Source organism: Desmodus rotundus, chromosome 5, assembly GCF_022682495.2.
Source record: "Desmodus rotundus isolate HL8 chromosome 5, HLdesRot8A.1, whole genome shotgun sequence".
In the NCBI taxonomy this organism is placed as follows: Eukaryota; Metazoa; Chordata; class Mammalia; order Chiroptera; family Phyllostomidae; genus Desmodus; species Desmodus rotundus.
In genome coordinates, this window is record NC_071391.1 from 97,772,872 (window position 1) to 97,917,050 (window position 144,179).

General features: G+C 42.7%; 2 protein-coding genes and 1 long non-coding RNA gene across 3 annotated transcripts; 2 read left to right on the forward strand and 1 right to left on the reverse strand.

Annotated features, from left to right (window-relative positions):
• Positions 1 to 23,714: 23,714 nt before the first annotated feature.
• LOC123480878 (uncharacterized) lies at positions 23,715 to 87,774 on the reverse strand. Its single transcript, XR_006657012.2, has 4 exons — positions 87,354 to 87,774; positions 45,969 to 46,146; positions 39,861 to 40,005; positions 23,715 to 30,563 (listed from the first exon to the last, which is right to left on the reverse strand). It is a non-coding gene; the product is annotated as an uncharacterized lncRNA (long non-coding RNA).
• On the forward strand, positions 79,153 to 82,221 carry LOC123480877 (uncharacterized). Its single transcript, XM_045204669.2, has 3 exons — positions 79,153 to 80,385; positions 80,483 to 80,552; positions 81,057 to 82,221. The coding sequence occupies exons 1-3, from the start codon at positions 80,294 to 80,296 to the stop codon at positions 81,657 to 81,659; spliced, it is 765 nt and encodes a 254-aa protein (XP_045060604.2). The 5' UTR covers positions 79,153 to 80,293; the 3' UTR covers positions 81,660 to 82,221.
• Positions 87,775 to 91,430: 3,656 nt separating the features above from the next.
• Positions 91,431 to 99,289, forward strand: POU3F3 (POU class 3 homeobox 3). The gene has a single exon (XM_024571826.4). The coding sequence runs from the start codon at positions 91,495 to 91,497 to the stop codon at positions 92,953 to 92,955; it is 1,461 nt and encodes a 486-aa protein (XP_024427594.2). The 5' UTR covers positions 91,431 to 91,494; the 3' UTR covers positions 92,956 to 99,289.
• Positions 99,290 to 144,179: the final 44,890 nt, after the last annotated feature.

A 144,179-nucleotide genomic window follows, 5' to 3' on the forward strand; every position in this document is an offset into this window, starting at 1 on the left:
ATTGGTACAAAGACTGAATTATTTTACCCACAAAATAATAGTTTTATGCAGACACTCACTTACTTATTACTTCTTCATTCATGAGGGAGAAAGGCTTTTGATCAAAAAAAGTTTACTTCTCAACATAAAAAGGTAAAATAAGATCCAATTGCCAATTACCTAATTAAAAACTAAAGTTTTGAATTTTTTTCCAGATAGCTTTTATGGATCTTCAATAGAGAGTTCTATGTTAATTTTCTCTTTTAGACATGTCATTTTCATTAGCCTCACTATGATATATAACTAATAACAGTTAAGTGTAATTACGGCCATATTTAGAAAATAATTGTGGTAAGAGCATTTCATGATCAATCATGGGCTAGCCCCCCAGCTTTTTACACTTAATTCCACCTACTTGTAGCTTCTCCAAAAAAACAAAGCTTAAGGATCACAAATATTAAAAAGGATAAGACATTTCTCATGCATTCCTTTCTTACAATTTTTAATGTTTTTTTTTAATTTATGATCTAATTCTTCAGGCATTTCTCCCTGAATGGAGTTGATTACATTTATAAATAAAGCATTGGTAAAATAGCCTTAGGTTTTAAAGTATGGTTTGACTTTAAATATAAAACTTTTATTCTACCAAATATCTGCTAGGTCTAGTTTCATTATGTTTTATTTTATTATTTGTTTGGGGTTTTTTGCACCAGTAACCAAGAATATGCTTAACACTTACATCTAAGTGTGTAGACTCAGAAAACATCCAAGTTAAAAAGGTGATGTTGGCATGCAGAGGAATGACAAGTTCCAGTTACTATTGTTTTAATATTACCTCACTGGCGAGTCACCATACTGAGCTGTCACCATACTGGTCACAAGAAAAAAAAATTCAGAATGAATTTCTTAAGGGACACATAGGAGGTTATCTAGTGATTTTCTTAACTTTATTTTTATTGTTCACACTATTACACATGTCCCCATTTTCCCTCTCTTTGCCCACCTCCACCTAGCCCCCACCCCTCTTTCCCTCTGGCCATCACCATGCTGTTGCCAGTTCCAATGTGTAATGTATACATCTTTTGGCTAATCCCTTCAACTTATTCCATCCATTCCCTGCTCCCCATCCTCCCTGACAGCTCTCAGTCTGTTGCTCGGTCTTCCTCTCTATTTTGTTATTCAGTTTATTTTGTTCATTAGATTCCTCATACAAGTGAGATAATATGGTATTTGTTTTTCTCTCACTGGTTTCTTTCACTTAACATAATAATTTCTAGGTCAACCCATGCTGTCACATAAAGAAGGATTTCCTTTTTTATTGCCAAGTACTACTCCACTGTGCAAATGTACCAAGGCATTTTTTATCCATTCATTTACTAATGGGCATTTGGGCTATTTACAGATCTTAGCTATTGTAAATAATGCTGCTATGAACATTTTTCTTTACTGTTCAGGGCCAGGGAGTGGCCGCATCAGGAAAAGGGGTTCACTGAGGACCATACTCCATGGATATGATGACCTCGCACCCAAGTACGTCCAGGAGCAGGTGAGGGCAGAAAGCAGGAGTGGAGAGTGTCAGGGGTCTCTGGAACCTTAGCAATTGCCTGAATTGCCACAAGGAACATGGCCTAGGGGCTTATGAGTGTTCAAGGGATGTTGGACACATGGATTTTGTTGGAAGTCTCCCAGTTTTTATATGTTGACTCAAATGTGCTTTACAAAACTCTTGCAAAGATGATGATAAGTGAAGAAAGCCCATAACCAGACCTCTGGCCAGGACAGAGTCATTGGTCAATAAAATTTGCCTCCTCGCACAACTAAAAGAGGGACAACAACAAATTTAAAAACAAAAAATAACCAGAACTGCCAAAAAATTGAACTGTATGGAAGTCCAACAACCAAGGAGTTAAGGAAGAAACATTCATCCAGACCAGTAGGAGAGGCAGAGACAGGTAGCCAGGGTGGAGAGGACTCACAGCAAGGCAGCAGCTGTCAGACCTGGCAAGGTGTCAGCTGAAGGAGCAGGCCATCCCACATTTGCATGCAGATAAACCAGGAGGAACAACCAGGGAGCGAGACAGACCTCACAACCCAGGGTTCCAGCATGGGAAAATAAAGCTTTAAAACCTCTGACTGAAAAATCCTTTGAGAGTCAAGGTGGCAAGATAAACTTCCAGCCTCACAGGGGAGTTCGTTGGGGAGACCCACAGGGCCCTAGAATGTACACAAAAGCACCCACTCAGGAATCAGCACCAGAAGGGCCTAATTTCCTTGTGGGTAGTGGAGGAAGTGACTGAAAGCCTTCCGAGAGCTGAGCAAGCAGCATTGCTCCCTCTCAGACCCCTCTGCCACATACAGTGCCACAACTTGGTGAATTGGGTTGCCCCGCCCTAAGGCTCCAGTACCTTACAATGTAACAGGCACATTTGGGTCAAGTACCTAAGGCTCCACCCCTTACAATGTAACAGGCACACAGAAACAAAAAATATGGCCCAAATAAAAGAGCAGATCAAAGCAGGTCAAAGAAAAAATACAACTAAGTGATGAAGAGATAGCCAACCTATCAGATGCAGAGTTCAAAACACTGGGAATCGGGATGCTCACAGATATGGTTGACTATGGTCACAAAATAGAGGAAAAAGTGAAGTCTATGAAAAGTGAAATAAAGGAAAATGTACAGGGAACCAAAATGTACAGTGAAGGGAAGGAAACTGGAACTGAAATCAGTTTCTTCCTGGAGCAGAAGGAAGAAATAAGCATTCAACCAGAACAGAATAAAGAAACAAGAATTCAAAAAAAAATGAGGAGAGACTTAGGAACCTCTGGGACAACTTTAAATGTTCCAACATCTGAATTATAGGCATACCAAAAGAAGAAGAGGAAGAAAAAGAAATTAAAAACTTAGCTGAAAACATACTGAAGGAAAAGTTCCCTAATCTGGCAAATGAAGTAGACTTCCAGGAAGTCCAGGAAGTTCAGAGTGCCAAAGAAGTTGGACTCAAGTAAGCACACACCAAGGTACATCATAATTACATTACCCAAGATTAAAAATAAGGAAAGAATCTTAAAAGCAGCAAAAGAAAAGGAGAGCATTACCTACAAAGGAGTGTCCATAGGCTATCAGCTGATTTATCAAAAGAAAACTTGCAGGCAAGAAGGGGTTGGAAAGAAGTATTCAAAGTCATGAAAGGCAGGGACCTATATCCAAGATGACTCTGTCCAGCAAAGCTATCATTTAGAATGGAAGGGCAGATAAAGTGCTTCCCAGATAAGGTTAAGTTAAAGGAGTTCATCATCACCAAGCCCTTATTATATGAATTGTTAAAAGGACTTATCTAGAAAGAAGATCTCAACTACGAACAATAAAATGACAACAAACTCACAACTATCAACAACAGAACCTAAAAAAAGTAAGCAAACAATTAGAACAGGAACAGTATCACAGAAATAAAGATCACGTGGAGGGCTATCAACAGGGAGGCAGAGAATGGAGGAAAAGATACAGGAAATAAGAAGCATAAATGGTAGGTACAAAATAGACAGGGGAAGGTTAAGAGTAGTATGGGAAATGGAGAAGCCAAAGAAGTTATATGTATGTTCCATGGACATGAACTAAAGCGGGGAGGCGGGATGATGGTGAGAGGGGGGTACAGGGTGGAGGGCAATATAGGGAAGAAAAAATGGGACAACCATAATAGCATAATCAATACAATATATTTTTTAAAAAAGAAAAAGAAAAAAGCCATTAACCAAAGACCACCTATTATATGGTTGCACATATGTAAAATGTCCAGAACAGGCAAACCCATGGAGAAGTAGCAGATATGTGGTGGTTGGCCAGGGGTGGAGAGGATGGGAAGTGACTTCTAACTGGACAGGTTTCTTTCAGCAGCCTGATATTGAACAATTTAACTGTTCTGATTTTGTTGATCATATCTGGGCACTGAGACACCACGGGCCCTCTGCAGACATGTGGCCTTTGGGGCCTGCTCAGAGGTCAGCCAAGACAAGGGTCTGTGGAGTCCATCCCAATGACTTCTTTTTAAATGTTTTATTTTTAATCCTCACCTAGTGTATTATAATCACCATCCCAAGGAGATCTGTTAAATATTGTGGTCTTCATTCCAAGAGAGAAGGGTTGGCCACGTTCCTGTGAGCCAGAGGTGTTTCCATGGGGAAGGGAAGAACTCATCATGTAATTCAGTATTAAAAATGTCACCCAGCTGGGCATCAATATTCTTTCTAATTACTGTTTTGAGATTTTAGGATATATTCCCAAAAGTGGGACCATTGGGTCCAAAGGCAGTTCCATTTTTAATTTTTTGAGGAAAATCCATACTGGTTTCCACAGTGGCTGCACCAGTCTGCATTCCCACCAACAGTACATAAGGGTTCCCTTTTCTCCACATTCTCCCCAGTACTTGTTTACTGATTCATTGCCGATAGCCATTCTGGCAGGTATGAGGTGATATCTCATTGTGGGTTTAATTTGCATCTTTCTGATGATTAGTGAAGGTGAGCATTTTTATATATGTTTATTTGCCATCTGTTTGTCCTCTTTGGAGAACTGTCTATTCAGGACTGTTGCCCTGTTTTAATTGGATTATTTATCTTCCTGGTGTTGGGTTGCATAAGTTCTTTATATATTTTGAAAATTAAACCCTTATCAGATGTATCATTGGCAGATATGTTCTCCCATACAATGAGTCCCTTTTCATTTTGTTCAGACTTCCTTTTGCTGTGCAAAAGTTTTTTAGTTTGATGTAGTCTCATTTGTTTATTTTTTCTTTGTTTGCCCTAAGAGATATATCAGGAAAAATATTGCTACGATGTCTGAGATTTTACTACCTGTATTTTCTTCTAGGATTTTTATGGTTTTGTGACTGACATTTAAGTCTTTTATCCATTTTGAATTTATTCTTGTGTATGGTGTAAGTTGGTGGTGTACTTTTACTTTCTTGCAAGTACTAGTCCAGTTCTCCCAACACCATTTATTAAAGAGACTGTCTTTACTCCATTATACACTCTTGCCTCTTTTGTCAAATATTCTTTAACCATGAAGGCATGGGTTTATTTCTGGTCTCTGTTCTGTTCCTTTGATCTACATGCCTGTTCTCATGCCAGTACCAGGCTGTTTTGATTACAATGGACTGGTAGTGTAGTTTGATAGCAGGGTTGGGAGGACCAGGCTAGTGGGTCCCCTACATAGAGATCACATGGTCAAGCACTCAGTGTAGGGAAAGTGGCCCCTGATCCACAGCCAAACCACTCAGTCACTGCCAGAGTCTTGCTGTAGGTTCAGGTTGGGTGCAAAAAGCTGTACCCTCTGCTAGAGCAAGCTCAGTAGGGCACGGCCATTGTGGCTCAGGAGGACAGATCAAGAGCGTCCCATTGGAGGTGATGCCACCCCAGCCTGCAAGAAGGGGCTAAGCACTTTGTCCTGGTCTCAGACATTAGCCTCTGGGACAGGAGGGTCTCACACTTTGAATGTTTCAACTCTTAGCCACTCTCCCTTCCCCGCACAAAACTGAGCCCAGCAGAATGGAGTATCTGACACTTGGCAGCGTTAATCCCAAGAGTCTCCTACTGGGGGTGGTGCTCACAACTCTGTAGAAGAGGGCAGGTACCTATTCCACTTCCTGAGATAGCACAGGCTGTTCCCGCTGCTCCCCTTAGAGTAGTCACACATTCCAGCACCTGCCCATCTTGTTCCCAGAAAAAAGCTTTTTGGGGAGACATGGTCCAAAAGTCCTAGCTCTGGGCAGCACTCTGGTGCCCCTGCACTGCTGTAGCAAGACAGGGCCAGCCAAGTGATTCAACAGGTGGGGGAAGGGGCACAAGCTGTTTGCTAGTTGTGGGGGACACAGGCCCTCTTTCCAAAGCCATACAGTTTAGTCACTGTCTGAAGATCCACCAAAAACCTCCCCAGAAAAAGAGGGCCACCTCAACATAAACAAATCCACAAACAAAGGCTGGAGAGGATGTGGAGAAAAGGGAACTCTAGTACACTGTTGGTGGGAATGCAGACTGCTGGGGCCACTGTGGAAAACAGTATGGAATTTCCTCAGAAAACTAAAAATGGAATTACCCTTTGACCCAGCAATTCCACTGCTGGGATTATCCCCTAAGAACCCTGAAACACCAATCCAAAAGAACCTGTGCACCCCAATGTTCATAGCAGCACAATTTACAATAGCCAAGTACTGGAAGCAACCAAAGTGCCCATCAGCAAACGAGTGGATCCAAAAACTATGGTATATTTACACAATGGAATTCTATGCAGCAGAGAGAAAGAAGGAGCTTATACCCTTTGCCACAGCATGGATGGAACTGGAAAGCATTATACTAAGTGAAATAAGCCAGATGGTGAGGGACAAATACCATATGATCTCACCTTTAACTGGAACATAATAAATAGAAGAAAAAAGGAAACAAAATATAACCAGAGACATTGAAATTAAGAACAATCTAACAATAGCCAGTGGGGAGTGGGGAGGGGACAGTGAGGAGAGGGGATTACAGGAACTACTATAAAGGACACATGGACAAAATCAAGGGGGAGGGTGAAGGTGGGGGAGGGAGGGGGGTTCAGCTGGGGTGGAGTGGAGGGATGGGGAGAAAAGGCATACAACTGTAATTGAATAACAATAAAAATTAAAAGAAAAAAGAAAAAGAGGGCCACCTAATATCTGGGTGCTAGCTGCACCTAGAAGACCCCTTTACAGGACCCAAGCTTTGGCAACATGGCCTTGCCAGCAGTTGGAAACTAGGCGGTGCACTCCCCAGGCTGGTGCTGTAACAATAGGAGTGTTCACCCCTGGAAAAGTGTTGTCTGGGTCTCCCAGGTGGACTGAATCCCCACTGCTTTTCGCTACCAGATGTTATGCAAGCTCCTCTTCCCATCTCTGTTACTCTGAGTTAGGGATCCTTGTATGCAGTTGAGACACCATGCTCCTGGGGAGAGAGAGTTTTGTAGCCCCATTATCCCTCTGGCTTCTAAGCCACTACTGCACCTGAGTGTGGGTATCAGCCCTTTCTGTGTCTTTACCCTTCTTATTAGTCTCTCTGTGGTTTCTGTAAATCCTTGATTATAATATTTCAGTTCAGCTAGTGTTCAGTTGGTTATTTAGGTTGATTGCTCTACAATTTGGTTGTAAATACAATTTGGCACCAGGAGCAGGTGAATGTAGCTTCCACCTACTCTGCAGCTATCTTGGAAACCCCTTAGGGATTTGAAAAGAGATTAAAAATAGGGGAGAGTCCCCACCAGTGTAGTTCAGTTGGTTGGGCATCACCCAAAAAACCAAAAGGTCACTGGTTTGATTCCCAGTAAGAGCACATGCCTGGATCATGGGTTCAGCCCCTGGTCAGGATGCATATGGAAGACAGCCAAAAGATGTTTCTCTCCAACATCGATGTTTCTCTCCCTTTATTTCTCCCTTCCTTCCCCTCTCTTTATAAAACCAAAAATAAAAATAAATTTTTTTTAAAATTTGTGAATACAGGGTTGGGTAATCATGAAAGAACAGAGTTGTGTTCTCAAACAAAGCTCAGAATGAAGACTGCTGGAAGAATCAAATGTTTTAAAAATTAACATACCACATCCTGGCTAGTGTGGCTCAGTGGATTGAGTGCCAGTCTGCAAACCAAAAGATCACCAGTTTGGTTCCCAGTCAGGGCACATTCCTGGGTTATAGGCCAGATCCCCAGTTGGGGGCGTGCAAGAGGCAACCAACCAATGTATCTCTTGCACACTGATGTTTCTCTCCCTTTCTTTCTCCCTCCCTTCCCCTCTCTCTAAAAATAAGTGAATAAAATCTTTTTAAAAATTAACATACCACAACATATACCATATTAATAAAATTCCTTACCAACAATTTTACTGAATACTGAGCATATTGTCAGGATGCTTAAAGTTTGGAAGAAATATTTAATAGGATCCAAGAACTATACAAAGGTAAGACATATACTAACCACATTGACAAAATGAAGAACAAAAATGACATTATTCTCAAATGATACAGAAAAGAAATTGAAAAAGACTTAACATTCTTTTATTATCAAAATATTCAACAAGCTGGGAATAGAAGAAGGAAACTACCTTAACATAATAAAGGCCACAGCAAACACCACACCTGATCTTTAAAGACTCAATGTGTTGAAAGTATTTCCTGTAAGAGCAAGAACAAAAGGACGATTCCTAGTCTTACCACTTCAACACAGTACTGGAAGTGCTAGTGAGAACAGTCAGGCAAGAAAAAGAAACTAAGCATATAAATGAAAAAAAGGAGAAGTAAAATTATCTCTGTTCACAGATGACATAATCTTGTGTAGAAAATTCTAAAGACTACACACACACACACAAAAAAAGCTGTTAGAACTAATAAATTAATTCAGCAAAATATCAGGATATAAAATCAACCCACAAAAATCAGTTGTGTTTCTATACACTAACAATTAACAGTCCAAAAGGGGAATTAAGAAGATGATTCCATTAACAATGGCATCAAAAAGAATTAAATACTCAGGAATAAAAACCTAGCCAAGGAGGTAAAAGACTTGTGTGTTAAAAACTACAAAACACTGCCAAAAGAATTTAGACACAAATAAATGGAAAGACATGCCATTAATGGTTCATGAATTGGAAGAAAATATAGTGATACCTTGGTACTCATCATTAATTCATTGCAGAGCTCATGACCAGTGCCAAAATCAATGAGTACCAAATGACGAAACATTTTCTCTTGAGGGGAAGAAGTTGAGACTTCATACAATATCTAGCAAGTGCAATGATGTCCCAAGCAAGCGCTAAGTGCTGAAACATTTTTTTTCTCATCGAAATGCAATGAGTATGGGTTTGATGAGTTCTGAATCCAATGAGTACTGAAGTATGACTATATTGGTAAAAGGTCAATACTATCTACAATCAACAGATTCAACATAATTCCTACCAAATCCCAAAGTCCCTCACCATATCTGCCCAAAGGCAGATATAAAAAAAAATCCTAAAATCTATGTGGAATCTAAACAGATCCTGAATAGCCAGAACTACTTTTTTTTTTTTATTGTTATGCAATTACAGTTGTATGCCTTTTCTCCCCATCCCTCTACCCCACCCCAGGTGAACCCACCTCCCTCCCCCCTCTCCACCCTCCCCCTTGGTTTTGTCCATGTGTCCTTTATAGTAGTTCCTGTAATACCCTCTTCCCACTATCCCCGCCCCCACCCCCCACCCCAGCCCTGGCTATTGTTAGATTGTTCTTAACTTCAATGTCTCTGGTTATATTTTGTTTGCTTTTTTCTTCTATTGCTTATGTTCCAGTTAAAGGTGAGATCATATGGTACTTGTCCCTCACTTCCTGGCTTATTTCACTTAGCATAATGCTCTCCAGTTTCATCCATGCTGTTGCAAAGGGTATAAGCTCCTTCTTTCTCTCTGCTGCATAGAATTCCATTGTGTAAATATACCATAGTTTTTGGATCCACTCGTTTGCTGATGGGCACTTTGGTTGCTTCCAGTACTTGGCTATTGTAAATTGTGCTGCTATGAACATTGGGGTGCACAGATTCTTTTGGATTGGTGTTTCAGTGTTCTTAGGGTATAATCCCAGCAGTGGAATTACTGGGTCAAAGGGCAGTTCCATTTTTAGTTTTCTGAGGAAATTCCATATTGTTTTCCACAGTGGCCTCACCAGTCTGCATTCCCACCAACAGTGCACAAGGGTTCCCTTTTCTCCACATCCTCTCCAACATTTGTTTGTGGATTTGTTTATGTTGGCCATTCTGACTGGTGTTAGATGATACCTCATTGTGGTTTTAATTTGCATCTCTCTGATGGCTAGTGATGCTGAGCATCTTTTCATATGTCTCTGGGCCCTCTGTATGTCTTCCTTGGAGAAGTGTCTGTTCAAGTCCTTTGCCCATTTTTTAATTGGGTTGTTTGTCTTCCTGGAGTGGAGTCGAGTGAGTTCTTTATATATTTTGGAGATCAGGCCCTTGTCTGAGGTATCGTTGGCAAATATGTTTTCCCATACTGTTGGTACTCTTTGTAATTTGGTGCTGTTTTCTTTAGCCATGCAGAAGCTTTTTATTTTGATGAGGTCCCATTTGTTTATTCTTTCCTTTATGTCCCTTGCTTTAGGGGATGTGTCTGTGAGGATGTTGCTGCGTGGAATGTCTGAGATTTTCCTGCCAATGTTTTCCTCAAGGACTTTTATGGTGTTACGGCTTATATTTAAGTCTTTTATCCATCTTGAGTTTATTTTCGTGTATGGCGTAAGTTGGTGATCGAGTTTCATTTTTTTGCACGTAGCTGTCCAGATCTCCCAACACCATCTGTTGAAGAGGCTGTTTTTGCTCCATTTTATGCTCCTGCCTCCTTTGTCAAATATTAATTGATCGTATAGACTTGAGTTTATTTCTGGGCTCTCTATTCTGTTCCATTGGTCTATGTGCCTGTTTTTATGCCAGTACCAGGCTGTTTTGATTACAGTGGCCTTGTAATACAGTTTGATATCATGTATTGTGATCCCTCCTGCTTTGTTTTTCTTTCTCAAAATTGCTGCAGCTATTCGAGGTCGTTTATGGTTCCATATGAATTTCTGCAATGTTTGTTCTATATCTGTGAAATATGTCATGGGTACTCTAATAGGGATTGCATTGAATCTATAAATTGCTTTGGGTAGTATGGCCATTTTGATAATGTTGATTCTTCCAATCCATGAACATGGTACATGCTTCCATTTGTTTGTATCTTCCTTAATTTCTTTCTTCAGTGTTGTGTAGTTTTCTGAGTACAGGTCTTTTACCTCCTTGGTTATGTTTATTCCTAGGTACTTTATTTTTCTTGTTGCTATATCGAATGGGATTTTTTTCCTGATTTCTGTTTCTGCAGTTTCGTTGCTGGTGTACAGGAATGCCTTTGATTTCTGGGTATTGACTCTGTATCCAGCTGTTTTGCCAAATTCATTTATTAGGTCGAGTAGTTTTTGAGTGGAGTCTATAGGGTTTTCCATGTACACTATCATGTCATCTGCAAACAGTGACAGTTTCATTACCTCCTTTCCAATTTGGATGCCTTTTATTGCTTTTTCTTGTCTGATTGCTGTGGCTAGGAATTCCAATACTATGTTGAATAGGAGTGGTGAGAGAGGGCATCCTTGTCTAGTTCCTGATCTTAGTGGGAAAGCTCTAAGTTTTTGTCCATTGAATGTGATGTTGGCTGTAGGTCTCTCATATATGGCCTTAATTATGTTGAGGAATGCTCCCTCTATTCCCACTTCGCTGAGTGTTTTTATCAGAAATGGGTGCTGTATCTTATCAAATGCTTTTTCCGCATCTATTGATATGATCATGTGATTTTTGTCTTTGCTGTTGTTGATGTGATGTATTATGTTTATTGATTTGCGAATATTGTACCATCCTTGCATCCCTGGGATGAATCCCACTTGGTCATGGTGGATGATCTTTTTAATATATTGCTGGATGCGGTTTGCTAATATTTTGTTGAGAATTTTAGCGTCTATGTTCATCAGCGATATTGGCCTGAAGTTTTCTTTCTTCGTTGTGTCTTTATCTGGTTTTGGGATTAGGATGATGTTGGCTTCATAAAAAGAGTTTGGGAGTCTTCCATCAGTTTGGATTTTTTCGAATAGTCTGTGAAGGATAGGGGTTAGTTCTTCCTTAAATGCTTTGTAGAAATCTCCTGTGAAACCATCTGGTCCAGGGCTTTTGTGTGATGGGAGTTTCTTGATGACTGCTTCAATTTCCTTTGCTGATATTGGTCTGTTCAGGTTTTCTGCTTCTTCTTCATTCAGTTTTGGAAGATTATATTTTTCTAGAAATGTGTCCATTTCATCTAGGTTTTCAAATTTCTTAGCATACAGGTCTTCATAGTAATTTCTTACGATCCTTTGTATTTCTGTGGTATCAGTTGTAATCTCTCCACTTTCATTTCTAATTCTGTTTATTTGGATCCTCTCTCTTTTCTTTTTGATGAGCCTGCTTAAAGGCTTGTCGATTTTGTTTATCTTTTCAAAGAACCAGCTTCTGGATTCATTGATCCTTACAATTGTGCTTTTAGTCTCTATGTCATTTAGTTCTGCTCTGATCTTGGTTATTTCCTTCCTTCTGCTTGCTCTGGGCTGTCTTTGTTATTGTTCCTCCAGTTCTTGTAGGCATAGGGTTAGGTTGTTTGTGTGAACTGTTTCTAACTTCTTAAGGTAGGCCTGTATTGCTATGAACTTCCCTCTCAGGACTGCCTTTGCTGTGTCCCATAGGTTTTGGGTTGTTGTGAGTTCGTTTTCATTTGTTTCCAGGAAGTTTTTGATTTCTTCCCTAATCTCGTTCTTGACCCATTCATTGTTTAATAGCATGCTATTCAGTCTCCATGCTTTTGAGTGTTTTGGGTTTTTACCCTTGGCGTTGGTTTCTAGTTTCAGACCCTTGTGGTCAGAGAAGATGCTTCATATGATTTCAATTTTCTTGAATTTGTTGAGGCTTGCTTTGTGTCCTATCATGTGGTCTATCTTTGAAAAAGTTCCATGGACACTTGAAAAGAACGTGTATTTTGCTTCTTTGGGATGAAAAGCTCTGTATATATCAGTTAAGTCCATTTCCTCTAAGGTATTGTTAAGTGACACAATATCTTTGTTGATCTTTTGTTTGGAAGACCTGTCCATTTTTGACAGTGGGGTGTTAAAATCCCCTACTATAATTGTGTTGCTGTCAATATCTTTCTTGAAATCCTCCAATATTTTCTTTATGTATTTGGGTGCTCCTATGTTGGGTGCATATATATTTACAATGTTTATGTCTTCTTGGTGGATTCTTCCTTTGAGTATTATGAAGTGACCTTCTGGGTCTCTCTTTATGGCCCTTCTTTGGAAGTCTATTTTGTCAGATATGAGTATTGCTACCCCTGCTTTTTTTTCCTGTCCGTTTGCTTGGAAAATTTGTTTCCAGCCCTTCACTTTCAGTCTGTGTAAGTCTTTTGTCCTGAGATGGGTCTCTTGTAGGCAGCATATGTGTGGGTCATGTTTTCTTATCCATTCAGCTGTTCTATGTCTTTTGATTGGAGCATTTAATCCATTTACGTTTAAGGTTATTATCGATAGGTAGTTATTCATTGCCATTATTTCCTACCTGTGTTCCTCTGTCTTTCTCTTTTCCTTCCTTTCCTTAAAGCAGTCCCTTTAGCATCTCTTGCAGAGCTGGTTTGATGGAGCTGTATTCTTTTAGACTTTTTTTGTCTGGGAAACTCTTTATTTGGTCTTCTATCTTGATTGAGAGCCTTGCTGGGTAAAGTAGTCTTGGTTGCAGGCCTCTGGTTCTCAGTACTTGGAATATTTTTTGCCATTCTCTTCTGGCTTGGAGCGTTTCCATTGAGAAGTCAGTTGCTAACCTTATTGGGGCTCCCTTGTATGTTACTTCCTTTTTCTCCCTTGCTGCCTTTAAGATCCTCTCTTTGTCTTGGAAATTTGCCATTTTAATTATGATGTGTCTTGCAGTGGGTCTCTTTGGGTTCCTCTTGCTTGGGACTCTCTGTGTTTCCTGGATTTGGGTGACTTTTTCTCTCCTCAGATTAGGGAAATTTTCCATCATTACTTTTTCAAACAGGTTTTCTATCCCTTGCTCTTCTTCTTCTCCTTCTGGTATTCCTATTATACGGATATTGTTACGTTTCATGTTGTCCTGCATTTCCCTTATTGCCTCTTCATTCTTTCTGAGCCTCTTTTCCTTTTCTTGCTCCTTCTGGGTGTTTTTTTCTACTTTATCCTCCAGCTCGCTGATCCGATCCTCTGCTTCATCAAGTCTGCTTTTAATTCCTTCTACTGTGTTCTTCAATTCAGAAATTGTATTCTTCATTTCCGCTTGGCTCTTGTTGATATTTTCTATTTCCTTTTTCATGTTGATATAGTTTGCAGTGAGTTCATTGTAGTTTCCTTGTAGTTTCTGGTAGTTCTCTTTGAGCTCAGAGAGCTCAGTGAGCTTCCTGATGACCATTGCTTTGAACTCAGTATCTGATAGTTGACTTGCCTCTTTTTCGGTTAGTATTCTTTCTGAGACTTCCTCCTTTCCTTTCATTTGGGAATTGTTTCTTTGTCTTCCCATTGTTTGTGAGGTTCTTCTTGTTGGCCTCTGGGTCTTAAATTGCTTTGTTCTGACTCCCTGGATTTATGATATGAACTTCTATGGTAGAATGCCAACGGGATTCGGTGGTGCTGTCTCCTTACTCTCCTGTGCTCACTGGTCTTGAGCTGACGTTTATGTGTTTAACACGGTCTAACTCTAGTCTTTTCAGCACTCCAGGTTTTGTTGTCTCACCTTTTTATTCCTTCTTCCTGCCTTCTTTTATTTTTTCTTTTAATTTTTGTTACAATTCCTTCTTCTCTTTCCTCCGATCTTTCTTTATCCCTTCTTCCTTCCTTCTGTCCTTTCCTTTTCTACTTCTTTTTCCTTCTTTCCTTTTTTTTCTTCCTCCTTTTCCCACAGGTGATACAATAATACCTGGAGCTCTCTACAGGCTGCAGGCACCGAGCTGGGAGCTGCGGGCGCCCAGGCCGCGGGACCCCGGGGCTCCGCGGGGCGGACCAGCTCCAGAACTACTTTTAAAAAAAGAAAAGAAAGAAAGAAAACAGGAACAAAGATTGAGGATTCACAGTTCCTGATTTTAAAACATGTTGCAAAGCTACAGTGATCAAAACAGTATGGTACTGACCTAAAGAGAGACATATTAGAGAGTCCAAAAATAAACTCTCATGTATATGGTAATATGATCTTCAAAAAGGATGTCAAAACCACTCAGTGGAGATAGGACAGTTTCTTCAACAAATGATGATGAGAAAACTAGATATCTATATGCAAAATAGTGACTAGACCCTTATTTTACAACATATGCAAAAATTAACTAGGGAAGGATTAAAGACCTAAATGTAAGCCCCCAAACTATAAAACTTCTAGAAGAAACCATGAGGAAAAGCCTTATGATGATGGATTTGGCGATGATTTCTTAGATATGACACCAAAAGTACAGATAACAAAAGCAAAAAATAGACAAATGGAACTACATCAAACTTTAAAAGTTCTGAGCATCAAAGGAAACAGTCAACAGAGGGACAAGCCAAACTACAGAATGGGAAAATATTTGTAAATCATATATCTAATAAGGGGTTAATATCCAGAATACATAAAGAACTCCTACAAGGCAAAAACAACAAAAATAACCCAAATAAAAATGGGCAAAGAATTTGAATAAGCATTTCTTCAAAGAAGATATGCAAATGGCAAATATGAAAATATGCTCAACACTGAAAATCATTACAGAAATGTGAATCACAACTCTAATAACCAAATAATATAAAAACCTTATACAACTTAACAACAACCAAAAAGAATTAAATTAAAAAACTAGCAGAGGACCTGAATAGATGATTTTACAAGGAAAACATACAAATGGCCAACAGACATATGAAAAGATGTTCAAAATCACTAGTTATTGGGAAAATTCAAATCAAAACCACAATGAGAAATCATCTCATACCTGTTACAATGGCTATTATCAACACAAAAAGAAGGAACAAGTTATGGAGATGATATGGAGGAAAGGGCACACTTGTGCACTGTTGGTAGGAATGTAAATTAGTGCAGCCACTATGAAAAACAGTATAGGGTTGCTCAAAAAGTTAAGAAGTACCATATGATCCAGCAATTCCCCTTCTGGGTATTTACCTGAAAAACATGAAAACATTTATTAGTGAAGGTATATGTGCCCCTATGTCTATTGCAGCATTATTTACAATAACCAAGACATAAAAACAACCTAAGTGTCCTTTGATGAATGATTGGACAAAGGTGTGGTAAACACACACAATGCAATACTACTCATCCATACAAAAGATGAAATATTGCCATTTATGACAACATGGATGAATCTTGAGCATATTATGCTAAGTGAAATAAGTCAGACAGAAAAGAACAAAAAACATGATTTCATTCACATGTGGAATACAAATAAAAAAGTAACAAACAAAAACCAATTCATAGATACAAACAACAGAGTGGTAGTTACAAGAAGGAAAAAGGGGTGAAAAGAAAGCAAAATGGGGAAAGAGTCAAATTTATTGTAACAAAAGAAAACTAAACTTCAGATGGTGAGCACACTATAGAATACAAAGATGTTGAATTATAATGTTGTATACTCCTGAAAATTATATAATGTTATTAACTAATATTACCCCAATAAATTTAATTAGAAAAGACAATGAAATATCACCTAATGCTCCTTAGGATGGGTACTATAAAAAATTTTAAACAGAAATTAGCAAGCGTTGGTCAGAATATGAAGAAATTGAAACCCTTGTGCTCCATTGGTAGGACTATACTATAAAATGGTGCAACCACTATGGAAAACTGTATAGAGGCTCTTTAAAAAATAAAAATACAATGAGATGTCCCATTATATTTTTTTACATCCACTAAGTTGGTCGGTATCAAAAGTAGAAAGTTATAAGTATTGGCAAGGAACCCTTGTGCACTCTTGGTAGAATTATAAAATGGTCCAACTGTTATGGAAAACAGTATGGCAGTTTTTAAAAAAATAAAAATAGAACTAGCATATGATCCAGCAATGCCACCTCTAAGTATATATTCAAAAGAATCTAAAGCAGGGCTTCAAAGAATATGAATATGTGTGTGTATATGTGTGTATGTGTGTGTGTGTATATGTTCATAGAAGCATTTTCACAATAGCCAGGAAGTAAAAGAAATCCAAATGTCCATCAGAAGAAGAATGGATAAAGAAAATAGGACCTATACGTACAATGAAATATTATGCACCTTAAAAGAAAGGAAATCCTTCACATGCTACAACATAGATGAACCTTGAGTACACTACATTAAGTGAAAGATGCTAGTCACAAAAATACAATTACTGTATGATTACACTTGTATGAGTTATCTAAAATAATCCAATTCATAAAAACAGAAAGTAGAATTGTGCTGGGTTACAAGGCGCTGGGGCGAGGAAGAAAAGTGAAGTTGTTGAATGGGTGTAGTTTCAGACTGGCAAGTTCTAGAGGTCTGTTTCACAACAATGTGAATATTCTTAATCCTAATTAACCATACAATTAAAAGCAGTTAATATGGTAAATTTTTTGCTTTTCCCTACAATAAAAAATTGTTTAAATTTTAATTTTCTTTAGAAAGAGGGAGTGTTACAATGGAAAGAGAGTCCAGAGGAAGCCACTTGGAGGAAGCCACTTGGAGGGTGAGGTGGGGGCAGGGTAAGGAAGAACTAAGAGATCTGGGGGGGGAGGTCTTTTCTTTTTAAATTTTATTTTTTATTTTTAGAGAGAAGGGAAGGGAGGGAGAAGGAGAGGGAGAGAAGCATCAATGTGTGGTTGCCTCTCATACAGTCCCTACTGGGAACCTGGCTTGCATCCCAGGCATGTGCCCTCACTGGGAATCGAACTGCCAACCCTTTGGTTCGAAGGCCCACGCTCAATTCACCGAGCTACACCAGCCAGGGCAAACTAAGATATTTTGAAGCACAGGAGGAAAGCCAGCAGGAAGTATGTGTCCAGAGATATTAGAACAAAGCAAAATGATGGACTCAAGTCCCAGGAAGAAGCAAGCCTCCCGTTGGGGAACAACAAGGCTCCAAGGGCACCAGACAGAGGAAATTTTAGAGAAGACAGGAGACTTGTCCTAGTGTTCCATTTGAATAAATCGATGTGATTATACTGGAAAGCTGAGCTTTGGCATTTCTGCATCACTTCTCCAGGTTTGAAAGATAAACAGCCTGACTGTGAATTAAAGTGTTTTTTCAGACCCCAAACAAAGCAAGCAATGAAAGATATCTCAAAATTGATACCAATCCAAAGCAAAATTTGTGCCATTCACCCATTCAACAAGCCCTTCCTCTATGCCAGGCACTACTGTATGTGCTGAGGAGAAAGGAGTGTCAGGGAAAACTCTGGTCCCGCAAGACTTGTACCTTAGAGGCAAACATCAGTTGTGCTCTCTTCTGTCACACAGGGGCTATGGCTGTGTTGTATGTCTCTGCATCCTTACTTTTCTGTATCTTTTATTTTTTGATAAACTTCTTGAGACCCTGGACCAATTCTCTAAGACCCTTGACAGTTAAAACAAGCCAGTGTTTGTGTAATGATAAGTAAAGACATCCAAGTTCAAGATGGATGAGGAAGCAAATGGGAGCTCTGCCTATAGACAGAAGAGAGGGGCTGGAACTGCCTGCACAGTTTAAGACGTGGTTGGCCAGTTATGAGTCCTAACTGAGAAACAGAAAGCACACTAACAGGGAACACAAGTGTAACTCAAAGAGCATCAGTGAGGCCCTCAAGTGAGGGAAAGGCATTCAGTAAACTGCAGAAGAAAAAAATCATGCAGGTCATTTGTTGCAGCACATTATGTCTTGAGGTTCACAGAAGCCCAGTGGGCAGCTTGGCCCAGGAAGACCACTATGGAAGGAAGCCTTGCCCTTGGGGGGGGGGGCGGGGCCCAAGAGATTTTAGTGCCCTTGAGGCTTACATAGTGAGACTTAAAAAGCTTTATCCATCTTTGGACTACTGGTCAAAAAAGGGCCCCCATAAGATGTGGGGAGAGAATATTACAACATCTATATACTTTTAATATCTCATTATTTTTTAAATTTTCACCTTTATATATATTTTATAATGTATATAATCTATCAGTGCAATAGTATTAATCAACCAATCAATCAATAAGTGTATATTAAGAATTTGTGCTCAAAATATTTTAGTCGTAGGGTGAGCAATCAAAAAATCTTGGTGATTACTGCTCTTAGAGTTTGATGATCACTGCTCTTGGGCAAGCGGTACTTTAATAAACTCTTGTGTCTTTAAGGAGGACCAACAGCACCACGCATCTGCAGATGCCTGTTCCCTTTTGTACCAGACCAACAGGACAGAAGAAGCAGGGAGATAAAGTGGAGAGTGGGGTGGGCAGATGGGCACAGCTACCAGATGGAAGTAATTTCAAAGGAACAGAAGAGGTGAACAGGCTCCAGAAAAACAAGAAAAGAGAAGGGAAGAATTTCCAGAGTCCTGAATAAGGATTGTAGAGTGTGTGGTCAAATGGCAAATTTTATCAGACATATCTGTGCTTTTCGTTGGCATTAACATCCTATGCTGTTCCATTCAGAAGATAAAGGAGTCCCTACAGGTGGAAAGGTTTTATTCTCAGGGAGACAGAGTTTATGTCTTACTTGATTTTTTAATTCCCCTGAATCTGTTCTAAAAAAAGCAACAAATTCTCTAGGTGGATAGGGTGTGGTAGCATCCTCAGCTGGATGTGAGACTCTCCAGGGACCTCACACTCACAGGCACACATGCCCTCGTGCACACAATGAACAGACTCACAAACACACGTGCATGCACACACATGCACACAAGCATGCACACATGTATATGCATATACATTCACAAACTGAAGTCCATGGTTCTAAAACATGGATTTACATGTTTCAAGTTTTAACTGCTATAATATTAAATAGAATGTGTCTAAGAAGTAAAAAAAATAAGTAAAAAATTTTAAAGTATGTCATAGCCATCATTTTCATGAGGTAGACTACTGGGTGCATTATTTCACACCTTAATGCTCTCAGGAAGGCAAACATAACTACAAGGTTGGTAAAGAACTTAGAATCTATATCCATGTTATAAAATCTTCCTCATTTATAATGGTTTCTTAGAAATCCATTATATAGCTATATCACAACTTATTTTGTCAAATCCTGCTGGAAGGGAGAGGTAGAGAGACAATGGTCAAAGGATACAAAGTTTCAGTTATGTAAGTTCTGGAGATCTAATGTCCAGCATAAAGTCTTTAGCTAACAATTATGTATTATATATTTAAAATGTGCTAAAAAATAATAATAATAGAGGGATAGTAGGAAACTTTGAGAGTTAATGGATATGTTGATGGCCTTGACATTGGTAAGGTTTCATGGGTGCATATTTATCTCTCCCAACTCATCGAGTTGTACACATTAAATATGTACAGATTATACATATCAATACAACCTTGATAAATTGTTCTTTTAAAAAAAATACTGATGAGCATTGAGATGGTTTCCAACTTTTCACTGCTGCAAAGAACACCTTCTCTTTTCTGTTTCTGTTATTTATGGTGCCAGCTTTCACTCATGGGATCCACAAGGTACATCTTTATGTTAGTTTTCCACTTGCTAAATGTCCAATGTGTCAGGATGCTGGGCCAAAAGGTATTTACATTCAAAAATGTGATCTGGGCAACATCTGGCCAACATGGAGGCATAGGTAGACACACGCTTTCTCGTACAACCAAAAGAAGGATAACAACTAATTTAAAAACAAAAAAACAACCAGAACTGCGCTCAAGTAGAATCATTAAAACTTGCACTCAAGTAGAATCTGGGCTACACATTGGGATCACCTGGGACCTTTTAAAAATCCTGATGCCAGCTCCCATTCCAAGAAAGTCTGTCTTAATCAGTATGAAGTGTGACCTAGGCATCAGGATTTTTAAAACGTAACTGGATAATTCTAATGTGTGCTCACGTTACAGAATCACTGGCCTACGGAGAAGGTTATGGGCTTCCTGACTTCTTCCCCAGGCTAGACAAGTCAGTGGCGATCACACCAGAGGTTCTTATCCTCACTGTGCATAGGAATGCCCATGGGGAACACTATACAATACTAATGCCCAGTCCTCTCTCTGGACTTTCTAATCTGGGGTGTAGCCTTGACATGGGCACTTGCGAAAGCTTCCCAGGTAATCCAAAGGGCAGCCCAGTGGGGAACCCTGCACTAAACACTGTGTCCTAAATGTCCCTCAATATATGAATGAATTGAAGCTCTTTTAAAAAACAGAGAGAAGGAGAATGGAGCAGGAGGAGTGACCCCAATACCAATCCCACACCTGCTGATTGAGGAAAGAGGCCTAATAATCATGAAGCCTAACAAGGTCCCAAGTTTATTCTTATTAGTAGAGTTGGGAACACTCTGCACTAAAAATAGATTACATGTAAAAAGCAAACATTTGTGTGTGCATGTGCATGTGCATGTGTGTGAGTTTGTGTGTGAGAGAGAGAAGAGAAAAAGAGAGAGAAAGGAGCTGCTCTATGTTCATACCTAGGGTCCTGGAGTGACAAGAGAAGCATAAGGTGTGAACTCTGGCTACCAGAGAGGGCCATCCCTAGTGCAGCAAAATACAAATTCAAATTCATGTTCATCCTACAAGTTGCCACTTCCGCAGGATCTTCACAAACTTTGTCTTCTTTGAACAGTTAAGCTGGAAAAGCACTTCCTATTTAAGAGCTCAGAGCATTTGATAGGCTGTCATTCACTGCCATGGTCAGGGGACCAGCCAGAATTATACCCATATAGTTTGCCAGCCAGACCAGTACTCCTTCCATAAAATGTTGATATTTGGAGCCACAGTCATGCTGTGGAAAACCTTCACTGCCACTGAATGATTGATTTGCAATGGTTGAAATGGATAGCAAAGAGAAACCAACAGGGGAAAAAAAGTATGTAAGAGTATGTCCTTGAGAGCCATGGTCTTCAGTGATGAGTCAAGAGCCAGGACTAAGGGGGCAGAGGCACCCGCTTCTCCCACCAGATGTCAGGAGTTTCTGACATCCTCCTGATCCCAGGATAACACAGGGCCCAGTGGGGCAAAGGGCCTTATTTGTGGTGGAGCCTTTCCATCCAGCCGGGAGTAAAAACGAGAGATGGTGATGATGAGATATGACCCAAGGATCAGTAGTCCACAGCTTATCCTTCCCTCTGAATGCCCCTCCCCCAGTGTTCATTTACTCAAACACAGTGTAACTGTGCACTCTGAGCCACGGGTCCAGTGCAGAGCCCATTTTCTGAGGCCTTATCACTCAAAGCCTTGCTGCATCACCTGGGAGCTGTCAAAAAAGCTGGATCTCAGCCCCCACCCTGGACTCACTGAACCAGAATCTTTATCTTCACAATTCTAGAATCTTCCATTTCACATGATTCCAGGCCATTTGAATGTATATTTAAGTTTGGGAAGTGCTGATTTAGATACTCATTTCTATGAATGAGAATCAGACTATGGGCCCCAAAGAAATATAATTTGGGTTCCTTTCCCTTGACTTTCATGAGAGTTGGCATTGGAGAAAATAACTCCTCACCTATTAGATTTCAAAGGGATCCGAGAATCCACCTAATTCTACTGCCTCATTTTGCAGATGATGAAAGCAAAACCCAGAGAGGTAACATGATTTCAAAGGAAAACAGCAAGGACTGGAATCAAGAAATTTACTCTCAAGTTCAATGTGCCCATTACAGGGCTGAGGAAAGCCAGTTAAAGTGTCCATGAATGAGAAGGTGACAGAAATGAAACATGGAGGATGGGCAGCCACACCACTGCAGATTCTGAGGGGTCCCTCAAAAATGTTCCGGGGCAGACCATTTATGCAGCCCACTTTCAAGTCTTCCCTTTTAGACTCTCAAAGTTTATCCATGGAGAGAAATGCCAATTGGCTTTGTCTTCCCAACATGAATGTGCTTTTATTTTAAGGGTGATATTCCAGTTTGTGAGACCTACTGAGGTGGTACAGGAAGGTGGCCATGGGGTGTCAGCCTGTCTGCATTTGTCCAGCTGTTTCTGAAGTAAGTAACCCCTGCATCCAAGACATCCCCAAAGTCTTCATAAAGTTTACCCCAAGGTCCTCAAAACCCTTGACCAGATCACTGAAAATTAAGCAATATACTCTATTAGGATGTACATACATTATAGCACCCTCTGTGGAGACAGGCTACCCAAATGAACTACCTCACCAAAAGTTGCCCTTTAAATCCAAGCTAGTAAACAAAGATTGTCAAGGAAGCTGACAGCTCCCTCACTCCTCTCATTTTAAGTGTTCTGCCCTGGACTGCTCTAAAACTCAAACTGAAGACAACTTGAAAGTTCCCCCACCCCAAGAACCAGCCCATTTTCTCAAAAACCAGAGAGATTAAAAATGAACATACATAGCCCTGGCTGGTGTAGCTCAATGGATTGGGCATGGGCCTTTGAACCAATGATTGGGGTTCAATTCCCAGTCAGGGCACATGCCTGGGTTGCAGGCCAGTTCCCAGCAGGGGTTGCACAAGAGGCAACCACACACTGATGTTACTCTCCCTCTTGCCTCCCCTTCCCCTCTCTCCTTCCCTTACCTTCCCCTCTAAAAATAAATAAATAAAATATTTTTTTAAAAATGAACATGCATAGCCCCTACACCTGGTAGCATCAAAGAAGAGTTTTCTGAGCAGAGAGAGCTGGAGACTGTTAGGTCTGGGCCAGGGGTGTGTCATAGGCCTACTGCCTCCTTTTCTTTCCAACCTAGTAATAAATAATCAATTTGAAAGAGCTGACAAAGAGTGAAAAGTGAGCATGACATATTTATGAGAAGGACTTTTCCTGGGCTCCCTAAGAACTGTGTCTTGAGTATTTCAATAACATTAAAAGGATAAGGGAACACCTGTTTCATGTTACATGACCACAGCTTGCATCTATGATTAAATGGATCACACCCTATCAGGAACAACAACAACAAAAAATCATGAAAAGGAATGGCTTTGCAAATTAACCAGAATTTTGTATTATTTCTAATTAAGAAATAGAGAGAGACAGACATCAAATCTCCAGAGGATAGAAATACTTTGTTTCCAGTTGAGTTCTCCCTTTTTAATATTTTTTAATTTTTCAATTACAGTTGACATACAATATTATGTTAGTTTCAAGTGTACAATGTAGTGATCAGACATTTATATATCTAGTTGAGTTCTCATAAAAAGCTCCTGAATGTGTTTTCAGACATTGGAACAGAGTATCTTTATGATGGATTTTAACTATAGTTGGTATACAATATTTCATTGGTTATAGTAGTTTCAGTTGTAGAGTATAAGTGATTTGACACTTTTATACCTTATGACGGATTCTGTTAACCCTTTCACTAAGAGCTGATATTTTGGAATCACAACTTATTAACTTAGTCCATGCTTCCCAACTGTGATGACTTAAGTAGAAACAGTATTTGTCATCTTCATGAGCTAGTGTTTCCACTGAAGCAAATGGAATTAAGGGTTTGTTACTCGATCTCATAGCAAAGACTTTCCAACAGGCATGCACAGAATCATTGATCAATGTGCCCTGTCCTTGTTTGCATTGAACACGTTCAATTTACACCAATTAAAGAATGCTTGGTTTGGGTATTGAAGAATAATTAAGGGATGCAAATCCCCCAAGGGCTTCTAGAAATGACATCTGACTAGAATGGTGATTAAGGCATGAAGGCAGTCTTACTATTTGAATAGTTTGACTGATATACAAAATCATTACAATGTCTCTCCAGGAAAAGTGACATTAGGTCAATGTATGTACTTGCCTGGTCACCCTAAACAAATTTGACAAGTCTAATTTCAAGTAATTGCTCAGAGTTTATTGGCTGCCTCTGTCCCCACAAGGGCAGCTATCTGGACCACATCTTGTAATTGAGATACATCTTTAAACTATATGTGTCAACCCAATGTGCAAATATGCTGTCAAAAAAAGTGAAGGGTTGGTTGGTGACACTCTGGTGAATCATTTTCCAGTCACATTTCAACATGAAAACTTTAGCTATTATTCAACCTATCAACTAATCGCACCTCATCCCCTATAGGAGAGATTGACTTTGCTGGCTGCATCAGACTCTAGAGTTCATCTGAAGACCATCTCAAAGTGTAAGGGGGTGTAGGTTGAGAGACCCCAGAGCTCCCCATAAGACTAGCTTGGGGACTGGGCAAAGCAGCAGAGTTATTTTTGCATATCAATAACAGCAAACTAGTTTCCTAGCCTGTGTGGAGCCAGGGAGATGTGTATGACTTTAACCCATGATGTAACTGGAAGGCAGTTCCCTAGGTGACAGCGCCTGTGCTAGAGCTTGGAGATGGTTTGCTCCAGGCCAGGAGGCCATGCCTGCCCGGACTAACTATGGCAGCCAAGGCAAGCAGAAAAATTCGGGAGTGCTGGCGGGTGTAGCCAATTGTGGGAGGAGTCAGAAATGGGGTTATGGAGGATGTTCCAGGCTGAGATTTAAATTAAAGTTCGGCCGCCACCAGGGAAGGGAGACAATGCGGGGACAATGCGAGACCATGCCAGAAGAAAAGAGGTGAAAGGACTCTCACTGGCAGGCCATGAAGAAGTGCCACATGGCTTTGAATCAAGAACCGAAGACCACGGGCTACACAGCTGATGGTGCTAAGGACTGAAGGAAACCTGCCCAGCTGAGCACAGTTTACTGGGAGGAACTGGGAGTCCAGCTGAGCTACCGACTTCTATTTCTTTTCCTGAGATGCGGTACCCCTGACTGGCCTTGTTTAGCAAAGGGAGGCAGGACTGTGTGTGTGTTTGTGGGTGTTTTAGAGACTTTGAAAATTAATGGCAACATTCCGCCATTATTCTAAACCTGTATAACTTTTGAATAAATAGTTCACTTCCTCTTCACCAAACTCTAGCATTGAAAGCCACAATTCCTAACACCTGGAGGTGGACCAGAAGAACCATAGTATAAGGAGGGGGTTTGTTTTGGTAACAGTATCTGGTCCCCTCCCCAACAGCTTGATTGGCAACATTGTGATCCCTGGACCAGCAGCATCAGCATCACCTGAGGACTTGTTAGAAATGCAAAGCTGTGGGCCTAACCCCAAGCCTGCTGCATCTCTGGTGGTAAGAGCCTGCAATTAATGTTTTTAAAAGTCCTCTCAGTGATCTAAATTCCACTCAGTTTTGAGAAGAACCAATCTAGACCCATTGACTCACTTTATTGATGATGAAATGGAGGCCCCGAAAGTTAGGTAATTTGCCTAAAGCCATACACACAGCTCGAATGAGAATGGGGGCTAGAACTAATCATACTGTGCTCAACATATTTAATTCCTGACTTTTATTATTCAGTTCCAAACATTTTGCTGCCCTGCTTGTGTGTCAGTATGCATGTATACATGTTTGTGTGCATGTATGTATGCATGTATGTGTGTGCAGCCCTCAGCTTCTCCCTGAGAACATGTGCAGAATATTTCCTGGCAGATGTCTGAGTCTTCTTTTCCTCCTGGACACCAGAGTCAGGCACAGCCATTGGACTGACTAGTTTGTAGGGGAATCATCACATGGTCCAGATATTTTATTGCCAGTGTGAGAGCCTTCAGAGGGACCTTCCTCTGCCCACTCAGACATGAATGCACGGTAGAAAGCAACCCTCTCCTGCCCTGGGTTTCTGACCAATCATGATGACAGAGGCCCTACTGTCCCCACTGGGTGTGTAGTGAGAACAACAGGCGAGAATATCAAGCTGCTACTATTTGGGAAATGTTTGTTAGTACTCTATAACCCAGCATATCACAGGACCTTTTGGGACTTCTGGACAGTCTCCTTTCACTGTTAAAATTGAGTGATGCATAAAAAAGAGTGGAGAGAGAAAGGACCATCTTCCCCATTTAAAATATAACTGAACATAATGAGATTTCCGAGAGAACATAAGAATGCAAGCCAAATTTGAGTTACTAACCAAACAACAGATTTTGGATTTAATTTTCTGTTTTTACAACTCACTGACCTTTTGCCACTTAATCCCAGCCAACCACCCTTAAATCACAAGGAGCCTAGATGTCCAAGTGGAGGAAGTGAATAGAGTCAAAACTGAAAAATAAGGGAGGGCTCATCTGCAGGCGACACAAGCTGCCGATCCCAGTGCCACACGGAGCAGCTCAGCCAGACTGCTAAAGTGTAAGAAAGGGTTTCTTTCCAACTTTCCCTGGCTCCCAACAAAGGATAAAGCCTATTCGCATTGCTTGCTCCCCTCCCTCCCCACTCCTTGTTCTTTTCTTCCCAAGTGCCCACCACCCAGGTGAGGCTGTGCACGCAGCACTCCTCGTCCCTCTCCTGTTTTCTCCCTGGTCCCCCTATCTGTAGCAATGATGAGCCTATCAGCCATTTTATTCCAGGCTCCCTTTGCTGGGCAGAGGGTAAAATGTGCCTCTGAATGGGAAGGAGTAGACAGGGTGGATTAATGGCAGTGGGAGAAGGGTGATACAGCCCCAGCAGAACAAAACGAGGGCAACCCGGACAAAACAAAGCATCACAATAGATCATTTCTGAAAAGTCATCTGGGCAGCTTTGAAACCCAGGGCTGTGTGTTCCAGGGCAGTTTCACAGCCACAGGCTTTCAAGAGACATGAATGGGAAGGGAACAGTAACTCTTTTTCATACCTCTTTTCAGGGGTCTTGTCAGTAAGAGAAGGATTTACCATGGCATTCCCATACTTGTATGTGAGAAATTAGAAGTTTTCCCTTAAAAAGAACTTGCCTTTTAAACTGTCATAAATTGTGGTGATTTTATAGATTCACCTAAATTCCTTCTGCTTATATAACATTTTAAAATATGCATAAACACACGTGCACACACACAAACACACATGCACAAACATTTCCATCTTCTCCACTTTTCTCAGCAATATTTTATTCAGAAAACCTCCAACCAAAGAGATATTTCATCTTTTAGCTTGATAGAGGGCTTAGGTTTTGTACTCCACTGTTGCTTCATTTTACCACATTTTATCATAAGCCAGACTTTTTTTCTGACTAAAAAGACCTATCCCAGGAAATATTAATCACCATATATTGGGAAAGGGGGCAAATATTGGACCAAGCTGGTAAAAAATCAGAAGCAAAATAAAATAGGACATTCATTCATTCATCCATTGACTCAGCAGGCACTTTACCTAGTCTTAGGCCACTCCTAAGACTAGCCCTGATCACATGCTATTCAGAATGGTCTACTAAAAATAGCCAAGTTTTTCTAGAAAAGAGCTCAATAAAATGCCCCCAGTTGAAATGGCCTTGCCAGTATTTCAGCAGTGAACAGCACATCTCTGGCTTCCTCCTTTTCAGAAGCTGTAGTATTTGGCCATTTTAAATCTCATTAACCTTCCCTGTCAGTTTCAACAGGACAGAAATGGAGACCCAGAACGTGGAGTTCCCATGGCCACGACCGGGAAAAGTCAGGCTTTGGCTGTAGGCCAGTACCTTTGATGGGACTCCCCAGGCCTCTTCCAGGCGCTCTTTTTCGGAGCAGAGTAAAAAAGCACACACAAGGAAACCACAGGAAATCCAGCCGTGGGGACCCCACTCTCCCCTCTTCCCTCCTCCTGCCCAGGGGAGAGCCTGGCTCCCAGGCTGATTCCAGGGAGCAGCTGTGCTGATGGGCGGCCATTCTCCAGGGCCAGTCAAGCATGCCCTGATTCCCAGGGAACCCTTTGGGGTGAGACACAACCTTTGGGGTGAGAGATGGGCAGGAGGGGCAGGGAGAAGAAAAGAAAAAGGCAGATTTTCATCCTCAGCCTGTCTGTAAGGCAAGACTGGGGCACACTAACCATTCCTGACATGCAAAAGCTGAAACTTGGACTCCTTGCTAGATTTCTTAGATATGCAAAAAACTAACCCAACAAAAGAGAGTCTAACAATACACCCAACTCAGACTATTTCAAACCCCTATATTTCTTCTTCTCTGTTAAAAAAAAAACAGAGAAAGAGAAATTTCCTATTTCTGAAAACAGTGTTAAAAACCTCAGAAATTTGTAATGTATGTGTATCAAGTTCACACATCACACATCTAAATTTTCACAGTGTTATATGTGAATTACATCTCAATAAAGCTGAGGGAAAATAAAACGTTAGACAGAAAGCCCAATAATAACTACATTGACATCTGTAAGTCTGAAAACTGTATTGTTTCCATCCTGAAATAACTTGCTTCTTAATAATTACTTCAAAAGGAGTCAGGATATTGCTCTGTAAGACACAAAATCTCACTTATGAAAATTAATATATGAAGGAAAGTGTGGCTCTTAAATATGGACCTCATTTGCTTTATAAAATAATAGGTTGCCTTAATGGTCTGGGAAGTTTTATAAATTAAAATATTTCCATTTCCTTCTTCACTATCTCTAAACCAGAATTAGAAATTCCAAAGGCCAGGCTCCTTAGAGGCTTGCCCAAACCCTGTTACAACTCTCACAGCCCACAGAAATGGCAGTGCTCTGTGTGTCTGGGGAGACCCCTTCTCAGCAATCCAAAACTGCAAATGTTGACTGGATGATGTCACTGCTAACTCTAAACCAGCATTTCCCAACCTGCTTGGAACTGGACAGTATGGTACCTAAGAAACCCTCTTCCAACTTAACTCTTAAAACTACTGACTTACACTTATTATTTTTAACTGAATTCAAATATTATGTGATTAAAGAAATTCTTCTGTGACTTTTTAATACCCTTTCCCAACCTCCATTACCAGGAATACTATAGTCTGTGAAAACTGTAGGAATTGTTAGCTTTTCACAGTTATTTCTCCATAAAGCAATAAAAGTGATATTAAACAATAATCAAGTGAATTATACACACACACACTCCTTGTTAATCTTCAATAGGTTCCTAGTGTACTGAGAGTAAAAAGCCAAGACCAGCCTCCCACCTACATTGCCAGTTTCCTGTCGTGCCTCCCTTTGCTCTTCATTCTTATCTTCAATTCGTTGTGCTCAGGAAGTTCTTCCTTGTCCCAGGGCCTTTGCACATGCTCCCCTCTGCTCAGAATGGATGCCCCAATCTATGCACACCTGGCTCCGTGTCTTCCTTAAGAGCTCAGCTGAAACACCACCTTCACATAGAGGCTTCTCCTTCCCCTAACCTCTACCTAAAGTAGCTTTCTCTGGCCCATCTATTTCTATTTCAGCCCCAAGTTTATGGCCTTCACAACACATACTCTGGTCTGTAGGTATTTTAATTACATCTATCTACTTGCTTTAGTCTCTCTCCCCTACTAGAATATAGGCTTCAGGAGGATGGGGACATGGCTCTTTGGTTTACTGTCACTGGCAATTTGCACAATGCTTAGAGCTGGTGCTCAATAAAAATGTGTAGAAGACCCTGGCCATGTGGCTCAGTTGGTTGGAGTGTCATCCCATACACCAAAAGGTTGTGGGTTCAATCACCAGTCGGGACACATGCTTAGGTTGTGGGTTCGATCCCTGTCGGGGTGCATACCGGAGGCAATGGATCAATGTTTGTCTTTCACATTCATGTTTCTCTCTCTTTGTCCCTCCCTCCTTCCCTTCCTCTCCCCCTAACAATCAATAAGCATATCCTTGGGTGAGGATTTTTTTTAATGTGTGGAAGGAAGAAAAGTAGGAAAGAATGAAGGAATACAAGATATTGATTTGAAATCAGTGCTCTACTTCCCAGCTCAGGAATGTTCTGTATTATTCAGGGTAAGAACCTCCACTCTTCTATTAAACAGATCCCAAAATACAGTGGCTCACAAAATTGAATTGCCCTCTCTTTTACACAGTACTCTGGAGTTGCACATTCCAGGCTGGCCGGATTTCCAGTTGTGCACAGTGAAGAAGAGGCCCAGATTCTCCCTCTATGGTTGCTCCTCTATTCTCCTGGGGTGGCGCTCATCTGCTTGGTTTAATGGAGTTACCAGCACATCCAGGTTCCAGCCCACAGGAAGTCTAGGAAGAGGGATTTCCAGTTAGGATAGGAAACAGAAGTTGCACATACCACTCTGCTCACATTTCATAGGCAGTACTTTAGTCTATGTTCTGAAAGGAAGGTTGAGAAGTAGTCTCTAGCTAATTGGCTTCATGTCCAGAGAACAAATGAAATGGATTTGGGGGTAACTGGCCATCTGCCACATGTTTCTAGACACCTCTCTTAGTAGACAGTTTTCCAAGACCTGTCCCAGGGTAGGGGAACCTGTGTGGAGACTCTGTCTTTCATGGGAAGAGGAAGATCGCTCACCTAGGATCCCTACCACCCTTCAGAGCTCTTGGAGGCTGGAGAGGGGTGGCAGGGCCTCAGGGGGTGGTCACTGCAGCCACCGTGAGCACCGAGACACCAATATGACCAATCCTTCCTGTTGGCTGTGAAGCACAGAAACACTCAGATGCATTTCTGGTTTTGCATCTAAACTTTCGTGTTCAGTTTTTCACTCACTGTGTAAGAAGAACACGCAAAAAGCAATTGTCAGAGTGCCTGCTGCTCTAACGTGAGGCGAGGAAATAGATGGGCAGACCTCTTTGGTGTCCTCAACACAATCCCAGTGTAGCAGCTGAATTGATTGTTTCATAAGTACTTGTCCAGTCTCATTGGCTGGACTGCAAGCTCCCTGAAAGTAGTAGATACAATGTAGTGTTCCCACAGCTCATAACATCTGGCACAGTGACATAGCATGATATCCACTCAACTAACACTCCATTGAGTTACTGAAGTGGATATATCAGTAGCTTGAAGCTAGAACTACAGGACCCTGAAAAATAAATTAATTCAGTTGATTAGTCCCAAACATTGATTGAGTCAGGATTTCTTTTTTAAATAGCAAAAAAAAAAACCCTGCTTATGTGAACTGAATGACTAACTTACTATCCCTATGTAGAAGAAGCTGAAAGTGTTACCTAAAATTACACACTGGAACTTCTGGTAACTCAGGATGCTGCCTTCTGGGTGGTGTGTATTCCATGCCACAAACACCTGAGTTACTGAAACTGAAATCAATCCAGATTCTGTGTTTGGAGTTCCAGCACTTTGTGGACTGGCACATGTGCCTGACAAAAATCTGGGGAATGCTTAGCCTTCCATTCCTCTGAGACTGTTACCATTTTCCAAGAAAAGCTAAATAGCTCATTCATGTTTCACCCGCTGTTCTTCCAGGCTGGTTTCCTGAGGATAATTTTTAGCCAGACTGGTGTTTTCTTCTTTTTAATAGGCTGCTAGAAACTTAGAGTTGTAAACTTAAACTTATATTGAATGATTCTTGAGTGCATTATCAAATAAAGACTATTATCCTTATTTATTTATTACAGAGAAAGAAATGTACACATGAACAGTGTCTACTTAGGGGCTTTTGTTGCCAAATTCCCCTGGAATATGACTGAAATCCACATGAATCTCTCAGTGCTGTTTCTGAGGGGAGTTAACTAATAAATGCCATCACATAATAAAACTGTTATGTGTTGTTTCTTTCTGCATCACTCTCATCATCAAAAGAATGGGGAACTTCATATTTTGAAGGCTTTTTGCACAGGAAACCCTAGCATGGACTTAACACACACTGAAGTCTCTAGGGGGGAAATCTTGGAGTAGGCTAAAAAATTTAAACAGAGGAGCAAAGCCTCTTGATGGGATGGCATCCACCAGCGTCTTCCAGAAAGAAAGTGATAAGTATATAAACCACCCACAAATGGGGGTGCACTCCAGGCCATGAAGAGGAGCTGCCATGAGCTGCAAAGCTCAGAGCACAGATTCACTCCAAACCTAAGCAGTAAGCTTAAATGCAGGCAAGGAAAATACTTGGTTTGGCTTAAGTTGACACTCCAGGCCAGTGTGCAAGAATCTATGGAAGTTCTTTAGAAAGCAAAAAGGAGGCAGTCAACAGAGGTGGCTTGACAATGCTTCCCCCAAAGATAAAAGCTCCCTGAATCCAAAATGTTCATGGTGCTAAAGTATGAAGGTTAGATGAATTTTTTTAACTGCTGGATTTTATGTCCCCTATAGTCAACATGCATTTTTTCATAATTAGGAAAATTAAAAAATTAAAATTTAACCTTTAGAAAAAAAGATAAAGAACCCGTTCTTCAAGCTCATGAAGCTAACAAAGGCTTCTGAGAGGATTCCTGAATGGACTTTATCATGGAGGAGTAAAATGGGGTCTGGAGACATACAAGTGGCCCCGTGAGCACAGAGCAAGGGCAGTGCTGGCAGGGCAGACGGCAGAGCTGGACGGGAAGAGTCTCAGAGACCACACTGAGGTGCTGGGCCACCTTTTTGCAGGCTGCTGGCAGCTTGATGAACTGGTCTATGAATGGGCAGTTCTTTGTTGCTCCCCCACCCACTACATTAGGTGCTGAGGGTTAGCCAATCATCACAGAACACAACTGCTGCCTTCAGAGAACCTGCAAGAGAGGTGCCCTTGCTGCATGGTGTGTAGTGATAATGAATCACATGGCTTATCAAGAAGTAATTGAGTCACAGGGAGCAATGCAGCCTGAAGCCTGATGACATTTATTCCAAAACCATGCAGGTGACTACAAGCAGTATTGTGATAAAATTGGCATGAAAAAAAATGGCATTTTTCCCTGGCATTACCTTCTGACCTACTGTGCCGGCCTGGGGGATCCCAGTGGGGAACAGAGGGCCCATTCACACCGGTACTAGGGGAGACTAACGAAGGGTCTCTGTCCAGAGGTGTAGTTAGAGTTAAGAAAACCAAAGCTGTGCTGAGCAGTTACCACCCGTAGGCTTGAAGCAGCACTGGGGAGGGGTAATTCCCACTGACAGGAAAGTAACTGTGTCACCCTCAGGGTGGCAGAAGGTACTGGGGCATCAGCACCCTGACTTCACTGACCTGCTCCTCATCTTCTGGCTCCCTACCCAGCCAGACCCTGAAGGCAAAGAAGACATTGATGCCACCTATACTTACTTACCTCCCCAGGGTTCTCCACATAGCAGGGTGCAAAAGGAGAGAGAGGGGTCCAAGGGGCAAATGAAAAATGTCAAGCCCACGCACTATATATTTTACTCTTAAACATTCATTTCTTATTGTCTACCTGCCCCTACTAGAACATAAGCTCATGGAAGATGAGTACTAAGCTAGTCTGTTCCCTGCTGGGTCCCTAGTATCTTCACACGATGAGCACTCAGAGAATATCTGTTAAAGGACTGAATAGGAGCAAAAAAGAAAACCATTTGTCCAGTATTTAGCAGTAAGTAATTAATAAGACAAGCAGAGTTTCATATAAAGTAAAAAGGGTCCTTAACGGGCCGTTTCCCTATGGTAAACTCTTTCTTATTTTGACCGTTCTGCCCAAAACAAAAGAGTCTCATATATATACGAAGGAAAGTAGGGTGGGTATAAGGTTTGCTGAAAAATTATATTTATGCTTTGTTGGAAGTGAAGAAAAGTTTTGGAAAGCAGAATGAAGAATTTTAAATTGCCTTAAAAAAACATCTCCCTAGGTCTAGGAATGAGAGGAGAGTGGCCAGGATTATTAAAGAAACTCTATTAAACAGTGGAAAGATATGAGGTTGTAGGTTTCTAGGCCACAGGAGGTTTTAGAGACCAATGTTGTCTGGATTTGATGACAGGTAATGACATTAACTAATTAGAAAACTAATCACATTTGGAGCCATGAAAGCTGAGATCATGATAAGCATAATCAAATCCCTGACTTCAGGGCTTCAGGAATCAGAGGATAAGTTTTCTCCCCTAGCAAAGCTTGACCAGATGCCTTTTGGAGTCCTCTGTCTAAATAGTTTGGAAGCTACAAATATGAGTCAGAATCAGCATTCGGCATTTCAGTGCCCCGTGGCTGGACTGGCACTAACCAAGGGCACCATAGGGATGCTGTGTGGGTTCCCACTGGCTCAAGATGAGCTTGGCCCACCCAGTCATCAGGAGCTCCATCAAAGTAAGCACTGGCTCTCCACCATCTCTTCCCCTAAAAGCCTAAACTTGTACATACTTTGCCCCATCACTGGTTGTGTCGTTTTGGGGACAAATTCCAACCCATTAAAGCCTCAATTTCTTCTTCTACAAAGTAGAGATGAAAACATCAGCCCCCCTTGTCTCAGAAAATTGATGTGAGAATCCATGGAAGTAGAGTGTATTTTGCATGTTATAAACTGCTTGAATATAAGAAGTACTGCTAGTACTAAGCTAATGACATGCCCAACTACCTGTGATATGAATACCTCCATCATCATAAAGATGGAGAATCATTAAAATAAAGAAGCTGGCCACCTTCTAGTGGTCAGTAATGCCTCCTGCAGTTCCCCTCCCCCCACTTACTCTCTCTGGCCCCTGGGAGGCAAAGGAAGAAGCCAATCTTCAATGCATGTTCAGCCCTTTAAGCAGACAGCAGAGCAGTGGACTGTGCCTTAACACCATGGTCATTCTTCACATTCCTTAAGCCCGTGTAAAACTTCAAAAGAAATAAAATCCTAAATGTCAACACTATCTTCCAGTCACTTGGAAAATTATCTACCTCTATTTTCTCTCCCTTACCAATTCACTCACCCTCAGCTAGAGCTGTCGTTTGAGTTAAACCTCAATTTCAGAAACTAAGCAATCACTTAAAAAAGAGAAAAACATTAAGAGATCCCAATTTCAATTAACTCTACCATTGATTTTTGTGTAATTCCAGGGAAGGCATTATTCTTTGGGTAAAGTGGGGGCAAGGAACTCAAAGATTAATGAAGGTTCTGATGACAGTGGTGGGCAAGGACTGAGATATTTGCAGTCAGTCCTGTTCCTCAGACTCTGCTAAAAAGCAAACATACTAGAAAATGACCTGCAAGAGAGACTTGCTGAACTGCCCGTGACCATGGAGAGTCTGCCATCCAGGGTGAAGGCCTTTGGTTAATATTGTCTCCTTGTACTTTTCCATTTTAATGGAATTTATATATTTGGTATTTTCCACAACTGTGTGATTTGCTTAACTGGTCAGTAAAATGTGTATCCAACCTTGTCTGTTGTTTAAACTGCCATTGTTTCACAATTGTTGAATATATATTGATCAAAACAAGGGATCACTGAGTTAGCACATGCACACAGGCCTGCACACACACATGCTACATAAATACTATAGAGGAAACCGCTGATACAGATGTAACTTGTACTGTGTTGTGTCATTAAATGTCTATCGCAAGGGGGAAAGTCTGTGAAAACAGATTTAAAACAACAGGCAGTGTAATCAGATACATACACAGCATTCATCTCTGTCCCTTAGAAATATGATTTCAGCATAATGAACGAAGGGAAGGAGCTGATTGGAATCCATCTCTTCTGAGCAATAGAGTGAAACACTGAGAACCCTTTCCTTGGGGGTGTGAGGAAGAGTAGGGCCCACCTCTGTGATGACTGTGAGGAGGAGGAGAACCATTGTCATCAGTGGGAAAACTATTAGAATTGAGTCAAGGAAATAAAGTGTCTCTATAAATGATGCAATTTAGAGTTTTCTTTAAAAGGTTTATTCCAACTGTTGACTTTCTGATGGGGAGTTTGACCCTGCGTACACTCCAACAATTTTTGGGAAGCCCCTACTTTGGGCGGAGCAGAAGCTTCCCTTCTGTAGGGGTCAGTGATTAGACTTTTAAGGAAATACAAGGGGAATGAGTTGAAGCGAATGTCCCTCTCTAAAATAAAATGCAAAAAGTAAGGCTATTTTGCAAAATATAGCCACCCACTATAGCAGTAGACTTGTTGCTCATTGCTGTTGTCAAAAGGAAAGTGTCAATTTGTGTGTGGTGATATAGCTCTTTCACAGTGATGCGCCCGCTGACTTCTAGGAAGCAATGGTGTTGGTGAGGGAGCCTGACCAGGGTCACTGGGGCCCATGCACAGAGTGACCCTCACACACATGTGGATGATGTGTTGTGTGCCAGTCCAAGGCCTTTACCCTCCTCCCACAATCCTGTGAAGCAGGTTCCCTTTTACAAATAACGCAGAGATACCTGAAGTGACTAGCCCAAGACTACCTGGTTATTAGGTGCTAGGGAGGTACTCGCAGCCAGACAGCCCATTCTGAGATACCTTGAGCTGCTGCTCAAGTGAACTGAGTTTATCTGAAAGAAAGTCAGAAAAGTGGTGGGCTTTCAAAAAGGCAGGAAATGGTTTGGCTTAATTATAATCATTTCCAAAATAAACACCAAATGCTCAGTCCTCCCCCTCCATCACAGCAGAGTTCAACCTCTCCATGAGCACAGAGAGGCAAACGTCCTCCCTCTGCACAACCTCCCCGAATCTTCAACCTGAACCCTCCCGCACAGTGTCCCGGTCCCGGGACTGAGGGGACACTTCACAGACTGTGAGAACAAGGAAGGAGCAGTCACAGAGGCTGGCTCTGAGATCCTGGAAACTGACCTCCAGCAGCTCCGCCCCACCCCCCAGCCCTGTGAGTGGAAGGCAGGCCCGGCCTGAGGGCTTACCTCAGGGCAGCTCATTAAAGAATGCTTCTCTGTCTTCTACCCATCCTAATACAAATCTCAGTCCACAACTCAGGTAGATTAAAAAATAAAATTTTATAATTTATTATAATTTCTACCTAGCTTTATTCTTCAAGGGTGACAGAAACTCAGTCTTGGGGTCTTGCCTTCCCCTAAGTCATGGCTAAGTTCTGGGGATCTTCAGTTCTAAGGCTTGGTAGGGGAGAGGCCATCAGTGCTGGAGGTCATGTGTCTACTCAGTCAAGGCCTGAGATGTTATTCAATCCAGCCACTTGGTCCTCAGGCATCAGTTTGCCCAAGCTGTCCTGGACACCCTCTTGTTTCACCTTTATGGTCCCTTTCCAGGTGTCACGAGAACAAGGTCAGACCTGACTGATGTGGCTCAGTGGTCCGGGCATCATCCTGAAACTCAAAAGGTTGCCAGTTCATTCCCGGTCAGAGCACATGCCTGGGTTGTGGGCCAGGTCCTTGGCTGGGGACATGTGAGAGGAAATCAATCAATGTTTCTCTTGCACATTGGCATTTCTCTCCCTCTCTTTCTCCCTCCCTTGCCCTGCCTCTAAAACACGTAAATACAATCTCTCTAGTAAAAGAAATACAATCTTTTTAAAAAGAGAGAGAACAGGGACCAATCTCCCTCACTCTACACCCTTACTATCATAACTGAAATGTCCCCACAGACTTATTCTCTCAAGTCTTTAGCTGGGCCCTAAGGCCTTTCTGGTCCCCTAAGTTCCAAAGCTATAGAAAATCAAAGCAAGGTACTGAGCAAGGCTTATACTTGGCCAAATATCACAGAAACCCAACAACAGAGGCTTGACCAAATACAAATGTATTATGGGCCACAACAAAAAAAAATCTGGCACAGCGCTCAAAGATGCAACCAGGCACTTTCAATCTTCTGCCCATCCACTGTTCAGCAACGGCAGCTGTGCCCTGGGCATCACATGCTTTCTGAGCAAGAAAAAGCTGGATATGAAAGAAGTGTCTTCAAGAGGCCATGGCCTAACTTTTACAGGTCAGTGCTGGAGGCATATGCCCACTCCAATTTGTAAGGGGGTCTGGAAAGGTGAGCTTTTAGCTTTCTAGCCCCCATTGCAAGTAATTTCCAGTTACAAAGGAGTTAAAGAGGGGATTGAGGGATTGAGGGTGTCAACCTAAAGAATCTGCCACAACCAGGGGAAGACTCATTTATTATCACTGTCACTTCCTTCCCCCAAAGCAATGAGTAGGCATTGGCCTATTTGCTTGAATGAGGTCAAGGTGAAAAGAGAAACTAGATGTTAAATGTTGCATAATGTTTCATTAAATATTTTACCACCCAGGTTCGAGAACATCTGGATCTAGGTAGAGAGCCCAGAGGAAGTTCAAATGCTATTGGCACTTTAGCATAAACCAGATTCAGCAAACTAGACACTTAAGACCTTCAGTTCAAACTCCTACCACTCACAGGCTGCATGGCCAACAGCAAGAGCCTCTGTCCTTCCATCCCTATACTGCCTTGGTCCCAGAAACCTAGAAGGCACTCTGTGAATAGATGGGTCAAAAAAAAAACCCCTCCAAAACCCAAACTGCCCATGTTTGTGAACTGTAGAGGCTGGGCCAGAATGTGGCAGAGCCTCATTTCCTAACATATATGACATTAAAAGACCCCATCACAGAGGGAGAACCTACAGAATCTGAGCTATGTCATGCCAACTGTGGGCTACTCAGCTCCTTCAGGGGACCCAGAAGGCTCAGCTTCAGATGGTTTGGTCCATCTGCAGTGGTCTAAAGAACCCCTCCCTCTCCTACAGCTTCAAAATTATTTGTCTACCACATGGTGGAACAGAAGGTCTGAGCTGCCTGAGTCAGAACATTAGGTCTGCTACCCTACAGCGATAGGAAAGTTACTTTGAACCGAACCTTAATTTCTTTATCTGAACACTGTAATATCTGCCTTGAAGAGTTGCAGCGAAGATGAGACATAATGTATGTAAAGCGCCCATCCACACTGAACGTTAGAACGGCTCTTCTTACAGAAGTTCCTGGAGACTTGGATTGGACCAGAAACAGAGCCCAGATTGGTGCTGCCTGATAAGAGAAAATGTTTCCACTCAGGGATATTTCCACCAGGCTGGAAGGTGCTCCAGAACTGGGTTTGGTTGGTGGGTGGGTTGTTTTGTGGAAGGATAGTGGTAGGGCAGGTTGAGTGAGGACACTCCTCAGGTGAGCATGGCTGATGGGTACTGACCTCTGTTCTGCATGAAACTATGGATATGTATCTACATTCCATGACAGGGGATGGCATTTTGATCTCTGCCCATGGAAATGCCACTTACAAATTGATGAACTGTTTGGGGCTCTTAGGGCACCTTTAATATTAACATATGCTTCCATATAGTCATTTATACCCCAGTGTAAGAAGAGGGCATTTTACTCAACATTCTGTGTGGTACCACTAAAAATAATACACAGACCAGACTGGCAGCTGTCAAGAGGAGTTGGGGAGGGGAAAGAAGGTGAAGGGATTAGACAAAGAACATATATACATAACCCATGGACACAGGCAACAGTCTGGGGACAGCCAGAGGGAGGGGGTTTGGGGGATAGGAGGAGGGGCATAAACAGGGTGGGAGGGAATGAGGGCATCTGCAATAGTTTCAACAATAAAAATAAAGAAAAAACAAATTTTTAAAAAATTATGTACTTGACAAAATTTTAAGTTAAATAAAAATAACATTCATTAAGTTAAATAAAATAACTAGCTACATTCGTGATATAAGCACCAAGGAGGCAAGTCTCTTGTGTGCCCAGGCAGACCATACCTGGAGTTCTAGTGCATTCTGTGAGCATCCCTGTAAGGCAGGGGGACACACGTGCTTCAGGTCCAGAGGAGAAGCTGGCATGGCCACCAGCCACAAAGACAAACTCCTTGTAAGGCCCAAGTTGAGGAAACAGGGAGCGCCTTGCCTGGTGGGGGAAGAAAGAATAAAAACTGTCTTCAAATATTTGGAGATTTCATGTGTAAAAATGAGCCTTATTTCATGTACATCAGGAAGTAAGACTGAAGCCAACTATCATGGAGTGCTCCATGGTATCAGGTCTTGACCCAGCTGAAGGCAGAGACTTCAGTTACTACATTTGAAGACAGACACACAGCCCTGAGCCACAGTGAGCTCTAGAGCCAACGGTGTTCCAGGCTGGGGAGTGCATGCTTGCTGAGGAAATCATAGCATACCAGCCTCACAGGGCTGGGAGGAGGACCAAGGAGACCACTGTTTCAGACCCCGTTTCATGCCACCTCTCAGGCGGTAACTTGGCCACACTGCTCTGGACTGTCTCCTCTTGTTTCACTCCAGTTTCTGTACCACAGACTTCCTAGGGCACAACCAATGCAGCCTCTTCCCAAATCTTCTTGTCTGGTCTCTGCCCTCCCACCCCAGGGCTTCCTGCTTCCCCTGAAGCATTAGACACTCCAGTAAAACTCAGGGCCCAACCATGCTCAGTCCAGAGGTTAGAGGGGAAGTAAAAGGGTATTAATGTCTCATCATGAAAACCATCGACAAATCAGAGGTTGAAAGTGGCAAGTTCTTTTCCCTTCCTTCCTCTCCCACCACCCAGGATATCATGAGACAGACCTACCAGTTCATGCTCTGAGAGTATGGTCCCTGTATTAGTTTCTTGTGGTTACTGTTACAAATTGCCACAGATGTGGGGGATTAAACCACAGAAATGTGTTATCTTACAATCCTGGAGGCCAGCCATCTGCAGTTAACAATCACAGGTCCACACCAAGGTGTCAGCAAGGGCTTTCCTCCCTCCATAGGCTCTGGGTCCCTTCCTCACCTCCTCTAGCTCCTGGTAACTGCTGATATGCCTTGTCCTGTGGCCACATGACTCCAGCCACTGCCTTCAAGGTCACACTGCCCTATCCTCCTCTCTGCGTCAAATCTGCCTCGGCCTCTTTCTAATAACCACAGGTACATTTGGATTTAGGACCTACCCAGAAAATCCAAGGGTAATCTTTCTATCTCAAAACCCTAATCACATCTGCAAAGACTTTGGCATTTAAGGTAACATTCACAAGTTTAAGGAATTCAGATGCAGACATTTCTTTGCAGGCCTGTATTGAGCCTCCGCAGTCCAGAGGACCGGGCAATCAGCTCCATTCCTGCTACTTGGGACCACATCAGTAACACACCCTGCGTTTGCTCCTTTCACCGCAGCCTCACTACTGTTCCTCCAAAGTCCCCCACTCTTGAATAGAACTCTCCACTACAGAGACAGCCATGAGGTTTCCCTCAAGCTCTCCTTTCTGGGGAACCCCAAGTAACACGTATAAACTATCAAGAACACTGCACGCAGTAGTGGTAGTAATAACGCTAGTAGGAGTATTATAATAACAGTTCCTACTGTTTTCAAAGAGATTTAATATTTTTGCAGAGCAATGCTTAATCACTTAAAAATAGGCCTACACACCATGAAAGTGGAGGTCATCTATTTCAAGGGGATTTTACACAGTGTTGAAGAATCTGTTTCCCTCTACAAAACATTTGCAGTGTAGTAGCACTTTTTCAGTAGAATATCTACTTAAAAATTGGATTAGTAAAAGAAGCGTTTTCCCACAGCAAATGGAAGAACATACACTCTAATACAGGAAAGTTAAATAAATTAGTTAATGCTTACAAATTTCTTACAGATGAAAAGTGCTGCCTGCATCAGTGCTCAGCCCTTCCATGAGCATGCTTTTTTGTGTGCTAAAGTGAATTACATTTCTTCTAACAGCAGTGTCCTGGGTCTGGAAATGTCTGAGAAGTAACACAGCTTTACAGACAAACTGCAGAATCAGGCAACACCAACCCCAAATTCAGGCACCAGGGCCCTGCCCGACTTATGTGGGACAAAGAGGAAAGTAAAGCAGGGTTTTCTACTGTGACCTGTCAGGGGTCTTTGCAGTGGACAATTTTAAAACTGAGGATTCTGGAAGGTTGTTTTCCTTATGCGGCAACTTCATTGGCACTGTTGTTTCAGAAAAGCACATGACTTTTAGGTTCACAGATAAGCCTGAAGAGAACGAGGTTGAATTGAAGATAAGAAAATATTGGTGAACTTCCCTGTTAAAAGGGCAAGTACCAAAAACAGTTAGAAACTTAAGAATTTCAGTTCTCCTGCCATGAGGGGCAAATTCAATATTTTGTAGAAGCTCCTACCCCCAGGCACATTTGATAATTATTTCAAAAATTATGGGCAAGTCATTGAATAAATACAACTGGAATGAAAATTGTATTAACAGTATGGTAAAGTAAGTTCACATCTGGCTTCTTTAATATATGTCATTTAATTGGATAATTCATATCTGAAAATTTCTCTCAAAGAATTCCCTTGAATTTTATGTATAAAATCTTAACTTTCTAATCTCCCAAACCTAGTTTGTTTCCATCGTTAGTTGTTGGCACGATCTGCTATCAGCATTTCAGTACCTCTCCTTCTCCTTCCTTTCACAGTGTGTACACACACACACAGAGACAGACACACCTGCACACGCACGCTGCACAAAGCAACATGTCAGGCAGCATTTTGTTGGGTGGCAGGACTGCTCTCTCTTTCTTATTCCATCTACTCTGTTTCTTCAACTCCTTGAACAGCATGGGGGAAATCAATAGGAGAACCTATAAACTTCTGGAGGATTCTAGCCGGAGGGGTCCAAGAACAAAATTGATCTAAGAGTCTTCCAACTTGTCTTTATGCAGTTATCACTCTCCCTGAAAAATTCAGCTTTTTTTGCAATTCATAGCAGGTTCTTAAATAATTTTGACTAGTGAATGAATGAATAAATGAACTAAAGAATTGAGCATTTCTGAAACCATGGAAAGAAGCATGATGTAGAAAAGCATGTAGTAAACTGGAAAGAGCACGGACTTAAAACCAGGAGACCCAGAGGTCAGCTCTTCTGCTGACTTATTATTTGATCTTGGGTAGGCTATCTGAGTCTCATTTTTCACATGCCAAGTAGAAATAACACTTATTCTAATGTTTTTATAAATAATGTCTATGCCACAAAATAGCAACCTTATGGTTTAGAAAACACTTGGGCTTACATTCTCTCACTTGACCTTTCCAACCACCAACTGGTGGCAAAGGGTGCCCATATTTTGGCCTGGAAGCAGTTAATAAAGGTGCCCTTAAGGTGAGAAGTTCCAGTTATGTCTACACCTCCTCCTCCAGGCAGCAGACAAAGGATGAACCAAGCCTGTAATTAGTTACTTGCCATTGAGACCATAATGGCAGAACCTTTTCTCAAACCATGACTTTTTGCTCCAAATCCTTCTTACTTGCCCCCAATCCTTCTCACTTCCTGCTATCTGTACATGTGTACTGAACACCCATAACACTGCACATGACCAAGGCCCTGGTCAAATGAGGGCCGCTAAAAAATTCCTACAAATATCTCAGCATGGAGTGGGTGTTTAGTAGATATGCAGTGAATTGACTAGAGCACACCGGAGGTCAGCAAACATTTTCTGTAAAGGACCAGATAGTAAATCGTTCAGGCTTTGTGGACCACATGATCACTGTCTCTACTGCTCCACATTGCAGCACAAAAGCCAAAACGGACAACAAACAAATGGGTGTGGCTCCGTTCCAATAAGTCTCTATTTACAAAAGCAGACTGCAGGTCCGATTTAGCCTTCGGGCCTTTTTGTGCCAAACCCTTGGACTACAACTCTGAGGAAAGTCTTAATGTCAAAAACACTATTTTAACACTTCCTTTTAGAGGCAGGGTCCTGACAACTCTTGATTACTACGTCTAACCATGCACTTGCATCCCTCCTCCTCCACCATCCTCTGATAAAGACCAAGTGGCAGAGGGGACATGGAGCATTTATCCTTCAACTGCAGTCATCCTGAAAGACAAAGCAGGGGCAGAGATTAAAGCCAGACCCCAGGTTTTTGTTCCATACCCAGCTTATCAAGGGCCCCTCTTCAAATTGTACTGAGTTTTCTGTATAACTAATAGAGGAAAAAGAGCTATTATTTCACTTAATAGTCTTTTAGTAAGGGTATAGGGGCCAGGTTTACCAAAGGCCTTTATGAAAGGCCTGCTGAAAGGCTACAATACTGCTTGGCACCACGGAATTTTTCTTCATGTGAAGCTACATGATCACTTTTCATTCTATTTTTCAAGCACTCTATGGCACCCATCCACATATTAGGCTAATAACTGCATGAATCTAGTTAAAAGGAACTAAGCAATTATTTTAATTAGTAGAGAACAAAAATAATGCTCCTGGATTCTGTGTTAAGGGGCAAGAAGGAAGTAGTCAGGGCTCAGAAAAATCCCACAAAATATTTTTGTGAAAGGAAAAATAATTAAGGCCAAATTTAGAATGTACTTGGTAATAAATGGGCCAAATAAAATGAATGGCACCACTGTGCAACTAAAACCCATTCATATAGAAGAGCCTCAGAAACTCCATTTTTATGTGATACCATTTTGAGGATATAGCCAATTTTACAATGTGAAAGTGAATGTCTACTAGAGACTTTAATGATCCTTGTGAATCTCTCATACAACTTCTTACAGGGTTTCTGTGTAAACTCTTTTATTAATAATAAAAAAGAAGTATATTATTCAATTTGCCATTTAAAGAAGATTATTTTTTCATTTAAATTCTCAGAGTAAATTGTTCAGATTTGTTTCCCTGGAAAAATCTATCATTACAGAAAAGCTTTGCCACTCATCTCTTCTACAAAAAGCAGATTCCAACATAAGAGAGTCCTGAATTCAGTCATACAGGAAGAGACTGTATCTGCCAACGTTCCCTAGCCTTTGCTGTCCTGCTTCCCTTCTGGTTATGCATGACATTCTGGCCATTTTCTTTCATCTCAGACTTCCAAAAGGAGACAAAGTGAAATTCAAACTAGTCAACTAGTCAGTGTCATCCCTTCTGTTTGAATCTGCAAATGTTTTGTGAGCATCTGTTATCTACCACCACGTGCAAGTTACAGATGTCCATGGATGACTAAGACTGAGACCCTATCTGCAAAGAGTTCACAGTGTAGTCACAGAGACACAGGAACAGGCAGAAAGGAGGCCATGCAGTCCAGGGATCTGGCCTAAGCTGCCAGTTAAAGAATGGATTACCCAGAGAGAAAGAGCAGCATGTGCAAAAGCTGGGACACAAGGAATCCCAGGGGAATGCATGAACTGCAAGCAGAGAGAGACACTGGATGGTAGTGCCCAAGGTCAAAGAGGGGCAAGGAGCAGACCCTGGGAGGATGGGGCAGGAGTCAGACCACGGAGGGCTTATGAGCCATGTCGAGGACCCCTGACTTTGTCTTGTACAGACATAGAGAACCATCAGGCAGGTTCCCACAAGGGACCACCGGGGCCAAGTTTCCACTGTGAGCCTTTGGATGATTGAGAAGAGGATGAAATGAAGACTAGGTGTCCCACAAAAGCCACCGCCGAGGCAAGAGGTGATAAGGCCTTGAACTAGGACAAATGTAAGTAGGAATGGAGAGAAGGGGTGAGGCTTGAGAGTACAGTTTTGAAGGAGATTTTTTTCAAACCTCAGTAGAACACTGACTGAGGGGTCAAAAGTAGGAAATGAAATAGGCTTTGGAGATTCCCAGTGGGGAGGAGGTGTTTTAACCAAATGCTTGTCACACATCCAAAAAGTCTCCCTCCTTATATGTTCTCCTTTAAACCCAGGAGGGCCCTTGATCATGGGCTCCAGGACCAAGATGCAGTAAAAAACTTCAGCTTTGGGCACACAAGCATACTGCTGCATGCCATATGAAAACTAGAAGAGAGTCTAATTTGTATTTACTTTCCCAGTCAAAATTCACCCAAAAACAGTTTCCTGCCATAAGTCTAAGTTAAAATATACAGAAGCCTGGGATGAAAGAAGATTGCGGTGAATACTTACTGTGATGGTTAATTTCTGTGGCACCTTGACTGGGCTCATTGATGCCCAGATAGCTGGTAAACGTTACTTCTGTGTGTGTCCAGGAGCGTGTTTCTGGAGATCGGCATTTGAATCAGTAGACTAAATAAAGAGGATTTCCGTCCCCAGTGTGGCAGGCATTACGCAATCCACCGAAGGCCTGGATAGAACAGAAAAGCTAAGAAAGTGAGAACATTTTCTCTCTTTGCTTAAGCTGGATATTCATCTTCTCCTGCCCTTGAACATCAAATCTTCTGGCTCTTGGACCCTCAGAATCCAAAAAGGATTTATACTATCTCTGCCCCCCTTCCACCCCCTGCCCAGCTATTCTCAGGCCTTCGGACTTGAACTCAGTTACACCGCCAGCTTTCCTGGGTCTCCAGCTTGCACACAGGTCACGGGATTTCTCTGCCTCCATAATTGTGCTAACCAATTCCTGGAATAAATATCCTCTTACATATATTTATACTATATCTTTATGTTATTGGTTTTGTTTCTCTGGAGAACCCTGACTAATATACCTAAGACACACTATATATATTTTTTAAATTACTATATTTAGATTGGACTCATTTATGATTTTGTTTCTTAAAGAATGTAAAGAGGACACTTCTCAACTCATTTTATGAGCCAACCAAACCTTCATAACAAACCTGACAGGAACATTACATTAAAGGAAAATTACAGGTAAATTTCATTCATACACATTGTTGAAAAATCATCAAAATGTTCAGCAATACATAGAGTAAATAATACATCACAACAAAGTTGGGTTTAGTCCAGAAATGCAAGACTAGTTTAACATTCAAAAACCTATTGAATAATTCACCACACTAACGGAATAAAGGGAGAAAGTCATATGATCATTCTACAAATAAGTGAGTACTTAATTTATGATAAAAGTGTCACTTCAGACCACCGAGGAAAGGAAGTCTTTTCCATTAGTGGTATAAGTGGGTATCTTGGAGGAAAAAACAAACTTGATCCCACCTCACATCATATACAAAATCAATGACACTGGATTATAGATATAATCAATAAGTAAATAAAATTTAATCTAGCCCTGGCTGGTGTGGCTCAGTGGATTGACCATTGGCCTGCAAACAAAGGGATCGCTGGTTCTATTCCCTGTCAGGGAACATGCCTGGGTTACGGCCAGGTCCCCAGTAGGGGGCGTGGAGAGGCAGCCACACATTGATATCTCTCTCCCTCTCTTTCCCTCCCTTCCCCTATCTTTAAAAATAAATAAATAAAATCTTTAAAAAACTAAAATGTAATTTATCAGTAATCTATACATGTAAATGAAAAAGAATAAACAACAAAGTTTCCAGAAAATAAAAAGGTATTTCCATGGCATTGAAGTAAGCAAAGTTCTCTTAAATAGGACATAGAAAGCACAAAATATAAAGGAAAATTGGTAAGTGTGACTACATTAAAATTAAAAATCTTCTGTTCATCCAAAGATACCATAAAGAGTAAAAATTCAGGCTCAGGGTGGTACATGATATTTACAATAAATATATCCAAAAAAGGATCATATCCAGGTTATGTAAATATCTCCTACAAATCAATATGATAAACAATACAATAGAAAAATTAACAAGACACTTGAAAAACCCATTCACAGAATAGCCAAATGGCCAATATATGTGAAAAGATGCTCAATTTATTGATAATCTGGGAAGTCAAATTAAAACCACAATGAGATTCAACTACATACCACCAGAATGACCAAAATCAAAATGACTGAAAACACCGAATGTTTACAAGAGCAGCATAACTCTCACCCGCTACTTACTGGTGGGAGTGGAAACTGATACAACCTCTTCGAAAAACTCTTTGACACTATTAAAGCTGAGCATGATGATGTGGTACAATGTAGCAAGTTCCCCTGTAATCCATATACCCAACAGAAATGTAGGCACCCACCCACCACAGATGTATGTGCACAGGAAAGTTTACAAGAGCACTCTCTGAAATAGCCTAAAACTGAAAACAACCCAAATGTTCTTCAAGGGTAAAAATAGATCAACTGTGGTATATTATTGATACAGTGGAAGGAAACACAGAAAAATATACTCTAATTACATCCAACGACATAGGTATAACTCACAAACATAATGTTGACAGATTCAAACCAAACAAAAGAATACCTACCTTATGATTCCATTTATATACAGTTCAAAAACAACACAAATCTGTGGTATCAAAAATCAGGATAGTGGTTATCTCGGAAGGGGGAGTTCCATCACAGGGGCCACTGGACACACTAGCTGCATTCTCTTTCTTGTCCTGAGGGTCGTTCTAGGATGTGTTCATTCTAGGGCACAGGTGGCAAACACAAGGCCTGAAGGCCGAATCCAGCCCTCCACCTTGTTTCATCCAGTCCAGCACCTTGTTTCTACCCAGCGGCAGCGCCGAGTTCTCACTTAACTGTTAAGGAGTACTTACATTTATACGGTCCTAAAATTACATTCGGCCCATTGAAGGCAACCGTGAGGCTGACGTGGTCCCTAGTGAAAATGAATTTAACACCCCTGGTTTAGAGTAAGGCCTCATGTCTCATGCTCTGCTCTTTGCAGTCATCCATATGTGGAACCCCAATAAAGCTTTAAAACAAGTTTCAAATGTTGATTTCCATTTCTTAGGTGAAATAAATGGAGGGGCTCACACAGAAAATATGGAATATCTTTATTAAAGTCAATTGGTGGTTTGTTTTACCTATGCTTAGTTTGCTCCCCTGATGTTAGTTGACAGAGCAGAAAAGAAGAACCACACAGGAATAGGTGAGCTGGACTCAGAAGAAGATGCCCTCCCCTGGAGTAAAAATGAATATAATTGGACCTTTTGCAGTTTAGCTAAGAGCTGAGTAATGTGTGAAGAAAAAAAAAGTTAGAGACCCAATGTATGAAGAACCTAACCTTGTTATATTGTATAAAGAGGGATTAAAAGGTAACAAATTTAGACTGGCTACAAGGAAATGCTGTCTCATGAAATGTAATTAATCTGTAGACAATGGTTTAGTAAAATACAAAGCCTCCCTCAAAAAATGAAGTAGGGAAGGAAGGAAGGAAGGAAGGAAGGAAGGAAGGAAGGAGAAAAAGGAAAGGAAAAAAAGAAAAGGAAAGAAAGCTATTTATAGCAGCCGAACCAGCCTCTGCAGTTACACCGACTAATATTGTATTACAAAGACTCCCCTGCTTCCAGGCAAAAACTGATAGCCAGCTGGGGTCAGGAAGAAAATTTTCCCTTTGGTGTAGTATTTCACAGCTCTGTTATCTAATATTGAAGCAGGAGAGGGGCTTCCTAGTACTTGCACCTCCATTTAGGCACCTGGCTTTGGGATCCAGGAGGCTGCAATGAAACAGGCTATTGTTTTAATCCTGGATGATAACGCCTGTAGACCTGTATTTAGGCTGCGCCTTGTGTTTCCAAAGGTAAACACAATGCATATCATCAAAATTGTTCTTCAAACTACTGTTTTTGCATCAACAATCTATCAATATATGTGCAGTCTCAATATATGTGTAAAATAAACAGAGCAGGTATGCCTATACTGAGGTAATTCAAAACACAGCTCTGTCATTTAGCAGCCTGGATTTCAATTGGTGCACTTTTACGTACGAAAAATAGAGATTATTCATCAAAGTGATTGTCCTGCGCACTTGTATGCCTTATATAATTTATTTTTCAGGGCTTTTTACCTCAAAGAAATCACTAGCTAATGACATTTCAGACTTTAGAAATTACTCTGATAGCACACTGAAATCCCCTCAGGGACAGGATTGTGAATAAGTGGATTTTTTTTAAAGATCATTAAAAGATATTACAAACCAATTCAAGCTGAGCTTTTTTTTTTTTTTGCAAATTACTTTAACTTTTAAAGCCACTGGGGGTGGGGGGAAGACAGTGAGTGATTTAATTTACTTAACCTGTCAACAAATTGCAGCTTTGTGCTCCATTGGTGATTGCATTTCTAACCAAAAATATCTAATAGAGATATTTTTCAAAATTATCATACTTGGTGAGTGATATTTCAAAAAGGTAGTCATGTTTATTTTTTTATTTAGCAAGTTGCCCTGGAATTTAGAATGTTTATTTTATTGATAAGTTTAAAGAAAAAAAACAGAGCCCTGCACTGTCTACATCTGTTGCTTTAGTTAAACTTTCAGGTAATTGTCAGGTTGATCATTTCCTGAGCAAATGGACAGTGGAGCTTTGGTGGCAGATTGTGGGGTTTTTTGGGGGGGGGACTATTTAATAATAAACCATAGTTTCTGGGCTGAAGAACTAATATGTGGGGTGAGAAGCACCACTATTATCCCACGTACCACGGGCACATTTTTATTTGAATCAACACCCCGTGGTGTGTTTTCCATTCAAAAAGCTCCTGTGGACTTCAAAGGGAATCACCTGCAAGGATGGGCTGTGTGGGAGTCCTGAAAGGCTGCAGAACAGGCCCAGAGCCGGGAAACCATGCCAAAACTAGCTCATGCTGGAGCCCCCAAACTATGTCCCAAAATGAACCACCTCCCCTGCCTACGCAGTCCAACAGCCATCACACCGCGCACATGGGAAGTATCCCTGGGCTTGCCAAGCACTGCACTGGCTTCTCGGGCTACCACTTATAAATACTTGATGAGTAGTGTTCCATTTATAAGAAAGTGTGTTAATAAGAATATTCTTTGAAATTGGAGTTCAATGCAGGCTTTAAAAGGGCTCGTTGTTTGAGGTACTACAGGTTTCTTTTCTTTTCCTTTTAAAGTGTAAAATCAATTTACCACAAACCAAACAAAGGAATCTAACATCCTTTTGTATGTCTCATCAGCAAAAAAATGAGTAGGATTCTACTCTAAAGGACATTCTATTTTTGCAAGGATTCATTAAATTATTGAGTATAAAGGATAACAGAAACGAATGTTTCTTGAGTGTCTCCTTGTGTGCTGGATATTTGAATTCTCCTCTTTTAATCCTCACCAATGTATCACGACACAAACTATACGACCCCCATTCTTAAGACAGAGAAATGCCTCACAGAGATCAAGCAAATTGTCTATTCCTAAGTCCCACAACAGTAAGTGCAGAGCTGATCTGGAACCCACATCTACCCAATCTCAAAGCCCATGTTTGTTTCTCTACCTCACACTAACTCCCAGGTATCTGCCAATTTCAAGTGTCAAGTTCACATCTGAAAGCAGCTACCATTTTTCTGAAGAGCTAGAACTCAAAGATTATGGGTTCCTTCGGTTTAGGTTCAGACAGGGAATACTGTGTTCAACATGCTGATGATTAACTTGCAAAAGAATCATTTTGCTCAGAGTTCCCAGTGGGATTCTGCAAGAAAATGTAGAATCTAAGGCAGCTGGAGATCTACACTAGCGAATCTGAATGTCACATTTATGTGTCTCAAAATGCTGGCACATCTCTCTGAACCTCAGACAACAAAGGTGATTCTAATGATTATAGTAGACTCCCTTGGACACAAGTTCAAGAAAGAGGAAGAAGATACGCGAGGGCTCCAGGGTGACAAAGGACCCAAATGCGAATCTATAGAGAGGTCAGACATCCAAACAACCACAGCTCCATGTTATTTTTCTAATTTTAATTTTTTATTGTTATTCAATTACAGTTGTGTGCCTTTTCTCCCCATTCCACCACCCCACCCCAGCTGAACCCCCCTCCCTCCCCCACCTGCACCCTCCCCCTTGGTTTTATCCATGTGTCCTTTATAGTAGTTCCTGTAATCCCCCCTCTTCACTGTCCCCTCCCCACTCCCCACTCCCCACTGACCATTGCTAGATTGTTCTTAACTTCAATGTCTCTGGTTATATTTTGTTTCCTTTTTTCTTCTATTTATTATGTTCCAGTTAAAGGTGAGATCATATGGTATTTGTCCCTCACCGCCTGGCTTATTTCACTTAGCATAATGCTCTCCAGTTCCATCCATGCTGTGGCAAAGGGTATAAGCTCCTTCTTTCTCTCTGCTGCGTAGAATTCCATTGTGGAAATATACCATAGTTTTTGGATCCACTCGTTTGCTGATGGGCACTTAGGTTGCTTCCACTACTTGGCTATTGTCAATTGTGCTGCTATGACATTGGGGTGCACAGGTTCTCTTGGATTGGTGTTTCAGGGTTCTTAGGGTATAATCCCAGCAGTGGAATTGCTGGGTCAAAGGGCAGTTCTATTTTTAGTTTTCTGAGGAAATTCCATACTGTTTTCCACAGTGGCCCCACCAGTCTGCATTCCCACCAACAGTGCACTAGGGTTCCCTTTTCTCCGCATCCTCTCCAACATTTGTTTGTGGATTTGTTTATGTTGGCCACTCTGACTGGTGTGAGATGGTACCTCATTGTGGTTTTACTTTGCATCTCTCTGATGGCTAGTGATGCTGAGCATCTTTTCATATGTCTCTGGGCCCTCTGTATGTCTTCCTTGGAGAAGTGTCTGTTCAAGTCCTTTGCCCATTTTTTAATTGGGTTGTTTGTCTTCCTGGAGTGCAGTCGTGTGAGTTCTTTATATATTTTGGAGATCAGGCCCTTGTCTGAGGTATCATTGGCAAATATGTTTTCCCATACTGTTGGTTCTCTTTGTAATTTAGTGCTGTTTTCTTTAGCCTTCTCCCTGCCTTCTTTTATTTATTCTTTTGTTTTAATTTTTGTTAAAATTCCTTCTTATCTTGCCTCCGATCTTTCTTTATTCCTTTTTCCTTCCTTCCTTTCCTTTTCTATTCCCTTTTTCCCTCCTTCCCTTCTCCTTTTTTTCCCCCCTTTCTCTTTTTTCCACAGGTGAGACAAGAAAACCTGGAGTGCTGAAAAGACCAGAGTTAGACCGTGTTAGACCCATAAACGTCAGCTCAAGACCAGTGAGCACAGGAGATTAAGGAGACAGCACCACCGAATCCCATTGGCATTCTACCATAGAAGTTCAGACCATAAACCCAGGGAGTCAGAATAGAGCAATTTAAGAAGCAGAGGCTAACAAGAAGAGTCTCACAAACAATGGGAAGACAAAGAAACAATCCCCAAATGAAAGGAAAGGAGGAAGCCTCAGAAAGAATGCTAACTGAAAAAGAGGCAAGTCAACTATCAGATACTGAGTTCAAAGCAATGGTTATCAGGAAGCTCACTGAGCTCACAGAGAACTACCAGAAACTACAGGGAAACTACAATGAACTCACTGCAAACTATATTAACATGAAAAAGGAAATAGAAACTATCAACAAGGGCAAGAGGAAATGAAGAATACAATTTCTGACCTGAAGAACACAGCAAAAGGAATGAAAAGCAGACTTGATGAAGCAGAGGATCGGATCAGCGAGCTGGAGGGCAAAGTAGAAAAAAACACCCAGAAAGAGCAAGAAAAGGAAAAGAGGCTCAGAAAGAATGAAGAGGGGTAAGGGAAATGCAGGACAACATGAAACATAACAATATCCGTATAATAGGAATACCAGAAGGAGAAGAAGAAGGGCAAGGGATAGAAAACCTGTTTGAACAAGTAATGATGGAAAATTTCCCTAATCTGATGAGAGAAAAAGTCACCCAAATCCAGGAAACACAGAGAGTCCCAATCAAGAGGAACCCAAAGAGACCCACTGCAAGACACATCATAATTAAAATGGCAAAATTTCAAACTCCATGTTATTAATTGTCGGAAAGGGAGGAGAACTTTGTACCTTCCACTAATCCTCTTGGGCCCATCGAGATTTGGGAGCCCTGATAAGGTATAGAACGTGGCTATTCAGTGGCCATAGAGTAAGCAGACACCAGCCAGGGGCGCCAACTGCCCCTCAGTGGTAACGGGGACCAGCCACAACCACCCATGAGCTCCTTTCTATTCCCACAGACTCCTACAGCAAGGGCCTCAGAGGACACTGGAAGGAGCCCAAGCACCTCCCTGTGACCACTGGAGCCACCATTTGCCCTGGGCTCACAGTAAATTCACTAGAACAGAGCTTCTGTTCCAGGAACTGCTCACAGGGACACCAAGTCCTTTTCCACTTCTCAAAGGCTGTTTCCTCAGCTGCAGCATGGAAACAGCAGAAGTACTACCTGCTCAGCCTAGAATGCTCAGTGATGTTAAAGATGGGACATAACCCCATTTATATCAGTGCTTCAGACAACCCATGCTACAAGAAACGTGTCTCATTAACCTTTCCTTTAATTTTAGGCACGTTTCTCAGCACATTTCTCGACTTGTTACTATATTCTCATCACAGTGACTTGGTCTTTTGGAGAAAATTAATTTACATGGGAGTGATGTTTCATGTGATAGAAGTCAAAATCAAATTTTAAAAAAATAAAACATTTTCTGAGCATGGAACATCAATTTTTTATATATTTTGCACTCAACAAATCTTTATACACGTTGAGTTGAGGCTTAGGCTCTGCATTATGTTGGATTTCTAGGCACAATTTATCTGGCCTTTGCACTTAGAATAAAATCAAACTCCTAAACATGAACCATGCCTGAGGCCAGGCATGAATTAATGCATGCTGGGCTCTCAGACCTCATCCTGACCAACTTCCCCACCCTCACCACTCTTTCGGCACACTTTGAAGAGAGTGAGCTGGAGTCCTGCCTCCTGGGTCTCCCTTCTGTGCCTGGAAATTCACCTGGTGGCCCCAGCTCTTCTTGCCTGATTGACTTCAGACGTCCTCTCGCAGAGACACCTTCCATTGCCTCCTCATCCAAAACAGCCCAGCCCTGATCTTCCCACCTCTTTTGGTATCATTACCATGTAACACTTCCTCTATTTGGTCCCCCAAGTGCCATTCATCTCCCCAATGCAACTATAGCCTCCAGAAAGTGAGAGATCATCTTGTTCCCCTGACTTTGTGCCCAAGCCCCCGCATAGTGTCTGGCACATGGAGGACATGCGAAACAGTGTTGCCTTAATACAGCTCTACCTGATATAAAATGACATAAGACCCTTTACTGCATGAGCTGCACTAGCAACCCTTGAACTGAAGGAGAAAAGTTCTTATTTTCCCTCCCCCTCCAGGCTCAAACTCTTTCCCCTGCAAATGAAGCACACCTGGTCTCGAAGGAAGGCCTGCGCATTTACAACCTGCCTGGGGAATGTCTTACCTGTTGGCCAGGGTCTTCCTGCCTGCAAAGGAGGCTTGACTTCCTGTCATGTACGTGTGAGGTGGTGATAAGCTCAGTTCACTGTGGGGCCCACTTGTGACTCTCACATGCCTCCTGGGGCTCCTCTGCCTGAGCAATCTCAGGCTCTAGTGACAGCCCGGAACTTCGGCTCCTGTTGCTAAACGACTTTGCTATAGAGTGGGGAGAGGCCGGCCACACTCACCACATGGACATCTTCTCAGTCTTAACATCGGTTTCTTTACTGGATCATTTTTGAATGGGAGAAGTCATGTATACTAGTTGTAACAAGTGAAACACTTAAAAATGTGAACAAAAGCAAAGATAATTCTTTCTCCCTGTCCCACCTCATTACCATGCCTATATTCATGTTACTTATATAATTATATAATGTAATATATGTACAAGGTACATAATGTATATTTGTATTTAATATATTTAGAAATAATCATATATTAATATATTATGTATAATTTTACATGCCCAGAGTAATATACATGCTGGGGAATTTGAGGACAATATTTTTATCTTATTTAATGACCACATCTATGTGTTTTGCTTGCCTTTCCCAGATCTGATTACTCCAGGGACACACTGGAGAGCACAGGTGTGTGGCACCAGCTCCCTTTCTGTTCTTAAACATACCTGCCTTGGTCACACTGGAATTCAGGTGAGTCTTCAGAGAAGCGGCACTGCTGATGTTTTCTCAGTCGCTGGTTTGGGAACATTTGAGAGGATGCCTTTCCCCCTCTCATTCCACCCCCATTCCCAGACCACAGACGACCTCTGGGATGGGTTCTGGTTTCCAATCCCTCCCTGGCCCCCTTGCTTCCTTCTGTTTCTCATTGGCTTAAATTTCCAGCAGACGGCCCCTATATTATTTCTGACCTTGTCTGTTTCCAGTGACCTTCTCAAAGTAACAAATCTCCACCCCAAGGCCTCTTTCGCTTTCTCTACAGGTGCCTCTGCCCATCTTGCCTCCTCAAAGCTTACCCAATCTTTGGCCCCTACCCATTTACTCAGCATGCTTGTCTGCAAGTGACTATTCCTACTTACCATCACCCTTCCAGGTCATAAGTTTCATCAACACATTTGTGTATTGCTTTGTAGGTTTTGAACATATACAAATAGATTATGTCAACTAACTCTTACAATAGCCCTATAAATAGAGCGTAAGTATATTGGAACCCAAACGCTAGAGGCCTTCATTAACAGGCAATTTGCAAAGAAAATGTTAAAGTGGCCACGTGAAAAAAAAACACTCAGTTTCACTATTAATAAAAGAAATGCAAAGCCTAAGAGCATTAATATAGTCTTTGCCTATGAATTAAGAAAAATTTAAAGGAATGACGATGCTGGCTGGTCAGCAAGGAGAGGGGTAGCACACTAGATCACTCCAGGCAGGAGCACATAGTGGGAGTGCCTCTCTGAGACATAGCTTCCCAACACACAGTGAGTGAGAAAACCACGGAGGCATGCAGCTCTTCTTACAGGAGTTTATCCGAGGAGGTAAGCAAAGCTAGGTAGAAAGTTTAAGCTACAATGATACTTTAATATGTGACTGATTAAGTTGAAGTCATGCAATTTAATGCTCTGAACAAAATTAAAAATAATAATGTGGAAGAATATATAACATAATGCATATTTTTCTGATATAAATAAAAACAATGACACAATAATATATATTGTCTAAGTTATATATAATAGATATGCATCTAGATATAAATATTACACACCTCAAAATGTCAAGAAAGATTATATCCAAATGATGGCATTATGGGTGTTTTATTTTATTTCTAAATTATTTGCAAAAACCATGTATAATTTTGTGAAGACAAAAACAACAATGATAACATTTTTAAAAACTGCCTTTGTCTCAATGGAAACAGTTCTACACTTGATTCTTTCGTCCACTCACTCATTCTTTCAACAAATATTTAGTGAACTCCTACTATATACAAAGCATTCTGCTAAGTGATAAGGATACAGTGATTGAACTTTTTTAAAATTAAAAACAAAGAGGTGGCCTCTGCCCTGGAGAAGGTATTTTTGGTAAATGGGAGAAAGCCAGTGAGGGTGCTGGTTTGAGCAGTGAAGACCACCACCACAGCTGGAGCTCATTAGACACTACACTTCCCTGAACCCAACAAATGGCCTCAGAGGATACTGATGCACCTGCGCATTCTTGGGTGAGATTTGGCCTGGGAAATGGACCTGGATCTGAAAAAGTGGTTTCTGAGAGTAGACAGTAAAGAGAATGCACAGAATGACATTCACTCATGCTCTTAAAAGTTCATAGCTACTATGTCCCCCACTGACTTAAAACAAACATCTGGAGTGGCCTGCCCAGGGAAGAAATGGGTTCTTCCGATGGGTTGAACGACCACAGACATTAACTGGAAGGCCCCAAACAACCAATCTTATAAATAAGTGATTAGTGAAAATTCAACAAAATCCCCCAAAAGCATTCCTTTGAGTCTGCCTCCTTAATAAGCATTCAGCCTGCTACCCTTCCTGGACGATACTCACCTTAAATTGCAGGATTCGAACCTCCATACAGCAAAGCTGGTTTTCCTGGCACTGAAGCCACCAGTAGGAAGTGTGGTGCTCTGCAAGAAGTCTGTCAGCCTCCCGGGCACCATGTTGTTATCCCACAGCAATATTGTCATATTCTAGGTTAACTCAAGGCATTTGCTTTGAGTTGGGTTTTCCCCCCACATGATAAAGAATTTGTGTTGATTCTTCTCCAGAAGGCCACTTGTGACTAGTGCTCACTTGGAGGGCTGGCTGGAGTTTGGAGAGGGACCATGGTGAAGTGAACTAGTCCTCTTGGGGACTGAACTCATGACCTCATTAGCACAGGGTCCCAATCAACTGAGCCACCAGGCACGTACCTCATTTAAGGAACTGAAGCAATAATATGCTAAATGTTAATTTTTAGATTAACTACAGATGAGCAGAGTTCCTGGGGGCAGGGGAGGGTGGGAATGCGATTTGTTAATTCTTCAACAAAGAAAATTTGGGTCATCTCTTGGCGATTGCTTTGGTTACTTTTAATATATAATTTTGGCATCTGAACATGCTATGCATCAAGGTCTATACTGCCATGATTTTTCTAGCAATATCCTGAAGAAGAAGGAGACTTTCAAGGAAAAAGCAAATGGTGTCACTCCTGCACTTGCAAAGCAAGACACAACGATTTTCATATTGATTCGTCCATAGTTTCTATTTCAAAATCAGGCACAAAGCTTAGGTGGCAACACGAAGGAAAGGTTCCCATATTGAGGCAGAGATGGCCCTATTAGAGAGGGAAGGGCTAGACCCAGTTAACTCTCCCCACTCCCACAGCTCTAATTCCTGTGGAGAGATAGATCCTCTCTCCCTTCAGAAGAGAAGACCAGACCTGCAGCCCCGGCTGCAGCAAGGCATGCTGTAACCCATCTCACTTCACCCTCTTACCTCATCACCAGCACATCCTCAAAGAGCCAGCCAGATTTACAAATAGCAAATATGGTTTGGAACAAAGCTTTGACACTGACTCAGTATCCTGTGCTCATATTACATTTCTATGAATATTCCACTGACTCTTCAACTCTGAGAAACAGTTTCCGCTCTAAGGCTACATTTATTTAACATTGAGGCCAATTTAACTTCACTTGCTCCCATCCTGACAGCGATCTTTGAAACTGATATGGCCCTGAAAGAAGCCAGAGAAACTTTAAAATATTAATAATGGGCTAGGTTCCCAGTCTTTGTAATTTTGTGGAAGAAACTCTGTGAGAAATCACACTGGGAATTGAATTGTGTGCCCATGCTAGCTTTTCCATGGAAAAAAGCCTGCTTGAAAACGCATGGATGTTTTGCAGGAGAATTTCTATAATGTGGAAAAGGATACGAATCTACATTCATTTATCACCTTTGTTCCAGGAGCTCGATGACCACGTTTTTTCTTTTTTTGTTTGTTTGTTTGTTTTTTCTTTAAATTGATTTGAGAGAGAGAGAGAGAATTGTTGTTCCACTTATTTATGCATTCATTGGTTGATTCTTCTGTGTGTCCAGACCAAGATCAAGCCTGCCACCTTGGTGTTTTGGGACAACATGCTAACCAACTGAGCTGCCCAGCCAGGGCCAATGACCATCTTTAAATACCCACACCTATGCCTGTTGTAAGAGAAACCCCACAACATCCAGTGGAGAGAACCAACCTGACATCTCAGGAGCACCCCAGTTTCCCACTCTCCAGCAAAGGACTTATGGAAAAGTTAGGCATCTTTCTGAGTTGTCAATTTCCTCACCTGTAAAATGTAAAACAGTAACTCTCTCCACAGGAAATAATGTCAGAAAATTCTTTAGCCCATTGCCTGGAACATAGTAACTACTCATTGAAACTTAACTATTGTAGCTACTATCTACCTCCTAATAAAAATGTGGCTATCTCAATGGAATGTGTCTGCAATCCAGATATCCCTTCTTTTATAAACCTAAAACAAAAATTAAGCCCTACAGTTGTACATCCACAAAGAAGATTAAACTGACCACAACCAAGCTTAAAAAGTGTGCTTTGATTCAAACACCTAGGAAGTAGCAGCGTAAAATGAAAATAGCCCTGATTTCTAAATATTGCCTTTAAAAATGTTGTCTTATGAAATGCATTATAAAATGGCATAAGGAACTTTCCAAACTAGCATGATAAAAAATATATGATCTTTAAACCACAATTCTCTACAACATACCAAAATGTTAATAAACCTAAATATTATCAGGAATTTCACATTTTCAATCTATGAAAAATACCAGCAATTCAAATAAAATCATACTAAATATATTTTTCCTGAAAATACAATCTGAAACAACCCCATTTTATATTGAAGGAAGATTCTTATAAACATTTTGTAAGTTACAATTTAAAACTTCTTCTCAAGTTCAAGTTGACAGTTAGGAACCAAATATATAGAAACTAAATTGTTGAACTGTGTCTATCTTAGTGTCATGGGCTCTATTTGCAACTATAATCTCAAGCAGGGAATAGTAAGTCAACCAAATAAATATTTTTAATTTCCTCTATGTGATTCCTTGAACCATGCCAGAGTACTTTTTCTTAAAGGAATTGTGAAAGCAGCCCCCAACTTACTTAAAAGAGATTGTTTGATTTTCATATGAAAAAGAGGAATGGATGTGAGTGTTCATTGTTTTAATGCAATGAGCCCTTAATCGCTTCCAGTTCTGATTCATCAGAAATGTAGTACTCTTGTTTTTGAGTGGGGTTTTTTTTGGTCACTAAATATTGTCTTTCATTTTGAGATATTTATTTCTTGCCAGAAAATGATACTGTATTTTTCTTCTAATGATGAAGGATGAAATATGGAGAGAATTCCATTTGGTGATTATGGGACCACAAAGAAGTATACTGATTCAGAAAACAAATTCTCAAAAGAAAAATAAAATGTATTATATGAGGGGGAAGCAGGGAGTTCTTGGCAAATATTCAATTGGAGCCAGGAGGGGTAATTTAATGATATCCTTGTTTTGTTAATATTGGTATGGGGTTGGGGTAAAGCTCTAGGGCCTTCCGCTTTGGGACAGAATCATCTCTCTACTCTCCACCGTTACCTCAGCCAGCAAAGGGGGTTAAAGACACATCTCACCTTTAACTGGAACATAATCAACAAAAGAAAAAAGCAAACAAAATATAACCAAAGACATTAAAGTTAAGAACAATCTAACAATAGCCAGAGGGGAGTAGGGAGGGGACAGTGGGGAGAGGGGCTTACAGGAGCTACTATAAAGGACACATGGACAAAATCAAGGATGGGGGAGGGGGTGGGGGGTGGAGGCGGGGGAGGGAGGTAGGTTCAGATGGGGTGGGATAGAGGGATGGGGAGAAAATGCAGACAACTGTAATTGAATAACAATAAAAATTTAAAAAAGAAAAGACACAAATGCCTGAAGGCTTTTCAAAGGATTGTTAAAATCACATAGCCCATGGGCGGGGTCCAAGATGCCACAATAAGCCAGAGGTTATGACAGAACCTTCATCTCTACAGCTCAGTTAGCAGTGAGAATCACCTCCAGGGAAATCCCACTCTAAACACTACTCCCAGAGGCCTGGAGCATGGTACCCACATCAGAGCAGACAGGAGACTTAAGTGGGGCCTGTAGATTACAAAAATCCTGCCCAATTATTCTGGTTCCCTGGGTAACTGTACCACCTCACTTTGGACTGGTCCTTCTGGCTTCCTCCTGATGGTTCCTAAGCTGAGTTTGACAGAAAAAAATCACCCTAAGTTTGGTAATCCTGGCCACACCCGAGCATTTCTAAGTGGTACACCTGGGTTGGGTATGTGGTAAAAGAGTTGAAGGGCGTGCTGCTACAACACACAGACACTTTCTGGGACCTGAAGGTCATGAAGTGTGTCATTTTTTTTTTAGCTCTGGTTTTCTTCCAAGTTTAAAGGAGAGAAAGTGCAACAAGAAGAAAATTGAAATGAAAAAAAAAGGACATATTGAAAGGGAAGGAAGATGGGCTTACTGCAAACCCAGTCCCCAAGACACTTCTGAGTTGCCACTCTTCTTCCATGACCTTTTTAGTTCCTGGATTATGTGATGTGTAGAAGAAAAAAATAATTGCTAAAAATCTTACCTAAATTTTGGTCCCCATGATGGTCTGAAGAGAAACCTTACATGGGTCACACATGTGTGTATAATGATAGATGGCAGCAGTACTGGAAGTACTAGTGATGGTGATGTTGGGGGTGGCATGAGAGGGGGGCATTGGTGATTACAGTCAAAGCCCTCAAAAATGAGTTAAACACTTTACCTTATATATTAGAGATTGCAAAGTCTATGCTACCTATTTTCTCAGTCTTAACTTCCTTACCCACCAAATGTTGATATCCACCAAAGATGTTGTTCTTTAAGACTTGAAAGGCACTTTCAAAAGAAAGGGGAAAAGTGAAATTTAAGCAACTGCTTAAGGGATGTACTTCTCTATGTGGGTGAGCTTCTATTCTTCGTTATTATTTTCATCAAAATAATTGGCGCTGGAAGTATTTCAGAGTATCAGTAGTCCTTGAAGCTGCTCTAGCATGAGATTCCAAGGATGCAGAGCAGTCACTTCATGAGGACTATCATGCAAATATGCAACACTATTTTACCAATGCTCAAAATGTCTGGGCAGAGAAATTCTGCTGCCAGTGGTACAAATTAGCATAAACATAGAGAAATCCCTTCCCTGTGTGGCTGTGTTTAATGAGTAATGAGGTAGTCATAGGCAGTTTATTAAATATTTCTCTTCTCCTCATTCTAAGCTCACAATATGTTTGAATATCCCCAACAACTGTGAAGTTAGGCACAGTCATGTGACTGTTCTGACCAATGAAATGCAAGAAGTGGCATGTTTCACTTCTGGGCAGAAGCTTTAAGAGCCAGGGCAAGCTTCACCATGTTCCCTTCCCCGACTGTGGTGAATGTGGAAACAGGTGTAGAGAGGAAGCTCCATCATCCTAAGTCCCTAACTGTCTACAAGCGACAGATACCCCTTCTGACCCACAGTGGACATATAGTGGGATCAAGAAATAAACTCTTATTGTTTGAAGCCACTGAGATTTTTATAGTTATTTGCTACCACAGCATAACCTTCTGTATTCTAACAGATATAGGTGGCAAATAGCCCAAACAAGAGGTTTAAAGTCACTAGTGGTCATAACAGAAAGAAGGAACCTAGGTCTTTCTGAGAAGAGACTGAAACCTCAAGCCTCTCTATTCATCTAATCACTAACTCTAAGACATTTAACCATTCCCTAGTGGAGGTCTATTCTAAACAAAAAGTACCTAGGAAAAAGCTATGCTATGACCTGTAAGCAATCAAAAGTCACTCTAGCCCACAAATTGCAGGAATCATTTGGTGCTGTCTTCTAAGTTCTGTTTTAAACAAAAAAAATCACCTTCTTCCCAACATCCATGTGAAGAGGCACAGATTCCTCATCATTTTCAGAACTGTTCACTTGAAGACTGCACTGCTCAAGAGATTACCCTCCTTAAGGAACTCTTAAGAAAACCAAACCTCACAAAATTAGTACATTATCACATTCAAAGTGAGGTGGCAAATGTGAAAATGATGCCCCTGTGCCATCTGTGCCCCTCCCCACAACCCCACATATCCTACCACTCTCCACAGCTACAGCTTTGCATGAAAAATCAAACACATGCAAAGTATAGAGGTTCTTTGAAAATTTGCTCCAGTGTGTGTTATATGTGAGCTGCAGTCTCACAGTCTTGCCAACAACAACAAAGGGGAAAGAAAAGGAAAGGTTTTCTTTTCTCTGGACTTAAGAGTGAAACATGAAACTACTCTTTTCTATGAGGCCAAATGGTCTGATTTTCCACACTCAGGGTGATCTCTTCCTAGCCATCACCTTTGTAATATCCATGTGGCTTTTAGTGGGCACTTCTTTCTCCCAAGTGACTCCCATGACAGCAGTGGCCCAAAGAGATGCTCCAGTTCCCTAATGAAGGGCCTAAGGTCATCACCAAACCTCAGGGTGATTGTAAAGGAAAAGGAAATGAATGATATGTGTGGTTTAAAACACTAAAGGTGCTATATTAATGGCTTTATTTTTAGCACCCTCACTTCCACCACATCTGCTGTGTCTGTTGTGTCTAACTGCCTAATTTTTCTGAGTCTCTCTACATAGGTAAGTACAGAGGGAATTAACACTAGAAATGCTCCAAGTACAAAATTTACACAAAAACCCTATGAGTTGGGTGTTATCTCTACTAATACAGAGAAGTGCAGACAATTTATCAGTTTATCCAGGGTGACAGAAGGGGGTAACGTGGAAGGCCCCAGTCAGAACCCTATCTGCCCATTGACTCAGCACACACGCAGTGCCTCCCATCTAAGGTTCTCCCCTGCTACCAGCCACACCTGCTCCAAAAGAGATGCGTGTGGAGGTGCTGTCTATTTAGCCAATGAGAAGAATGTACTAAACTGCCCCTTTTAAGTTGTCAAGACAGAACTCTCAATCTAGAGTTTCTTAGATGTAACCACAGACAACCAGGCAAAAGCAACCAGACAGGCAAGTGAGGATGAAAAGACACAGTCTCTGCCCATTAGGAAGAGAGGGTAAGACAGAGCAACTGTGAAAAAGAAATTAGGGATTAAAGCCAATTCTAAATTCAATGAAACTGTGAAAAGTTAATTGTGCATTAACAAATATTGAATTGTCCAATAGCTTGGAAAATCTCTACCAGAAGAAGACAACATATTATATCCATAAAAGCAAAGAGAACAGGGAAAGATAAAAGATAAAAGTAAAAGACAGTCCACAGATACGTAAGGAATATCGACAGGGAAATTTGATGATGGGGCAGAGAAAAAATCCCAAAGGGAACGGAGGGGACCAGGGAGTAAATGTGGAAAAATTTGTGGAAAGTTGACTTGAAACTTTAAAAGAGAAAACAAGACAAAAGGGAAGAAAATCCAAGAAGAAAACTGAAAATAAACTAAAGTTAAGCTGATTGAAATGGTGAAAATTATTGTCCTGGCTGGGTGGCTCAGTTGGTTGGAGTGTCATCTGTGCAGCAAAAGATTTCAGGTTCAGTCCCTGGTCAGGCTATGTACCTAGGTTGCAGGTTTGATGTTTCTCTCTCACATCTCTTTCTTTCTCTTTCTCTTTCTCTTCCTCTTCCTCTTCCCTCCCTTCTTCTTTTTCAAAAATCAATAAACATATCCTTGGGTAGGGATTAAAAAAAGAAACAAATTGTCAAAACTATTTCTGCAAAAAGCAAATACATACTATCTTCCTAGAAAACAAGTTTAAATAGGCATCAGAAGTGCTAGAAAAATCACCCAGGGCCAAATCACCTACCTCAGGTCAAGAAGGCTGATAAATACATTAGCTACTTAAGAAGGCATAACCAAAATAAGAGAGAGAAAAGCCTTTTAATATTCAAAACATATGCAGGTTTCTAAACAATATTTTTGTGGCAAACCTCCAGATTTTCCATTGTCTTTTTCTCCAGTTATTTACATATCCAAAGTCACATATTCGTCTCAAATAATAACCAAAAAAAAAAAAGTCAGCAATCTCTTTCTTCACTTCTTTGCAAATAGCATAATAAGAAATTCCTTATCTTGGGGTATATGTCCATATTCCCTCACAGCACTCTTGATTTACATCATACTTGTACTATTCACTTTTTTTTAATTTAGCCCTACTTGTTTACTGAGTTAACTGGTTCAACAACTTCACTGGAATTTATAGTTGAATATCATTCATTTCAGTCCAAACAGGCCATCCGTTTAAGAACATAGACACAGAATGGGCTTTCCTCAATATTAATTAATTTGCACTGCTTCCTCACAGCAGATTACTAGCAAAATGGCTTTCCTTAAATGCTGGATCTATAACATGCACATTCAGAATTGCATAATTTAGGTCACCCTGAATTCCCAATGTTGAAGGGATAATTTAATAGCCCATGTCACTTTATTTGGATGATTCAGTTGCCCATGCCTTTTCTTATAGAGAAGTACATCTTTAAAAAGCACATTCCCTAATCTGTTAGTAATCTTTTTCATCAGAAAACCTGTCCTGATTGATGACATGAGAAAAGAATAAATTTAAGATCTTATATACTAGTCTTAGAAAAACTAGTTTTAAAAAAAAGAAATGTTTCTATACCTAAAATGATATTTTCCAGCCCAAAATGTAAAAATATACTTTGCAAACTGTCTGGGTCATTTTTGTAATGTCATGGTCATATTTTCAAAGTAACGTCTATGGAGAAATCACTTAGATTTCTGGTCTCAGTGCCTTCATTGGGGAGGAGCGAGGAGGCAGAACATCTGATTTTTCTTTTTTCGTCCAGATGCCTATTTCATTTTTATTTAGAAAAACTCCCCTGGAACTCACATAAATGATGACTTAATGCAATTAATATGCAAAAGGTTGAGAGACATAAGATTCTATAGGTTGACCTCAGACCAGAAAGCCAAGTTGAAGGGTCTCCATTCTCACCTACGCAGGTGCATTATGTCTCCAAAGTAGAGTTTCATCCCCCAGTTCTGAATAACACCACCCAACCAAAAAATTGTCATGACAAACAAAGGGTGTTTTCAAGTCAAAATAATAATGTCAAGTACAGTGGGAATACCAGAGCCTCAGAGAAAGGACTTGAAAAGTCTGAATCAGGAACATTGCCGAACAGTGTCAGAAATCCTTCTTTTGTTTCTCTCTCACCTGCCCTTTCATGGGATGTCTTATAATCTCCGGCTGCACAGCAACACTGGTTCACGGTGAAGGTGAACACTTGTGACCTGTAAGACAGTTTTTTCTAAGGAGCTTTTGACATACTTTATTTCATTTCTTCTTCCAAAGTCCTTGTGATACTGAAATCAAATAGTAAATAGGTATATTGTTGACTGGAGGGGTATTAATTAAACCTAAACCAGCTAATGTTATCAATGGTATGACATTCAGTTTTATTGTGGTTGCTTTATCAATATGCTCAAAGAGTTTCCCTGAGATTATTCCTAGGTAGAAAACTCAAGTGCCCTTTGCCAAACCATGCAGTCGCTGCGCCTCACTGGGTGGGGCTCGGGAGAAGCAATGGGAACAGGACATGGAGCTCTCACACAACAGCTTCCGGCGATTCAGATCTCTACTAGTGGAGAAAACTGGCACCAAAAGTGGGCAGTCTTTTATTTCCCTTCCTTCCAAAGATGAAAGCACTGTATCATTAGCCAGGTTTACTCTGACCATCCACCTCCTGGGGTTACCTGGCACTCAGACTGGGTCAACGTATCTTGCAGTTTCCATCAAGGTAAACAACGGTAAGAGGCAGATCAATAACTTAAGAAACTTAATCACTTAAGAAAAGCATCAGTGCAGGATGTAGTTCTGGTTTTTATAAGGCTTTGGAGCATGAGGATGATGGTCATTTAGAAAAAAAGAAATACTTTTGTTTCATTCCTCATCAAAATGTGCTCTGACAGTTTCAATCCTTGTGTCTCTTTTTTTCTTTTTGTCATTTCGATTGGTCATAAAAAGTTCTGTCAAGTATTAGAAGCATAAATTAATAATAAATCAATCCCAATGTTCTCAGATTTCCAAATGTCATCAGTATACATCAAAATGAATGTGATTTAGCCAAATTTCGTTTGAAGTTCATGACTGCTGACATCTCAGCTCTGTAAGACTCTTTCAAGCCATCTCCTGGAAAAACAGTCTCTGTGGGGATTTGAACTCAGAAAAAGTTCCATCTCTTGTTATATTTAAAAAATCTTAATAGATCTGCAATGTTAAAAAAAAAACATCTGGGGAAAGAGAGAAGGGAAAAAAGCAAGGGTGGGTGCCTGCCTCTGAGGTTGGAATCTGGTTGGTCCACATGCGAAGCTGCCACGCTAACATGGTCACTCTTAAGGGCTCAAAAAAAGATCTAGGAGAACATGTCCCATTAATACCTCTCAAACTAAGAATTTCTTCATAATATATAATATCAGCTTTGGAGGCTGGGTCTATATAACTGAAGCAACTGTAAAGTGAAAAATTTAAAAAGCCTTGTAGATATGGAAGCTACATCATCTCAAATATATAGAAATTTAGAGACACCTTATAGCCTGAGGCCAGCAGTGCCCACTATGATACCCTAGCTAATAGAGGTGGGTCTCTCCTAGCTGATCACTTCCCCAAAGCCTGTCAAGGTGCTACGACTGAAGACTCCCCAGCCATGCTTGCTATTCTTCATCAGCCCACCCTGAGGAATCCTCTCTGACCTCTGAAGTTGAAATATCAAGCTGAACCTTTTGGAATTTATCACCGACCTAGCATCTGTGCTCAGCAGTAGAGCCTCTGAATTCAAAACAGGACTGTTTCCTGGCTCAGAACTCCAGCTCCAAATTCCTTAGGCTTGAAAGTGAAGGGAAAACAGATCTTCAGCACTCTTCTGATTTAGAAATCATTCAAACTGACAACAGATAAGAAATTGACGAGGAGATACAACTCCTTGATTTACATAGCTGTCTTTTTTTCCTCCTACATAGTGAGGAACAGAGTGGTCTTAACCTTTACTTTCTCACTTCTCTCAGTTTAAAGCATTGTCCATACCATTAATGAAAGTGTGTGTGACCTGGAGGGTACAAGTTCTATTTCACATGCTGCACCACATGGCATTCTAGAAGAGCTGTACAATTTTTAGGTGTGCTTTTCCTCAAGTTGATATGTATGCAGTCCTGCACACTTTTCGGCATAACCTAACCTATGCTCTACACAGAAACTGCACAATAACCACCTAAAAATGAAGGCAGTTAATTAAAAAAAAAAACAGAGAGGGCATTGGTGGCTTAAGTATTTAGGCAGATGGAGGTAAGTTTCTGAGACTCAGGACTACAGAATGCTGGTGCTGGAAAGGGTAGCTGAGATTTTCTGGTGCAACCTTTTTATTTTGCAGGTAAGCTCTGCAGAAGTGAGATGGCTACAGAAGGCAGGTTAAACAGCAAATGAGGAAGGGGAAAGCGCAAGGATTTCTCATGATTCCAAGCCTTTCTATTATGCCAGGATCATAAACCTCTTTGAGATACAGATGTGAGTTAGGTCTTTTCCAGGAGGGAAAAGGATATGTATATATTTGTCTGTCTGGAAAAAGCCCCACCATTGTTAATATAATGAGAATGGTTTGTGTGACATCAACATAACCTGGCAGCCAAGAGGAGAGAGGACTGGAATGCACATGTGTGACCAGTGACGACTTCACTGTACTAGTCAGTGGGGGCCATAGAAGCCGTTGAGTGAGCATGTGCACTGTCTCATTCAAAATGACTGAGTGAGTGGGGCAAAAAACTGCATCAAATTTTGCATTAAGCTTAAACATTCCTCCACAGAAACTATCTGGATGATTCATAAGGCCTCAGCTATGGGCAACTGGTGATTGGCAGCTTCATCACAACAGCACTCCTGCTCATGCATCATGTCTTGCGCAGAGGTTTTTGTTGAAACATTAAATCACCCAGGTGACTCAGCCCCCTACAGCCCATATGTGGTGCCCTGCGACTTCAGCTTTTCCCAAAAATAAATTCACCTTTTAAAAGGAAGACATTTCAGACCATTGGTGAGATTCAGGAAAATACAACAGGCCAGCTGAGGGAGAACTGGGTGAGGTCCCAAGGTGCCTACTTTGAAGGGGACTAAGGAGTCACTGTCCTGTGTACAGTGTTTCTTGTATTTTGTATCTTCTTCAGTAAATGTCTCTATTTTTCATAGTACATGGCTGGATACTTTCTGGACAGGCCCATATATGCATATACACACACACAAGTGTGTACAAATAAACTCAGGAGGTTCACAAAGCCCCAAGCTCACCTCTGAATGCTTAACATGTCCATTAACCCCAGATTAAAAAACTGCCTCTCTTCTTAGTAGAAAGTGCTACTTTTAACACCTTTAAAAACTTAGAATCTGAACAGGATTTAATGATGTAATACATAAACTTCAGGGGGAAGCAATTCCAACAGCTCAGATAAATTAAGCCCTAATCAATAATTCCGTATTTTTAACATGTGTCAAGTAAAAAAAAAATTCACAGGAGAAATTTAAACCTCCATGTATTTTACTACCAATTTCACAAACGGACATAGAATATCTTTTCTCCTAACATAGAGATGGCTCAGCAGTATTTAAATGATTCTTTATTCCAAGTCATATCAATATGCACCAGATGTATCTTTTGTAAATGTTATGTTTTTCAACTCTTCAGCATTTGCAAGTAGTTGAAAGTTATGTCAACATGCTTTAATGGGGCATACAAGTGTATTGTATTCAAAGAAATGGCACAAGTCTGTAATAGGTGAAAATACAAATGTTGTCAATGGATACATTTTCATTTTATTGATTTACACCACATAATAGAATGCCCTGTGTTCTTCTTTACATGGAAGTTCTATCTCAATGGAAATATAAATAGATATTTAAAAATCATGCTTACATTAATGGATTGTCTAGATTACAGAAAATTGAAAGGACAGAAATTTATGACTAGAAGGCAATTTAAGATCAACTAAATCTCAACCCTCATTTACCAGATGACAAAACTGATACCAAAAGAGTTACATGAAACAACCAAGTCACTAAATTAGTTGTTGCTCAGTGTATTAATCTATATATCTGTAAACACAAGGAACTTTACTGAGCTTTTATACTATTTATCTCTTGACTACCTAAACAGAAGGGGGAGGAGGAGGAGGAGGAAGTAGAAGAAGAAACAGGAACACGTATGTAATTTATTGATTTCTTGGACATACTGGGAAGAAACAGACATGATCTATATTTTTCAAACTTTCAACTTATCTCATGGGAAGTAAATACAGGACTTAAAATGCCAATTGTTAGCATTAAAAATTATCAAAGAATATCATATGCTATTGCTTTAATATTAAATTCTCAGACACAAGATTCACTTTTTCATTTTTAATACAAAAGATAACCTAGTACATTCCACTCAGAACATTTTCTTTGAGGTTAGATACATCAAAGATGTTTAGGAAGTATATTCAAGTCAGATGTAATTGACAGTTTGTCTTGAAAACCATGGATTTTTAAATAAAAGTTAACAGATTTATACCTTATTGTAAACTTGTTTTTTTAATTTTTCTTTTTTTTTTTTACTACAAAGAAAGTAAACCCTATCCCAGGTTGTTCCGTGTGACTTTTTGACGTCTCTAAGCCAAGTACAGCATTTAAGGACATGTATCTGCTTATTCTGATTTTACCCGAGCTCACTTTTCCTACCTTAGGGTTTGTTTTTTTTTTTTCCCCTGGCACGGATTTCTATAAACTGCCTTAAATGATTTCTTGGAATGAGTCAGAATGTTCATTCATTAATAACTAATTAATTAATGGGTGAAAGTCATTTTGCTGGAAGCCCAGTAAGTAACCTTTTTACTTTGACCTTCAAAATAACACTTTGCCCTTTAGGGGCCAGCAGCAGCAATGACTTTATTTAGACAAATCATTATTGAGTGGAACACCAGTGTTTCTCAAAGTTCCATAGCTGGCTCTATTTCCTCTTAGACCCCAAACAAAACCTCTATTCCCTCTGCCCAGAAACCAGCATTTGCATGCTCTGCTCCTGAGTCCTTGTAAGGAGGAGCCTTGCACAGCCTCACAGCACTCCCGTGGTGGGCACAGAGTCCTGCCTCACTGTTTTATCCTGGGCCCCCTGAAATAGCTCCAAGACCAGTAAGGAAGTTTAAGACAGTGGCTCTGACTCTGGCTGCGAGGTGTCCACACTGCTCCTGCAAAGGTGTTTGTGAGCTGAGGACACTGAGGAGCTGAACCAGCCAAAGCAGTTCACTGGCTCTTCCATCACCCTGGAAGCAAGGACAATCCCCAGAGTCAGTAGTCACCACCATGTTTAGGGAGAGTGCTTCTAGGCAATAGGTTATTTTCTTCCACAGAGTCCTCATATACAGAGAAGCTGGCATGTTGCTACATGTATATTTAATGTAAGAGTTTACAGAGGTACACAGATGCACTTTCTGAGACCCTATAACCTGTTATACTTCATTGTAAATGTACCATCCAAGCCAAATCGTAATCATCGTTCCATGTTAATACGGTGAGCCTTATTGTGCTCTCATTATCATGTAGGGCTGGGAGATGTGGCTAACCGTGCTAATGGTGTGTAAAGGAAACCTTAAGAGCCTTTACCATCTTTGTTTTGATATGAGACTAGTAGGGCACTACACTCACAGATATCACCTGACTGCTTTCCCAGCTAGTACAGGTGTCCCTAAAGGGAAGAAAGCAGCAGGAGCCCTGAAAAATCCAAAAGTACTTTGTCTCTAAGAGACATGACTGATGTCCAAAACTGGGTACCACCACCACATCGTGACTTTGGGCAAGTGACTAAGCCCCTAGATGCCTCAGCTGACTCATCTGTCAAACCTGAGTACAAGCTGAACTTTAAAGGGTGCTTAGAAACTTAAATAAGACAATGCCCATAAGATGCATATTTTAATAACTGGTACATGGTATGTCTTTAGTAAAATTCTGTCATTATTATTATTGTTGTTATCATCGTTGCTATTGTTATAGAAATTCTCCTTTGAGTCATTAGGCATGAAAAATGAGAAAAGATTTGCTTGGAAAAGTTCACCTTTTCTCATCTCCCCATATGCAGAGAGTCAACACGGGCTCCTAAATTCCAGCAGATCATCCTCTCTCCAGCCCATTCAGAGGATGAGAGAGGAGGCCTAGGGCCCAGGCTGCAACCCCACTGCCTCTTGTCAGCCACAGCTGTGCAGTGCAGCAACCTGCCCTGAGCGTGGCTACCTTGCTCCCATGACAAAATCCAGACAGAGTATGGTAAGAATATTTTCAGAAGAATCCAGAGGAAAATCTCAGAGGTTGCCCTTCTCCCTGGTTTCACTTCCAAGAATCCCTTCTGTTTTGGTTCCCTGAAGGTAAGAAGGAAAAATCCCATCAAACTTAAAGTGATACTAATGTGGTATCTCTTCAGAGGTTGAAGGGGTGGAGGGACTCCATACTAAGCAATCTCACTCACCTCCAGTGGGTCCCATTAACAACTTCTATTCTATAAAGAGCATGGCCCATTAGAACTGAAAGCCAACAACAATGGTTGGCAAAGAGGTTGTTTCTTCCCATCACTTATTCCACTGCCACCCACTCCTCCTCTCTAAGTTTCTCCAAAATCTTGGGAAACCAGTTCAATGCTTTCTCAATGCCAGTATAGACCTGTGACACCTTTAAAGCATAAAGCTTGGCACAACAAAATTTAAAAATAGATAACAAATTTGCATTTGATGCTTAATGCACCTACCCCTTAGGAAAATGTATATAAAACTTACTTCTCTTCTCCCAAAAACACGTTAGCTGGTACCAATGCCACTGAATTTACTAAGACTGTAAGATAAAATCAGTTCATTGACATAGCCAAATTGGTTCTGCAATGACTTCTAAGATCCAAGTTACAAAGTGAATGTGTGGCTTAGGGCCTCTGTGGAGTTTTCTATGAGCATGAGGAACTTGCTTTAAGTTGTACTGCAGCAGCTTCCCCACCTAACACACACACATACACATACACAGTGTTGGAGCCGGGCCTGGTGGGTTGGTCCCATTTAATAGACAGGAGTGAACTCTGGGTGGCCTAAGGAAGGGAAAAAAGATAAAAACGTGGTCACACCCATGCTCTCTGAAGGGTTATTCATGTAATCACAATTTGTTTTTTGTTGTCTACTGATTTGATTTTCAAGAGCATCTCATCATCGCACTGGATCTACAGCCTTCCAAATGAGACCTTTACTTCCAGCTAACACAATGGTTGCTGATGTAGCCAATACACCAAAGTCAGTATTGGAAAACAGCATTATTTTCAAGATACTTTATAAATATTATAAAGCATATTTTTAAAAATATGTCATGTCAAAACTGTTTTCGTGTCTTGGACTTTTTTTTTCTTTTTTTAAGGACTATGTACTTGGGGCTAAGGGCAGTTAATAGTAGCCAGTCCGATTGGCCCACATCTGTTTCTTTATAGGAACCTTACTTGCCAAGTAGCTGGACAGCAATACCCTTTTGGTATTCATGGAAGTACTTGCCGAACAATAATGACAATAATTGCCTCTGATTCTTGTGTTTACAACACTGCCAAAGTATCATTAGGGCCTTATTTATAGATAATAATGCTTATTAATCACAAGTATTTGAATTTTGGAATGTATTAGATTAATATTCTTTTGTACCTCAGTTCTGTACTAATGCTGTGAAAGACATTTACTGAATGATACTCATTGCCAATGCTTATTTTGAGCTGCAAAATAATGTGTGTAATTTGCAGGTGAAAGATAAAGAAATTACTGGCTACCTCTCAACAGCCTGCTCGTGATCAACGGCCAACACCAAGAATTAGGCCCTCACTCTAAAATGAGAAAGAAAAGAAGCAAAATAAATACCCCTGTCGGTATTATTTCCAAAAAATCTTGTATATTCTTATGACAGAAGAACTTCCTAATAATAAGTCTTTATCTTGCTTTGCCATAAATTTTCAGTGGATGGCATCAATTTATTGAAAAGGGTCTAAGGTGATGAATAATTAGTGATTCAGTAAAAATTCATATTGCATAACTTTTTGGAGGTTCAAAGAAAAAATACTGTAGAATGACTAACAGTTGTAACCGACAAAAGTACAATCTTTGGTCTAACTGCCCAGTTTTAAACATCCTTCATTCATTTATTCATTAAATCTTTTTATATGTTTAATTTCTGTGCAAACAAACATTAAACCTATCAAGTACTTCCTTATTTTTATGTGCATCTAGAAATTGAAATCATTAAAAATTTCAAAAGGTATCATACTTTTTCTAAGATTAATACAAAAAACACAATTTCTGTTAATGTAATAAAATGACTTTACAAACATAAAATATCACCAGCCCATAGTTTTCACCTGGCCACTCCCTCCTGACATTATAGCAAATATGAAGTCAGCAATGTTTTCTTTTTATCTAGCATACGATTTTATTTGTTCTTGGCGTATTCACGCTTTATGTGTGAAAACAATAGTTCAGGTGATTAATTAGATGAATGCTAGATATAGTGACATAATTTTCCAGAAATATTTGAGAAGGAAAGCAAAGCTTATTAATATAGTTCTAGCTGCCATTTTTAGAATAATATTTGTGACTACATAGCTTTTTAAAAATTGCCTGTAATTAATGTTTACTAATATTTTTTAGACTAAACCCAAACAATGCTTAATTTTATCCTACTCTACCAAAGACTACTTTAAATAGTGTATGGGTCTAATAACCACCTACAATATATGAACACTGTCCTCTCTTATTCTCTCAATTTTTGTCCCCCACAGGAAGTAAAGAGATTGTACCTTTCAATTCACCAAATCACACTGAGAAAATTGTCCTCCCTAAAACATCCTTGAAAATGTGTTCATCTAACATTTCCAAGTCAGAGCATACAAGGAGACTAAGATTCTACCTCATTAAATGTATAATGTTAACATTTCAATCTATCACTAAATGTAAATAACCTTAGCAATCCCAGTCGGACTACTTAATATTAATTTAAAGTATTTTATAATATGTGAGTGTCTCCTCTCATGGGGCTAAGTAGAAAGGTGAACAATTATCTAATAACTTCAATCAATGTACCCAGCCAAACCTGGCAAGTCAGGCCCCTTAACTCTCTTTATTTATATCTGGTGAATGTCTCAACAGGAGGTTCATTCAGGTGTGTTTCATCTCTCATAACACTGGGAGAATGAGGAGTCAAGCAATAGCTTATAGAATTAGTTGCTGTCTTACAAACTGAATCACTACTGAGAGCCAATATAATTTCACCATGTCCTTTTTTCTTTTCTTAATAGGTAGGTGGAAGAGAAAGCAGCAATGTCGGAAATCTCCAAATCATTAATTCAATTCTCCAGTTTATTTTGCTTTCAGTAGACATTGCCTAATTCTCCCTTTAAAAGTCACTAGTAGTGGCTGAAGAAAGAAAATAAACATTTTGAGAGAACAAATACATCTCACCTCAATGTGTGACAATGATGATGTCTAAACATTGAGGTTGAATACCTCTACTCCCCCTTGGGTGTCTCTCTGAACCTTACTGAATTAGCCTCACCCAACAGTTTGCAGACTTGAAAAGGAAAGAGAGAGAGACAGAGAGAGGGAAAGGGGGAAAGAGGGAAGGAGGAAGAGAGGGGCAAAATTGGAAGTTTATAAAGTTAGGCTTTAAATTTGAGAGCATTGAAAAGATAATTCACTATGAAAAATGGTTTGACAGAATAACTTGTACTTCACCAACATCCCAGCAGTTTTCTGAGCCTAGTTAAATATGAAACTTGAGATCTGTCAACATTTTATAATTGCCCTGAGTTAATAAGCATTTTTCCTTGTTTTCCTTAACTGTCAAATTTTTTAATGAAATTTAATCTTGGATGCCTACATTCTGGGGAGTTTTACTTACTATATTATAGTTCTGTCTGCTCGCAAGCCACCGAATGCCAAAATATTCATCCATACAAATCTTTCTATGTGTCTAACTTGAGCCTACTGTACCCACTTCATTAATTAAATCGATATTAAAAAAAGATTTTTACATGTTTGTAGAGAGTAACTCTTCAGCTCAATTTTTTAATGAACAGTGTGCATTTTTTAAATCACTATATAGCCTATGTTTCCTTAAGTCACAGCACACCATCAGAAAACTTCCTAAAATAAAAGGCTAACTTATTTTTGCAGTTGATTTTAAAACCCATCCAGAATAAAACATTTGCATCTCTTTCCAAGTAATAGTCATGTTAAAGACTTTCACTTGTAGTATTTCCATGGTTTTAACTTCAAGCATTTTAAGAGACTAAGATGCTAACCTCAAAAAAGCAGTTGGACTAAAACTGATTTTAATTTTCACAAGCTCATCACTAATATTTAGACACTCCTGATGAGTCATCAGTCTTTCAAATTCTGTCTCTGAAATAAATAAGCAATAAATTACATGTGGGAATAAATGCCACCATAAACATCGTATATGTTTTTCAGTAAAGAAATGTATATTTACATAAGCAAAGAAAAGCCAACAAAATATTTTATAATATCAGTAAAGTAAGTCTCATTACGTGAGAGAGCTCCTTCTATCATGGTTTTCAAGGAAATTTCAAAACTTTATTTTTTTATTCCTTTATCAACTAGGACAAATAACTGGACAACTAGCTATAACATTCAATTATAATGTTTCTTTACATTTGCTAAGCACAAACAAGCATTGGATTCCTGCCAATGTATTCATTTTAACTGTATTATTTTAACCCCCCCAAAAAGTATTTGGAAGTGAAAGATTTAAAAAACTAACAAGAAGTAAGTGACGTGTTATCCCATATTGCACATCATTTCAAGGAGAAATATATGCTTCAAATTTTTTTACATTTTGAATTATCACTAAACTACTAAATGTCTTTTATTGATATAAATGACCATTAAATTAAACCACTTAAAAATGTTTCCTTTACAGTAGAATGGAAAATAAAATTAATGTTCTCTGTTATTGTGTTCAGAATTTAATTTTTGTTCTGTCAACAGTATTTAATGTGCAGGGAGGAAAAAGGCAAAAAGAACCACTGATTTTTTTACAAAGTGTGCATATTTTAAATGTGTGTTCAAAAATATGATGCCTTTTATTTTATGTAAAACAAGTTATTTAAGTTCATAGTACTTTTAAATGGGGTATGCTTAAAATATAATTATTATACATGTATTATTTATCAATTTCTGTGGTGTCTTTTACAGTTGGTACAATACAGATTTCAATAGAAATTTTGAAATTTGTGTTAATAACATTAAGATATACTCATTCTTCTCTTATTTTAAGACTGCCTGTTAAAGAATGTATTGTTTATCACAGAAGTTTGGTGTATTACACATGGACTTGTTAAACGCAAATGCATTCAGTTGGGATGCGTATGATTATTGTGCTATGTACATAAATATCTACCCTCGTGCACATGTACATTTACATCATGTATAAACATGTACATTTCCAAAGGGTACCACACTGAAGGAAGAAGAGGAGGGTCTCAGGACTGCCTACAACTAAAATGTTGTATGGCAGTCCTGTTTTTCACCGAGTGCTGTTTTTCCATGAAAGTAAGTAGGGTTTTTTTTTTCCAAAGGTGTGTGATGTAGACATGGTTATTTACTATTTCCAAAGGCTACTTTTATAACCTTATGCCCACATATACTTTAAATCAATGAGTGATACCCTTCCCTTAACCTTTCCCTTCTCTTAGGAAGGCCTATGGGAAAACAGATTGATAAACAATTCAAAGAAAAGCTAAACTTTGATTCTAAAAACAAAAACTCATGTATTTTCATCATTAACATTTTACCATTAATATTCTTTTTTAAAGTTTAGCCGTCTACAATTACCTTATGGAAAGGAATGGTCAAAATTGGATCGAGACAGTGGCTGGTGACGGTCTCCTGTGTGCAGACTTTACTGAGAGCCCTTCCCCAGGACAGGCAGTCTTGTAAACAATTATGGTTAATAGTAAAACCATCTAATGTTAACAAATCCAAGAAAAATGTATAGATACCACTAGTATTTCTAAATTATTGAAAATCCTCAGATACAAACAATAGGGCCAAAAAAGGACAACTAAAAGTATAAAGTTTCTGTTTCATATCCTCTGAATCTCATGTTATCAAAAATGGTTTGGTAATTGGGTTCATATTTTCCGTGATGGGAATTTTCACCGTTTTCTGAATTCTCTCTGTCCTGCTTTCCCCTTGAGAGTTGAACGATCTGGATGGTGCTGGTTAATGTTTTCAAAAGAAGGAACTTCATTTGGCCCAAGTTTTTTTTTCTACTAGACTGTTCTTCTGTTTTCTAATGAGAGATAACTGACAGCTCTGTTTTGTAATGAAATTATGGAAATCACAGACTGGTGGAAAGGGGAGTCATTATTTCAGAACTGAAAAGGTGTGAGTGTCTTTATTCACCCCGCCCCCAAATTTCCCATTACTGGAAAGGGGCCAGTAAATTGGAAAGAAGCTGAGGACAGTGGCACATAACAGGACAGCTAAAGAGACTCCCCAAAAGCCATTTTTAATTGGTTCCTGCTGCCTCCCTATGCCTCCAAAAATAAAACAACCTCCATGCAAGCAATTTTGAAGGCGAAGACAAAAAGGAAGCAAATACTCAAGCCCCTGAAACGTGGCTTCCCGGTGGGGGGAATCCAGTTTAAAAGAGCAGGCTGGGCGATGGAAAAGCTCTCCGTGGCATTTCTAAGCGAATATTGTCCCTTTCAGCCTTACCCTCGCTCACAGGAGACAGGGTGTCAATGAGTATCCTCGGACCACAAGAGGGATCTCTTTTGGAATAGGATGGGATGAAGGCGAAAGGACACTCACGTGTGGCGAATAGGGGTGGAGGGAGGAAATGGGAAGGTGCGGGGGGGAGGAGGAGGAATGAGTTCTAGGGCTGCAGATTCAGATCGCACAGCTAAAAAGGTTACGCTGGCACCGGAACATGCTGCTACGCCTCCTGCCCTGCCCTGCGCGCGCACCGCACTCACCCGCATACCCGCCCTCCACATTCGCACACGCAGAACGCTCCAAGCGTGTCTCCTCGCCAGACTACAGAGGTGCGCTCACCGGAGGTGAGGCGGCCCAGGCCCCTCGATCGCACAGGGCAGCTCTAGTAGCTCCGGAGCCCGCAGGCGGGTAACGAAGCGCACCTCCGCAGGTGCCAACAGGCGCTGCCCGCCTCGGCCAGAGTTGGGGCGAAAGCAGAGCGGTGGACCCCGCGTGGGCAGAGACCGAGGAGGGGTGACGCTGCTGCATCCCTTTGTGACCTCTGCCTCCATCCGCTGCTTCCCCGCCTCTAGGGACTCGCGTTTGGAAAAACACACGGCACGGAAGCCAGCTCCGGGAGCGTGTGCGAGGTAGCTGGTCCAGTACCAGGTCGGCGCGGAGAACCAAAGTGGGCCCGCACAATCGCGGGCTGCGTGCAGGCTCCTCTAGTGCCGGCCTGCAGGGGGCGACGGCGGGTTAGCGCCCTGCGGGGACCTTGTTGGGAGCCCCAGCATACGGGAGGGGCCGGCAGGGGACCCTCACCAAAGCGGGTAGTCTCTGAGCCTCTACGAAAAGTCGTGCAGAGTCCTGAGGATTGGGGCAGTTGTCACACTTGTCACCAACAAGGTGTCGCTTTCCAGTACCGGTGACTTCAGGAGGCCTCCAACTGCTGGAGAGTTTGCCTCCAGGCTGATGGCTTAATCTCTGCTCCGGGGTAGGGAAGGGGGAGTTTTATTTTTCTGCCCTCTCAGGGCAGTGTACCGCATCCGGCAGTTTCCTACATCTTGGGGGACAAAGGCAGACGGAGTGCGAGTTTCCTGTCTGGGACTACCCGAAAGTACCAGAAGTCTCACCGCCAAGCTGCGCCCTTGGCCTCCTGAGAATCATTCTCAAAAGCACTCCCCTACCCTGGCCTAAGGGGACCCAAGGCCGCCTAAGACACAGCCCCGAAGCTGCAGCGGGTCCTGGGCTGGGGGCCTGCAGCGACCTGTGAATCTGTCCTCGCTGCTCCTGGGCACCCGCCCATTGCCCAGCTCGCGCGCTGCACCCTGCGCCCCACCCACGGGGACTTGTGCACCCTGTAGTTTTGTTGGAGATGGAAAATGGGGCCTACGTTTCCAAAGGAACAAGAGTTGGAATCCTCCCAGGGCACCTAAGGGAACTTCATCCAGTCCACGAGCTCCGCAGGTACTCCAGGGGGGCAACCAGGGCCAATGGTGCCTTTGGGATCGACCTGATTTTGTGAAACCTCAAACTCCGGGCTGTCCCTTTCTCACTCCGGAAGTTCAGCCGAGCTTTGGGTGATGGCTGTCCCCCATCCTGATCCGGACCCAGCAGCTGAGCCAGACCCAGAGGTGTGCTGATTTTTTTTTTTAACCCACATCTTATAAATGTGAGATTTTTATCAGGTAGCACAGATTACTTAAAGCGTACCATTTCTCCGCGATCCAATTTTATTAGGATTTACTCTCATTTGTGCTCGGTTTCTCTGGGGAAATAATGCTTTGATTAATGTAATCCTTGCCCGGGATCCGCCACATGCCCCTCGCCCGTCTCCCAAGAGAAAGGGCCTGTTTGACAAACAATAACAGAGCAGCTACTCTTGCAATCTGCCCACACCTTTGGGGGTGGCTAGGGAGGTGACACGCGTTCGCTAGCCGTTTGGCAAATGCAGTGGTAAGAGGAGTGATCGTGCTCTGCAAGGGGAGGAGGGTGTTGAACTTTCCATACGCAGAGCCCTGGGCTCCAAGGCGAAAAGTCCTTATGGGGAGGAGCCCCGGGTGGGATGTACGCACGGGTGCATGTGCACGCCTGCCCTTTACTTGCTAGAGTGTCTGCCTCTTTGTCCCTCGCCACAGGACTCCACGACGGGGACCTGCGTGCCCTCTGTGAGTAGCCCCCGGACCCAGGGTGCATCCACAGCGCCCACCCGGGGCCCCAAACAACGTCGAGAGCAGATCTTCACGAATAACTGGACACAACTTGGGGCGCCCTGCAGCTACCAAAACCTCTGCTGGAAACCTAAAACATATGACCGGATTCAACGGTCGTCCTCAGGCAAGCATCCATCCATACACGCATGCACACAACACAAATCCACGGACACAGGCACCAACTGCTGCACCCCTCCCTTGCTTGGGCTGAGAGCTGGAGTGGGGAGGGCTTTCCCGCAGTCCCTCCTCCCGCTCAGCCCTCTTCTCCTCCCCAAAGGGAGAACACTGAATTATGAAAAAAGTGCAAAGGAACGAAATCCCAGGTCGAAGGCTCCCGGAAACACTCCTTTGGTCCATGTCTCTGTCCCGCTGCCCCACCTCCATCGTCCCCAGCTCAGGGGAAGGCGGGGACAAGGCGGTGCAAGGGGTCGTGTCCTGCACTGCCAGAACAAAGCCCACGGAGGCATCCCGCAGCCGTGCACCGAGCCGGTGACAAAGGCGTCTGTACTCAGTGACCTGATAAGATGACTCAGCGTTTACCTCTTCGCTGTCCCGCACCCCTATCTTCCTCTCTCGTCCCTTTCTGTCTCTAGTTTCCTCCATCTCTCCCTGCTTTTATCTCTCTCTCACCCCTTTTACCTTACTCCCTTCTCCCTTTGCCTTTTTTCATCTCCTTCCGTTTTTCTTTTCCACGGAAATGCAATGCCAATTCGACTTCTGAAGGCCGCTCTGTGTGCCTAGCGCTTAGAGAGAAAAAAGGAGTAATGGGATTCTCCTAACTTTATTCTGCAAACCATGTTCTAAATAAAGTACAATTCAGTCTAAATAAGTGGAGTTTGGACCTGGTACCCCCACAAGTTGCCGCCCATTCGGGACAAGTTTCTTAAGATGGCCACAAACCACAGGAGACCCGGCAGGAAGGAGGCCACCCTGCCTCTGTGGAATGGAGACCTCAAGTGTCGGTGTCCCACAAGGCAAACCTATCTAGGGAAAGTTCCAATCTGATTGTTTAACCCTGGAAAGAAATCACTTGCCAGACCCTTGCTGTGAAATCGTAGTGCTCCGAACTCAGGATACTTAAATAGTCACTTTTTTCTCAGTGAAATTTTGTTTGTTTTTGCAATGAGAATTAAAAAGAATATAACCTATGCCATTTGGACATGCATGCCTTGACTTCTGGGGGCTTTTTGCACCCTGATATAACATTAAATTAAGATTGGTCATCTGTTAAGCACCACTCAACCTGGGAATCCTCCCCTTGGGCTTTATTGAGTAACCAGCAAATTTGGGAGGAGGGGTAAGTGTTCAAAGCAATAGGGGATACAAAATTTTAACTTAGGACCAACAAATTCCAGTGGCATGAAGCTATAGTGAGCAAGGTCACTGAGTTCTACCACCAAGGCCTCTGCACCAGATATTTTGGGGCTGAAATTATACTGCTGCAAACAAACTGTGGAGTATTTGAAAGTATCAATACTCATGAATATCGATACTGTATCTTTTAAGTGAACAAAACAGCCACACTTTCTTGAAGACCCCTCGAATACTGACCAGTCTAGGGTGGACCCATGGAGGGAGCAGGACAGTGAAGTGGGAGCTTCAGCAGTCACGGTGGAAAGGACACCACATAAGCACCATTTGGGGAAAATGCCCTAAAAAACAGCCCTCAGCCTGGTAAACTGCAATTTGTACTCAGCTCCACAGATAATAGCTAAGTTCAAATATTTAAAAATCTAATAAAAAACACAGGTACCAAAGTAAAAAAGGTTTTTGGTTTTTTTTTCCCCACAATGTGCCACATGATGCTGCTTATCCATCACAGAGTACCAGGTTTCAACCTAGAAAGGAAGTGCTGTCTAATATATAGGAAATGGTTGGGGTTGGGAAGAAGTGTCCCCAAGGGAGAAGAGAGTTCACTTCTGTTAGGACCCCAAGCTCAAAGCAATCCAACTACCTCTCTAGCAAAGCTGAGTTAATATTTCTAGTGTTTGTTTTAAAACACACACACACAGTGGACCATGGAATATTTTTTCTAGGTAGGACATACCCACATGTTTTTGTTTATAAATCATTATCATAAATCACTCTAGTCAGTCAGCTGAGGCTCTACTTATCTATCCCTGTGAATTTAAATTCAAAGACCTTATGATGGGGTTTAGGGTGGTGATATGAGGGGGCAGGCAAGAATAGTGCATCACATTGTGTCAGCTATGGCTTCCCTAACCATTGGTAGCTTTCCTTAACAGACTTGTCAGATGCACGCATGCAGCTAGAGTGGGCTAAATGTTCGAGATGGGTGGTTTCAAAAGTATGCACTCCATAACCAACTTATCATGGCTTCTCAAATTAGGTTCCCCAATCTGAATTGCCTGGTAGTCTAAAGCTGTCCTATAAGCAAGAAAAGTAAAGCTTCTTACTTTAGGGTGAGAAATTACAGTGTCTGAATTTATAATTGCCTCTTCAAACCCATCTAAGAGAACTAAGTGCTTGCTCCTTTCCTACAGATCAGATAAATCAGTTATCAAAATAATACAAAGAACTAGAAGAACCATCGAACACTTCAAAACACTCAGCAAGACCAGGAAACAACTCATCCACTGCTCAAGACGACATGTACTCGTTTTCACCCAAAAGTCACCATTAAAGAGCCCTTTACTTTGTATATAGCACACACTGTGGGTTGTAAGTATGCTTAACATTTTAATTTGTAAATGCTAATGGCAAGTGTACTCCTGCACAGCTAGGGTATCCAGCACCTTATCATTCTCAAATGAAAGCAAATGAATAAATACCCACTTTGTGTTTTGTGCATTTGACCCAGGTAATGTTCCTCATTCTCTCATTTGGCAAAAGCAGTTTCACCATCCCCAACAATTAAAATTTTGTAGCTTTGCCCAGCACTTTGAATCTTAATTCATACACCCAGCTTGATCGTTCCCACCACCAAATCATTATGGAATGCTAATGCATTCTCTATAATATATCAGTTCTCAAATTAACTTGTTGCTTTACTCAGAATCACTATTTTCTGTTTCTTTTACTTTAGGTAATCTAAGACTATAGATATCATGAGGAGCATTTTTTTTCTTTCTTTTAAAGTACTTTTGCAAAAAAAAGAAAAAAGAAAGTATCAGCCAAGATAGTAACAATTACAGATCTAAAGAATAATGATACTAAAAAGTATCCTCTAGATATGTATATACAATTATTGCCAAACTAGTGTTTTGCAAAATGTCTGGCTAAATAGAAAAGTTTCCTTTCTCCTTTACAATTTTTAAATGTATTCAGCGGCCCGGGCATGCAAAGTAAGCTGGAGCTTTGAGACATTTGTCCAGTTCATGTGGATTTCCCCCAGAAGTCTTTTGTCCAGAGAGCTTAAGAGAAAGCAATGTTTGGACTCAAATTACAGTTTTCTCAATTTTCCACTTTGTTTTATCAGCACAAACCTGACGGTATATTTCCTGACTCTAAATGTGAGAGCTCCCAGACAAAAATCACGGAATTAAAATGATTTTCAGAATGTTTCCTTTGCTTATGAGTCCCCATTATCTTTCAACCCTCTCAGATTAAAGACCATTTAAAGCCAAACCTTGCCTTTTCATAGTTTCAAAGTAAAACTCATGGCTGGAAGCTGGTTGACTTGGAGTTGAGTTAGAAAAGGTGTCTTCCCTCCTCTTCCTGGGAAACATTAGAGCTTCACATCCTGTGCCCTTTCCAAACAGGCTCCGTGACACAGCCACAGGTGCACTGAAGCACTGACCTGTGGTCACCAGCTCTTACTGCCAGTCACTATGGCTGCCCTTTCTTAGCCAAGCTCTCTAAATCTCCTTGGGAAAACTGTTAGTAACAAACTGACTAACTCCTCAAAATTGGTGAAAATTTGTTCTTCACTATTTTAGGAAGTTTTTTATGTACCTTTTTTATCCTATACCAAAATAAAGTTGTTTTCATAGGCAGTATTTTAAAATCTCTGGGGTAGAAGGAAACCTGGTGCTCTATTAAAACTTTTCTTCACCTGTGTTAAGTAATATTATGCTAAAAATTTTCTAGCTCACAGTTACCTCTAACCAATGGCTACTTTGTGTTTCCTTTTCCCTGACAAACCCTTCAAAGATAAACCCAGACTCTTCGTACAGCCATAGGAGGTACCAAGAATTAATGTAGCCATTAAATATCAAATGAAGTTTAAAAAAAAAAGATCCGGGATGCCTTAAGTAAATCTCCAGGATCTTGAGTTATATTTAGAAGTCAAAGTTTGAACCAAGTTGAAGAACATTCATTATATAATACGTAATACCTTAGGGTGCATTTGATTTTTTAACCGTTTTCCCCCAAATACAACCTGAAGGGTAGTTTCTGAAGTAGTTTATTACATACCCTTAATAATTTTTAAAGCTTTTTTGCTTTCACAGCCCAATTCTGTTTTCCAGCCTTATATACAGTTAGTTCACTGAGAGAAATGGACAAATCCTTTAACTGTTTCTTGCAGGGCCATTTCACGGATGGGAGATGGGGAAGTCATTGTCCTCGTATTTAAAACCCTGTGTTATGCAATGAATTCACTCATCGAGAATCTGCACAGAAAGGTTTGCTCCTTTGGCATGTTTGAATGAGCAGATTTGCTTTGGATACAGCTACATTTTACTCAGTACCTGCTAAAGCGAGTCAGTGCGCCCCCTGCTGACAAGTTTTTGGTGTGATTCCTGAGCACTCGAAAGTTTATTTTGTTCGGCAAACCGTATCATATAAATTTAACAAAAACCAATAAAATGAGCTCGTATGTTTCAAGTGTAAAAGTCCAAAACATAATAAAGCTAGTTTTAGTGACGCTAGAAATCTCTAGTTTGGCTTCTCCTCTTTGGCTGAACCAAGGTCCTTTTATCTAAAGCCCAGTGCACAAACATATAGCTTAATGTGACTAGTGTTCTTCCTTTTATTTCTTTCTCTATGGCAACCAATATGCTCTGCTCAGAAATGTTCCCCATCAAGGAAACAAATGATCTTCAGGGAGCAGCTCTATATGGCATCTGGTCCAATGGAGCACAGAGAGTTAACTAACCCCAGTCAAAAGCGAGGCTGCCAAGCACGTAAACAAGGAGTGGAAAACCCGCGATTCTTACTCCTCTCCCAACTGAAACCTCTTCCTCCCTCCTCACAAACCATTTCATTGATATGGCATGAACTGTTGCCAAGACACTGCGAATTTTAAACTGCAAGGTGTTCTGGATAAAAAAGTGCAATAAAATTCCAGCCATTTGAGTCTACCCCCTCATCACCCAGACACAGCTTCCTCTAAAAAGAACAAAACCAAGAAGCTTTAAGAATCCTCTCCAGCCTATTTCATGAAGGTAAGGTGCCCGCATCAGCATGGAACTGGCATAGCTATTTCCTCCAGCCATATTTATCTAATTAACTGCATCTAACAAGTAACTGCACCCTCAATTTTTACAAAATCCAGGGGGCAAGAGGGGGACAAGGCCAGTTGTCAAATACTAAAACCAAAATAAAATCTAGTTTGCAATGCTCAAGCTTCAGCTCCCTTTGGGAATAAAGTGTAGGGTGTCCCCGTTAGTTTTGATTGATCACCCTCTTTCTGGTGGACTTCCACTAGCAAGCAAGGTGGCTGCAGCTAACTGCTCGCAGAAACGGTACTAAGCCAGGGCGCACTGACTTCCTGCCTCTTCTTCCACCCCTGCTTCCGTAGTCTGCAGCTTTTTGCCTTCCCTTCACCAACCCCCATCCCAACCCCGGCTCCCAGTAGGAATCCCCTCACCCCAGTCCCAAGCAAGCACATACAGTTCACCATGTCTGCACTGGTTGCGGAAAGAGGGTCTCTTCCTCTCTGGTCCTCATTTTTATAATTCCCCAAACAAGAAATGTTTATAATACTGCACACTTTATAATTGTTTCTTTTCTAGGGCTCTCCCCCCCTGCAATCAACAATTAAAACTGATAGCACGCCCCCCCTCCCAAAGTGCATTGCTGTGGGAAGCTTTGGAATAAATCCATCTTTTTATACATTTTAGCAGGGCTGGGGTTTTTAATTCTCTTCCCCCAAAACACTTTCCCTTCCTTACTTAAAAACAGTTGCTCTGTGAACCCTCTCTTGGCCCAAGCAATGAAAATAAGCCCCCAAACTTACAAGTGTATTAAAAAAAAAAGGAAGAAAGAAAAAAAGAGGAGAAAAAGAGAAAACATGGAAAGATAATGAAAAACACTTACCAAGCAAACTTCCGGAGTTAGACTTTAAAATAAAAGATGTTTTATTTTTTAAATGAGGTGACTGGAGTGCGGGAAGGCATATTCTCAACTCCCCAGAACGATGCATCCTTAGCCTTCCCTTCACACTGACTCCTCGGAGCCCAGCTCTCCACTAGTCTATTATTTTCACCAAAATATATGAAAATGTATGCAAATGAAAATCAGCACTAACTGTTCTCCCCTTGTTATATACTTTGGATTTTTTTTTCCAGACAAAACAATCACACTCGCAAAGGGAGGGAGCGGGTGGGGTGGGGCTGGGGGTGGCTAGGGTGCGACTGGAGAACTAAGTAGGAGGAAAGGGGGGAACTAAGGAAACAGACCTCGGAACAGAAGTGCATTTCTGTTATCAAGGAGCACTGCGTTTTGGGGGGGCTTCCCATTCGCGCGCACACACACACCCTCCTTGAAAAGAAAGAAAGTGGGTATGTTCACAGAGGCGCTATCACGTTTCGTCTGGCCACCTGAGACTGCCTTGAAAGAGCGTACTGTGAAATTCATAGCAGTAATTTAGACAAAATCCTCACTGTATATTAATGAAAGACGGCCCCATGGCTCTGTTCCTATCCTCCCCATTCAGTGTAAACAAAACCACGAGACTCCCTCCGTTTTTGAGCCAGATCCAAGCAAAATCGGCAGGAAAGGAAAACACGGGGTGCTGGCACTGACTATTCAAACGTCTGCACCTGGAGAGCTCAGATTTATTCAATGAAATCTGTGTTCCATCTTTTATATATGTATATACGCATGCATAAATATAAAAAGGAAGCTTATGGGGACACAAAAGGAAAAAATCGTGCTGTTAGAGCTTTGGTTACCGCTGTTTTTCACATCTATACCTTAGCAATAATGGCTTTGCTGAAAAACCTACCTACGATGGTATCCCCCCTGGGCAAGCAAGAGCTGGACAAGATCCTACATAAATTCTACGTGTTTACTGTTAATCTGGAAATCACGCAAAGGCTGCGTGGCTGCGGCTGGGTTCTCCGGCTTTAACTGGGTTCGCCTAACTAAACCCAGCAGAGGAATTATTCCTCGGGAGGGGAGGGCAGTTTCGTTCACAATTTAATCGGAGCACTAGGAGGCTCGGCCTCCACGTCCAGGGCCGCGGCTCCGGCGCCCGCCGCAGGGACGAGCTGGGGCCGCGGGTGCAGAGCTGGTGCACTGCAGCTGCGGTGCGGGCTGCGTGCACACGCACTCTCATTAAGAACGATGTATTTATTTGAATGTCCGAGTTGGGTTAGTTCATTTGAAATCCCCGAGGAGGGTTCAATTTGCCCTTGTTTTCGTTGCCACTTTCTCCTTTTTCTTGGTTCGCTGAGGTTCCTCCGCGCAGCGTTTCCGCTTGGCCGCGTCCCCCACCCCGCTTCTCCCGCCTACCCTCGCATTCCCCCGCCCATCCCCCTTAACTCTTTCAGCCCGGTTGGGGCTGAGAAAGCGTTTGTCGTCGCCAGCCCTATCTACTCCGCAAACCCATTGGGGGCAGAAAAGAAAGAAAAGCACCACCGTGCCTTAGAAAAGCCAGCAAGCAAATCCCACCACTAATAACCACACTGAAGTTATACACACAGACACACACATTAAGCACACCTAGTAAGAGGTGGAGGGAGCGGCGACTGGATTCCGGTTCTTTAGGCCGGCTCCGGCTGCAACATCCTAAAGTCACTGGGATGGGAATACGTTTACGATGTATCTATGGGGCAAGGTCGGCATGCTTTTCAAAAACATCGCCCCACTCTGCAGACCAGCACCCCCCAAACTCACAAGGGAACGCGTGCTACTTGCCTGACCCGGAGGAGGGAGGAGGGAGGGGGAAGGAGGAAAGGAGAGGGAGCCAGGCAAGGGAGGTGGGGGCGAGCGCAGCGCGGCAGGGAGAGGTCCGCTCGCACGCGCGGGCACCGCGCTGGTCCCGGGCTGAAGGCTTCCCAGATGATGGCACGCGAGAACTTAAACAAAGGGGACCGCCGCCGGCGCGAAGCCGCTGCGGAAAGTTGCGGTGGCGCCTTTCCAAGAAGCGTGGCCACTACCCGATATCTTGGCGCTGCGAGCTCCGGTTTCCCAACCCCGCCGAGACCGCGATGGGGGCCTGCTGCTGAACGAAAAAGGAAACTTTGAAACCACTGGGGTCACATCTGTCTATAGGTATTAGCTTGAAAGGTGCATCTTTGCCGCACGCTGTACAAATCTCTGGGATGGGAGGGGGCGGGAGGGCTGCGACACTACGCAATCCTAGGTGGAGTGGGTTGGTTGCTCTATGTCATGATTTTTCCCCCCCTCTTCGTTTTCCTTCTGATTCTAACCCCGTCTTCTGTCCCTCCCTCTCTGTTCTCTCCGCTTCCCTTCCGACCTCCCAGGCCTCCTTGCGAACGTCCAGAGCCGCGGAGGGTACGCCTAGGACTCTGCCGGACGCTAAGAGTTAAGATGTGGCGGAGAGGGTGGCGGGGGAGGGGCGGGGAGGAGAAAGTGCAGAGGGGGAGGGAGCCTGAGGGAGGACAGATTTCCCGCAACTACGACGCTCTGCCTAAATTAAAAAGCAACCAATCGAAACGGCCGGAAGGGGGGCCTCGCGTCCTGAGCCAGTCATTCTGGGCCTGCCAATCACCCAGCAGGTAGCCAATCAACAGGGCCCCTGGTGCTCGACTTCCTTGTATTTGGGAAAGTGTGGTGGTGGGTGTGCGCTCGCGGCGGAGGGTAAACATTCGACAGTCCCTGCTCTGAGAGGGAGGGACCGAGAGCGAACTGTCAGATTGGAGCGCAAGCGGGCGGGCAAGACTGGGGGAGAGAGAGGGAGGGAGAGCGAGAGAGAGAGAGAGAAAGGGAGAGAGAGAAAGTGAGAGAGAAAGGGAGAGAGAGAAAGTGCGAGAGAAAGAGAGCGCAAACCAGGGCGCAGAACGAGCTCCCACTGCAACTCCGCTCGCGCACGTCCCGCGCCAGCGCCAGCCGTGCACCCTACGAGCCGCGCAACGTGCCCACTGGAGTTGGTTGTGTACCAAGGATCCCCTATATGCACACACACCCCTCAACCTCCACCAATGCACTTTTCCTCCTCCTCCTTCTCCTCCTCCTCCTCCAGACAACTGCTGGGAAAAAAATAAAACACCAACCCCAACCTTCAGCAACAAGGTAACAGAGCCATTCGACCTCATTTTTCTCCTGTTCATTTTTTTCTTGTTATATTTGTTTCCTCGTTTCTGCCCAAAAGGAAAGATGTCGCATCAGACTGTGACTGTTGCGAGGAGAATGAAAGAGGACTCTTGTTTCAGAGACAACCAAGAGTTCCGGCAATAGCAACTTCAGAGCAATGCAGCATCGCAAGAAGTTTTCCTAGGACAGAACAAAACTTGAAACGAGAGGACCAGACGAGAGCAGGAGCTAGCCTCTCCTCTCCCCACACGCCAGCAGCCAGCATCACCACGCCTTCAAGGACTAAAAAAGTTTTACTACTCCAAGGGATAACGAGTGAAATGTGTTCCTGAGGAGAGAGGAGAGCGGCCAAGGAAAGGAGCAGGCCCGCTGTTGGTCATCCATAATTTGATTCAGGAAGAAAGAAACGGCTTCTTTCTTTGTTGTCTCCCGTGAAATCGCCACTTAGCAGGTGGATCGAGCCCAGCGTCCGGGCAGAGTCCGAGTTCACCGGGACACGAGGAAGAGTGGGAGCCGGGTGCCCCGGCTTAGAGCCCGAGCGCAGGCCCGCACCCCGCTCGGCGCGCCCCGCTGGAGCAAGACGAACACGCCGGGGCTGGGGGGCGGCCAAGACCCCCCCTGAAGGGGGCGGCCACGGAGCACGCCCCGAGAAGCTAGCCCCACTCCCCAGAGCGGTGCTTCTGCTGCTGCAGCTGACCGAGGCCGGCCGGCGACCCCCGCGCCCTGCCGAGGGCCTCGCAGCTCCGGCCGGGGGCCTCGGAGGCGGCGGCGGCGGCCGGGGAGGCAGAGGCTGCGGCGGAGGCGGCGGCGCAGGCGGCGGCCGGGCCGATAGGGGCCCGCGGCGGGGGCGGGGGAGGAGTGGGGGGGGAGAAGGCGGGAAAGGGGGGGTGGCGCGGCGGCCGCGGCTGCTGCTGCGGCAGCGGTGGTGGCGGCGGTGGGGTGGCGGGAGAGGAGCGGCATGGCCACGGCGGCTTCTAACCCCTACCTGCCGGGGAACAGCCTGCTGGCGGCCGGCTCCATTGTACACACGGATGCGGCGGGGGCCGGCGGCGGTGGGGGCGGGGGCGGCGGGGGCGGCGGCACGGGCGGCGGAGGGGGCGGCCTCCAGCCCGGCAGTGCCGCTGTGACCTCCGGCGCCTACCGAGGGGACCCGTCCTCAGTCAAGATGGTCCAGAGCGACTTCATGCAGGGGGCCATGGCCGCCAGCAACGGCGGCCATATGCTCAGCCACGCGCACCAGTGGGTCACGGCCCTGCCCCACGCCGCCGCCGCCGCAGCCGCCGCTGCCGCCGCCGCGGTAGAGGCGAGCTCGCCGTGGTCCGGCAGCGCCGTGGGCATGGCCGGCAGTCCCCAGCAGCCGCCGCCGCCGCAGGGCCCCGACGTGAAGGGAGGCGCGGGGCGCGAGGACCTGCACGCCGGCACCGCGCTGCACCACCGCGGGCCGCCACACCTCGGGCCCCCACCGCCGCCGCCGCACCAGGGCCACCCTGGGGGGTGGGGGGCTGCCGCTGCAGCAGCAGCCGCTGCTGCGGCTGCCGCAGCCGCGCACCTCCCGTCCATGGCGGGGAGCCAGCAGCCGCCGCCGCAGGGCCTACTGTACTCGCAGCCCGGGGGCTTCACGGTGAACGGCATGCTGAGCGCACCCCCTGGGCCTGGCGGTGGCAGCGCGGGTGGCGGGGCGCAGAGCCTGGTGCACCCAGGGCTGGTGCGCGGGGACACGCCCGAGCTGGCGGAACACCACCACCACCACCACCACCACCCGCACCCGCCTCACCCGCACCACGCGCAGGGCCCTCCACACCACACTGGTGGCGGCGCTGGGCCAGGACTCAACAGCCACGACCCGCATTCTGACGAGGATACGCCAACATCGGACGATTTGGAGCAGTTCGCCAAGCAGTTCAAGCAGCGGCGCATCAAGCTGGGCTTCACACAGGCCGACGTAGGGTTGGCGCTGGGCACGCTGTACGGCAACGTGTTCTCGCAGACCACCATCTGCCGCTTCGAGGCCCTGCAGCTGAGTTTCAAGAACATGTGCAAGCTCAAGCCTCTGCTGAACAAGTGGCTGGAGGAGGCGGACTCGAGCACCGGCAGCCCAACCAGCATCGACAAGATCGCAGCGCAGGGCCGCAAGCGCAAGAAGCGGACCTCCATCGAGGTGAGCGTCAAGGGCGCGCTTGAGAGCCACTTCCTCAAGTGCCCCAAGCCCTCGGCGCAGGAGATCACCAACCTGGCCGACAGCCTGCAGCTCGAGAAGGAGGTCGTACGGGTTTGGTTCTGCAACCGACGCCAAAAGGAGAAGCGCATGACGCCACCCGGGATTCAACAGCAGACTCCCGACGACGTCTACTCGCAAGTGGGCACTGTGAGCGCCGACACGCCGCCGCCACACCACGGACTGCAGACGAGCGTGCAGTGAGAGCCAGGGAAGCAGCGACACGAAGGCCCGCCGCCGCCTGCACAGTCGCCGCCACCACCGAAGCCGCATCGCACCGGGACTGCCCCAGGCCCCTGCCCGTCCGCCGTCCTCCCCTCTACCCAAAGACAGGCTTGCCCACCCTTAGATAGGAAAAAAAGACCGAAGAGATGTTTTTTGAAGCCCAAGGAGGGAGGGGCAAAACAAACAAAAAAGCATAATAAATACTCAGACGGTTTTACATACATACACAACAAACAAAACCAGAAGAGAGAAGGAGGGCGACCGTGAGATCTCATTTATACTGTGGTGGTGTTTCGTTTTTTGTTCTTGATTTCGTTTTCAAAGAAGGGTGAAAATGCCAGCGCACCAAAACTACACTCGTGGAGTTTTGCGCACGCTGAGAAGTCCCACACGGCGACGTGGACAGAACCTAGCACCTGCCTTTTCCTCTCCTCTTAATAAAGTACCCGTCTCTCCTACTCCCCTCCCTCCAAAGGGCTGCCTAAAGTGATCCACCCGTACCTTGTTTCCTGAGAGCGATCTGAAAGAAAGCAGAGGCACCGGGTTTAATCAGGGATGACTCTGCTCCGGAACCCGGTTCTTCTTGGACGTATTAAAGTCATTTGGGGACAAAATAAACTGACTATGAAATAGGAAGGAGAAAAAAGAACAGTCTCCATTAAAAATAATATTCACAGCTTCTGACATTAACAAACTGAAGAACAATGCCAAAAGAAAAAGAATACGTTTCATCCACATAACCTCGTAAATAAAAGCATCACGAAAGAGCAGAGTGATGAGCGAGGGTGAAGGGGACATCCGCTCATCCTGTCAAGGAGTAGGAGAGCCGGCAGAACAGGGGTGCGGGCGGGCAGACTGGGCGCGGAGCGAGGCCTGGCCAACAACCCCGACCGCAATGGCTGCCACTCGGGTGGACAATGCCTAAAGATTCCACCGCTAATATTTTTTTTATTAATATTTTTATTTTTTATTTCTGGACTGACTCAGATAAAGGGATTTGGAAAGACTGAGCACCAGCCGCTGCCCTTCTTGGACTTCGCTCCTCAATCCGTTGCCAACTTTGATTGAATGGGTGCTGTGGATGTGACTATATAATACTGCCATTTCCAAGCAGTGTTTTTGGTAGGTTTTAATAAACAGACTTTTCAAAAGACGGCAATATAGAATTGTTAGATCCGTTGTTGATCTAAAAATATTTGCTTTATATTTTCATTAAATGACTTCTTTTAATATTTTATTCAGAATACTTATGAACTGCTGCAAAACGGTAATTTATTTTTCCCCAGATCTTGTATTACGTGTTTTTTTCAGACGAGCACAAATCAAAATGAAATGAAAATATGGACAGTTGTTAGGTAATAAGGGTATCTTTTGATGTGATCATTTGATTGTAATTTAATTTGAGTAGTGATTCCGTAAGAGCTGATGGAGAAAATAAATTTGTTAGAATGAAATAGCCTGTGTCTGATGCATAAACACTGTGTGGGAATAAAATAGTTCTTTAGAAAATATTTTTTTACTAATGCATATCCTTAAGTGAGAGCACTGAGGAAGTAAAGTAGAACTTACTGCACCTGAGGTAGATTTGGAAATCTAGAGTAAAGGACAGACATGACACAATCTGCTAGTACTTTAATTTTAACTTAGTAGTCACTCCTTGATAAACTATAAATTTCACAATATTTTTCTTTCCTTAATTTCAGGGGGCATTTTTAGTGTCTTTGTCCTTTCCTTGGAGATACTTGGGTCCTTTTCATCTTTATTAGATTGGACTATGTCGTCATCAGTAAAAATGTGCCAACTGATTATTAGTGGTTAATACAGAGTCCCCTTCCCAGAGTTTAGCCTCTCTTCCCTCTCCTCCCCACCATATTGCTATCTATGTCTCTTTCCTCTTTTTCTAAAGACTAGTAGTTGTGAAAACTAGTTCACAAGTCTATAGCATTTTATATCAATTACTTTCCATTGATAACTATGTAATTAAGTTTAAATTATTAAGCCGTTTTGGGGTTTGTTTGGTTTGGTTTGGTTTTCCTGTAATGAAAAAATGTAGTTCTAAAATCCTGAATATGGTCCACACTGCATTACCCTCAGTGTGAATACCAGCTCAGACATAAGATTCTACATTTCTGTGTTTTGGTCTTTCCCCAGTGTGTTTCTATATCTTCTTTACTGGCCCAGGCAGTTGGGGGCGGGGGAGCTTTTAGAATCACTCCTTTGATACACCCTGTAGAGTGGTCACATTTATCACATTAAGGTATCAATATTTACAATGGGGGGGTGGGGTTGAAAATGCGATGCCTCAGGTTGAGTACTAAAGACAGAAACGGTTCTGCTTAGCTAAGTCCTTTCATATAGAACTTTAAAAAAGTATTTGGGGATGATAAAGCTGTGATTTTATAGAATAATTTTCCCCTAATCTCATTTAGCTGTCACTCACTTTTGCCTTCTTCTCTCATCCTCACTTCCTCTCCTTAAGATATCAGTGCAGGGGTTAAAAAACCTGGAAAACTGTGAGAGCAACAAGGAACAGTTATTTCTTCCAGGCCACTTCTTTGCCACTTTCATAAATCAAGCTCAGCCAGATGGGCTTGCGGTGGGTTGCATTATTTTAAACACCAAATTGTACTAAAAATCACAATCATTTTGATTTGTGAAATCTGAAAAAGGCCATATTTAATAAACAGAAAAAGGAAAAAATGAAAACAAGAAATCACAATTTACTTTCCTTGGCTTTCCTGGTCCCTTATTTTTCTTCCTATTGTAATCTCTCTGCCCAGTGAATTTACAACCTGGAGTTGGGAGTCGGGGCAAACTTCATCATTTTTGAGGGTCTACAGGGGCAAGCAAAGAAGGCTTATTGGAAAGCTGAGGATTGGGTGTGGTGGTTTTCATATGTTGGATACTACTGGCATGTGAGATGAAATCCTGTTTTCCCTATATTTGGTAGTGGTTGATTAGACGGTGGGTCTATTTAAAATTTTAGGAGCTATCTGCTTACTTTATTTGGTTGACAACAAAAGAACTGCCATTAGATTTCACACTGTTTGCTATTAAAAATCAACCTTTGCTGATTATGTTGGAAGAAGCCCTGATTTAGGGGTAACAGAAACTTTTAACTGGAGAAGCTGGGAAAGCAGGACCATTTTATTTCATTATTTTACATTTTTTTTTAATGAGTTAATGCTAGCACTCCGTATTTTGAAAATCAACCCTTCGAATGTATTTACAAAATGAAATTTATGGTTGGAAAACAAAAGAGAGCAGATAGAACTGAGAGGTTTTGTGTTAAGGCTTATATTGTTACTAACATAAATAATGAAAATATTGTTATATATCACCAGATCTCTTTAATGAATTTGGTCATTGTGTTCCTTTGCAGAGCAAGTGGCTTGTGCTTCGTAAAGTGCCCATTTGTTTCCTCCATTTCAATCCACCCCCTCCTCCTCTTCCAACCCAAAGGAAAGTGACAAAGTTCCGTTCCATCAATCTGGCTAATCCCAAACCAGGCCCATTTATACTTTGCAGTCTCCTGTGGCTCCTGGTGTGTTGTCCAAGCCTCAGTCACCTCATTCACCCAGCCATCTTCTCCTGAAAGTCTGGGCAATAAATCATTCAAGGTGTATTTAAAATACTCACTTTGCTGTTGTTGCTCTGCCTTTTTTAAAGTACTGAGCTAAGGACGACTTCTTTGTTCCAAAACAGAACTGTTCATTATTGATCTTAGAGAGTCCCTCTGCTTCCCTGTAGCCTCCAGTAGTTGCTCATTACCATGCTCATAATGTTTTGTATGAATGGTTTTCAACATTCAAAGAATTGGTTCTAATATTAAATGCAGTATATACTATTGATAGTTTATCAATAAGTGTAATATTTTAAATAATTTTAACAATTAAATTTGTTTTTAAATTATATATTTGTAAAGTATTTATCCTGTTGGAAGCAACAATATATTGTTGTATTTATTCATTTATTTTTCTAATAAATGGTCAACCTCTCAAGCTAAATTAAAAATGACACTTTTATATATTTATACAAAATGCATTTTAAGAGATGGGCATATTTGCACCAATTTGTATGTAAATAGAGTAAGATCCATCAATAACATGTAGCTTTCAGAACTAAATTGAAAGAAGAAACATTCTCTCCACATGGAGTTTAGTTTGCCCAAGTTCCAGGGTAATTAATCAAATTCTAAAATAGATGCAACAAGTATTGGCACTGGATGCAGACTTGAAATTAATTATTTAGGAGTTGGACCTGTTTTTTTTCAAGACAGAAGGATAGAAATTAAAGAATTCTTTCATGAAATGCATGTGGCTGACGAGGCAGATTAGAACAGATGTTCTGTATCAGTGATAAAACCTAATACCTGGCTGTATTCAGACATCTATGCTGGGGAGCGGTGTTGAAAGAGTGTTAAGACTTTGAGGTTATCTGTGACCCAGAAACATGATAATGTAGAAAAAAGAGTTGTGTTACATATTTCTTTTTAAGCGTCCTCTTAAAATGACTGTGAATGAAGAGCCTCTTTCTCCTAGCCTGTTACTGACAGCACAAGCAAACATCAGCACAGGTGTGTCTCCCTGTAGTTGCTGCTGTTGTTGAGAGTGATACATGTAAAAAGTGTGCAGGTCACCTCTTCAGATCTCCAAGTTTTGTAGGTCTCTTGGTCATCTCAGTTCCTTCCTTGAAGGTCTCCCATGTGACCTCCTGGCTGCGAAGCCCCACCATGGGCTTGATCTTGATTTCAGTAAGGAAATCAGAGAGCTCTGGGTTTGCCTCCTGAACCTTCCAGTCTAGGAAAGGAAGTCATGCAGAGGCTGGAAGAGAGGCATGGGGGTGGGGGCAGCGGAGATAGCAAGAGGGGTACTTGTGTAATCAGATTCTTTGATTTTGTTAGCCTGGCTCATGGCCTATTAATTAGATTACTCTCTTTCATTCTTGATTTCACATCCGTGTTTGTTCCAGTACCCTAAAATGTGGGCGCGAGCATGGTGAGCAGGAGCCTATGATGTCACTGCCGGCCAGCCGGAGCTGCAGCCTGGTCTTCTGGAGGGTTGTGGGCTGAGTTCTTTATGAGCCCGCTCTGGAAATGACCTCAGAGGGGTCTGGGCAACTGGCCTTCATGTGGTGGCACGATGTGTGCACCAGTGTGTGTGCGCACGTGTGCGTGTGTATGCGTGTCTGTGGGTGCAGGTGAGGAGCGAGGCTGTGGAAAGTCTGTCTAGTCTCTGCCGCCCTAAGGATGCAGAGGGCTTGGTCAGGTGCAGGGCCTGCCTCGCGCGGAGATGGAAGGTCACAGAGGAGCGGACGAGGGCAGTGCTGGGGACCTGAGGCAGCGGCAGTCTTCCGGGGGCGGGCGGCAGAGCCGGGCAGCCAGGTGGGACGGTGGCAGGCGCGGAGGGGTGGCATCCCTACCCTGGCGTAACAGCTGGCCAGTCCCACAAGTTGTTTTCCTCGTGGCGACCATTCAGCAAAACGCAAGATCCTTTCTCAAAGATTTAAATTTCGCGGATGAATTACCATACAGCGGTTGCTTAGCAACTAAATTCAAGCAGGGCTAAGAATATGCAAGCTTTTTGTATTCTCATTAATAAAAATGCCACTCTGACACAGCAACCCGACTTTGGATCACTGCAACTTCTGTAAAAGCCGTAGGAGAATACAAACCGATCCTGCCATTTAATTACAGATCAAAATAGCTTGAAACGCGATATTTTGTTCATCTATCTTCCTAAAAGCGATGTAAAAACGGCTTTTCAGAAGCATTAAATTTTTTTTAATGAAGTTGTCTATCGAGGTTACTGATAATTGTCAAACCAAACTTTTTAAAACACAGGTCGAAATATTCCTTTTCATCAACATTTCTAGTCTCCCCCTCAGTCCACTGTCCTCTGATCTTGCTCTCCTCCCCCAGCCTAATAATAATTATTATTATTATAATTCTGTAAATACTCGAGGCTCGAGAGCCCTAGAGACTAAAGGGCAGCTGGCAGAGCAATCCACAAGGCCGGTGGCTGGAGAAATACTTTTTTAAAAAACGGAGGAGAAAACAAATGGGAAGTTGTGAAAGTTTTCTTGGAAGGTTGGAGGAGTAGCTGAGCTCGGGTGGGCTCAGGTTCCAGAGGTTCTGGTGCTTACTTTCTGAACGCAGGTGGGAACTAAAGGCAGAAATGCTGGTAGACCACTGCTCGACCTTGTTGGCTTTTCCGTGCTGGGCTCCAGCCTTTTCTCCCCAGGAACTCGGTTGCCGCCTCCCCTCTTGGGATGCTGGAGTTCAGAGAGGCTCGGCTGTCTCTGAGACCCACCTGGCTGCTGCCTCAACCCTGGAGCCCTGGAAGAAAAGTCAAGACTGAGCTGCACCCACTGAATCTTCAAAGTCTGTGGCCCAGCCTAGAGACCGGGGCCTGGGATTGCCGTGATGGGTGCACTTGGGGTCTTTTCCCGAGGGTACCACCCAGGGAAGGGGATGCATTGGCTCAGAATAAGTATCCAGCCCTCTGCTGTAGTCCATCTGTTGGGGGGTGGGGGGCAGGGGTCATTGAGGACTGGCCTCACATGCGGATGGGTCGCATTGTTTGGGAATGAGTGGACGTCTCTGAACCTGGCCAGCAGAGCAGGAACAGGACTGGAGGCAGCCCGCGCTTTGTGAAGTTTCTGCCTCACGCCCTGTGCCCCGCACTCTGGATGGAAATCTGGAGGACTCCGAGGAGCCTGGGTCGCGCACCTCTGCTTCCCACGAGTGGGAAATTCAAGCGCTTCCCGAACGCTGAGGTGGCGGCCAGTGCCTCGCCGCTTCACGGTCACCTACCGCACTCCGTCCCTGCCCAGGGGCCCGGTCCAGCACGGGGTTGCTGAGCTGGTGGTGGGTGAGCGCAAGAGATGGGTTGGTGCCCTGCTCAGGCGCCAACAGGATGTCACGCCGGCTTCGCTTCTGAAGCTGCAAAAGGAGGCCATGGTCACCTTTAGAAAGGTTCAGGGGCAAAACTGAAACTCCCCAGATTGATTCCAATAATATTGCCAGGGAACTTTCCCTCTCTGCTCCTACTTTGGCTAATGTGAGAACTTGGGAGGTGACTCCTCCCCAGGTCAGCCAGGGTGTCGAAGGATGATGACCACCTCCCCACCCCAAACTGACTCCATTTAACACAATTTCTTTCCAGCGAGTACCAATAAACGAACAAACGAACAAACAAACAGTGGAGATCAAACCATACGTTGAAATATTTGCTGTATTAAGTGTTCCAGAGGCATTCGAGTTCGTTTTATAATAAACAGGAAGACATTTATTTACAAATACAGTTGCCCTAGACGAGCCACATTCCATGTATGCAATTCATTAATGGAATTCATTCCTTTCTTTTCCTCCCTTTGGGAAGAGAAATTTTAGCTTTTAAAAATAGATAGGTCTTGAGGAAGGAGAAGAGTGGTTAGTTTACCAGTTTCTAGAAAAAGGAGCAGGGGTGTCTGGCCAATTCCTGTCTGCGGGAATGTCAAGCAGTATAAAATAACCACTTACAAGATATGGAGCAGTGCTTTTTTGCCCCTTTTTTATTCTTCAGAAAATACGTTTTTTTCTTGTGGCTGCTACCACGAGAGCTGGCCAGTGGAAATGCGCTGGTGGTATACCCCTGGTTGGTGTGTTGTGTGTGCATGTGTGTGCATGTGAAAAAAACCACTCAAATTTAAGTAACTTGAGCTGTTTGGGACTACATCAGAATTTTATCTATAAAACTCACTTAGTTCCCGCAGCTTTAGAAATGTCCGTGGTAATGCTTCTGCCGCCCTCCTTCCTGAGAGGACTTACACTAAGGGGGATAGATACCAGCTCTTGGCTTCCGCATCACCAGTATAAGCTGGTATCACTTACCTGGAAAACCTGAGTCTCATCTTCTTTAATTCAGGAAGCTTTTTCTAAGTTAATCCCCTTCCCCTGAAAGTTAGGAGAGAGCATTTTTGAGGGGAGAGATTTGTCCAGGGAAAGGCAAAATCAACTGTGATTCTCTAGGTAAACCATTGAGTCAGGAATAAACATCAAAAGCACAAGGAAAAAAAAAAAAAAAGCATGAGACATACCTGAGGTATGTCTGGGGCTTTGTGAGTTCCCAATACGAGACACGTTTACAAATGACAAAAAAAAAAAAAAAAAAAGATAACCGTTTTCCATGTTTCTTTGTTGTAGCTATAAAATAATGTGGAGGAACTGAGAGGAAAGCATAAACATCTTTTTAATACAAAAACAAAAGGACAAGGGATGTTCTGATGAAAAGTTTCCTGGGAGATCACACATTAGTTCTGTCCTCTAGGACTGCCTCTCTGCAGAAGGCAGCCCATTTAGTCAGCTGGAACATTGCATAGTGAAATAGAGTAGATACTCATTTCAAAGAGCTCACCTTGTGCCAACATTAGAGGTGCCAAACCTGCCACTGTCAAGTTCAGACAAGGCTTCTTCGAGATGTGAGTGGGGGCCAGGCAGGTTTCTTCCACTCTGACCCACCCTGTAAGAGTCTTAAAGGGAGAGTCTGTTTTTTCCTTTACATTTCCAAGGTTGAAAACCCTCCAGCAGAGTTTAAAAATAAAAAAAGGGCTAATCAGAAAGTATAGTATCACCCAAAAACTAGAAAAATGGAAAGGAATGTCTTACTAGCTTGGTCTTGAGAATGTGTAAGGAAAAACCCATCAGTTAATAAAACAACACCTACAAACTATATTTAATTAACATTTTTGGAGGAGAAATCTTTTACACTTACTTAGGCAATCCTACTGATCAGACTTTGTACTCTTTGAAGATTTCTTCCAAACAGGGCTTTAAAAATGTTTCAAACCAGAGAAATGTCACTAACTCTCCGGGGAAGTATTTAATATTTATCCTGAATATTTTTAACAAGAAGGATGCTAAGCAAGTAGGCTTGAGTCCAGCTACATCTGGGAAATGGAAATGGTGACCCTAAAAGGCTCTGAAGAGCCTGCACCTAAAGTGGGCTTTGTGCCTTTCGGTAAGGAGGGGCTGTTGGAGGTCAGTACTGTTTACATATATACCTGATCCCACAAGCTTTCCCTGTTTATCAAAGCAGAGGGCCTGCCAGTGAGTGGTTAGAAGTGAAGGGAGAGAGACCCAAAGATGGATCAGTTACCTGTCCCATTTTTTCCTGGGTCTTGAACTGGGTCGTTGAGGAGGAAAATAAAAGCCCTCCACCCCTTGGAAATGAGGCCTGCACCTCCATTTACATTACCCTGACATCTCTACCTCATCCCACTGCAGCCAGAAACCCTCTTGCTGACTGATTTGGAGCAAAATGGTAACTTCAGGACTCCCTGTGTGTGTTGCATAACATAGAGATTCTGCACAGAGGTGCTCACACTTGATTTTTCTCCAAATGACTTGTACAAAGAGAAAGGCTAAGAAAGGAGGAATGAAGACAAATTAAATAGAAAAAACTGGGGAGAGTGCAACTATAATATGATGACACAGGTAAGCTCATGTGCATGAACACAGCCATTACTGGTACCTCCTGTGTGTCAGAGCATCTTCCTTTAAACATTTGCCTAGGGCTGTACTTTGGCTATAGAACAGTCAGACCTCAATTGGGAGGTGAGGGGAGCAATCCACCCCGGAACAGCAACAGCAGGAGCTGGTTGCCCTGTAGCCAGTAGGAAGGAACCAACTGAGTTTGGAGCTGTGTTATCCTCACCCTACTCTTTCTGTAATAATCCTCCAGTCCTTACTGTGGGAGGGAAGGTTACCCCCTACCCATGCGCTCTGCTGTACCCACCCTAGTCACCCCCATCTGTGTCTGTGGCGCAAGAGCTACACATTCATTAGCAGCAGGAGTCTGCGGCAGCGGCAGCCTGAGGTCACATTCAGAAAGCTTTTTCTTCCAAGAGAACCTCACCCCAAAGGCAAAGGCAGGGCAAACCATGTTCATGTGCCCCAAGCATGAAGGGGAGATCATAACCTAGGGACAGACATTTTGCAGGAGGGGATCTGGAGCAGGGCACTTGATTTGACCAGATTCCCTACCCAGACCTTCTCTCCTTTGGGGTGTGGGGAGGAAATGAGGGAAGGTGGAGAGGCCCGGGAGGGGGTGCTGCTGAAGGAGTGCAGGCTGACAAAGCTGTAACAAAGGATTCATGCAAAAGTAGTACCAAGGATCTTTAAAGGACCCACACCTTACAGGCATGTCTCCCACCCTCAGGACATAGAGTCTATTGATTGTTCCCCAGGACTCCGAACTTGTGCCCAGGCTGTCAATGGTTCAGGACTCACAGGTCGGCCTTGCAGCCTCAGACCCTCCACTCCTGCAGGCAGCCTTGAGCATGAGTGGGTGGTTGCACCTGAGTTCGCAGGGCATTATCAGTGGCTGTTCCTCAGGCAGACACCTGGTGAGCCAGCAGTCTTGCTGGGCCGCATACCTCGTCCTTAGTGGGAGCGGGAAAGTCATGGGCTGCCATTTGGCCTAAAGATGCAGACCCAGAAGCAGCCACAAGCCACCCTGCTGGGCGAAAGGAAGTTTGCTAGGGAAGTGGGGATCTGGTGGAGTCTGTCACTATGGCCTTTGCAGGGAAATCACAGGGGACGTTGTGGAAAAGATGCCCCCAGGATGTGCCATTGGAGCTCTCAGAGCAACTAGTAGGGCATTTCCTCTGCCCTGCCTCCTAGGTTCTTCAAGGACCCTAGTTCCTCTGGACCCTCTACCCGGCATGCCCTGTCCCCTTGGCAGTGACCCAGCATCTGAGTGCAACCCCAGCCTCCAGCTAGTGGATAGGAGTTGGGCACTTCAGCACCTGGGAACAGGAAGACTCAAGATCCAAGCAACAGAGTAGGGTGGGTACCTACCATTAGGTGGGTGGTGAGGGGGAACATCATAATGATCCCTAACTTTGCCCACAGCCCCACTGGTTCCCGGACAACTCTGGTGCAGCTCCCATGAACCTCTCAGAGTTGGTGGGAGAGGCATCAGTCTGGAAACTCGGGGACAGAGGAGTGGGGCTCACAGGAGATGTTTGCAGGAAGGAGAAGCTCAGGGTCTGAATTCAGGACTAGAAGATGGAGGAACCCATCAGGCAGAGGTATCCCTCCACCAGTGACAAACGGGGTAAAGAGGACAAAACTTTGGGGAAGGGATTAGAAGTGGGTATAAATGTGGTCAATGACTACCTCACAGTGTCCTCTTTCTTTAATTCAACCCAGACAGCCCCACAGAGTTTCTGCATCCACCAGCCAGGCTTTCTAGCCCCTGAGCTGCTCAAAGCAGCCTGCCAAGGCTGACTCAAGCCCTCAGGCAGGGCCTACAGATCCCTCCCCAACTCCTCCCACCCCTGCTGGCCTGGGCTGGGCTGGGGCTGTAACCAGGACCTCAGCAAATAGCCTCTGCAGTGGGGCCTTCTCAGAAATTCCAGCCAGTCAGCCCAGCATGGCAGAGAAGGCTGGGGGCCGTGGTGGTGACACAAACGCCTTCTCCTGGCTACATACAAGTGCAAATGAGATGCATTTTGGCTGATCAGTCCACTGTATTTTATGCATCTTAATATGTCTATGTCTTGTCAACTCTTCTAGTCAAGAAGAATAGCAGAAAATTTTAAAAGAGTTTTTTTGTGTGTGCGGCTTCCAACTGCAATTGCATCCAGGGAGATGGGGTGAGAGTGGAGACAGGAAGGCTTGCTCACACAAACAACCCTCCTAAACACAGCAACCTTAAGCCACAAAGAAAAATGGAAAAAGAGATGGGGGTGGGCTATGGTTGCTGACAAGAGACCCTGAGAACACTAGGTGGATTTTGGCTGGGAAAAGTTTAAATCCATAACATTTCTTTTTAAGAAGCAAAATTCATTTGCATTTACTTGGATAGGGGACAGAGCAAACTCCTTCTCCCAGCTTACCTGACATCTTGAACAAAGTGTTGGGGTTACTTAGGGAGAGTCTCAGGGGTTCACCAGGAAGAAAGAGGTTTTCTGATACCATGGAGCCCCTATCTTGGCAGTTCTGGATCTCTTCTTCATATGTCAATTTCCAAGAGCTGTGAATGCAGGAAACATGCCTCCAACTCTCCCCACATCCCTCTACCAAGTTTCCTGCAAAAGCAAGTCCTCTCAAAAGTAGGTGCTGTAGGCCTCTGTAAAGTAAGGGGTGGGGGGAGGCATGGCAGGTCTGAGAGACCAAAGGCCTCCGCTATTCTGCTCTGGGCCACCTCCTGAAGTTCAGAAGGGCACTGTGGGGGAGCTCCGGTCATTTAGCTCAGAGCCTGAGATCTGCCAGAGGACCGCCAGGGAGGACCACAGGGCCAGCTCCACCCTCCACCCCTACTCCTCTTATCAGGTATTTGTTGTCTCAAGCTAATCTGCAGCTGATCCAAGGAAGGGGAACAACTGATTTTCTTAGCCCTGGCAGCAGGGCCCAAACTGCTGGGAGTTACTGGAGCTGTGTGACAGCCTCTGCTTCCTCTTTCATTGGGTTCTCAGAGTCTGCGGGGAATTTGTTCTCAGGGTGCCTCCAGGTTCTTAAGGACAGCTGCTAATTTGCTGTTGACATATGAAGCTATTCTGTTAAGATCTAACTCTGGGGTTGGCTGCCCACTCACAGAAGCTGTAGTAGCTTTAATGTCAGGATGCACAGTCTAATGTAGGGCCCAGAGTCTGCTAACAGCCTGGGCCAGGCAAAAGAGGCTTGTACCCAGGAAGCCACTGATGAAAAAATACGCCAGGCCCATTTTATTTAGGTGGGGTTTTTCAGATGAGAACACTCTTCAGGTGTCCAAAATTATTCCACCGGTGATGTTACTTGTGCCATCCTACTACCTAGGGAAGATTCCTTCTCTGGTGTGTGAGATGCCCTCACTGTGGAGCAATGAACTCTAAGAGAATAGAATGAGGAGGGAGGTCATGTGCTTCACATCAACAGTAGGGGCCACCCAGCACTCTGAAACTATCCAAACTTTTACGCTGCTCAGCAGAGAAATTTGCCTGTCACACCAGCTCAGGTTTCTGCCATGAAGCCTGGGCATTTCCATACCAGCCTGGGAAATACATGAGAACCAGATGTGTGTTGCTGCTGTGGGCTTCCACCCAGGAGCCAAGGTGCTGGGGAGATGTCCCAAACAAGACAGACTTAAAATTCATTGCCCCAACTCACTCAGTGTCCTGACAGGCACTATGAAGGGCTGAACTGTGGGCCAGTGAACAGAGGTGACCTACACCAAGAGAACTGCCAGGTTCCCTAGCGGCCTGTGTCGTCGTGGTGGCTGACCAGAGCCCCTGCAAGCTGCCCTCTGCTCTTTTCTTGCTGTGCGTGCCTAAAGCAATTTACCCCCTCCCTCCATGTGTCTTCCTCCTTTTCCATAACCAAGCATGGATTTCCATTTGGGAGAAGGGGTGTCAGTAAAGATGAAGGGTGGGGTGGTGAACCATCTTCAGTAATAAATAAACCCAGCCACAATAACCTTTACACACATAGACTATTCTCACTCACTTTTTCTTTCCAAGCAGTCATTCAGCCAATGTCCAAAAACATTTTAACCCACTAGCAAAAGGAAATTTTAAAACAGAGACCAAGTTCCTTTTTCCCTTTTGCTCTTGGGGTTGACCATCCCTCACTTTCTCACCTCCCAGCTATGCCGATATCCATACCCCATCTGAAGATTTAAAACACTTCCTTAAAATCTTTCAGAGTTTTCAGCACAACCAGAGTAGTTGGAGGGAGAATGTACCCTCTCCAGCCCAATTCCACATCCAAACCAAATATGTTGTAACTACCATCATTAATTGCATTTTGTATACCTGACACTCCAGCAACGCAGACTCACTATTTACCAGAAGTAGCAATAAACTTTACTGAAAGAAAGAAATTCAACATTGACCATGGGATACCTATTAGAGAACTCTTTGAAAACATCATCCCTATCTTCTTACCTCCTTTATTGGGATGGAGGGCTGTAAAAATCAGGGGTAGCAGAATTTTAAACAGCTTGATTACCTTAAGCGCTTTTGGAGTCCTCAACTCCAATCATTAGTAATAAAGTCATTAATAGTCATAATTAGTATTTAATTGCTTGATCTGATTGTTGCTTTATTCATGACCCGATTTAGTTTGGTGAGGGTGGGGGAGTACAGGTGGTTCAGAATCAGTAAAGGAAAGCCATTTGCAGACAATTCAAGCTGAAAGGAAAGTATTTTTGTTATATTTGCCGATGTGTCTCACATTTTTTCCTGCTTTTTTGTAAACTAAGAATAAACATTACCGATCTACGTTTTAATTTATCTAAATGGGATCATAATGTACCTAGGATAGAGATATACATCTCTCTCTCTCTCTCTCTCTTTCCACACACACACACACACACACACAATAGAATCGAGGAAAGCAAAAAAGAAACTCAGTGTGAAAGCAGTAATAACGTAATAACTGAACTGATAGTGCAATCAAATATCTGAGCAAATTCACTTTATTCCTTCGCAGGAAGAGGGTCAGCGGCGGCGAGAGACTTTCCCGAGTCTTTGAAGAGGGACACGGCGAGGTGGGCCAGATCTTCCCACCACCTGCCGCTCGGACGCTGGGACTGTGCAGCCTCTCTTCACACATCACCAACTCCCCTCGCCCCACAACGCTCTCACATTCTTTTGCGTTCTGGATCTGCGTTTAACCCTGGCTCCTGTTTTCAGAACCTACCGGAGAACTTCCTCTGCAAGGGTACCCTGAGCTCCTGCCTTCGCCCCCCTCTCCTTGACCCCTGCTCTTCCTACCGGCCCCCGGCGCTCTGGACTCACCCAGCGAGGTCCTTCCACTCCATACACGGACAGGAAACAGGCCTCCTTCGAGGCACCATTTGAAACCACCCTTTATGAATACCGTCAAAGCCAAGAGCGTACAATTCGGGCTCTCAGCAACCAAGCCCGCTTCTTGCAGAAAACCGGGGAGAGGGAGCAGTAAGGGCGACAAATCCTCTAGCCAACCGCGACCTCAGTTTTCTTTTAAAAATGACGGCCACGGTCGCTCACCCGGAGTCTGGCCTTTCCGTCCCGGTTCTCTCCCTAGCCAGCCAGTGTTGCCGCGCGCTCTCTGCGCTGGGGCCGAGGCGCGCCGGGACCGGGCTGGTGGGTTCCCCTCCGGCCGGCAGCACTCAGTATTAAATATTCATAGAGATCGCTACTTTCTTAAAGGAGAACCTACGCGCGGGAAAGTTCACAGCCAAGGAGACGCACAAAAGAAGGTCTCCGTTCCTGCTTGATCCTGAGGTTGGGGAGAGGCAACCCCTCCCCGCGCAGTGCCCGCTCGGACTGACTTTAAGGAGAGGACTCGGGGACCGGATCACTTTAGCGTCGTCACTTTTCTTGGAAAGTAGGGAAGGAGTGATGAACTTGGTAAAGGGGAGAAAGCTCGCTCTCTGATCCCTGAACTGTTATTTTCAAACTAGCTGTTGAATCTGCACGCTCCGGGATCCCTAAATAGCTATTTTCAAACTAGCCGTCGTATCATAGGCCTTAGGGTCCCCGGGGGCTTTTTTTTTTTTTTTTTTTTGTATGTCTTAAAATAAGAGTCTGTTTGATGTTCCACCGGCACTGGGGACAGCAAGAAAGTTGGCCTGTGTTGTTTGAAGCCACACATGCACTAAGTTAAGCAAACCTTACCCCGAACAAGTTTCATTTGAACAGTCAAAGCAACAATCACACCCGCACCTGGCCCCTGTTCTTAAAAAGTGAGCCCCGTTTGTGGCGGTAAGTCAGGACGGAAAAGGGGACTGCAGTGTGCACGTTATCAAGTCTCCTGTCTGTGCCCCTGTTCTCGCCTTGGCACGTCCCAGAGCCGTTCCTCCCCGTGCCCGCTTCCCCAGGCCACTGCGTCTCCCGACTACTCCCGGAGGAGCGCGGCCAGGGTGCCTGGCTAGCAGGAGTGGGAACAGGGAGGGCAAAGACGAAAGTTCTGGGCTGGCCGGCCGTGCGGAGTCCTGCCCGGGAGCGCGTCCTCACCAGGGCCCACCGAACAGTGAGGCGACCACGCTTGGAGTCAGGGCGACGCAGCACCCTCGCAGGCACACACACACTCACACTCGCGGTTCTTTTTGTTCAGGGCCAGGAGCACTTTCGCAAGTGGTTAGAAAGTCTTGGGCGCCACCTAACGGGAGCAGCACGAAGTTCTCGCCTGCTGGAGGTTAGGACTGGTGGGGGCGCCCTGGAGGGACCTCTCCTCCAACCTCATCTCACTCCCGAGCTAGTCACCAACCTCCAACACAGAACACACACTCTCTCGGACACCCCCGAGTTCCCCGAAGTCCACCTTCCCAAGGGCCAGGAGCGGCGCCCACCTGCCCGCCAGGTACTGACCCCTTCGCCCCTGCCCTCTCCTCCCTTCCGCGTTCCCCCAGGCCACCAAAGAGGAAAACCGACCTGTCTTGCACCTGCCTTAATAGGGCCCTGGTGTTGTCCAAGCTCTCTGTCTCGTTCCTCTTAGCCTGTGAAAGGCCCAAATAGCACCGGATGAGTCCACTTGTTTTCCGAAAGGAGCAGTTACCTAATGAAGAGGTCTGCAGCCAAAAATCCTTGCAGAAGATGATGGGCCCAACTGGAAGATTTGGTCCTGCAGTGGCTTCAGCAAGCCTCGGTGTCTCCTGGGAGGGAGGAATTGGGTTCTAAGGAGCTGTCCTGGCAATTGGGAGTTGCTATATGGAGAAGCCTGACAAGTGGTAACCTTGGAGCGGCCTCTGGATGGAAGAGAGGGACCGACCTACCCAGAAAGTGGATTGGAGCTTGATGAGACCCAGGACTTTCCCAAAGGTTCCAGGCCACTGTGAGGGCCAATAGTCATGGAAGATTTAATCCCAAACATCACTCCTGTCAGCTCAGGGTATTTCTGCAGATTCTGGGAAGTTAGCAGAAGGTCTGGTGTCTCTAACCAACTGGGAAACAAAGATGAAAAGGAGGATATATGCCAGTCAGGCCCAAACCACCTTCTCCTCAGATACCAACACCTGCCATCTGTCTTGCTGGTTAACAAATGGGTGACCTATCTCCATGCCTCCAGACAAAGGGCCAAAGGCAGAGAAAGCCTGTGGGCAGCCCCTTAGACATCCAGTGGTTGGCCCTCATGATGCCACCAGAGGTGCCTAGGCTTGGAGTCTAGATTCCAGGGGAAAGCAGTGGATCCTACCAGTCCAGGTCGAGAGTTGTTGAAGGACTGAGAGCCTTTCTGGGTTTCTAGAATGGGGATTAGAATACCTGTTCCTTCTTCAAGTATGTTCTGAGGTCTACATGAAAGCAGATATACACATTAATTTATTGTGGTAAAAAAACAACTTACCATCTTAACCATTTTTAGGTGTACAGTTCAGTGGCATTATGTACATTCCCAATGTTGTACAGCCATCACCACCATCCATCCACAGAACATTTTCGTCTCCCAAAACTGGAACTCTGTACCCATTAAACACCAACTCCCCACTCCCACCTTGATAGCCCCTGGCAACCACCATTCTACTTTCTTTCTCTATAAATTTGTCTATTCTTGGTACCTCATATAAATGGAACCCTACAGTATTTGTCATTTTGTGTCTGGCTCATTTCACTTTGCCAGCCTGTTAGGTTCATCCCTGTTATTGTATGTATCAGAATTTCCATTTCAAGGCCCAATAATATTCCATTACATGTATATACCACATTTTATTTATTCTTTCATTCACTGATGGGCACATGGGTTGTGTCTACCTTTTGGCTACTGTTATTAATGCTGCTATGAAAGTGATATACACACATTTTTGAGGCCCTATTTTCAATTCTTTGGGGAATATGCCCAGAAGTAGGATTGCTGGGTCATATGGTAAATCTGCATTTCATTTTTTGAGGAACTTCCATACCATTTTCCACAGTGGCTGTACCATTTTACATTCCCACCAGCAGTACATAAAAGTTCTTCATATTCTTATCAACATTGTTATTTTCCAGTTTGTTTCTTTTTAAATAATAGCCTAATGGATGTAAAGTGATACCCAATTGTAGTTTTGAAACAGTTTTTTTAAGTCTAAATATACAAATATAATTATATAATACTATTAAGGCAAATTAGCCACAGGTTTTAGCAGAGTGGAAATATCCTGACAATTACTTGAAATTTCTGATCTTTAATTCTTGAGTTTAGTTCTAGAAAGAAGGAAAGAGGAGAAATGGCCAAGGTAGAGGGGCACACAGTGCTGACACTATTTGATGATCATATTTTGGCCTCTCTTTCTAATTGCAACCTGGAAAATAGAGGGGATGTCATATTAGTGAGCCCTATTCCTTTCTTTATTTCTAAAGGGAGACCAGGGAGTCAACCTCTCTTAAGTAGAGGGGAGAGAAAAAAATTTGTGCTTGTCTTTTTTCTGGATTGTTTGTTTTATTCCAATTGAAAGGTAAGCTACTATCCCAGACATGGGCCATGTAGAACGGTGCAAATTTTTAAAGTTCCTTTTTCTAGAAAGGGGCTGAGAAATAGCAAGTGTATAAGCGGGAAGGCTGCCACTCTATCCCCGGAGCCCCCTGTTTTGGGAGCTATCTCACCATGTCGCTCCACTTCTTTATGAGGCCTTATTTGCTGGTAACCTTAGCGTAGCCTTATTTGGCCCTTATGTGTACTGTATTTAGCAAGTGCTTTAATATCCTTTCTTATTTTTTATATTCCAGCCTGGGAAACAAGTTAGTTTTCTTTTTTCCCACATTTTAAGTGAAAATATCCAGAGTGGGCACAAGATAATAAATGGGAAGGACTGTGGTGACAGGGTCATGGCCGAGGCTCCATGCCTGAGATATTCCTTGGCCTGCTGAACCACACTGTTTCTTTCATCTGACAGGAGGGTTGGCACAGGACAGAGATGGGAGAAACCAGAGCAGCAAGCCTTGGCAGAGACCTCAACCTCCCCTCTGCCACGAGGCCAACTTTGCCACTTGCTGAACCACTGAAACTCAGTGGTGTTTCACTCTTCTGTGTGTGGTTCAGGGGTATGGAGGGAGGAGACTGAGAACCCCCTTTGGGAGGGGTTTTGTGCAGGCAGTTCCCAGTACCTCAGCTCCTCCAGCACTGGCTGGCCCTCCCCTTTAATTTCTGAGTCTGCTCCCCAGAGAGAAGGAGAGACTGCACATCAGGAGCTCTGTAACTTAAGACAAAAGAAAAAAGCACTACTGTGGCACAGGGGCACACACAATCATTTCCTCTTCCCTTGGTAAAGCTACTTCCATATGAAAGAAGATGCGGAAGGTTTACATTTTGGGGGCACTGGGGCCGGGAGACCTCTCAGCATTTTGAAAGGACTTTGTAGTGTTTGGATCCAAGTCATTTGTTTCTAGAAAGAATCACATTGGGTAGGAGCTTGCTCTTTCCATTTGCAATGGCTTATTAAGTATCAGCATCTCTCTTTACTCTATTTATTGAGTGATTAGCTCTACCTCCAACTGGCCCTGCCATAGGTGACAGCCAAAGTGTATCCTTAACAGGCAGTTACCCTGGGAAATGTCCTTCCTGCAAACCCAGAGACCACAGACAGGCTCATGCTTAATTCTGGTGTCTTCTTTTCATAGTCTGTAATGAGGATCTCCACTGATGATACAGTGTGATAATACTAATGCCACCCTTATTTCAATGGTTTCAGTCCAGTCACAGTGCAGAGGGGGAGGTGGAATCCAGCTGTGTCAGAGGCAGGCCTGTGTTGTGTCTCTGCATGTGGCTTGGCTGGGATTCTTCAGCCTCGAGCTCAGTTGTTACCAAACCTTTTCTAAGTTATACAGTGACTCTCCCCACAGAAGACTGTCCTTCCTGCCCTTGTGGGACAGGACAAGGATGAAAGGAAGAGGTTCCTTCATACACCTGCATGCAGGCAGCTGAAAAATCTGGCAACTTCTAAGCAATAAAGATTAACCAGATAGCAGCTGATTAGTAGCTGGTTTGCCTGGCGGACTAGGTTCTAGTAGGTCAGTTTAGTGTAGGGACAGACTGGCTGCACTTGTAGACCCAGCCTTCCCAGACAGATTCCAAAGGTCAGAGTGGAAAGTCATGCAATTTACCCAAATTTCAGAGACTGAATTCAATGGTAGGATTTGGCCTAGAAATGAGGATGAATTATTTCCAACTAAGGTGCATTCTTTTTCCTCTCTACCAGTTCCTTAACAGTGATATATAGGGAAGCCTAAGATATGTCATTGATATTTTTCTATAAATATTGTCTACCTGCATATATCATATGATAAACTATAATGAAATAAACTATTTTCAACCTCCTCCATATTCTCAATGGATATTCGGTGCTTTTGCTCCATGCTATGCCTTTGTGATAAGGCTGCCCTCTTACTATTCCACAGTTAGAATTCATATGTAAGTGTTGTGTTCACTGTATGAATCTAGTATTATTTTACACTTGATAGAATACAGGACTGAAGCAGATCTTATGTGTAGGAGTTGGCATCTCATCTAAGGGTTGGGAGTATTCAATCTGCCAGTAACCCATCCTTGCCATCTCCCAATGAAATGTAGACCATTCAGATCCCAGTACTGAGAAAGGGTTCTAGGTGCTGGTGCTGCATTCGTACTTATTGCTGGTGCCATTGATTTTGCCCCTGTCAGTGTTCATGTAAGTCCACTCTTGTTTCTTAGGCGGTGCCATCAAATTTTTTCTGATCTGTTGACCTCTGCATACCAAGCAATGGATGCCAGAGCCCAGAAAAGAAAGAAAACCTCTCCACTCTGCAAAGATAGACTTGAGCGCTAATGTCAAGATTCACTACACCGTGTCCCAAGATTTGTGTGTGCGTGATTATACCATATGTGTCTTAATTCACATTGGGGCCCTGACCACAGTTCTGCCACCTCTGGGTATCCAGAAGACCAGGTCCTAGAGGACCACATGAGCTTGCATGGGGTAAAATTTTGTACCTCAGGTGAGAGCAACTGAAAGAGGCAAGAAAGGTGATTTTTTTGTTTCTTGTATTTAATTTGCTATTTGTTTTCTCCTTATTTTTTCAAGTCCTTTTGAAAAAAATTACCTGTCTCAGCTAGGCCAAGAGAAATATCCAGAAGCAAGATTTTCCCACATTTGGGTCAGAACATTAAAAGGTAGCTGCTTTGACCTTTGGCAAGCAGAATGGGGCAGCAATCATGAAGTGAGGAGCCCCCTGGGGAGGACAATGCATCCTCCTTCTCACTGTGGAGCCTCCTCCTGTCACTGTGGCCTCTGTGCTTTGTTTGCATAGCAGAAATCCCATCACATGGCTGCTCTTGTTAAATCCATACCTACTGAGGGGTGCAGGTAATGCATCCAGGTCACAGAAAACAAGTCACAGGAAGAGCACAATGTGTCCTCCTGAAGTAACAGTTTACTACATGATTCTTTGGGGGACTAGTTAAGGTATTTAACTGATAATTTCAAACTATACATTTGTGTTAAAACCAACATGTAGCATACAGTAGCATACAAAATTACCATATAATTTAAAAACCAAAACAAAGATTTCAGTGAATTTTGTGACTGGACATAGTTGTTTTGGACCAATGCCTTCTTCTTCTTCTCATCCAAACACAGGCAATTTCTTCTGACAGTGACATTTTGGTGGAAAATTGTGAGACTGCTACCTTAGAGCATATTCCCCCTCCTTTATGTGGTTGGGATTTAAGTTTCAGGACATTATATTTTCGGATTCAGCTTCTTCACACCACATAGACAGATTTGGGGCCACCTGTTCACTCCACAGCCAGGATGGCAAAACTTCCTCCTGCCAGATTCTTTCTTTCATCCTTCCTAGTCCACAGTAATGCCCACCCCAGCATTCAGGAGGAGAAAGCCTCCCCTTGGCTCCACTTCCAGGCTCTGTGCTTGGATGAAGTGCAGCCTGCACAACAATGAACTCAGCAGGACTAGCTGGATGGAAACCACAAACACCCAAGAAAGACCCATTGTTCTAGAAGTAATAGCTAAGGGGTCTCCAGCACCTTCACATTGCCTACTTGGTCCTAGGCATGCTCTGTGCCTGGTCAAGCTCCCCACTGAAATACGGTGCCATATCCATATTTTTTGCTGACACCATTCAATTCTTCCCTGCAAGTGTTCAGGTCCACTCTTGTTCCTTCAGGCAGTACCATCAAATCCATTCTTATCTGCTGACCTCTCCATACCAGGTAATGGTTCCACAGTTCCAGAGCCCAGAAAGAAAGGAAACCGCACCACTCTGCTTTCCTCTTTTCTTCCGAAGATCAGAGTACGTTTGGCTAGTCCTCTGCAAACTCTGTGGCCATCACTGTGCTCTAGAGCAATGGCTGTAGGCACAGCACCCGCTTCTTCTTTTGGCCAAGGGCTTGGGTCAGGGTTTATCTTTTCTGTGCAGGAATGGGTTTTATGCTGTTATACTAGATAAACCAATACTAGGCTGTCCTTTACCCTGAGTAGAGGTTGTGGAATTAGACTCAGTTTATCATTTAAATGCTCTAAAAAAGTCAATTCAGGGTGGGAAGATGGCGGCAAGATAGGTGGGAGCAGAGTCCACTTCCCCTCAACGCCAGTGAAATACCTAGCTGATCTGAGGAAGAGAGCGAACAGCCAACAGTATTCCAGCATATATGAAGATCGGAGACCAAAGATAGAGGACATAGAAAGATCAGACAGTAAGAAGAGTGCTTAAGGACAATAAGATCCCCGGGACCCGCGCGGGGACGAGGGCAACTGAAGCCCCAGCCTAGGCGCAGGGTCTGCTGCAGGATTCTTGGGAGAGAGCCAGGCTGGGCTGTGTGAGCAGCCAGGTGCTTGTTTGGACCAGGGGGGCTTGAATAGGAAGAATTTCTCAAAAAGGAAAAGAAAATAGAGGCACGTAGTAGCTAGTTAGAGAACTCTCCGCAGCAGCCTCCCGACTCTGGTGCCCCTCCCCGCTCAGCCCCTGGACTGTGAACACAGAAAAGCAGCCCCCATGCTCACCTGAAGCCCAGCTGGCGCGCACCCAAATTAGCGAATTAGGGGCCCACAACTGAAACCCCGGGTGAGCGTGCGCCCTGATAAGCGGCCCAGCTGCCTGGGCGCCAGACCCAAAGTGCCCCAGTGGGTGCATACCCCAATCAGTGGCCTGGGACCCACACCTGAAACCCCGGGTGGGCGGGCGCCCTGATAAGCGACCCAGCTGTCTGGGCGCACAGACAAAAAGCTCCTAGGTGAGCGAGCAACCCGATCAGTGGCTGTCGCCGCCCCCCCACCCCCCCAGACCCAAAGCAGGGGATCGGCAACCAACCTACGTCCAAAGCGGAGATCAGCCACACAACCCGATCAACAGCCTGGCTGCCTGCAGGCGACCACAGCCAAAAGCACTGGTTTTGAAAAACTCCTAGGTAGCCCCTGCACACTGAACTCTGCAGGCCCTACTGGCTCTCTAGGAGGAAGGCAGAACACCCAGCAGAGGGGAGACTGCAGGGCTAGGAGAGACTACATTCCCTGGAAAGACTCAACCCAGTAGGGGGCTGAACTACCCCATAGCAGCAACCAGAGCCCCTAGCATCTAAGACAGCAAAGAGCAAGAAGGTGGAATGTGAGTTGCCCCTAATTGGTGTAACTCAAGGACAGCACAGCTGGTGAACTAAAGGTCTAGTGGGGAGCAGAAGGACCCGGAGGAACTGGACTCAAGGCTGAACAACAGCGAAGAGTGTGGCTCAGGAAGGGAGAAAAGTGAAACCAATCCTTCCAACCACCCCCTCCCCTTCCACAGACAGGACGACCAGCAAAACTAACCTGACCAGTTTAAAGCCAGCAGAAGACGGTTTTTTTTCCTTTTTTTCTTTTTTTTTCTTTTTTCGTTCCTTCTTTCCCCCTGAATTCCTTCTTCCTTTCTGTCCTACTTTCTTTTTTATTCCTTCTTCCTTCCATCCTTTACCTTTTTTATTCCTTCTTCCTGCCTTCTTTTATCTATTCTGTTGTTTTAATTTTTGTTAAAAAATTCCTTCTTATCTTGCCTCCGATCTTTCTTTATTCCTACTCCTTTCCTTCCTTTCCTTTTCTATTCCCTTTTTCCCTCCTTCCGTTTGTTTTTTTTTTTTTCCGCCCATTCCTCTTTTTCCCACAGGTGAGACAAGAAAACCTGGAGTGCTGAAAAGACCAGAGTAAGACTGTGTTACACCCATAAACATCAGCTCAAGACCAGTGAGCACAGGAGATTAAGGAGACAGCATCACTGAATCCCATTGGCATTCTACCATAGAAGTTCATACCATAAACCCAAGGAGTCAGAATAGATCAATTTAAGAAGCAGAGGCTAACAAGAAGAGTCTCACAAACAATGGGAAGACAAATAAACAATTCCAAAATGAAAGGAAAGGAGGAAGCCTAAAAAAGAATGCTAACTGAAAAAGAGGCAAATCAGATACTGAGTTCAAAGCAATGGTCATCAGGAAGCTCACTGAGCTCTCTGAGCTCAAAGAGAACTACCAGAAACTACAGGGAAACTACAATGAACTCACTGCATACTATATCAACATGCAAAAGGAAATAGAAACTATCAACAAGAGCCAAGAGGAAATGAAGAATACAATTTCTGAATTGAACAACACAATAGAAGGAATGGAAAGCAGACTTGATGAAGCAGAGGATCGGATCAGCGAGCTGGAGGACAAAGTAGAAAAAAACACCCAGAAAGAGCAAGAAAAGGAAAAGAGCCTCAGAAAGAATGAAGAGGGGTAAGGGAAATGCAGGACAACATGAAACGTAACAATATCGGTATAATAGGAATACCAGAAGGAGAAGAAGAAGAGCAAGGGATAGAAAACCTGTTTGAAAAAGTAATGACGCAAAATTTCCCTAATCTGATGAGAGAAAAAGTCACCCAAATCCAGGAAACACAGAGAGTCCCAAGCAAGAGGAACCCAAAGAGACCCACTGCAAGACACATCATAATTAAAATGGCAAAATTCCAAGACAAAGAGAGGATCTTAAAGGCAGCAAGGGAGAAAAAGGAAGTAACATACAAGGGAGCCCCAATAAGGTTAGCAACTGACTTCTCAATGGAAACGCTCCAAGCCAGAAGAGAATGGCAAAAAATATTCCAAGTAATGATAACCAGAAGCCTGCAACCAAGACTACTTTACCCAGCAAGGCTCTCAATCAAGATAGAAGGCCAAATAAAGAGTTTCCCAGACAAAAGAAATCTAAAAGAATACAGCTCCACCAAACCAGCTCTGCAAGAGATGCTCAAGGGACTGCTTTAAGGAAAGTAAGGAAAAGAGAAAGACAGAGGAACACAGGTAGGAAAAAATGGCAATGAATAACTACCTACCAATAATAACCTTAAATGTAAATGGATTAAATGCTCCAATCAAAAGACATAGAATAGCTGAATGGATAAGAAAACATGACCCACACATATGCTGCCTACAAGAGACCCATCTCAGGACAAAAGACTTACACAGACTGAAAGTGAAGGGCTAGAAACAAATTTTCCAAGCAAACGGACAGGAAAAAAAGCAGGGGTAGCAATACTCATATCAGACAAAATAGACTTCCAAAGAAGGGCCATAAAGAGAGACCCAGAAGGTCACTTCATAATACTCAAAGGAAGAATCCACCAAGAAGACATAAACATTGTAAATATATATGCACCCAACATAGGAGCACCAAAATACATAAAGAAAATCTTGGAGAAATTCAAGAAAGATATTGACAGCAACCCAATTATAGTAGGGGACTTTAACACCTTACTATCAAAAATGGACAGGTCTTCCAAACAAAATATCAACAAGGATATTGTGCCACTTAACAATACCCTAGAGGAAATAGACTTAACTGATATATATAAAGCTTTTCATCCCAAAGAAGCAAAATACACATTCTTTTCAAGTGTCCATGGAACTTTTTCAAAGATAGACCACATGATAGGACACAAAGCAAGCCTCAACAAATTCAAGAAAATTGAAATCATAGCAAGCATTTTCTCTGACCACAAGGGACTGAAATTAGAAACCAACCCCAAAGGAAGAAAACCCAAACACTCAAAATCATGGTGACTGAAGAGCATGCTATTAAACAATGAATGGGTCTAGAATGAGATTAGGGAAGAAATCAAAAACTTTCTGGAAACAAATGAAAATGAACTCACAACAACCCAAAACCTATGGGACACAGCAAAGGCAGTCCTGGGACGGAAGTTCATAGCAATACAGGCCTACCTTAAGAAGATAGAAACATTTCAAACAACCTGACCCATGCCTACAAGAACTGGAGGAACAACAACAAAGACAGCCCAGAGCAAGCAGAAGGAAGGAAATAACCAAGATCAGAGCAGAGTTAAATGACATAGAGACTAAAAGCACAATTCTAAGGATCAATGAATCCAGCAGCTGGTTCTTTGAAAAGATAAACAAAATTGACAAGCCTTTAAGTAGACTCAAGAAGAAAAGAGAAAGGATCTAAATAAACACAATTAAAAATGAAAGAGGAGAGATTACAACTGATACCACAGAAATACAAAAGATTGTAAGAAATTACTATGAAGAACTGTATACTAAGAAATTTGAAAACCTAGATGAAATGGACACATTTCTAGAGAAATAAAATCTTCCAAACCTGAATGAAGAAGAAGCAGAAAACCTGAACAGACCAATAACAGCAGACGAAATTGAAGCAGTCATCAAAAAACTCCCAACACACAAAAGCCCTGGACCAGATGGTTTCACAAGAGAATTCTACAAAGCATTTAAGGAAGAGCTAATCCCTATCCTTCACAGACTATTCCAAAAAATCCAAACTGATGGAAGACTCCCAAACTCTTTTTATGAAGCCAGCATCACCTCAATCCCAAAACCAGATAAAGACACAACAAAGGAAGAAAACTTCAGGCCAATATCGCTGATGAACATAGATGCTAAAATTCTCAACACAATATTGGCAAACCGCATCCAGCAATACATTAAAAAGATCATACACCATGACCAAGTGGGATTCATCCCAGGGATGCAAGGATGGTACAATATTCGCAAATCAGTCAACATAATACATCACATCAATAACTGCAAAGACAAAAATTACATGATCATATCCATAGATGCGGAAAAAGCATTTGATAAGATACAGCACCCATTTCTGATGAAAACACTCAGCAAAGTGGGAATAGACGGAACATTCCTCAACATCATAAAGGCCATATATGAGAGACCTACAGCCAACATCATACCCAATGGACAAAAACTTAGAGCTTTCCCACTAAGATCAGGAACAAGACAAGGATGCCCTCTCTCACCACTCCTATTCAACATAGTATTGGAAGTCCTAGCCACAGCAATCAGACAAGAAAAAGCAATAAAAGGCATCCAAATTGGAAAGGAGGAAATGAAACTGTCACTGTTTGCAGATGACATGATACTGTACATGGAAAATCCTATAGACTCCACCAAAAAACTACTCGACCTAATAAATGAATTTGGCAAAATAGCTGGATACAAAGTCAATACTCAGAAATCAAAGGCATTCCTGTACACCAACAATGAAACTGCAGAAACAGAAATGAGGGAAAAAAAAAACCCATTTGATATAGCAACAAGAAAAATAAAGTACCTAGGAATAAACCTACCCAAAGAGGTAAAAGACCTGTACTCAGAAAACTACACAACACTGAAGAAAGAAATTAAGGAAGACACAAACAAATGGAAGCATGTACCATCCTCATGGATTGGAAGAATTAACATCATCAACATGGCCATACTACCCAAAGCAATTTATAGATTCAATGCAATCCCTATTAAAGTACCTATCACATATTTCACAGATATGGAACAAAAATTTGAGAAATTTATATGGAACCATAAACGACCCCGAATAGCTGCAGCAATTTTGAGAAAGAAGAACAAAGCAGGAGGGATCACAATACCTGATATCAAACTGTATTACAAGGCCGCGGTAATCAAAAGAGCCTGGTACTGGCATAAAAACAGGCATATAGACCAATGGAACAGAACAGAGAGCCCAGAAATAAACTCAAGGCTTTACAGTCAATTAATATTTGACAAAGGAGGCAGGAGCATAAAATGGAGCAAAAACAGCCTCTTCAACAGATGGTGTTAGGAGATCTGGACAGCTACCTGCAAAAAAATGAAACTCGATCACCAACTTACGCCATACACAAAAATAAACTCAAGATGGATAAAAGACTTAAATATAAGTTGTAACACCATAAAAGTCCTAGAGGAAAACATTGGCAGGAAAATCTCAGACATTCCACACAGCAACATCCTCACAGACACATCCCCTAAAGCAAGGGACATAAAGGAAAGAATAAACAAATGGGACCTCATCAAAATAAAAAGCTTCTGCATGGAAAACAGCACCAAATTACAAAGAGAACCAACAGTATGGGAAAACATATTTGCCAATGATACCTCAGACAAGGGCCTCATCTCCAAAATATATAAAGAACTCACACGACTCCACTCCAGGAAGACAAACAACCCAATTAAAAAATGGGCAAAGGACTTGAACAGACACTTCTCCAAGGAAGACATACAGAGGGCCCAGAGACATATGAAAAGATGCTCAGCATCACTAGCCATCAGAGAGATGCAAATTAAAACCACAGTGAGGTACCATCTCACACCAGTCAGAGTGCCAACATAAACAAATCCACAAACAAATGTTGGAGAGGATGAGGAGAAAAGGGAACCCTAGTGCACTGTTGGTGGGAATGCAGACTGGTGAGGCCACTGTGGAAAACAGTATGGAATTTCCTCAGAAAACTAAAAATGGAACTGCCCTTTGGCCCAGCAATTCCACTGCTGGGCTTATACCCTAAGAACCCTGAAACACCAATCCAAAAGAACCTGTGCACCCCAATGTTCATAGCAGCACAATTGACAATAGCCAAGTACTGGAAGCAACCAAAGTGCCCATCAGCAAACGAGTGGATCCAAAAACTATGGTATATTTCCACAATGGAATTCTACGCAGCAGAAAGAAAGAAGGAGCTCATACCCTTTGCAACAGCATGGATGAATCTGGAGAGCATTATGCTAAGTGAAATAAGCCAGGCAGTGAGGGACAAATACCATATGATCTCACCTTTAACTGGAACTTAATCAATAGAAGAAAAAAGCAAACAAAATATAACCAGAGACATTGAAGTTAAGAACAATCTAACAATAGCCACGGGGGGTGGGGTGGTGACAATGAGGAGAGGGGATTACAGGAACTACTATAAAGGACACATGGATAAAACCAAGGGGGAGGGTGGAGGTGGGGGAGGGAGGGGGGTTCAGCTGGGGTGGGGTGGAGGGATGGGGAGAAAAGGCATACAACTGTAATTGAATAACAATAAATATTTTTTTAAAAAGTCAATTCGGCAAAAACAATGTGTCAAAAACAACTTATTACATTAATAGGGTAAACATATTCTTTCTTATAGCCTTTAGACTCTTGAAGGATATAGGACAGCTAGTTTATTTCATATATAACCTTTTTATTTCACATCTAGTTTATTTTACATCCAGTTTATTTCACTTAAAAATTTATTTATATCGACACTTTTTCATATACAATTGCTACACAAAAATTCAATGTGCTTTTTGTCTCTGTCTTTGTCTCTCTCTCTCTCTCCACATACACATATGTATGTATTAGGTGACACATATATATCAGAATGCAATCTGTAGAAAATATAGTATTGTATAATATAATACATATTTTTTCAAAATGGCTCTTCAACTGGTTGCCTTGAATTACTTCTGACATAGCATTAGGTGTGTCTATAAAAAGAAATACATTTGCCGGAATTCAGTAAAATAATTTTGATTTAAGTTTTAAACTGTGGTGATTTTTTGAGAGTTCAAATGGGAAATCCTGCCTGGTTCTTAGTGTGCATCTCTGACATGTGCAGTCCTAAGGTGTCTCATTCCTGGGACATCTGTCATTCCGTTATCATTGTTTCTGCCACTCCACAGCATCTCAAGGCTGCTCTGCTTTTCTTTCTGCTTTGAAAATGGGAGCAGAAGGCCCTGGTCAGGTGGTTCAGTTGGTTGGAGCATTGTTATATATACCAAGAGATTGCGGGTTTGATCCCCGGTCAAGGACCATACCTAAGTTGCAGGCTTGATCCCCAGTTGGAGTGCATATGGGAGACAACAAATCAATGTTTCTCCTGCATGTACATGTCTCCCTCTCTCTCTCTCTCTCTCTCCCTCCCCATTCCTCTCTCTCTAAAATCAATAAACATATCCAAAAAATGGGAGAACAAATAAAATCCACACTTATAAGTAAAATAATGAGCAAGTTGGTATCTTGCTTATCATCTAGTTGGTAGAGTTATTAGCTCACTAAAAGATGATGACAGTATATAAAAATATGCTGTTAGGGAATGGGTTTCTAAGAAATATACAGTGGTTCAAAGGGAAAAGTTGTTTGGTTGCATATTTTTAAGTCTTATATGAGTTTATAAATTTCGGATATTGATAAGCACAATCTTTCTGGTTGGAAAGAAGACCTGGATGTTTTTATTTACTCTTTTCTTTCTTTGGCCTTGCCTTGTCTCTCCACAGAGTGAATATTGGAGTGAAAATGGCATTCGTTCTGACTTTAAGATCCCACACATAGATGGTCTGAGAAGTCCAGTGAATTTCACCATCTTCATCTGACATTGTGTGACTAAAACACTCAAAATCTGAGCTCAGAAACAAATTCCCATTCTACGTGATTTGAGAGTTGTACATACCTTCTCATATGATTCTTTTCTCCTCTTGATAAATTGTAATTTAACTATCTTGCCCTAGGAAAGAACCAAGAAGAAACATCACAGAATAAAGTAAAAGCTTTACAAAGTGACAAGAATTGAATACCAAAACAACAGGTGAAAATGACAGGCAAGCATATTTACTATCAGAAGATAATAGTCATGTATATGTAATTCTGTACCTAGATAAGTCCCAGGGGGGATGTTATTTCCACATCTCTCTTCCAGGCAAGGCCCTCACTGAGAGGATAGGATGGCCAGTTTGGCTTTGTGGAAAGCAGGTTTTTCTTATAGAGAATTACAGATTACCCTTACATGGATTAAGGGGCAGTACTGGAGAAAAAGAGCCTACAATTTTTGACCTGTGTTCAGTAAGGCCCACCCCAAACGGCAGAGGACATTAGAGGGACAGATCCCCTGTACATAATCCACCAGCCATGCAGCCTCCCTGCCCCAGGCCTGTCACAGCCTCAACCTTGGGGCTTCGTGCAGCAGTTTAAGGTCCTGGATAAGCTGTGGGCCATAAAAGCTGCACACTGAGAGGGTTGATTTTTTTTCTTAGAATTGGACATGAAGGCACATTAGTCTGTCATCAGGCAGGGCTGATGGAACGAGTGGTCTTCCTTCAGTGGAAGCTTTGTGCAATGTGCTATCACTTGCAAAAGACCGGACACAGGAGAGCCAGAAAGATTACACAGCCACTCTGGATTCTGTCCAGCTCCACAGTCTCAGCTCAGTTCGCTTCCTTTAGCATCTGGAAGACTAACAAATGCAATTCTCTACTTTCTATATGGGGAGGGGGGGCATATTTTCAGGACCATCCCATACCAATTATATGTTTGATGTCCAAAAATCAGCATGTTGTCTGGTCATGTCACAAACACTTAGGAATGAATATCATTAGGGTTCTGACTATTGAGAAGAGTCGTTGGGATGTTTGCCCCTTCACTAATAGGAAGTCAGAATTTACTTGAGACTATAGTGAGCTCTGTTCCTACAGAGATCCTTTCTTAGAACTGTTACGCTTGCCAGAAGTTTATGGACAAAACTAGAGTAAGGTCAGGGAGTGGGGAAAGCATTCAAAAGCACATTTTCTGCAACCCTTGCTTCCCTAGTGGACTCCTCAGTGGTCCATTTCAAGTTGTTGCAATGATGTAGAATTGCTTTTACCTGTAAGGACTGGTTAGACTAGAGATCATGTTCTTGAAGCTAGAGATGACACCAATCTGGTATAATTGGTAGAGAGAACATTGTGAAAGGGATGACAGGAAAGAGCATGAGTACAAATGATGGTACAATTAAACTCAAAATTAGTTTGAAACAGTGGTGAAAATTCAAACACATTCCTTTGAAGATGATGTCAAAAAAAATCCACAGGGAACAAATTCAGAGTGATACCAGAGGATGGAAAAACCAACAGTAGAGAGTGACTGCATTGGACCTTGTAGAATTCAATGCTCCTGAACCTTGGAACCGCATGCAGGGACACTCTGCAGTTTAAGTGGCAAGCAGAGGATCCTCTTTCTCTACCTTATTCTGATTCTCTAAGGAGACCTCATCTTGACACCCCAGGGATCCACTCTAATGCTCTTTAGGCATCCCACTAATGACTACATCCAGGGAATAAAAGCTTCTCTGTGAGCCTAAAATCAACTCATGTAGAATATTGGAAACCTGTTCACTGAGGAAGTCAGAACACACTACTCACTTCAACATATCCAACAGATGATTAATGGGGGCAATTAAAGGGCACACATATCTTGGCTGAATTACACAAAATAGCCTATCCCTATAAAACCTCACAAGGGTTAGGTGCCATAAGCTAACAAGGAGTTCTACTCTGACTCAAAAGAGCTAACAGGAGATGACCACACAGTCTTGTATTATGGCAGAAGGACCAAGTCCCATTCTCAGATGTGTGAAAAAAGAGTTGCTGGTACAAAGTTCCTTATTCTCTTGTCATGGAGGGGCTTCCTTTGTAGGAAATATAGGTAAAATCTAAAGGCATTTCAAGGAACAATAAGGGTGATAAATACAAAAAGGAGGTTGTTTGATCTAAAACAGAGAAGCTAGAGATCATTGAAAACAGAGAAGTTCAAGGCATATTATTGCACTTATTAAATGCTTAGAACATCAGAGAAGTAAAAGTATGGTTGAGGTGTAGGAGGGCAGCAGTGCAGGTACAAAATGTACAGAACACAGAATGCACATCTCTGTTGTTATACAATAAAATGTGATTTCCATCCTAACTTAGAGCAAAAGGGGGTAAACTGGCATAAGCATTAAGCATAAGGGGTTTTTTTTTTAATTTAAAATTTTATGTTCTTTGCTTTTAAAAAATTATATTTTATTGATTATGTTATTACAGTTGTCCCAATTTTCCCCCTTTGCCCTCTTCCAACTAGCACCCCCTACTCCCTACTCCCTCAGGCAATCCCCACACCATTGTTCATGTCCATGGGTCATATGTATAAGTTCTTTGGCTACTCCATTTCCTATACTGTAATTCACATCCCTGTGGCTATTCTGTAACTATCCATTGTGCTTCTTAATCCCCTTACCTTTTCACCCATTCCCCAAAACCTCCCTCTCACTTGGCAACCATAAAAATGCTCTTCATATCCATGATTCTCTCTCTGTTCTTCTTTGCTTAGTTTGTTTTTTAGATTCAATTGTCGATAGATATGTATTTATTGCCATTTTATTATTCATAGTTTTGATCTTCTTCTTAAATAAGTCCCTTTAACATTTCATATAATAATGGTTTGGTGATGATGAACTCCTTTAGTTTTTTTGTTGTCTGGGAAGCTCTTTATTTGTCCTTTTATTCTAAATGATAGCCTTGCCAGGTAGAGCAATATTGGCTGCAGATCCCTGCTTTTGATGACTTTGAATATTTCTTGCCAATCCCTTGTAACCTGAAAATTTTCTTTTGAGAAATCAGCTGACAGTCTCATGGGAACTCCCCTGTAGGTAATTAATTGCTTTTCTCTTGCTGCTTTTAAGATTTTCTCTTTATCTTTAACCTTTGGCATTTTAATTATGATGTGTCTTGGAGTGGGCTCTTTGTATCCATCTGGTTTGGGATTGTCTATGCTTCCTGGACTTCCATGCCTATGTCCTTCACCAAATTAGGGAAGTTTTCTTTCATTATTTTTTCAAATAGATTTCCAATTTCTCGCTATTTCTCTTCTCATTCTGGCATCCCTTATGATGTGAATGTTGGAATGCTTGAAGTTGTTCCAGAGTCTGGTTACACTATTCTCATTTGAGGGGGAGGCGGGGGAGGATTCTTTTTTTTTTCTAGTTGTTCTGATTGGTTGGTTTTTGCTTCCTTATGTTCCAAATCATTGATTTGATTCTTGGCTTCATACACTTTACTGTTGTTTCCCTATAAATTGTTCTTTATTTTAATTAGTGTATTCCTCATTTTTGACTGGATCTTTTTTATGCAACTGAGGTCCTAAGTTACTTAAGTATTCTTATAACCAGTGTTTTTTTTTAATATATTTTATTGATTATACTATTACAGTTGTCCCATTTTTTTCTCCCCTTTATTCACCTCCAACCCGTTCCCCCCACACACACCATCATTCCTGCACCTTAGTTCATGTCCATAGGTCATATATATAAGTGCTTTGGCTTCTCTATTTGAAAACATAATGAAGGAGAACTTCCCTAATCTGTCAAAGGAAATAGACTTCCAGGAAGTCCTGGAAGCTCAGGGAATCCAAAAAAATTGAACCCAATGAAGCACACACCAAGGCACATCATAATTACATTACCCAAGATTAAAGATAAGAAGAGAATCTTTTTTTAAATATATTTATTGATTATGCTATTACAGTTGTCCCATTTCCCACCCCCCTCACTCCACTCCATCCTGCCCACCCCCTCCCTCCCACATTCCCCCCCTATAGTTCATGTCCATGGGTCATACTTATAAGTTCTTTGGCTTCTACATTTCCTACACTATTCTTACCCTCCCCCTGTCTATTTTCCACCTATCATCTATGCTACTTATTCTCTGTACCTTTTCCCCACCCTCCCCCTCCCACTCCCCTATTGACAACCCTCCATGTGATCTCCATCTCTATGGTTCTGTTCCTCTTCTAGCTGTTTGCCTAGTTTGCTCTTGTTTTTGTTTTAGGTGTGGTCGTTAATAACTGTGAGTTTGCTGTCATTTTTACTGTTCCTATTTTTTATCTTCTTTTTCCTAGGTAAGTCCCTTTAACATTTCATATAATAAGGGCTTGGTGATGATGAACTTCTTTAACTTGACCTTATCTGAGAAGCACTTTATCTTCCCTTCCATTCTAAATGATAGCTTTGCTGGATACAGTAATCTTGGATGTAGGTCCTTGCCTTTCATGACTTGGAACATTTCTTGCCAGCCCCTTCTTGCCTGTAAGGTCTCTTTGAAGAAATCAGCTGACAGTCTTATGGGAAGGCCTTTGTAGGTAACTGTGTCCTTTTCTCTCGCTGCTTCTAAGATTCTCTCCTTCTGTTTCATCTTGGGGAATGTAATTATGATGTGCCTTGGTGTGTTCCTCCTTGGGTCCAGCTTCTTTGGCACTCTCTGAGCTTCCTGGACTTCCTGGAAGTCTGTTTCCTTTGCCAGACTGGGGAAGTTCTCCTTCATTATTTGTTCAAATAAGTTTTCAATCTTTTGTTCTTCCTCTTCTCCTTCTCCCACCCCTATAATTCGGATGTTGGAACGTTTCAAGATGTCCTGGAGGTTCCTGAGCCTCTCCTCATTTTTCCGAATTCTTTTTTCTTCATTCTTTTCTGGTTGAATGTTTCTTTCTTCCTTCTGGTCCACACCGTTGATTTGAGTCCCAGTTCCCTTCGCATTACTATTGGTTCCCTGTACATTTTCCTTTGTTTCTCTTAGCATAGGCTTCATTTCTTCATCTAGTTTTTGAACAGATTCAACCAATTCTGTGAGCATCTTGATAACCAGTGTTTTGAACTGTGCATCCGATAGGTTGGCTATCTCTTCCTCACTTAGTTGTATTTTTTCTGGAGCTTTGAAGTGTTCTGTCATTTGGGCCTTTTTTTTTTTTTTTTTGTCTTGGCGCATCTGTTACTTTAAGGGGCAGAGCCTTAGGTGTTACCCCAGGGTGGGGTAACGCTGGTCGCTGCGCTGTGAATATGTACAGGGGGGAGGGGCCGAGAGGGAGCAAAGGCACCCGCTTCACTCTCCACCAGATTTCAGTCTTTCACTCCCCTACCCACAATCAAACTGGGCCCCTCTGGTGCTGGTTCCCGAGTGGGTGGGCTTGTGCACGCCCTGGGCCCCTGTGGGTCTCTCCAATGACCTCTCCCTTGAGGCTGGGAGTCTCCCCCGCTGCCACCCCAACCCCCACAGGCATTTTCAATCAGAGGTTTGAGGCTTTATTTCCCCGTGCTGGAGCCCTGGGTTGTGCGGTCTGCTTCGCTCCCCGCCGTTTGTCTGGTTTATCTGTGCACAAATGTGGGGCCGTGGGGTGCCACCCGCCGCTCTGCCTGCCCCGTTCTCCGCCACTCTGAGTCCAGCCCTCTCGGTTTATCTGCGCGAATGTGGGGCCCCAGGGTCTTCCAGTGGTCAGACTACCTGCCCCGTTCGTCCCACATGCCGCCAGTCTCGGTCCCGCCATGGCAACGCGAGTCCTTTCTGCCCCGGTGCCCATCTCCGCCCCTCCTACCAGTCTCGATGAATGTTTATTTTTTATTTCCTTGGTGTCGGACTTCCTTGCCATTCGATTTTCTGTCAGTTCTGGTTGTGCGAGGAGGCGCAGTGTGTCTACCTACGCCGCCATCTTGGTTCTCCCAGAAGAAAATCTTAAAAGCAGCAAAAGTAAAGGAGACAATTACCTGCAAAAAGTTCCCATAAGACTATCAGCTGATTTCTCAAAAGAAACCTTTCAGGCAAGAATGGGCTAGAAAGATGTATTCAAAGTCATGAAAGGCAAGGACCTACATCCAAGATTATTCTATCTAGCAAAGCTGTCATTTAGAATGGAAAGGCAGATAAAATGCTTCTCAACAAGGTCAAGTTAAAGGAGTTCATCGTTACCAAGCCCTTATTATATGAAATGTTAATGGGACTTATCTAAGGAAAAGAAGAAGATCAAAAATATGAACAGTAAAATGACAACAAACTCACAACTATCAACAACCAAACCTAAAAAAACAAAAACAAAAACAAAACGAACTAAGCAAACAACTTGAACAGGAACAGTTTCACAGAAATAGAGATCACATGGAGGGTTATCAGAGGGAATAAGAAATAAACAGTGTTTTGTACTCTGCATCTGATAGACTGCTTATCTCCATTTTGTTTGGTTCTTTTCTGGTTTTCATCTGTCCTTTCATTCCATCCATGTTTCTTTGTCTCATTTTGGCAGCCTCCCTGTGTTTGTTTCTATGTATTAGGTAGAGCTGCTATGACTCCCTGTCTTGGTAGCATGGCCTAATGGAGTAGATGTCCCGTAGGGTCCTGTACAGCCTCCCCTGTCATCCAAGCTAGGTACTTGAGGTGCACCATACATGTGAGCTGAGTAGTTGAGCCTGATTGTTGCTAGTCAGTCAATGGGAGGGATTAACCAGGCCAGTCAGCTGCAAGGTCTGGCTGTGACCACTGGCCACCAACCTCTGCCCTCTGTGGAGTATCAGTTGAGTGGGGACAGGGTGGTCTGGAGTTGTCCACTGGGTGCACAGGCTCTGTGGTTTCCCAGGTGGTTCAGGCCAAGGTCAGCCATGAGTTCCTCCTGGGGCCACTCAGCAAGAGGTACAGGGTGGGGCTCACTGAGGCTAGTTTTTGCTTGTTTCATAGGATTTAGGACGTTGTGAACATGAGCCCAGACCAGCCATTCACATGGAAAAGTCATGGTTAGCAGTTTGGGTGGGCCAGTAAGTTGGGTGAGACAGAGTTTCAGAGGATCTCCAGGGCAGGGCAAACAGTGCTAGGCAGGTTGATGGAATCTCAAATACGGCAACTCCCTGCAGGCTCTATGTCTCTGTGTCATGATGGCTCAGAAAAGGGACAATGGTTTTTGCATGTGTTTCCATCTGGGAGAAAACTGTCTCCCAGCTCCCGCCTTGATGCCAGACACTTCAGTTCTTCCCTGTATGCCACTGGTGCATTTCAAACTGCTACCACAGTAGTAGGGAGAGTGACCCTGAGCAAATCCATGTGTGGGTTCTTAAGGGGACCTGCTTGTGACTCCAGAAGTTTCTTTCACCAACTCAGTCCCAACTGGTTTTTGCAGCCAGAGGTTATGGGGGCTTATCTTCCTGGCACTAGAACCCTGGGCTGGGGTACCTAGTGTGGGGCTGGGACTCCTTGATCCCAAGATGTCCTTCCTGAATTTTTATCCACCACAGGTGAGTGTGGGACCAGCCCATTCCTACCAGTCTGGATGGATGTGATTTATTTAATTCCGTAGCTGTCACACTTTCATTCAACTCGATTTCTGACAGTTCTGAATGATGATTGTTCTATATTTTAGTTGTAATTTTTGTGTGTTTGTGAGAGGAGGTGAGCCATGTTTACCTGTATTACTGAAAAATGTCTTCTGCATTGACCTAATGATAGAATATTCTCAAAGCACCATTGATCCATTCACTTTTTGTGATACTACCCTGGGTAACAGAAGAAACTCAGCTGGTTTTCCTTCTTTCAACTCAGGGCAGAGCCACATACCTAAAGCAACAGGAAGAGTCCCGTAAGAGTGAAAGAATCTCTGAAACTTCCATCCCCGGAGAAGAAGCATAGGCTGGGGCCATTTTATGTATGTATGTATGTATTTATTTATTTTTAACCCTCACCTGAGGATATGTTTTACTGATTTTAGAAAGAGAGGAAGGGAGAGAGAGGGATAAAGAGAGAGAAACATCGAAGTGAGAGAGAAACATCTATTGTTTGCCTCCTGTGCAATTGCGGGTTCGAATCCTACCAGGGATCGAACCTGCAATTTAGGTATGTGCTCTGACAGGGAATCGAACATGAAAACTTTTGGTGTATGGGGTGATGCTCAGTCCAATTGAGCTACCCAGCCAGGGCAGTATGGGTTTATTTTAGATGTGATATTTCTTGGTGTTACAAGATTGGATTAGCTAAGACAACCAGGTAGAATAGTTCCATCATATCTTGGCAACGAAACTTCAAGTTTCTCAAATTGTACCTTCTACAGAGCCTTGAAGCATGCCAGCACATAATGCAGGGGTGTCAAACTCATTTTCATCAGGGGCCATATCAGCCTCGCGGTTGCCTTCAAAGGGACAAAATAATTTTAGGACTGTATAAATGTAACTACTCCTTAACTGTTAAGGAATTGACATTACATCCGGCCCTTTGAAGGCAACCGCGAGGCTGAGGTGGCTCCCAGTGAAAATGAGTTTGACACCCCTGACATAATGGGTGCCCAGTAAATACGAAATGTGGGCACCCAAGGCCTTTCCTGGGGCTATGTTCTACTCTGCACAGGATACAAACTATTTAGAGCACCCAGACCCACCCCCCAACCACCAAGACCAGTACCCCATATATGTTATAGCTCTGTGTTCACAAGCAAAAGCATTTTTGAGGCTTTAAATGAAGATACTAAAAACAGTGCTAAAAAGGAGGACACTCAACAAGTACAACCTTTCATTCTGAACAACAATTAGGAGCAATTAGGTATTTAAATCACTTAAAATTTGTGTTCTGTAAGATTGTAAATGCTATACAGGGCTGACTTTTCATAAGAGTAGAGAGTGGGTACTGACAACAAGGAAGTGCTATTATTCATTATCCAATGAAAGTACATCCATTTCAGATATAATATGCCTTCAGTACTTGTGTTGCACTTGAAAAAGACAGCTTTCATCTGACACCCACACCCCTTCCTTTTTCTGTGGGCAGCCTTGCTATGTGTGTGAAATGGGCATATTTTTGCAGGCTCTTGGGGCAAACATTAAATACTTTTCAAAGGGTGAAGGTTTATTAGGAAGGTCTAATGGATTTCTTTCTCTTGTGCAAAAAAATCAAGAAGCTCATGTGGGTTTTGGATAGGCCATTTGTTAAGTGTCACATGGATGGCTACAAAGTGCCTGGATAAAAGTGCAGCTGAGATGCCAGGATGGCAGGCAGGTTTGGCATTTCCTCGTTCGTCACTGCATAGTGATTTGGAAATCTTTCAAACATCATGAGTACATGCTTTGTTGTTGTCGATCAAGGATTTCTGCATCTTGGACTGTACTGGCCTTGATTATGGGTAGAAAAAGTGAAATGTCTTTCAAGGCATGGTTTTGTTGTCTGGACTCAAGAAAACGCTTATGTAAATCCCACCTCCATGAGAAAGGAGGAAACATGAAAAGAATATCTGTTGATTCATCAGATAGAGTCCGTGGTTTCCAGCCTGGTTTTGCTACTCCTTACCCACCCATCCACCCACACACTTCCTTCCCCCATCTCAGGAAAGTCACAGTAACCAATCTGGGGTTTATATTTAACACCTGCAAATCTTGGCTAAGAGACCTCCCTCTTTTCTCCTTGCCACCACCCTTCCTCTCACTGGTCTAAACACTTTGAGTCAGCGCTTCCCAAATTATGCCACTGAAAGAGAGGGGAACCTTTTTGCATTAATGCAGCAAAGGCCTAAAATGTTTGTTTTCAGTAATTCTAGTCATTGACCTTTAATCAAATTTTGATAATGCTTTTTAAAATAAGCTGAACCTAGCTTTTAATGCATATGTTGGGGCCTTCCTCAGTTTGACTCCAGTGGAACTTAGTGTATGAAGGCCCTACCCATTTGGCTGTTATAATAGCAAAAGCACCTTCTAGGAGCCAGAGACTGTGCTACTAAGTGTTTTCCACTCATGATCTCATTGAATCCTCAACTGTACGTATAAAAATAAATGAAAAAATGGAAGGTCAGAGGAGTTAAGTAACTCAGCTAAGGTCCCATAGCAAGTCATTTGGACCCACATTGTTGAAGCCTGGACCTTTTTTCACATGTTAACTCCTCTCTTTCCATTGGGGCCTTGCCTTTAAGATGATCCAGAATTCTGAACCTGAGACCCACATCAAAAGGGGCACCATCATAGTTAAATTGCCTAGCAGGTAACTTGTCCTCCTCACTTTGGTATTTCTACCATGCAGGAGGCCACATAGGAAGTGTCAGATAAACACTTGTTTAATTGAATTAGTTTACAACTTTTACAAAAACTAATAAGAAATGAAGAAGTTTGACATTTCTAATTAATAGATGCTACTAATATATAGCGAATATATTATTAAATCATTTTTTCTTGTGGAGTTTTGAATTTTGTCCAAAGGTATTCTGTGGGTGAGAGGTAACAAATGGGACCTTGGTGTCTTGTCTACATGTGATATGCCCTTTCTTCCTGACCTAGGTAGTGTACCCTGTGTGTTTGTGAGGGATCCCCCCTTACATGTTATACTTGTGGCTGACTCTTGCAGGACTCTCGAATCCCAACATACTTTCTTCCATCTTCCTCTCTCTTCTCATGCCCACAGTAAAATATCAGAAAGAAGGAGACTCATAAGCTCAGCTACCAGTGAGAAACAGCCTGATGAGAGAGGGGAAGGGGCCCCAAGAATCCCTATAAAAAAGAAAAAGTGCCACTCCTGGAATATTTCTAAGTTCCTAAGCATTTGGTGTCAAACACTTGGATATTTAGTTTTTCTTCTCTGACTTTATTGGGTCTCCTGACCCCGTCTGATTCTGTGTTTTTTCAGTTACTCTGAGAAATTATGATTGCATCATTCCTAACCTGCTGGGTCTGGCAAGTGTGTGAGGGGAAAACTGGGCCATCTGACATGTTCCTCCACACCTGGGGCATGGCAGTCAGAGGGATTCCTGTCCCACCTGTTCCAACCATCGGCTGGCCACGTGGGTCTGTGTGTATCATGACCTGCTGGAGGCCAAGGCCGAGAGCTGTTTGTTGTTACAACTTCTAGAGCAGTGTGGAAATTGCAACTGGAGACCTGGGAGAGAGCTGGATCAGGGGAGCACAGAAGATAAAGGCATGGGCTTTGAAACTAGACTGGTCTGCATTAACTTTCAGGCTACCTCAGGTACTAGCTGTGTGGTCTTGAGGAAAATCCTTCACCTCTCTGAACCTTGAATTTCCCCCTCAGTAAGCTGGAGAAAGTAGGCTCTACCCCCTAGGATTTGAGCAAGATTAAATGAAATAATTTATTAAGCATTTAGCACTACACCTAGTACCTACTACATAGTCAATAAATAGCAGCTCCTTTTCATTCTTGTACCTCTGAGTCATTTTCCTTATCTATATGTGTTTGCCCTGAGGGGTGTCATCCGATTCAATTTAGTACAGTTTACATTATTAATTACAAGTTAAGTTATATGACTGTACATTACTATATAACACAAATTATATGTTGATATTTTAGTATATTAAAAATTAATGAATATGTAATATTGATTGAGTAGATGTCTAATGTATACATCAAGTGTCCATGATGCACAGGGTGTAAAGATCAGTAATGGCCTATTTTTTGCAAGTCAGGTGGCAAGCATTCTGACAGATTTCAGGCTTTTTACTCAAAATTATGGTAGCAGCAAACCAATTTTAAGATATGATAGAAGGGTTTGATAACAGCTGAGTTCTGAAGAGGGTTTGGGGGCAGACTGCCAAAGTGGGAGTGGGTGGCCATGGCTGGAAAGCAAACCTTTGGTTGGTGTGTGGGGAAAGGGGGATTGTCTCATTAATCATGTAGTTTCCTCTCATAGTCATTTAGTGAAACCTAAAATATTTATGGAGAAAGAAACTTTCAAATAAATCTTTTTTTCCCTTGGAGAACTTTGAAGGCCCAATCTCCCCAACATCAAATATTTCTGTGAAAAACTAAAAACTCAGTCAATCAACCATCTGTTTCTAAATATATAAAAATATGGAATAGACCATCTGAATTTGTCAGTCTTGGATTGGAGAAATATATCACTTAGACACAGCCTAAAGCACATTACGCACATAGCTCACTGAGCACAGTTTTCCTGAGGTATAAATAGAGGAATATCACTAGCAAAATGTTCCCATCAGGAGACTAAAGTACACATCTGTGTTCATATCAGACCCGCTGAGGTGAGCCTGGACTCTGAAGGTCCAAGATGGAGGCCTGGGTTGGAAGCCCCAGTGAGCCCTGAAACTTTTGCATATTTTCTGGGCCATGGCCCCTTCATGTATCAAATGGCAGATTGGATGGTGTGAGCCATACTTTCTAACATTCTGTCTCTGATTTTGTCATCAGGTTCCCTGACAAAGATGGCCCCACTGGGGAGGCAAAAACTTAGGAATGTCTTAAGGTTGTTCTTAAGGGAACAACCTTAAGAACAACTTAGGTTGTTCTTAGGGAAAAGAACAACCAACTGCCTCCCACCCAAGAAGGCTTTCCCAGGTGTATACATTTAGTCAGTGGCATATTTAGAGGAGCTTTACCTTCTGAGCATTTCAAGTCATTCTAGAATTTAATAACCTTGGGTGGTCTTACAAACCTAGCTAACAAAAATATTTCCTTCTCAGACCCAAAAGCCTTCTGTCTATAAAAACCAGAACCAGTAGAGTGGTCAGTAAAAATAGAAAAAGTGTAACAATAAAATCACTCAAATCAGCAAAGAAACCTATTATCTTTTGAGCTAATAGATGATATCCTTCTTATCTTATCACAGTGAAAAGTCTCAGCATTAGCTTGTTAACGCTCCCTAAAGGAAGCAAGAGAAAACCGAGAGATAGAGAAGTGGAATGAGAGCTATATAGAAAGATACAGAAAAGACACATGCAGAGAGCTAGATAGACCAATGACGATGGGGCAACACAAAAAAGGTGGTCCTATTGATAGCTATCAGGGAACTGGATCGAGTTTCACACCAATAAGTATCCAAGGGCTCTCCAATAGCAAATCAAAAAGTAGCCTACCCAAATGTCCTTAAGAAAAAATAAACGAACAAGCAAATACATAAACCAAGTGGTGAAGACTTGGACATTTAAGAGATTCATGCTTTAGGTTCTTATGGTGAAAGATGAATAATAAAAATGGAAGAGGACAGCTTTCTTTGAGTTAACCTGCACATATAATTTTTACTATGTGATCAGATTCAGGAATTGACCATTGACATTAATCTTATTTCATTAAATTAAAATGGTATTCTTACTCACGGAAAATATCCTATGTGTAAGGGAAAGGTCACTCCAAAGAATTAAGTTTTCTTCTTGTTGTTGTTTCAAAGAGAGGGAGAGAAACATCAATGTGTTGTTGCCTGTCATGTTCCTCCCTTCACTGGGGACCTAGCCTACAACCCAAGCATGTGCTCTAGACTGGGAATTGAACCCGTGACCCTTTGATTTGCAGGCCAGCACTCAATCCGCTGAGCCACACCAGCCAAGGCCAAAGAATTAAGTTTTATGTGCCCTGACTGGTGTGGTTCAGTGGACTGAGCACTGACCTGCAAATGAAAGGGTCGCAGGTTTGATTCCCAATCAGGACACATGCCTGGGTTGTGGGCTAGGTCCCCAGTTGGGGGCCTGTGAGAGGCAACAAATAGATGATAGATGTGTCTCTTGCACATTAATGTCTCTCCCTTTCTTTTTCCCTCCCTTCTCCTCTCTCTAAAAGTAAATGAATAAAATCTTAAAAAATAGTTTTATAGACAATGGGCGATATATACTTTATACTACGTGCACGTGTACTAGCATAAGGCTTGAATTTCAGGACCCTCTGAGTCACTCAACAATGTGCTGTGCTTACACTCACTTTATGAAAATGAAATAAATACAAGTTGGCAGGGTTTGGATGTGAAGGGAAATTGAGGAATCACTGAGTAATCTGCAGAGGACAATAGATGGCCTACTGATGGAAAAGAAAAGTCTTGGATCAGAATAACCATATACCTTTCAATAAAGATAATGGCACTGGCATCACTAAGTCGAATGAGGATTGAAAGATGTAGTACATGGAAAGGAATTTCCACCAAGTATGTACATTCATAATGCTTAAAACAGGTTAGCTCCTGTGACATAGTTACATATTATTATATATGGAGCTATATGTATAGAAGTATTAGCATAATGATTATGCTAAATGCTTGTTGTAAAGGTGCATCTATCTCCTGGTGGGCTCCAGGATCTGACTGTCAGAGTTGAGATTCTGCTTCTGCCAATTAACTGCACACCCTCAGCCTCTCTATGCCTCATCACCACTGTGTGCACAATGGGGCTTAGTGACAGTTTCTGTGAGGTTAAATGGGACAGATATGCATAGCACATGAACAGTACCTAGCACACACCAAGAACTCAATCAATGTTAGGCATTATTATTAAATTAGTAATTCTACATAGAATCACCCTTCTCTGCACTTACCACACTGTCACATTAGATTGTTAATCTAATGATCTAACTTTTAAAACTGCTTTCAGGTCCTTCTATGAAAGCATTAGTTAATCTTTTCCCTTAATTCCTGAAAGAAACATGGGCCAAGAGTTTACATTTTCAGGCAAAAAAATATGATGGTGAGTTCTGGTGAGTTCTCTGGTGACATAGTTCATGGTGGCAGGTGTCCTTTTCCCCTACACTCTGCACTGGCACCTGCTGGGTCTGCATCCCCCACAGGGCAAGGAAAGTGTGTTAGTCTAGTTTTGTCATTCTTTCACCTCCTGATACAGGTACCTCAAGTTGCTGGCTGGGTGCTGAGTGGGATTAACAAACACAGACAGACAGTGAGAGTTCCTTTAAGGACAGCATCTGGCCATTTCAGTAAAAAGCAGACTGTCTAAAACATCTGTGGAGACATCATCCCAAGTGGCCCCAATGGCAGACAGGCAGAGGGAAGATGTCCCTACCCTGTGTTGTTCTAGTTGCTGGGCCTCAGTGCTTTTCCCACCCCTCCCCCAGTGTAAGAAGATCAGCAGCATAGGGAGCTCCCAGGTCTCCCCCAAGACTACTCGGTTTATCTGTGGGCCTGAATTTTTCTTTTTTCCGTGTGTGTATGCATCTTTTTTCCTAAAAATGCTGTTTACAGGAGGGACTTTATCTAGAGCTCGAACAAAAAATTCCTACTAAATTAAACCTACCAGCCCACACTGTGGCCCTGCCACTGTGCATGCACTTGCCCACTGGCCCTGCCTTCCTCACTGCACAAGCAGCCCCACCTCTTGGTGCTGAGGCGTCCTAGTCCCCCTGTCCTGTTTATTTCTCTACACTATTTGACACGATTTCAAACCCAATCAGACTTGATAGAAACTCAAGGGTTATTATTTTTTTAAAACTTCATGTTGGAGAGGATGCGGAGAAAAGGGAACCCTAGTACACTGTTGGTGGGAATGCAGACTGGTGGGGCCACTGTGGAAAACAGTATGGAATTTCCTCAGAAAACTAAAAATGGAACTGCCCTTTGACCCAGCAATTCCGCTGCTGGGATTATCCCCTAAGAACCCTGAAACACCAATCCAAAAGAACCTGTGCACCCCAATGTTCATAGCAGCACAATTGACAATAGCCAAGTACTGGAAGCAACCTAAGTGCCCATCAGCAAACGAGTGGATCCAAAAACTATGGTATATTTACACAATGGAATTCTATGCAGCAGAGAGAAAGAAGGAGCTTATACCCTTTGCATGGCATGGATGGAACTGGAGAGCATTATGCTAAGTGAAATAAGCCAGGCAGTGAGGGACAAATACCATATGATCTCACCTTTAACTGGAACATAATCAACAGAAGAAAAAAGGAAACAAAATATAACCAGAGACATTGAAGTTAAGAACATTGTAACAATAGCCACAGGGGAGTGGGGAGGGGATAGTGGGGAGAGGGGATTAGAGGAACTACTATAAAGAACACATGGACAAAATCAAGGGGAAGGGTGGAGGTGGGGGAGGGAGGGGGGTTCAGCTGTGGTGGGGTGGAGGGATGGGGAGAAAAGGCATACAACTGTAATTGAATAACAATAAAAATTAAAATAAAACCCCAAAAACTTCGCCACCACCAATTGCCCATGTATTTTAGGTAAACAAACCAATATAACCAGGTCACTATGAATCTCTTCACTTGGTTCAGTGTCTTCACATCCTGTAATTTATAGAACTTTATTTTCTACCTTGTGGTTGTTTATTTTTCTTAATAGCCTTTTATGAGGGGCCTTATCAGAAGCTTTCTGAAAAGTACAATAAATTATGTCCACTGGGTCAACTTTGTCTCCAGTTTTATTAATCTGGAAATTATAGCTGTAATATTTCCTGAAAATGTCTGATGCTACAGAAGCCACAAATGAGGTAATTAACATGCAATTTGAAGAATTTATTCCCAAATACCCAAACAGCAGAGCCACAGGAGAAACTCAAATGAGAATTTCTGCCATTGTACTCCTGCCACTATGTAGGTTACTTTCTACTTCCTTTGCCCCAATTTTCCGTTTATCTTCAGAGATCAAGGTTGGGTCCATTGGATAAACACATTGGAAGGAAAGCTTGTGCATTTGTGGGTTTTGAGCATTTTCATAACCACAGAGGGTTTGTTGTGTCAGAAATGGGCACTCCCGGACAATGCAGTATCTGACCCAGGACAAGGGGCTGAAGTCCAGGTCGTCCTGGGGAATATGAATGCCTCTCTGGGAAGCTTCTAGAAGAGTCTCTTGGGGCCAACTCTGACCTGCAAGTGGGCAGCCTAATATATTCTGGCAGGCAGGTATCAGGGAGGCTGGCTTTGGCACAGAGTGTTTTGGTAGACAGACAGTCAGCATTGGCAAGTCTGGGCTGCAGGAATAGGGAACTGGAAAGCAGAGGCAAAAGTGCAAGGTCCAAGAATAAAGTAAAATAAAGGGGCTATGATAGGGAGGTAGGCAGGACATCAGTGACCTAAGGACTTGGGATTTTCCTCCTGTTTGTGGCTCAGTCCTCCTGAATCCTCATGCAGGTTAGACACAGCCTGGCTGGGTTGGGTCTCTGAATGGATCCTGCTGCCTTAGCTCTGTGCCCAGTGGGAATGCTGGTGCCCAATACCAGCACGCCTAGTGGGGGCTCAATATATGGCTTTCCCACTATCTGTGATGAGGGCCAGAAGGAATGTGTATTGTTTTGGAAATAGATTGTAACTCTCTCATCTCCTTTTGGGAGTAGCTTCTTATCCTTCAACTGCTTCTTGACCTTTTCCTTCTGCACATACACACAGATATAATGTAGCTCCAGGCCACAGGTAGGTTTGTGCATCCTGGACACGTGCCTCCTTTGTCTGGGACCCCTTATAACAAGCCTCAGACTGGAGGAGGTGCAATCTCTCTCTCACTGACCTGCCACCGTAGATATACTCCCCTGTAATGTGAGTAACCTGTAAGGTGAGTAAGCAGCTTCCTGGTTTGGGGCTCCTGTGTTATACATGCCACCCTTCCATGTTCTTCCCTGTCTTGGGTGTTGCCCAGGCCGTGTGACACAGTCCAGACCCAGTGCCATTCCATCTGGACCAAAGAGCCCTGTGTGATTCTAGGTCACAAACCCTGAGATGCCAGCAGCTTTGATAAAGATTTCATGCCATAATACGGTGTCTCTCAAAGTTCAGTCAATTACATAACAGCTACATTATTTTCCCCTTACCTTGGTATTAACTATAGTTTACTTAATATTTTTTTAATGACCTCACAACCTCATCCATGAGTGACACGAGAAGCACACCTTAGGAAACACTGAGATTATGTCAGTGACTTACCTGGCACCAAGTCCAGTTTACAGTCAAATGGATTCAGTGTTAGTTTCCTCCCCAGCCCCTCTGCTCAGTTTCCTCTTGGTCCTATGTTCCCCCTTTCCCACTCTCCACCTCACTGCCTCCATGGAGGTAGGTATGGAAGTTATCCATGGATATGTACCCAGAATCTAATCTCTTGGAAGGAGGCCTGTTTCAACTAAGATGGAGGTGGGTGAAATTATGATGGTCTCACACCAAACTTCAGTCGTTACCTTTGCCCACGGACTTCAGGTTCCTGGCCTGACTCACCAGGGTACAAACACGGAGTGGTCTTAGAAGCATCAGAGTATCTTGAACTCTGTTTTTTGGCCACTGGACTTTTGAGTCCTTCTTGTGAAGTCCCTATTTCCTCCTTTCTTCTTACAAGTTGCCATTACAATCTTAACACACCTGTGTCAGAAACTTGAGATAACACTAAAACGGAGGTAGGAGTGGGGTTAACTACCACAGCAGGAGTGGGCAACAGGCTGCCAGAGTGTTTTAGAGTGAAAGCATTTCTCTTTATGGCTGAAGTAAAGGAAGCCAGCAATGGAAGGTGAGCTCCCTAAGATGAGGCTGTTGGTGAGAGTCAGAATGAAAACCTAGAACTTCTGCGATACTGAGTCTTTCTTGTTACAGAACTTTCCAGGAGTTCCTCCACCCAGAACTGGGGACCTATGTCTCTGCTCCCAAAACCTGGCAGGTGCTAAGGAATTATTCATTTTGGTAAAGTTACACATGGAAGAGTTAAAAAAAAAAAGGAGCTTCTCAACTGTCCCTTTGCGCACTCACCTGGAACACAGAGAGATGGCAGATCTGAGGCAAGCAAGCCACAGATATGGCCACCAAACCATTTCCAGAGCCCTACCTGTCAACCCATAAACCCACTTAGTGGTGAACTCCTCCTGAATGTCCAGAACTGACCCCCAGTCAACAAGGAAGTAAGGCAGATACTCTTGTGACCTCAGACAAAGAAATTATTGGTGCTAAAAAAGAATAGAGCCTTAGGCTGTGATGATTCAGAAGGTGGTCTTTTTGTCTGCATACTGACAAAACATATACATAAAAAGTGAAACATCATCTTGAACCAGAAATTTTGTATGCATTTCAACCAATGTTTAGATATTTGGAAACACTAGACATGTGCTAACATTCCACTATCCCTTCAAAAACCAGAACATGGAGGCTAACGAAGACTTCCCTCTGGCCTTGTGAAGATAGACAGGGGATAAATTTGCCTATGTTTAAAACTCCAACTCATGTAGCTACTGAAACATCTGAGGGGAAAAAAAGTTTTTCCCATGTGTTATGACTGAGTGTTTGTGTTCCCTATGCACCCCCATCACCTGCCCAAATTCTATATTGAAATCTAATGTCCAATGTAATTTTTGGAGGTGGCTCTTTGGCAGGGAATTAGGTCATGATGGAGGAGCCTTCCTGAATGGGATTAGTGCCCTAGTAGGAAGAGAACAGAGAACTAGCTCACTATCTTTCCACCATGTGAGGACACAACAAGGAGTTGGCTATCTGCAACCCAGAAAAGGGCCCTCACCAGAACCTGACCATACTGGCATCCTGGTCACAGACTTCTAGCCTCCAGAATTATAAGAAACAAATTTCTAGCCCTGGCTGGTATAGCTCAGTGGATTGAGCATGGGCCTGCAAACCAAAGCATTGCTGATTTGATTCCCCGTCAGGGCACATGCCTGGGTTGCAGGCCAGGTCCCCAGGTCTTGTGTGGGGTACACAAGAGGCAACCACACATTAGTGTTTCTCTCCCTCTCTTTCTCCTTCTCTTCCCCTTTCTCTAAAAATAAAATAAATCTTTAAAAAACAAAAAGAAATTTCTGTTGTTTGTAAGCCTCCTAGTCTATGGTATTTGGTTAAAGCAGCCCAGATTGACTAAAACACTAAGTAAAGATATGTCTATCTTCACTTATGTACCTCTTCCTGGGCATAATATTGTTTAGATTGGAGGCATGCAAATATGATTATAAAATAATATAAAATGATAAATCTTCATATCATTGTGATGGATTATGCCATCACTTCTAAAGGCAATAACACATTGAGACAGAGTGATGTTAAGAAAAATTTCAATATGTAAGAGTAATTCTCATATCAAACATGTAAAGTATTTGGTACTATAATTTCTATTATATGTGAGTAGTCTAATACAGATTGTTTGTATATTTTATGACTATGAAGTAAAACATACCATAATGGTCCTCTGGTAGATCTTACCAGTCAAATGGACAGAGAAAAAAACATTTTTAAAAAACAATATCTTTGAATTTTTTCTACTGGAACTTTTGAATATTTTTTCCTTAGGTGCTAGATTTAGAATAAGATCATTTCTCACACCTTTTGTACTTTCTCTGCCTGAGTTAAACTGCTCACTAAAAGGTAAGCATTTTAAAGTTAATAACCACAAGATATGGAGAGAATGTATTCCAGTAATCCACTTAGGGGAATCAACATTTTTTTCCTGTTAAATTTTTCATGGAATTCCTGCTAATAGTAGGAATCAGCAAAATCAGAAGATAAAATAGATACAGAAAGTTATTGGATTAGTGATTGGAATAAAAGAGGCAACAGATGATTCAGCCATTCCTGAAAATTCTCCTGGCAGAACAAATACAGGTAAGGTGAAACCAATGGATTTTGACCAAGTCAGGAAATCTGAGTTGTAATTTGAGAAGCATCGTGAGCATATGATGCTGCTGAAACACCAAGAAGATAACCCCCAGCCCTGCAAAGGACAATTGGCAGAACCAACACACGATCAATGGATCAG

Bases quoted from the DNA above. Each gene is read 5' to 3' on its own strand.
- LOC123480877 (XM_045204669.2), top strand. From the start codon at position 80,294: ATGGAAAATGGGGCCTACGTTTCCAAAGGAACAAGAGTTGGAATCCTC. The intron at 80,386-80,482 runs GTACTCCAGGGG...TCACTCCGGAAG, and splicing joins CCAGTCCACGAGCTCCGCAG to TTCAGCCGAGCTTTGGGTGA. The intron at 80,553-81,056 runs GTGTGCTGATTT...CCCTCGCCACAG, and splicing joins CAGCTGAGCCAGACCCAGAG to GACTCCACGACGGGGACCTG.
- POU3F3 (XM_024571826.4), top strand. From the start codon at position 91,495: ATGGCCACGGCGGCTTCTAACCCCTACCTGCCGGGGAACAGCCTGCTG.